The sequence below is a fragment of the Prionailurus viverrinus genome, chromosome B2 (genome assembly GCF_022837055.1).
Source record: "Prionailurus viverrinus isolate Anna chromosome B2, UM_Priviv_1.0, whole genome shotgun sequence".
Classification (NCBI taxonomy): Eukaryota; Metazoa; Chordata; class Mammalia; order Carnivora; family Felidae; genus Prionailurus; species Prionailurus viverrinus.
In genome coordinates, this window is record NC_062565.1 from 142,840,048 (window position 1) to 142,946,976 (window position 106,929).

The 106,929-nt window shown below is 50.7% G+C and overlaps 1 protein-coding gene and 1 long non-coding RNA gene across 5 annotated transcripts; one reads left to right on the plus strand and one right to left on the minus strand.

The window, feature by feature from the left end:
• The first annotated feature begins 1,291 nt into the window (after window positions 1–1,291).
• Window positions 1,292–106,032, plus strand: SYNJ2 (synaptojanin 2). 4 transcript variants are annotated; one of them, XM_047859048.1, is made up of 28 exons: window positions 1,292–1,491; window positions 27,024–27,110; window positions 27,297–27,416; window positions 37,181–37,451; window positions 41,328–41,553; window positions 48,985–49,068; window positions 59,715–59,776; window positions 64,290–64,386; window positions 66,844–67,016; window positions 68,516–68,597; window positions 69,352–69,501; window positions 69,577–69,742; window positions 76,530–76,721; window positions 78,684–78,765; window positions 79,529–79,669; window positions 81,272–81,464; window positions 84,305–84,463; window positions 86,190–86,346; window positions 87,304–87,421; window positions 91,660–91,878; window positions 91,990–92,068; window positions 92,635–92,803; window positions 93,242–93,415; window positions 96,155–96,289; window positions 97,743–97,855; window positions 98,928–99,036; window positions 100,663–100,814; window positions 102,564–106,032. In XM_047859048.1, exons 1-28 carry the CDS (start codon window positions 1,365–1,367, stop codon window positions 103,299–103,301), a joined length of 4,575 nt encoding a protein of 1,524 aa, XP_047715004.1. In that variant the 5' UTR covers window positions 1,292–1,364; the 3' UTR covers window positions 103,302–106,032. The 4 variants fall into 4 exon arrangements, with proteins under 4 accessions (XP_047715004.1, XP_047715006.1, XP_047715005.1 ...); XM_047859050.1 differs by lacking the exon at window positions 96,155–96,289; XM_047859049.1 differs by lacking the exon at window positions 27,297–27,416.
• LOC125165768 (uncharacterized) lies at window positions 14,948–18,290 on the minus strand. Its single transcript, XR_007152214.1, has 3 exons — window positions 17,838–18,290; window positions 17,351–17,459; window positions 14,948–16,408 (listed from the first exon to the last, which is right to left on the minus strand). It is a non-coding gene; the product is annotated as an uncharacterized LOC125165768 (long non-coding RNA).
• Window positions 106,033–106,929: the final 897 nt, after the last annotated feature.

The following is a 106,929-nucleotide window of genomic DNA, read 5'->3' on the forward strand; positions in this document are numbered from 1 at the left end:
TGGAGCCTGACAGGAACACCCCGATGGAGAGATCTCTGGGGCTGTCCATACATACCCATCAGAGCAGAGGGAGATAAAACCTCTAAACCCACCCCAAGAGCCATTTTAGGTAACCCCTGCCCTTCTCCCCTCCCCTGAAGATGAGTCCTACATCTGGCTAGAGCCCAGTGCCCAGAGGGACCCTGCCTTCCTGGACTGAGTTGGGAGGTCATACATGGAGAGGCAGCATACAATAATGGATGATGCACGGGTATGTGCAGGGGTCCATATGCTTCGAGTACAAACGGGCTGGTAACAGCCGGCCCTGAAGTCAAGGACTATACCCAACAGAGTGGGAGGAGCGACTGAACGATGGAGGGGGAAAGGCATCCGCAGGGAGAGGGAAGAGACCCCTCTCTCCGCATCTCGCAGCTGCCCCGCTGGTTACTTCCTAAGCATTCGGCCCTGACCTCCTCTGACTCCGCACCCAGCAGATTAGCCTTTGGACAGATACTGCCGCCATCTGACAGGTGAGGAAAGCGGGCCCAGAGAAGTCAAGGTCACACAGGTGGCACGCCTAGAGATCACGGTCTCCGTTCTCTCTGAGCCCACACGCCTTTGACCTCCCCAAATTCTGCCTGGTGTGCCAGTGGACCACAATATCCTCACGTATAGAAAGCTACTAAAAGGCGACATTTGTTGAACACTTGGCACTCGCCGGGCACTCGCTCGGCCCCTTCTGGGGGTCAACCCTTACTCCTCACCCCAACCCCAAACCTGCTTTCCCCGCAGGGCAGCGGAGGCACCTAGCTCTGAAGTGACCGGCCCAGGGTCTCTCGGGCTGGGCCTGGCGAGGGCCGGCCTCCGCCCCGGACTCCAGCGTCGCAGCCCCGCGGGCCAGGCCCCGGGCTGCCCACAGAAGGCCGCGGCGTCCAGCGGCGTTTTCAGGCTCCCCGGGGCGCCCCGCGTCCTCCCGCGCGCCCAGGAACGTGTGGAATCTTCCTCTTCGGCCGCCGCCCACCGCAGGGAGGACGTCCCCTCCGGCCCCGGCCCCGGGATCAACCCCCAGAGCGAGCCCCGGGGGCGCGGGGAGCCGCCGCCAGGCCCGCCCGGCCGCCCCGCAGCTGCCTCGCCGCTGGGGGGAGCGCGGCGCCCCGGCGGAGCGGGAGTCGCAGGCGGCCAGGCGGCCGGGCGCCCTCACCTGCCCCGGGCGGCGCGGCGAGGGCGGAGAGGGGGAAGGGGGCGGGAGAGAAGGCCTGGGAGGAGGCCGGGGAGGAGCCTGCGCGGGGCCGGGAGCCGGCGCAAAGTGAAACTCCCGGCACTTGCGGGAGCGCGGGGAGCGGAGACGGGCTGCGCGCCCTCGGGCCGGACGCGCCCCGGCGCCCATGGCGCTGAGCAAGGGGCTGCGGCTGCTCGGGCGGCTGGACCCCGCGGGGGAGAGCAGCGTCCTGCTGGAGGCGCGAGGCCGCGGGGACTGCCTGCTCTTCGAGGCCGGCACCGTGGCCACGCTCGGTGAGTGCGACCCCACGGCGCCCCCGGGGAGCGGCGCCCGAGGCGAGGGCGCCTGCCGTGCTGAGACTTCGAGAAACGGGCCCCTCCCTTCCCCGAGGTGACCATGGCCGGGAGGCGTGGAGACAGCCGGGGTGCGGGGTTGCGGGGGAGGGAGTTGCGCGAAGGCTGGGGGGCGCCCTTGTTGGAACGAGGCGACGCCGGGGACGCCCGAGTGCCCCTGTGGCAGGGCCCGGGACGCGGTGGCCCGCAGCACCTCCACCTCCTGGGGGTCTGCCCTCACCGCGCCCGCCGGACGGTCGCGTTCTTGGAGAGCCGGTTGTGGCCTTTTATGCCCCGCGCTCCGCCGGGACACGTTACAGATTCAGAGAGATCCCAGGGGATTGATTTAGAAGCCTCCCCGCCCCTGTGCCTGGCGCTCGTTTTCTTTTGCACCTGTTGATGAAATCCGTGAGTGCCCGTTGGTGTGCGTGGGCTAGCTTCACTCCCGGAGGGGATGGGGACGCAAGCGCCGGAACACGGACGCCGGAGAAACCCCTCTCTGATGGCACCTCTGCCCTACGTAAATACTTGGCCGAGAAGCGTCAGTTCTGCAAAGTAGAGAAAGAACTTGGAAGCAAATGTACTGCTTGGTGACTCGACCTCTGTGCTGGATGTGTTTGAAGTTGGGTGCCCAGCCAGTGTATTCCATGTCTGTGCTTCAGGAAGTCTTGAGACCCGCACTGTGCCAAGGGCTTTAGTGATGATCTCATGTTAACTTTCACAATTCCACAAAAGAGCCACTATTATCCCCAGATTGTAGATGAGTAAACTGAGGCCTGAAGAGGCTATGAAACTTGCTTGCCTGAGGTGACACACCTCTACCTGAGTCCTATGTGGCTGTGTTTATAACGTAATACAGCGCATGGCTTCCGGGTATCACCAGCCACCCCGTCTCTTGTTTGGTGGCCAACTTCATGAGGATGGCCAAAGCAAGCCAAACCGGGTAGGACTGTTAGAACTTTATGAACACTGGAGAGTATCCTGTTGGTGTCCAGCTGGACCATATTGCCTTGTTGGTAGCTCAACGCAGCTCAGAGGAAGGTCACTGTCCAGGTTGTGGACAACCGGTACACTCACAGGTAGAACAAACACTTTATCAGTGTCTAGTCTTTTTTCCCTGCATTGTATGCATGCATCCTTCAGTTAGGAGATAGGGCTTGGAAGAATCATCTCTTCTATCTTAGTTTCCCCTCAGCATGTCATTAGCCTATAGTCATCTGGCTTGTTTTCAGTCACTTGGTTACTGAAACAATGTCTCCAGTATTGTCAGTGTCATAGTGTGCATCGAATCGTCGGTGAAATTATTATCAGATTATTCCAGTTTGCGCTCTGTCCCCCCTCCCCCCCCCATCCAAGTTTGGTCATTTGCTGAGGCCTTGGAAAGAAAAACCGCAGAAATTTCCATTCCATTTCAGATGTCTACTTCATACCACATTTATCAGAGCTGAGAGATTAATTTCATGGTGCAAAAATCCTACTTCATCAAAAAGATTGAAACGTCCTTCAGTTGGATTACAGCAGCGTTAAGCAAGGTTCATGCCTATTTAAGAGTTCCTTTGAAGCCACTTGGACAAAAGGGCTTTATTTTTTTTCAAAAGCGAAGACTTTAAAAATGATTAATGAAAGTAGTATAATGCATATTTTCCATTTGGAAATGAAGTTGGGCTGTGATGCATGTATATTACTTTGGGGATTACAGTATGCTGGATTCTAGTACAGAGGATGTAATGAAAGGAATTGGCATGTCCTGAACTCCTGTGTAGTCCACGTTTGTCACTTAACCTAGCACTCATTTCTCAGTAGAACTTGGGTTGAGTACTTAATTTGTAAAGTCTGTTTTTCTTAAGTGAAACTATTTTTATTATTTTTTTAAATTTTTTAATGTTTCTTTATTTTGAAGAGAGAGAGTGCGAACAGGGAGGGGCAGAGAGAGAGGGAGACAGAATCCGCAGCAGGCTCCAGGCTCCAAGCTGTCAGCACAGAGCCCGACGCGGGGCTTGAACTCGCGGACCGTGAGATCATGACCTCAACCCAAGTCAGACGCTAAGTGAAACTATTTTTAAAAAGCAGCTGTAGTGCTTGGTGGTATTGCTCGTCCAGAGGAGGATTCTGATAGCCTTCTGTTACTAGAAAGTTGTTGTTTCAAACTTTTCAAGTATCCTAAACGCGCCACAATTTGATAGAATGGCTCTGAACTTGAAATTCCCATCTGGATTTCAAAGGGCTAGCTTTTGTGCTTTCCTTTCCTTGAGGAGGAAAAGAGTACTTTCATTTTTTCCCCAGAAGCTTTCAATGTCTGCTTTTGCGTGGGACCGTGCATCTGCGGAAGCCGGCATAGCTGGTGTTGGAATCCTGACCGGTTGCCCTTTCTAGGAGGTTCAAGGTTGTGGGCAGCTTCCTCTGAATTCAGCTGTGATTTCCTGTGATGGGTCTCCCCAGGGAGGAATCTGAGGCCAGGAAGATCTAAGCGAACGGTTTATTAGCATGTGGGTGGTGGTTTCTCCCCAGCCAGTGAGAGTTCCTAAATTCTGCCCAGCCCTGTGGCAGAGGCATGCTGCTTTTATAGGGAGCAGCTGGAGATCCCACAGCTCTTCAAGGCACTTTTTATCCCATGAGGACCCACACTTGAAAAGGCGTTTCACCACCGGGTAGGGGCTCACAACTGCTTAGCATTTCCAGGCAGTGCTCAGGGGCTTGAACTGGGCCGAGAGTTTAGGAAAAAAGCTGATGATCTTTGGTTGGTCTGTTGCTGGGCAAAGTCCTTCTCTTCCACTGTGACTCTGCAGACGGTCCCCACACCAGGCCATCTAGCCTGCTAGCAGGAAGGGTGCTGAGGGAATACTTCTAAATTCCTGCTTCTAAAAGAGTTAGGTTGAGAATCTATCTTAAATGTAGATCAGTGGGAACAGGAATTCGGAAGCAGAAAAGCTAAAGTATTAGCACCAAATTTTAAAGTTGTTACTAAGTTTTCTTGGTGAACTGATTTAGTAGTGGGGGGCTTCTCAAGTATAGGTGAAAAGCCATAGCCCGTAACAATTCCCTGCGGTCCGCAATCCGGAGTTAGCATGCAGATGTTCTCTTGTTGGCACATTGGGACAAAAGGTAGTTGCTGTCTTTCCCTTTGTCTCTGTTAGACTTAGTGTGGACCACACAAAGGGAAGTGTGACTATTGTTCATAGGTTTTGTTTTCAGAATGAGCACTGATACTCCAAAGGTCAGTGTTCTCCAAACAGCCCCTAGGAAGGGTGGCCTGCGAGTGTCTGTGTGTTTACACATGTGTTTGTGAGCCAGTGGGACTGGGTCTCCCCCCCACCCCCCCCAGCCACGCCTGCTGTTGAACAGTCAGCAGCAGGGATGGGGGTAGGAAGGAGGCCTGGGAGACTTAATTAAGTTAATTAGTAAGTGTCCCTAAATTACTTTGAGCTTCTGGGGGAAAAGTTTCTGTGTAAACACCAGGCCTGGGTTTTCCCAGCTGCTGTGTTTATATAGAGGCCACAATATCCTGCTTTGTTTGAATTGGTGAAATGGCGAGGCTTCTTCTGAACTGTTGCCTTGCCCACTTTCCCTGGCTTTGTGGCTTGGGATTATAGGTCAGTGCCTTAAAGTCTGACCTGCTTAAGAGCACCTGAGAGAATCAGTAAGTGGCCATATCATCAGCACTCCGGGGTGAAGACTGAAGCACAGGTAGGACCCGATGGGGAGCCCCAGGCTCCTAACTTGGGAAGCGCCCCCACCCCCGCTGGGCCGCATGGCCTGTTGGCCTCCAAGGCTCATGCCCGGGGCCTTTTTTCCTACTGGTAGGTCTGCTCAGCATAACATTTACAAATACACAAACTGGGTTAGTGTGTACGTCTACCTGTCGTTTTCATAACTCACCCGTAGGAATGTGATTTCAGATCTTGCCAGCCTCCCTTTTAGGGCCATGTGGCTCAAAAACATTTCCCTTGACCTTTTTCTTTAAAAAAAAATTTTTTTTAGGGGCGCCTGGGTGGCTCAGTCGGTTAAGCGTCCGACTTCAGCTCAGGTCATGATCTCGCAGTCCGTGAGTTCGAGCCCCGCGTCGGGCTCTGTGCTGTGCTGACAGCTCAGGGCCTGGAGCCTGTTTCCGATTCTGTGTCTCCCTCTCTCTCTGACCCTCCCCCGTTCATGCTCTGTCTCTCCCTGTCTCAAAAATAAATAAATGTTAAAAAAAAAAACATTAAAAAAAAAATTTTTTTTAATGTTTATTTTTTGAGAGAGAGAGAGAGAGAGAGTGCGAGCATGAGAGGGGTAGAGGCAGAGAGAGGGAGACACAGAATCTCAAGCAGGCTCCAGGCTCCGAGCTGTTAGCCCAGAGCCCGACATGGAGCTCAAACTCACGAACCTCGAGATCGTGACCTGTGCCGAAGTCAGATGCTTAACTGACTGAGCCACCCAGGCGTCCCTCCCTTAACCTTTAATTGTGAACATTTAAATGAACAAATGTAGAAGGAAAAATGAATCCCCTGTACCTGTCACCCAGCATTGATATGTCAGTATATTTCAGTTCTGTGTCACACGTCCCTGTATTTTTTATGAAAAATGAATCTCCTAACATTTTATTGATTCTATTTCAAATAAGATTTTAATTTATTTGGCTTGGCTTTTCTTTTTTCTTGACTTGCATCCGTGTGTATCTGCGTAAGTGCAAAGTTTGTGGGACGGAATGAGATGTGGGCAAGAACAGAGATGGTGGTATGAATTGATTCTGAGACTCTGGCCAGGATACATTTTGAGAAACCAAAGTGATCCCATGGGAAGAGTAAACTATCAGCTGGAAGAGCAGAGTGTCCCCACCCTGGGATGGCACTGATGGGCTCACAGGGACACCTTCGGGGCTTGCCCTGTGCCTCTCATTGAAACGGGGAGTCGGGCCATTTGCGCCCACCTCCCTGGACCTCAGTCCAGATACACAGGACTATGGAGGTTCCTACGCAGGTGGTGCCCAGTCTGTTTCCAACATGCTCGTGTCTTTTCCTGGGGTCGGTGACAGACTGCACAGTGCACGTGTCCACTCCAGACCCCAACGAAGGGAGTGTGGCAGGGGTGCCCCCAGGGGTGGAGGCGGACACATGCCACCCTGGCTGGGGTGTCCTCAGGTGTGTGCATGAGGCCCCTGGCGGAGGGGTATGAAGCCCAGAAGCAGGAGTGGGGACGGTGTCAGTGGAAAGAGAAGGGGCTCAGCCTAGGGGCACCTGACCCCACTGGCCACATGCTGGACCTGATCTTCCAGTTAGCAACAGGGTCGTGAACTTCTCAAGCTAAGAGGGTAGAACATATTTTGTTAAACAGAACTCTGGCAAGTGTTCTGGGTATCTGTGTAAGTCTGGGTATCACTTCTGGGATGTTCCTTGGGTACCCAGGTCCCACTGCGTGATTTTTGGCCGCTCAGCTTCTATTGTGGGACTGGGTCAGCCTTTCTACCTGCGATGAGGAATATGTTCTGTTGTTGTTGGGTTTTTTTGTCCCCTGCCCCCCACCTGAAGTGTCCTTAACACCTTGGGGAACTGCCCCAGGCTCAGACTTGGAAATAAGATGGGGGGGGGGGGGGAAGGGAGTCCCTAAGCATTTCCAGGCAGGGCTAGGTGGTGTGGTGGCCAGCTCACCTCAAGGAGAAAATCCGATCCAGCTTGCGAGAGTGTCTGCACCTGACCAAGCTGAGGGTTTGCAAGCAAAGCCCCCCCGAGCTGCACTAGCATTTCCAGGCGGCTTTTGCAGTGGCTGGGGCTTCTGTTGTCCACACTGGTGGATGTTGTGCACACACTGGTAGGTGTCGTCCCCACACGGGTAGGCGTCATCTGCGCTCTGGTAGACATTGTCCATGCACGGGTAGGTGTCGTCCATACACTGTTAGATAAGGGGCTGTCAGTGGGCATGCCAGGGTCTACCTTCAAGGTCAACACAAAAGAGCCCAGTTATGGGCACTTTCTGTTTCTAAGGAATGCTGGAAGGAGCCCTGGGGTACTGTTATGTGAATGTGAGTCATTTTTGAGGACAATTTAATGAAAACCTTAAGAAATATGTATGACCTTGATCTAGTATCAAGGGTAGATACTATCCTGGTATCAATGGACAGATATTTATTTCGGGATATACTCATACATCATGAGCCCATTTTGCTTTAAGGATGTTCATTGCAAGCTGCTTTGAATTTTTAGCTGACAACATAAACTTTGGTCCAACTTGATAATAATAGCTAATATTTATGGGAAAAAATAGCTAACGTTTGGGGCGCCTGGGTGGTTCAGTCGGTTGAGCGTCCGACTTCAGCTCAGATCATGATCTTGAGGTTTGTGAATTCAAACCCTGCATCGGGCTCTGTGCCGATAGCACGGAGCCTGGAGCCTACTTTGGATTCTGTGTTTCCCTCTCTCTCTGCTCTCCACCCCCCCCCCCCCCACTCTCTCAAAAAATAAATAAACATTAAAAAAATAGCTAACATTTATGGAGCACTTACTGTGTACCAGGTGCTATTCTAAGGGGTTGACATGTATTGATTTATTTAATCCTCACAATGAGGCAGGTACGAAATAGATTCCATTTAACACTTGGAGAAAGTGAGGCACAGACAAGCATAAGGTTCTACCTCTAGTTAGTGGTGGAGCCATGATTTGAACAACGCCTAGAGGCTCTAGAGAATAGCGTGTTTAGTAAAAATCTCCTCCCTAGAAAAAAAGAAGATTCAATGTGTGTATGGTCGGTGGAGATCAGGGGTGCTGGTGAGTGTAAGCATCGGTACAGCATCCCCGTCGTGACTGGAGCTTTGTCCGATGCTTGCGTAAACAGGAGTGTCCAGGCTTGGGGAAGCAGCTACCCACTGAGAGGTGCATGTGATCTCACAAAGGGGGCATCTTCAAGAGAAGTGTGTGGGCTTCAGTCCTGCCTTCCAGCAGGGCTGAGGCTTGCGCCTGGTATCCTTCCATACGGATGCCCCCAGCACCTAGAACAGAGCCTGATTAGGACTCGAAGCTCTGAAGAAAGTCCTAGGTTTCTTAGCCTGGAGGCTTCTAAGCATGTCCAGGCTCCCCCAGGACATGCTTCCGAGTGTGAGGACCATCAAACAGATAACATGTTGGACTGGTGTCTTCCTGAAGAGCCCCTCAATTTGGAGTGGGGGGAAATGCCTGAGGGAGTGAATGTATCTTCCTGCCCTACCTTTGCTTGTCTTGGAGAACTCGGGCGCTGTGCCGACTGGGTGGACAGAATTGTGGTTTGCACCCAAGGTGGGCACTGGGCGACTGTCGTGGGCACGGCGCTTGGCAAAGGGCCTGTCCGGGACAGCCGGATGCCTCTGGCCAGGTCCTGGGGCGGTGGCAGTCTGCACTCATGACATATGAAGCTGGAGGGTTGCCATTTGCTTGTAAAGCTTCCGGGTTCAGAAAATGGCTCCAGGCTGGAGGGTTCACCTGGAGCATAGTAGCGAAGGAGGGCAGGCAGGGTAGCTCCTTCTGGAGAACCAATTCCTGGGAGCAGTTCCAAAGTATGAATGCGAAAGTCTGAGCTTAATCTTACGGCAGTTTTTGGAGGATAAGGAACTCTCCTGGAGAGCCTTTTGTAGTGTCATGGGAGCTAGTATTTAATTCTGTTCCCGCATCTCTGTGTGTTTCTGCCCCACCTCCTCCCTTCTCTGAGGCCGAGCCTGATGGAGCCGACCCTCCCTGACCTCCTGGAGCCCCTGACCACAAGCTGCTGTGCTGCATTTGTCCACTCCCCCAGAACAGGCCCCATCTTTTTTTTTTTTTTTTAAATTTTTTTTTAATGTTTATTTTTGAGAGAGAGAGAGAGAAAGACAGAGCCAGAACATGAATGGGGGAGGGGCAGAGAGAGAGGGAGACACAGAATCCGAAGCAGGCTCCAGGCTCTGAGCTGTCAGCACAGAGTCCGATGCGGGGCTGGAACTCACAGACCGCGAGATCATGACCTGAGCAGGAGCCGGACGCTCAACCGACTGAGCCCACTCAGGTGCCCCAACAGTCCTCATCTTCTGCCATTGCTGCCCCCTGACAAGATCTGAGGAGATGCTGAGGGCAAACCAGGTGCTAAGAAATGAAGAGGGACGTTCCTTTGTTCTTTAAAGCAGTGTGAGGTCCGAAGCAGAACTGGGCCACCGAAAACACTCCTAGTTTTGGAATTGATGTGGGTTTGGGGGCTGTGGGGCGGGGAGAGGGCAGGGAGTTAACATCTGATGCTCGGACCCGGCATAGGACTCGGGTGGCCCGGACACCCATCAAGATCCTGGAAAATGGCCGATTTAAGGTGAACAGTGCATGATGTACAGTTTCTTCTCTCTACTGACTAGCTGCCTTTTTGTATTCAACTTGTATTGACTTATTACTCATTGGTGGTAGTAATCTCTACTCAGAAGAAGCAAACTACTTCCCTTTCCTTGGGTCTGACTCTAGAATGTTCTGGTGAGGCCTACTGGTAGGAGAGGGAAGACCTGAATTCTATCTAGCCCTGGCTCCTTATCTGAGGGAATTGAGTTAATCCACATTTGAATCTTAGGAGAAATTACCTGGCCAGGTAAAATCTAAGGTGGTTCTGATCTAAGTCTGAGCTAAGAATGTCTGCTATACATTTTGTATTAGAGACTTATGAATTAATTAAAATGCATGAGATGATCTCTCCTTGATTCTGCCCTTTTCCGATAACCAGCAGAAAAAATTTAAAAAGCAGTAACAATTTAGCTTAAATTAGGGCCACAGAGTAAGGTATTTATTAAAATAGCATAAAGTGTGCTAAAGTAAATAGCTCCTTTAGGTGGTCCTTATTAATTTCCATTAACGTTCTGAAAATCCTGTCCTTCAACATAAACGTAGCTTTGTTTTTTAACAGGCTGCTCTGGAGGGGGAGTTTGTGTGCCTGGGAATGTGTGGTCTAGTTCCAGCTGCTTCACTGACTGTGTGTTGCAGAACTTAAGCTTCACCATGAATCTTATTCATGGCTGATAAATCCTGTATGTTGGAGAAACTCTTCAAGGAGAGGAGGCCGTTTTCTGTGGCTCCTGCTTCGCGATTAAGCAGAACTGAGGTCCGGAGCCAAGCTGGATCCCACTGGCAGAAAGAGTGACTGATAGAATGCAGTCCGATCGATGTGCTGTGGTTAAACAGAACTGTGACACTCGCATCACGGCCTGCTTCAATAATGGACTTGTTTTTATTTAAATGCTGTGGGTAAAGAAAGGAATATTGGAAAACTTGGGCCGGAAATAACTTGCCACCAGCCCGGGCCTGAGCCAGGCCCTCGTGACAAGGTCAAAAATAGTGGTATCTGCTTGTCTTTTACGCAGACCACCAGGAGGGGAGAGGGGAGCAGCAGCCTTGGAGCAGAGGGGAGGAGCCTGTGGCTCAAGAGGGGAGGGGCCTGTGGCTCTGGAAGGGAGGAACCGTGGGGCAGAGGGGAAGAGAGAGCCAGTACTGTCCTCCATTTCCTCCGCCACATCCCTTGCTTTCTAAGCTGATCTGTCTAGAGGGGGCACTTTTCTCTAATTCACAGAAAGGCACCGTGTGGGCCATAGGCCGCCTTGGAGAAGGTAGTCCTATAAAGGCCTTTTTCGAACTTTTATGGCAGTGATAAAATTTGAAGCCCACTGTGGAACTGGAATTTGTAGCTTACCCCTGCAACGGAGGGGCGCGCGTCGCATAAGACCACACAGGCGAAGTGAGGAATTGTCATGACATGCCACTGCCTGCAGGCCGATGGCTCCAGACTTGGGGGGGTTTCAGGCGTGTGTCCGACTTCAGCACTCTCGGCCTCAGGTTTCTGGTTTCGTTTGCTGTCAGGAAATTTATGTAGCTGAGAGCTTATTAGAATTTTGTCTTCAGGGGCGCCTGGGTGGCTTGGTCGGTTAAGCGTCCGACTTTGGCTCAGGTCATGATGACACGGTTCGTGAGTTCAAGCCCGCGTCGGGCTCTGTGCTGACAGCTCAGAGCCAGGAGCCCATTTCAGATTCTGTGTCTCCCTCTCTCTCTCTCTGACCCTCCCCCGTTCATGCTCTGTCTCTTTCTGTCTCAAAAATAAATAAACGTTTAAAAAAAAAAAAAGAATTTTGTCTTCAAAGAGAAAATGGACCCAGATCGAAGACTGGGCGTGTGATCCTGTAAGAAAAGTTTACAGGTTGAACTTTGTGACTCCGGTTAGCTCACTCACTGGCTTCCCCCTGGGCTTTCTAGGAGAAGCCTCAGCCCTGTGGCCTGTGTGTGCTCCCCTCCTGAGCACTGTCAACCCTTTTGGGTGCAGGTGATAAGAGTGTGCACCTAGAACAGCCAGGAGACACATCCTGAAGTATCTGGCAGTGAAACGATATCAGGTCTGGGATTTGTTTGGCAATACTGTGGGAAGCAGATGGATGGACACATATGTACGCGCGCGCGCGCACACACACACACACACACACACACACACACACACACACACTGGTGGGGAGGAAGCAAGTGAAATGAGCCTGGAGAAATGCTGATAACTCTTGGAGCCGGGTGACAGGTACGTGGCGGATTGTGAGACGTAGAGAATTAATAAGCTGGCTGCTTTTTAAGCTCAGCAGAGAAAAATTGATGACTTTCCAAGACACCATGATTAGTCAATTAGAAATTAGAGTATCAAATAGGAAAAAAAAAAAAAGATTCTACCCCCAGCGACAACAGTTTCCGAGAATAAACATAATAAAATATGTGAGGTCTAAAAGGAGAAGACTACAAAACTTCACTAAAGCATCAAATAATTGGAAAGGTATACTGTATTCTTTGATAGGAACACTGACAATGTGAAGATGTTCTTCTCCAGTTAATCTATAAGTGCAAGTATCTATGTGTAAAATCCAATGAATGAAATTCCAATAGCAGTGTGATATAAAACATAACGGGCCGACTGGAGTATGTCTGGGACCCCCCTGCCCCCCCCCCCACTTAAACTAAATGGCAGCACCATATGGGTGGGGCAGAGACTCAGGACAAAAACGACTGAGTCATCCTGGTCCTACTGTTTTCCTCCACTCCACCCAATCCCCTGGCAAGTCCAGACTTCTCTACCTGCATATATACCTGGATGCCACCAGCGCCCCGCTGCGTAGGTACAGCACTAGTCCAGTCACTCAGACTGGCCTCCTAACTAGTGTTCCAGCCACCACTCCCAAGGCTTCCCCAGCCCCCATGCAGGGGCCTGCTCAAGCCTGCACCGCCTACGTCCTCTGCCCTGGCTCCTTCTCCAGTCTCCTCTCTTGCCATTTCCCGAGCTTACGCCACTTGAGCAGCCCTGACTGGCTCCTGCCTCATCTTTGTATTTGCTGTGCCTTCTGCCTGCAGTGCTCTCCCCCCAGACCTCTGCTCGGCTGCGGCCTCCTCATTCAGGGCTAACTCGATGATTTGGGCAAGACTTTCCTGGCCACCCTCGCGCAACTAACCTGTGCACTCCACGCTCCCCACGCCCCCGTTGTCTCCGTTCTGTCACCTGCTTTCTTGTCTTCCTACCACTGGTCACCAAAAGCAACTTCTGTGTTTGCTTTTGCATACATTGCATGACGTTGTTCACCATGAGAGTGCAGGCTCTATGGGAGCAGGGTGGTGCGGGTGGCGTTGTGTCCCCCAAAAAGATAATGTTCAAGTCCTAACCCACGGCAACTGAATGTGACCTTACCTGGAAATCAGGTCTTTGCAGCCATAATTAAGATGTAAATTCAGGTGAAGTCATGCCGGCATAGGGTGGGCCCTTAATCCAGTAGGATTGGTGTCTTTATAAAAAAAGGAGACACAGAAACAGACATACACAGAGGGGAGACAGTCATGCGACGGAGGCAGAGATTGGAGTGACATCTTGGCCACCAGCCTAGGACCACCCAGAGCCTCCAGAAGCCAGAAGAGCCGAGGAATGAACCTCCTCTAGAGGCTTCAGAGGGAGCAGGGTCCTGCCAATACCTGATCTTGGACTTCTGGCCCCTAAAACCGTGAGAGCATAAATTGCAGTTATTTTAAGTGCCCCAGTTTGTGCTACTTTGTTCCAGCAGCCCCAGGAAACCCCTACAAAGGGCATCGTGTGTTGTTCGGTACTGTCTTCTCAGCCCTGTCTGGTGTGCGGAGCAGCCCCAGAAACACTGCTAAATGATGAAGGAATGACAAAAATAGCCAAGAAGATTTTGAAAAAGATCAGTGAGGACGGATTTGATCTCCCAGATAGTAAAGCACACCACAAAACCAGAAGAACGGTATAATGGACAAAAATCAATAGAATAGAAGAGAGGGCTCACAGTCTTATGTAAATAGATTAGTTTATTGTAACTTAGGTGATGATTTAATCAGCCAGGGAAAAGGTGGATATTCAACGAATGGTGTTGGTTGGTGTCATCAACCAGTGCTGTGCCCCGTGGGGCTCTTCGTTTATTCAGCCAGATATTCAGATCGGGTTCCCCTTGGATTTTCTAGTCTGAAAGGAGGAGGGCAGAAACCTCGGCTTGCCCGCAGGACAGCGCTGGCTCTCCCTCTCCTGGGCGGTGAGCGGTCTCTCCGGGAGCTCCTGCAGGTGACTGCTTCACACAGCCATCCATCGGGTCACTAGCTCCTCCCATCATTAAGCCTTGCACCCTGTAGGAGCCACATCCTTTATAAAACCCCGACAGGTATAGATTCCAGGCTTCCCCCAAGCCCTGAGTCTGGTGTCCTCGTCGGCAGGTATAATTCATGTATGGCTCTTCCCTGTCCGGGAGCAATTGGCCGATTAAGGCCATTTTTACCAAAAGCAATGTTATCTAGTAACGTAGTTGATGGTTTACCTTTATGGGGTTCCTAGGTTTTGTTAAGCCTATGTGGATGTTAATTAAGTTAGAGCCCTATAGTATATCAGACTTTAAAAGAAATTACAGAAGTCATTAAGGTTAAATATAAAGAGGGGCGCCTGGGTGGCTCAGTCAGTTGAGCATCCGACTTCGGCTCGGGTTACGATCTCATGGTTTGTGAGTTCGAGCCCCGCGTCGGGCTCTGGGCTGACAGCTCGGAGCCTGGAGCCTGCTTGGGATTCTGTGTCTCCCCCTCTCTCTCTGCCCCTCCCTTTTGTCTCTCAAAAATAAATAAACATTAAAAATTAAAAAATATATATATAAAGAGCTCAACTTTTAAAGTATTAAAAGAACTTATAGGAGGAGCATGCACAGTTTCATAGTGTGAAAGGCTTTCTAAACAAAGCGTAACACTCAGAAGTCATAAAAGAATTTAAAAAACCTGACAGATTTAAGAAATATATATAAATGAGCGAGTCCTAAGTGTACAGCTCCATGAATTTTCACCAAGTGAACTCACCCATATCACCAGGGTGATGTCTAGAAACAGAGCATTGGGGGCACCCAAGGACCCCTGCTCAGCCTTCACCCCGTGTCAGACTGATAGACTGACTACATGAATATTTAAAACTCCAGGATATAAAAAGATACCATAAAGGTAGTTTAAAAACGAGCAGTAGCCTGGAAGGAAACTGTGTATAACTATTTGCAATATATAAAAGGGTCAAAGACTGATAATCATGGGATATAAAAGAGCTCCCATAGATGGCAAAGGATATCTAAGTCATCCTCAAAAGGAAGAAGTCAAATGGCCCAAGCCATGGACCCAGCACTGGCCACTCCGTCTTGGGCTGTCAGCAGTGCCCGACGAGGGAGTGCTGGTTCTGTTCTCCATTCTTCCATGGAGGCTCCTGTGACAGACACTGCATTCCACGCGGTGTCACCCCTCCCTCCTGGCCCTGCAGCTGTGCCCTCACACCTGTCTCTCCCCTTAGGCCTTTACCCCTTTCCCAGGAGACATTGGTTTCTCTCATGCACTGGCTCCCAGGTCATCCCCCACAGGCTTTCAGACAAGCCCAGATTTGACTTGTCCTCCAGGTGACACCCCTGCTCAGGTTCAGGCAAAGCTCAGCATGAGGAACATCAGGGCCGGGCTCAGGTGCTTGAGGCATGAACAGCAGTTGTGGTATCACCGGGAGTGGCAGAAGGTAGAAACGGGGCCACCATTGCCAGGGGTTGGGGCAGGCGGTAGGTATGGCATCCATTCAAAAAGGGGAGTTGAGGAGGACAAAGTAGGCCCCCAGAAAGGAGTGTGGGACAGGCAAAGTGTTCATTCTGTAAAGGCGAACTTCCCCAGAGAGAGGCTGCTGAACAGAAGGATTTCACAGGTAAATGACAGGGGGGTCCAGACATGGCTCCCACCCCCTGGAGATGTGCACTCAGGTTAGCATGGAAAAGATTGCCAGGCCGGGTGGTAAATCCAGCTGCTCAGCTAGCCCAGGGATTCCCAAGCACGTGTGACCTTCTGTTCACGGAGCACACATAACATGTCAGGGCACACCGGGGTCTCCTGGAGTGCCGTTGGGGAATGCTGTGCTGTGAAGTGGTTGAGATTGAAAGGTCGGGTTCTGACCCAGCCACAGACTTTTCTGTTACCAAGGCTGGGCGGAGCGAATTCCAGGTATAGAAAGCCTTTGGCCGGTTGGTAAATTAGAGGAGGCGGTTCCCAAATCAGTGAAATGTGGTTAAGAGGGTCATTTGAGAAGGTGTCTTCTGCCTTTTTGTAAAAATAGCGTGACTGTCTTCCCCCGATGTTGTGAGGGGCCTCTGTGAAGGAGCAGGCATGGTTAATTAACAGACACGTAGGGAAGGAGAGGCCAAAGGAGTCGCAGTAGATGACCCCAAATACTGTGTGTGGGGATGCGGATAACACAGCACAGTTAATGCGTCTGCTCAGAGTTGAACTTGCTTCATGTTTCCTGGGTCTCTGTGCACAGTGTTTGCCCCCCGCGAGGCTGCAGCTCTGTGTCTTTGCGGCGCATCTAATCCAGGTAAGCGGACTGGTGTTCCAGTCACGTCTCTAATGCTAGTTTTCTCCTAAACAACAACAACAACAACAATTTTTTAAAAATCAGAGAAGCCTGAGAAATGAAGTATAGTCTGTTTTCTGGATTCTGGATTAAAACATAGAATAGGAATTGGCCTTTTGTAGACGGATGAAGCTTTCATCTTCCTGGAACTGTGACCTGTGCTCAACAGATCCTCACCCGCCAGCCTCTTGGAACACTGCCTCCACCTGCACGCACTCCCCCAGACGGAGCCTTGCTGGCGGCGGGCAGGCATCCTTGTCGCTCACTGCCACTCTCAGGCCAAGGTTCCTCCTCCTCCCCTAGAAAGACGGCTCTTGTGGACTCTTGTGGACGCACACGCCTCCTTATTGAGGTCTCCCTTCCTCCGGGCCACGCTGTCATTCACAGAGGAGCTGGGCTCCTGGCTTCCTGGGTTCTCCCACCGCAACTCCTGTCCCCATCCCCGGTGAGCTCACGCCTCTTAGCATGATGCCCCTGCTTCTGGCCTCTCTCTGGCCTCACCTCCTCACGACCGAGCCCTCCCTTCCCCTCACTTCACACCGCTAGACCTTCCCGGCACCAGGTACCATGCCACCTGCAAGTTCAGCTTCAGGCATCCTTCTCTGCGACCCGCTGTCCGCCTCGCACCCCAAACAGTTCTGCAGCCGCCAGCCCTTAGTGTTCCTGCCCCGCAACCTTCCCGCCACCCTCCCCTCCCCTCCCCCGCCCTTCTCTTGCTTACGGTGCGCCTCGTGGCCGTGACCACTCCTGCACACACTCTCTGCCCTCTTGCACACACTCCTCCCTTGGGTGCGTGCGGAGCAGCCCCGCCCCGCAAGCCCGGGATGAGGCCACGCCCCTTCCACCCCACGCATGCGCCCTTGTTGTTGAGAGTGGCTGGAGGAAACCACGACGGCGCCGGCTTGTTGCAGTTTCACATGGGGTCTTCGGCGCTGGTCAGTCATCTTACCGGATTTTCCTACCCAGGTTGCTCTTCCGCGCCGCACGATGGCTATTTCACATCTTCTCGAGCCTTCGACACCTTGGCCCTCTCAGCTAGTGTTTTGCTTCCTATATCACTGAGAAAAGGAATTAAGAGGAGAACTTTCGCAAGCCCCACCACTTAACGTATTTGCTGGCGCACGCCACCTTCCCTCTGTTACAGCGCTGACCTCCTGCCCCTGTTCTCTCTCTTTCTGCCTCGTCCCCTCCCGCCTTTAAACACTTTGTTTCCACTATTTCCCCCTTCCCTTCCTAGCCAGGTGATTTCCATCATTAAACCGACAGACAGTCGTATCCCAGGTCGTATCCCAGGTTAATAAGCCTTCTCTTGGCCCCAACCCCCCCCCCCCCCGCCCGGGTCCATTACCATTACCGCACATGAAGAGGTCGTCCTCCCTTGCTATCTCCACTCACCCCACATCCTCCTGTGACACACTTAAGCCCGGCTTTGGTACCTGCCACGCCTCTGGAGCTCTTCCTTAAGATCCCCATGACTTCCACCTTATGGGTCTGCCCTCCAACCAGCAGCACCACCCAGGTGATCACGCCCCTTTTGTGAAGCAGTGCTCCTTGGAATTCCTGCCTCGCTGCTGCTGCCATTCTCCCCGGTGCTCAGAGCAACATCTGGCACAGAGTGGGCATCTGGAGTCCTTGCTGAGTGACGGAAGGAAGGGGAAAGTCACACCTTCGTCCCCGCATGTCCTACAGCATAAGAAGGGGCATGCATGGAAATAGCGCTTCTCTGCAAGGGAGGAGGCTCTGAGGTGGGGTCTTAGCAGGGCTGGGAGGGTCTTTCAGATGAAGGGAAAACTGGGGAAGGAAGAAGAGAGAGGGATGTCCCGAGGAACTGGTTTGGCTAGTCAGAAAGGAAACTGAAAAGATAGCTGTAAATAGAACCTCCAGTGCCAGGCGGCCAGTGGACCTAATTTGTTAGTCATAGGAAGCAAAGTGAAGGGCTTGTTACATGAGGGAGTGGTGACACATGAGGACTTGCTCCAGGAGGAGAGCCGGGGGCGGCGGGGCGTGGGTGGGGAATGAAGGCCCAGGAATGAGATCTGTGGTCAGGCGGTGAACACTGCCCCCAAGGATCTGGGCTACGGGATCAGCCCCTATGTACCCAGCAAACACGCACATGTTTCTAGAGAAACAGGTATTGTTATGCTGGCCTCCTCCTCTGGCCTGGTCACAGCCACAGCTGACCTCAGTGCCGGGAGGGGAGTGTGGAGGGGCCCACCCCTGTCCCACAGATGTTTTCCCAGCTGTGGCTGCAGGCGATGATAAATTTCCCTTTTATTTTCTCTGGTTGGTTTATACAGGCGAACACAGCCACGATGGGAGGCAGTGCATTTGCTCATGTGTTTTTCAGTGCCCTCCCCCCTCCCCCTCCCCACCCTGGCTCTTTTGTGTGGCCTGGACTTTTTTGGTGAGAAAGAGAAGCAGTGGCCAGTACAGGAAAGTTTCTTATTGGGGCTGACGTGTGTCTCCCGGGTTGGCTTTCATCTTGGCTCTCAAGCTTCCAGTACAGACTGATGTTTTGATTTGCACTTTGCTTAGCAACCCTCCTGCGCCTCCATCCGCCCGCCTGAGAAAATCCATTGTCTTTCTGAAGAGCTGCTTTAGCTCCAAACTGATAACTCTGGAAGGAACAGTCACAAGCCAGTCTGAACTGAGCTCATGGAGGAGACACTGACCTTGATCTGGATGCTGCTATCCTCTTGAGACCCTGAAATACAAGAAGATGGTCTAAAATCATGCACAAGAATGCAGCCACAAATGGTACCTCAGTCTTGGGCCGTCGGCATTGTTAAATTGACCTACTTATTTTTGTGACATGTGGGCTGGGCTTCACTGGAGTTTCCTTATGGCGTGTTATCGTGGAATTTATTATGAAAGAAAGAAAATACGTGTGGCTGGTTTGATTATTGATCTGGACTGGCTATCTGCGGACCAGGAATATGGTCTGTGTGGCCCGGGTCTTAAGAAGCAGAGCGCATTCTGGCTGCCTCTGTCACTCCTGCTCTTGGTGACACCAGCCCCAGCCTCGGGACATCAGGCCAAGTTTGTCTAGCTTTGAGGCAAGCCACCCCTTCCCCGGTAGGCCTAAAGTGGTGGCTGTTTCTCTTCTACTCCCTTGGCCCATTGGCCCCGGGGGTGGGATGTGTGCCCCCTAGTCCCCTCTCTGCCACCTCCAGACACTCTGCTTCCCTCCTCCCTAAAAGCACTCAACTTGCAATCTCAATGTACAGTGCCTACTGGAGGACTTCCAAGCCTCGTCCAAACATCGAGGCTGTCAGGACCCCGCTGGGGATTTAGGACAGGAACCACACCTTGCTGGCAGGGCAGTGGGGGGCACGCTCCTTCTCTGGAGTATTCCTCCTAGTGGCCCTGTACGTTCACACGGCCATCCGGAGACCCTAGGCACACTTCACTCACTAGATGTGCGTGCCAGGGCTGTTTGCAGAGAAGTCTAACTCCCCACAGGGTCCAGTGTCGGGTGGCAGAGCTTCCAAGGACAGGCTCGTTCATTCCATGAGTGTCCACATGACCCCATTGCAGTTATGATGGGTCACCTGTGGTTCCTCTCAGCCCGGATGCCTTCTACCAGTCAGGACTATTTTCAGTCCTAAGCCATGCTGTCTAGTAACACAGATAACTTTTATCAGGTTACCAGGGAAACAGGACTAGAATGGTAATCTAAGGTCAGTTCTCTTGGAGGCTGTGTTAACCCTTTGCCACACACATCAAGGAACCCCATCTCCCATCGCCCTGCATTGGAATTGCCTCCTTCCTAGGGATTTTACCCTGTTCTCTGTCGGTCTCTCTGAGGCTGAGTCTTGCCCCCATGTTTGGTACCTCTAGTCACCATGGGGATCCTTCTGAAGACCTTGGCCTTGGGCTCCCTGACCTCCCCCCACCACCAGTGTGTGCTCTACCCTGGCTCGGCCACTCTCTCCCACGGCCATGCTCTGGTGCCCCATCTATGTCAGAACGTCCACTCTGCACCTACTGCCCCCAGTTCTCAACTCAGCCCTTAGTTCTCCAGCTCAGCGATTTTTGACCCTTGCTGGGATTGCGGTCCCAGACGTGCCACCCCGCCACAGTCCCGCGCCGGCCCCCTTTGGCTTCACGAGTCACAGCCGCTAGCTCTGCCTTGCACATCCTCCCACCCCCCGCCCTGTGTGCCCTTGCCGCCCTCCTGCTTCATCCTGCTTAGTTGGTGATACCACCAGTGACATCCTCTTCCCCTCACCAGAAGCTGCCCATGTGTAGCTGCAAGTTTCTGGAGACCAGCTACCCTGCAGACAGATGCCATTGCCACCTCGCAGCTCCCCCTCTCCTACTACATCAGTTTTTACTGTCCCAGAGCATTTCCAGCAGTGCATGCATGCAGGCACACACATACGCTCACACAGGCATACCTACATGCATGTAAATGCGTGTATACACGCATGCACACACACGCATGCACGAAACACATATAGACACATACCCATACATGCACATACGTGCATGCACATAAACATACATACACACACATGGACCCATAGGCACGTGCACGCGCACACACACACACACACACACACACACACACACACAGTTCCTCAAAGAATTGTCTCTACACACAACCCCATTTCCCTCTCCCTCTCCATTTAGGTTCTTGCCCCTCAGCTCCCCGTACACTGCTCTTTTCTGGCTCATCAGTGCCTAACTGGAAGGATGCTCTGTTGTCATGTTGTGGGACATAGAGCAGCATCTGAACTTGCTGACCACTCCTGTGTCCTTCAAACTCTTTCTTCTCTGACCTCCAGGACACCACGCGCTTCCTCTTTCCTTAACATCTTTTTGGACATTTCTCTTCATTCTACTTGGATTTTGAACACACTGTTTCAGACACACTCACTTCCCGGGTGATCCCCTCCAGTCTCTGGATTTTAAAGACCTTCTCTTTGCCGGGGCCCCTGTTTGTATCTTCGGCTGGATTCCAGGCCAGTGCAGCTGTGCCCTCCATGTCTGTGCTGGGGCGCCTGGGGGCACGGCAGGCTGGCCCATCTGACCTGAGCTCCTGATGTTCCATCCAGGCTTGTCCTGTCAGTCTCCGTCATCCCGGTGATGGCTGCTCCAACCTTCCCACTGTCCAGGAGAAAAATTTGGCGTCATCGTTGGACCCTCTCTTTCTCTCATATCCCACGTCCAGTCTGTCCACAAATCCTTTTGGTTCAACCTTCAAAATATATGCAGATATCTGATGATGTTAAGGAATTATGGGTAAAGTTTTTAGATGTGAGGATGGTAATGTGGTTGTGTTTTTAAAAGGAACCCTTATCTTTCAGAGATTCTTACTGAGGTATTTATAGCTGAAGCGACAGGAAGTTTGGGATTTGCTCAGAATAATCTAGGGCAATGATTTTTACCTGAAGGACTCATTAAAACAGATTACTGAGTGTCGAGGCCGGAGTTTCTGACTCATTGGGGCTGCAGTGGGCCCAATAATTTGTATTTCTAATGCTGGTTGATGCCTACTGTCTCAGGTCCACATTATAGGACCCACTGATCTAAGGTACAGGAGGGGGGGTGGTGGGTAGGAGTGAAAGAGGGTTGGCCAAGAGCTGATGGCAGGGGAGGTGGTAGGATCATGGTAGTGTGGGGACGTAGGGTTGTTACAGTGCTCTGTTTTCTTTGGAAGTGTCCATAGTGAAACAGCACGAGTTTGCGTATAGATGTGTGTGTGTGTGTGTGTGTGTGTGTGTGTGCATGTATACGTGCGTGTGTGTCCAGAATTGGGCTGTTTCTCAACACCTCCACTGCTACCACCCTGGTCCAAGCCAGCATCATCTCTTCTCTGGATCATTGTAATGCTTCCTAAGGGGTCTCCTTGCTTTTCCCCTCTCCCCTCTAGGATCTGTTCTCAACAGAGCAGCCAGAGCAATCCTCCACCCTACAGTGAAACCCCAAGTCTTTTTTTGACCTACAGAGCTCTTTTACAATGGATCCCCAACTCCATTTCCTCTGTCAGACACTGAGCCCCTCGCTGGTCCTCGGATATGTCAGGAATTTGCTTCTGCCCCAGGACCTTTACATACCCTCTCCTGGGCCTGTAGTGCCCACCCCCCACCTTCACTCAGCCATCCCTCTCATTCCCTTCGAGCCTGCATTTGAAAGTCACGCTTGCAGTGAGGCCTTCTCAGACTACACCATATAAAATCACGCGCACACACACACGTTTTATACCCCCTTCCCTGCTCACTTTTTCTCCTTAGCCCATGTCACTGTCTGTGTTGTGCTTACCGAGCCGGCCTGTTCTCCTTGGCAGGAAGCTTGCATGGTACCTGGTGCCGAGGTGGCCTCGCCGTCCCGCCTTTGCGGACGTGCGCCGTGGCAACGCCGCCCTTCCTGGCTCCCACCCCCTCCCAGGTTGGCCTCCATTGTCATCTCACACCCATTCATGACACACGTTCCTTCTCTGCAACACCGCCAGAGGCCTGCCTTGGCCAGCCCTGCTGTAGATGGATTTTGCCCATTTGGTTCGCTGCTGGATGTGTGTCTCGGCCAGTGCCAGCTGTGGCAGCCTCTCGGTACGCTGGGTGCACGGCTGAGGCCCAGGGGCAAGGGGTGGATGAGGAAGAGGGTGGGAGAGTCAATGAGAGGACTTTCCTTAAGGGCTGGAAATCCGTGGCCAGTGGGAGGGGAAGCACATTGCATTCTAACGTGGAAAAACCTACGGGAAGTGCAGCCAAAGTGTGAAAGACAGGAATAGACTATTTTCGAGACATTAAGAAAGGGAGAACAGGAGTTGCAAATGGGCAGGCCAAATACAGTCTGCAGAGGTGTGTGCGGCCCACACGATGCCTAAAATAAATGTGGATTGGTTGCCAGCATTGAAAACTCAGGAGTGTCCTATTTCTCTCAAAAAACTGGAAGCTCGCCGGCACAGGGCTGGCCTGGAACTGACCATCTGCCCCCTGTTAGAGGGGCCGCGTGTCCCCTGGTCACCTGTGGTCCCTCCCGCAGCTTCATTCGCTCACTACCTGCCTCGTGCTTGTAGACATTGGAGCTGTGAGCTCCCTTTTGAAGAGCAAAGTGGATAACGGAGTTCTTCTTCCTTCTAACCTGAGGAACTATAGTTGTTTGGGACAAGGAGGGGTGTCGGGTGATTTGGGAACAGGCTGCCTGAGAGGCCAGGCCTCTAGGAGTGCTGGCGGGGGGGCATTGAAGGCAGGGCAGGGGTCTGCACTGTGGGAGTAGAACATACCCGCTCGTACACGGTGAGGGTCAGAAGGAGCGTTGGAGAAGAAGAAATGAGAAAATACGCTTCCAGGAGAGACAGCCTGCGGGGGGTCTGGACTTTAAAAGGACTGGCTCAGGGGCGCCTGGGTGGCTCCGTCTGTTAAGCTTCTGACCTCAGCTCAGGTCATGATCTCGTAGTTTGTAGGTTTGAGCCCCAGGTTGGGTTCTGTGCTGACAGCTCGGAGCCTGGAGCCTGCTTCGGATTCTGTGTCTCCCTCTCTCTCTCTCTCTCTGCCTCTCCCCTGCTTGCGCTCTGTCTCTTTCTGTCTCTCAAAAATAAATAAAACATTAAAAAATAAGTAACAAGTAAATATGAGGATGAAGAGTCTTTTTTTTTTTTAATTTTTTTTTTCAACTTTTATTTATTTTTGGGACAGAGAGAGACAGAGCATGAACGGGGGAGGGGCAGAGAGAGAGGGAGACACAGAATCGGAAACAGGCTCCAGGCTCCGAGCCATCAGCCCAGAGCCCGACGCGGGGCTCGAACTCCCAGACCGCGAGATCGTGACCTGGCTGAAGTCGGACGCTTAACCGACTGCGCCACCCAGGCGCCCCGAAGAGTCTTTTTTAATTTGGGTTAGTTTACTTTTCCTGGTGACGGGGGCTGTGACACACGTGCTTGTCACCTGTGGTCCAGCAGGGCAAGCGGTCAGTTTTAGTCCCTCAGCCTGGCCTTGTGGGCGCGTCCCCACCTCTGAAGTGTGGATTCGACCACATCGCCTCGGGGAGCAGATCCCTGATGTTTTGTTTTCTTTGGTCAGGGCTGTTGGCAGAGGTGATGCACGCCACGCACGAAGTCCTCCTCGTTGCTGGTCAGCACAATGAGAACGCGATGATAGTCAGGCTTAAAGATTCTATTCGAAGGCTTTGTAAAGCTCTGAGGGTTGAAATATATATGTGTCCGAATTACTCTCCTGCTTTACCAGCGTGTGTGCTGAGATGAGAGCCACGAGCTGCCTGGTTTGCCTCTCCTGATTCTGCCCGCAGCGCCCGTATGCGGAGTCTGGCCATGCCTGTGGCCTGCAGGAGGGACATTCATGTCTTCCTGTGAGCCTGGGTTTTCACGGGGTTTACTTGTCCCAGAGCAGGGAGCAGGCCCATTTCAAGGAGGCCTCTGTAGGCACATGGCACAGTGCTTGGCCCTTAACAGTGGGCTTGTTGGGCGCCTGGGTGGCTCAGTCGGTTAAGCGTCTGACTTCGGCTCAGGTCATGATCTCACGGTCCATGAGTTCGAACCCCATGTCAGGCTCTGTGCTGACAGCTCAGAGCCTGGAGCCTGCTTCACATTCTGTGTCTCCCTCTCTCTCTGCCCCTCCCCTGCTCGTGTTCTGTCTCTCTCCCCCTTAAAAATAAATAAGCATTAAAAAATTTTTTAATAAATAAATAAATTAACTTAAAAAAAAATCCAGTGGGCTTGTCGTCACCTCTGGGCAGAGGATGTTGTTCACGTCAGCCAGGAACAGATGCAGGGAGTGGAGAGAATACCTTGTCCCTCTCACGCATCATCCGTGTGGGAGCAGGAGGCCTGTGGCCTCCAGGGAATGGGCTGTGGCCATCTGTGGGCCCCTAAGATGTCAGCATGCTAGTCCTTAGTTCCTGTGCCTGGTACCTTGCATGGCAAAAGGGACTTTGCCGACTTGAGTAAGTTAAGGAGCTTGTCCTGGGTTACCTGGGTAACTCACAGGGGCCCTTAAAAGAGGGAGGAGGGTAGCAGGAGAGGGAGAGAGAACAAGAAGGAACAGTGGGAGCAGAGCCCCGAGCGATGTAGTCACTGGCTTTGAAGAAGGTGGGCAGCAGCCCAGGAAGGCACACGGCCTCTAGATGCTGGAAAATGCCAGGAAACGGGTTTTCCCCAGAGCTTCTTGGGGAATGCAGTCCTGCCGACACTGATTTTAACCCAGTAAAACCCATTTCAGAGACTTCTGACCTGCACAGGTGTCAACTCATGAATGTGTGTTATTTTGAGCCACTGGGTCTGGTCATTTGTCACCGCAGCAGCAGCAGGAGAGTAGTGAATCACCCGCCTCCCGGCCGCCCCTTCTCTGAACCCAGCGGATGGAAGAGGTGGGACTGTGGCCCCCAGTCCTTCTCATAATTAGCTTTAGGTTACTCTCCCCTCCCCCCACCAAAAGCCTAATCAATCAGAAAAGTCCATGTGAATGTTGGGGGGAAATGTAATTGATTACACTGGTTCTTAACCTTTTCAGAGTCACTAAGTCCTTTGAGATTCTGACAAAAGCTGTGCCTCCAGCCCCATAAAAATATATACCCAGGGAGCACCTGGGTGGCTCAGTTGGTCGAGCGTCTAACTCTTGATTTCTGCTCAGGTCATGATCTCACAGTTCGTGAGTTTGAGCCCTGCCTTGGGCTCCTCACTGACAGTGTGGAGCTGCACTGTCCAATATTTGTGTCCAAATATTTTGCACACAGTTGTAGAGGTTACACAGATCCCCCCAGCACTATCCTGCAAAGCTGCAGCATCTGCCGGGCTTTCCTCTGTCACCCCAGATTAAGAGTCTGTCTATCACAGTAATTCAGAGGCTGAGTGACTGCTCTCCTAGTAAATCTCCCTAATGGTGTTTGCCAGGCCCTTATTTGAGGATTCATCGAGGTTTTTTCCCCATTCTCTGCATGTGGAAACATTTTTCAGAGAAGGGGTCCAAGGGTCTGCCACTGTAAATGCCAATGGGTCTGTGGAGCCCTTGTAGGTCACAGGCTCCCTGCTCCCAATGGTCCTTCTGTCTGTCAGTCGGTCTGCTGTCTTGTCTTGCTTTCACCCTGGGCCGTATATTGTCCTGAGCACCGGTGGCCACTGCTGAAGACCGGGGGCTCTGCTCATGCGGCTCTCCTTGGGATCCCCTGGGCCCAGGCCTGGGGTGCCTAGGGCACGTGGGTTTTCTGCTCAGCCTCCCCTATGTTAGCAGGTCCCTGCAGGAAGGAGGGCGCTCACAGGACGAGAGCCTCCAGTGGCCAATATTTAGGAAGGAAGGTCCCCCCCCATCAGGTAACAATGACTCACTCCTGTTTCAGAGCCTGTGGGCAGGGCTGGGCCTGAGGCACCTGCTCCTGGCTTGCACCCCAGCACCTCTGGCCAGCCGGGGACTCTCCTCACCCTCCCCAGGCCCCAGGGAGCTGTGGGCACTTCCAGAGACCAAGCTTTTTGTGGGAAGGTCTAAATCTCTGCAGCTTGGTGATTCGCTGATCATAAAACCTCCACACACGTTACTTGAGGCCGAGCTATTGTCTCTGCGTTTTCTTTTTCGAGTGGGTGGGGAGCCAGATTGGAGAAGGCTGCAGTGAAGGAACTTCAACAGGAGACCCAGGCTGATGCTGTCTGTGATGTGTTTCTCCCCTAGCTCCGGAAGAGAAGGAGGTCATTAAAGGCCAGTATGGAAAGATCACCGACGCTTACGGCTGCCTGGGGGAGCTCAGGTTAAAATCTGGTAAGTCCCCGATCAGACAGAACAGCAGCTGCCGGAACGTCTGATGCTACACTTCTAGGGAGCCAGGCAGAGCTTCTCTCGTGCTCGTTTGGAAAGACTGCCGGATTTAGGCATTTCATTTTAGCTGTTAGGATCTTTTAAAACGTTTCTTTATTTCGCTGCGCCTGTTCCTCCACGCTGGGGAAGAGGTCAAGGTGGATGCAGCCTGGCGCTCACCTGTCTGTGCCGCTGGAGGAGAAGAATTGTGTGCAAAGGAAGCTCACCTTCATTGTTTGCCCTCCAGGACCCGAGTTTTTCCAAAGTCAGGTCTGTGGGGTCTGCCCAGGGGACTGTTTGTCATTTACAAGGGATCTGTACTCGGGAAGGGGTGGATGCGGGAGGTCAGAAGCCCCCTGGACTCACGGGGTATCTTGAAGAACAGCCAGGACTGGGCGTGTTGACCAGGCAGAGGAGCCCAGAGCACCTGCCGTGGGACGCTGAGGGTGGGGCGTGAGGGAGAGGAAAGGAAAGTACATGTGAAAAATGGGCCATGTCGTCTGATTTGGAAAAGGCAGAGAACTCACAGGGACAAGTGGGCATCTCAGTGTGGTCCCTTGGGGCTGAGCTGTCAGCTGGACAGCCTTTCCGTGGGGCCCCTGCATTGTCACCTCTGTGCTCCTGGACCTCATGGGAGCCCTGGTGCTCCTCTGGGTCTGCGGCCACCATTTCCTTTCTCCTCTCTCGGCCCCCTGACTTATGTTGGTCCCACCCAGCGTCTCCAGGGACATGTGGGGCCAAGACGAGAGCACAGGTGACATCCCCGATTCTCAGCGCTGCTTCTCAAAATGAGAATTGGCTGTGAGATGACCACATTCGGGCACATGGCTCTCCCTGAGCCGAGCATGTCACGGCTCCATGCCTCCCCCAGCAGCTGTGCTCAGAGGCTGAGGAGTTTCTAAGCCGACAGAAGAGCACTGGTGTTTGCTGTTACTTTTCTGGGTCTTTCTTTCATGGGATGGTTTCTCCCGAACTATGATGATTGCACTGATCATTTTTCAGATAGTGTATAGGAAAAGCATTCAGCACGTCCACGACAAATGCGTTTATTAAATGTCTGTTTTGTGCTAAGGGCTAGAGATACATGAACTTATTTAATCCTAAAAATAAGCCAATTTGATGTTGCATCTTTTCTGCTGTTTATAGTAATGGAAGCAGGCTCAGAGGGTTAACGTAATTGCTTAAGGTAAGGAGTGTAGTTAGGGTTCAAACGCAGATCTAACTGCCTCCAGACACTTGCTTTTTCCATGAAATGGGGCTGCCTGCCAGGATTTGTCCCCGCAGTGATTTTTCCAAGGTTACAAAAAATGCCTGTGGTCCTAGCCTCGGTGATGATGATGATGTGGGAATGACGGCTAACCTTCCCTTCTTATCCTGTGGTCGACACCGTTTTAAGTGTTTTCATGTATTAACCTGGTTCTCCCAACAGCCTGTGAGGCAGGTGCCATTAATGTCCTGCTTTACAGACAGAGAAAGAGAAGCCGAGAAAACTTAAGTGCTGTATTTTGTCTGTTCTGTGACAGATTTTTTTTTTTTACATTGTAGCGTCTTGGCTCTTAGGATGTGTTACAGTTGTTGGCATCTTGCAGTTATAATTGGCAGTGTTTTTCTCCTAAATAAATTAATGATCCACTTTGCACCTGACCGAGCCCCGGATTTAGCACAGTGCTGTCGCTCGCCTAAGGTTGGGCAGTCCTCAGGTGGTGACCTGGGTTTTAAACTTGTGCCTTCTGGTACCTGGGGCTGTTTTCAGCCACTGGGCTGTTCTGTCTTGAAGCTGGGCAGAAACTGGTTAGCCCCCAGAGAAGTATTTGTCAAAGGGGCCAGGGTGTCTGCAGGGTGTCCAGCCCAAGGGTCACAGCAGGATGTCGCGGAACCATCCCAGGGCAGGACTCGGAGAGAGGTGGCCAGCTCCTAGAGCTGCAAGACCCTCCTCCCTTCTCACAGCCACCCCCTGCCCTTCCCCTGAGGGGTGAGTGTGCACAGGCCCTGGGGGCCAGGCGAGAGCAGGACCAAGCCCCTGGCACGGACACCTGTCAAGTCCCCAGCGCCCATTTCTTCTGTCCTCTGAATACTCCCAGCCCCACCTGCCAGAGTCACCCTCCGGGGGGCGGGGGGCATTGGTGGTCGTGCTGCTAAAGCTGTCTGAGGTGGTGAGGATGCCAGAATTATTTGGCCTGTTTTCGACACGTTCCTGAAAGGGCCCTAGGATATCTGAAGGATGGAAGGATGGGGCCTTATAATCGAGTTTTTCAAATCTCCTTCGGTTCCACGAAGGAGTGCTTGGCTTTAACTTGGTTTTCTTTTCCTGCTGGAAGGCCCCAGCCCAGAACTATAATGTCTTCCTCTCACCTCTTGAGGGTGTCAGGCAGTGCAGAGTGAAATCCCAATTTTTGGTTGCCACAAAGACAGCCAGCCCCAGTTGGGGACGGGCCTCCCTTTTGACTGTTTTAGGCTGAGGGTCTCTGGGCAAAGAAAGACTCTTCCCCTCAGGCTTGTGACTTGGGGCAAGTTGTTCAATTTCAGTCTGCCTAAGTGAAAATAGCTTTTTTATGTTAGAAATGAAGAAACATGCACAAAAATTACATAAAAGCTTTATCCCAGGTTCCTAGGTTTTCATGGAGAGCTTAAGTCTCTCCTTCCCTGAAATGCCAGCAGGAAGGGGGTGGAGCCTCCACAGTCAGCCAGAGAGTTGGCTTTCCTGATGCATCTGTAATACAAAGCATAGAAAGTGAGGGTATAGCAGTCAGAAGAATTTATCCCAATGATTACAGGGATTTAACTCCCTTTTAACCTCAGCTCTCACAGCCTCCCTGGTTCATAGCCTCAAGGGTTGAGTACGTTGAGGTCTGTAATGAATTGTGTCCTCTGGAGTTATGTAGTACCCAGCCTACAAGCCAGCCCTTCTAGACTCTCTTTCCAGCTTCACAACAGACTCACCTTCTGGATTTATTAATCTCCCTAGGGCTGTTTTCCCACCTGCAAAATCAGGAAAACTGCCTCATCTCTATATTACGTAATTCAAAAGAGATTTATAGGGGAGAATGAACATAGTCTGTACTGAGTGGGAGGCCTGCCCGGCAGACGGGTCCCTCTGGGAGAACTAGGTGTGGGGTAAAGGTCAGGTCACTGACTCCCAGTGGGTGGTTAGTCTGCACACAGGCTAGTGTAGGGCTGATTTCTATGGGAAGTCACTGCAACATGAAAAGTTGCAGGAGCAGGAGATTTAAAAGTGTTTAGGTTTGTTTTTTTTTTTAATTTTTTTAATGTTTATTTATTTTCGAGAGAGAGCGCAAGCAGAGGAGGGGCAGAGAGAGAGGGAGACACAGAATCCAAAGCAGGCTCCAGGTTCTGTGCTGTCAGCTCAGAGCCCGGTGCCGGGCTTGAACCCACGGACTATGAGATCATGACCTGAGCTGAAGCTGGAGGCTTAACGGACTGAGCCACCCAGGCACCCCTGGTAGTCTTTAGTCTTGACATTCAGGGCCTGCAGTATTCTCCAGAAAGTCTTGAAATGGTATGATGGCCTTCATCAGAGTTAGAATGACTTATTACCTATCTGCAGTGGGGTGCTGGTAAATATTTGACATCCAGCTCTCTGGGGGGAAAGCCCCGATGTGTAGTGTTTGCCAATCTCCACGGAGTAGATAACCCGCCCCTGGCTGATTTCAGGCTGCAGTGCGGAGCTGGGGAAAGATCTGCATGGCTGGTTCCCGTGAGCTGGTGGAAGCTTCCAGCACACCGACATCTGCACCACTTTCGTGTTCTAGAAAGGGAAGGTGAAAGAGATCCTTGAAACTGTGCCATGTGGATACAGGGTATTTAGAATTCTGAGCTTGTCGGCATGGGGGGGAGGCCTTGGGGACCCTCTGGCCAAAGCGCCCCACTCCACGGGTGGGAAAGCCCAGAGCTCCTACTTTGTCTGCAGCTTTAAGTGGGAGAGTGTCCTGCACGAGCAGGATGGGTAAGGTGGTCTGTAGGAACCCCGGGCTTGAGACTGGCACAAACCTGGCTAGGGAGTGAGCTCTGAGGCTGAGCAAACAGAGAAATGCCAGCACAGGGGAAGCCAGAGGCCCAGTGGCAAGAACACACCCAGCATTGTCCCTGCACAAATGGCATTGTGTCTGCGCGTGACTCATGGTGACTCCAGCGCCAGCCCTGCCCAGCCAGATGACAATGGCCACAGCTCGATAAGACACGGACCCCGTTACTTCAGGGGCCAGGGGGTTTGGGGCAGCAGTGCCTTGGCATTGGGTCTTGAAGGCAGCCCTCTGGAGGGAAAAATTTCTAAAATCGACACTGAGGTCTCCACGGTTTCTTGTGTGTGTGGTAAAATATACAGAAGATGAAGTTTCCCATTTGGACTAATCTCAAATGTACAGTCCAGTGGCATGAAGGACGTTCACAATGTTGTGCAGCCGTCACCACCATTTGTCTCTGGAACTTTCTTCGTCTTCCCACACGGAAACCCTGCCTCCTCTTAAACAACATATATTGGGGTCATTGCCTTCCATTTCTCCAGCCTGTTTTCTCAGGCTGTAGGAGTTGTCTGGACTGTGAGCCTCCTGCCCTCTGGAGGGGTGTGTGTGTCCCTGTGTGATCCCTTCTGCCTCTGGTGTGTCTGTTGGCCTGTCACCTCCCCCGACTGTGGCCAGCAACCCCTGACCCAGGTGTGCTCTCCCTTTGGCCAGAGCCCCGGAACCAGAGTTCCTTGAGCTGGAAGGGACATAGAGGCCACCTGGTGCATCTGAGGGCCAGAGAGGGTAGGAGACCGGCCAGAGGCCCCACAGGCCAGTGGAGGCTTGCAGACTCGAGAGCCTCATCTTCTGACGCCAAAACAAGTTTGAGTTTTGTCTTTCCCCTACTGTAAGATTCTTTTTTATTTATTTATTTATTTATTTATTTTTGGGACAGAGAGAGACAGAGCATGAACGGGGGAGGGGCAGAGAGAGAGGGAGACACAGAATCGGAAACAGGCTCCAGGCTCCGAGCCATCAGCCCAGAGCCTGACGCGGGGCTCGAACTCATGGACCGCGAGATCGTGACCTGGCTAAAGTCGGACGCTTAACCGACTGCGCCACCCAGGCGCCCCTGCCTGCTGTAAGATTCTTACTGGTTTCAAGCCCCTGAACTCAGCCTCCACTAAGGACTTTTGAGACCCTCCCCCACTCAGGCCTGCCCTACTTCCTCCCTGGGAGAACACCGATCCTGCCTTACTAAAACAAAGCCTAGATCTTGTGCTCAAAGTGAGCACCCACGGGGACATCTCACACCTGGGGCAGGTGAGCGCCCTCCCTGCCCCCCGCCAGCCCCACTTTTATCCCCTAGAGACAACACCACACTGACAGGCTGGGGGCACACACCCAAGGGTGCCAGACAAGATGGGGCCAGCACTGAAGAAACAGGAAGCCACGTGCCAGGCTGAGTAGGGCCAGGTGCCCCTCCTGGAGAGGCTGTGGTCTAGTGCGGCTCCTCTGGGGTCACAGAGACTGTCCCACGGGCTTGGTCAGTGCTGAGGAGAACGGTTTCTAGGTCCTCACCTCCTTGGTTTGCCTAAGAACGTCCCTGCGATGAGGGACTGGGTTCTCAGTCTCTCTGCCCCACCCACAGCCACCCTTCTTCTATCTTACCTTCTTCTCCCTCTAGAATCTCACACAGTGTGTTGCTCTGGGAAGTAAATACCTGCGGATGGCTAACAGGGAGGGGTCACAATATTGTCAGCACTGTGGAGGAAGTAAGTCACCTCCGTGACCGGGGAACAGTTTGTTTACAAGTCAGGTGACCGCCGGTTGTTTGTTTCCTACAAAATTGAAGGAGAACCTAATTGGGGTATCAGCTGACAGCGTTGGTAGTAATTTTCTAGATAGATTTTGTGATTTTTTTTTTGGCAGATGACTCAGAAGGACTTTGAAGAATAATTGGGCAACATTTCATCGATCTATTAATGTGAACAAAGTTTCTTAGTGTTCACATATAAAAATGAAAAACAGAACTAGCATTGGTAGAGAATCTAGTTTCATTCCGTTAATAAATAATATTTACCCATGGGTGTATGGACCAGAGGTCCCATCCACCTTCCCAACAAATCTTTATTTTTTATGTTAAATCAGTATTTAGCAGAGCGTTTCGTTTACATTGTTTGACTGATCTTGTACTAAAACATCATCGTAATGATAACTCAGGCCGAAGTGTTTTAAACACTTTCAGCATTAGGATCAAATTACTGCACAGTATGATCAATATGAGACACAGAAGCACAAAATATGTGATATTAGGATGAAATTCTGAGGGGGGTGGGAGTGGAATGGGAATTCAGAGGAAAATCCCATCTGTTGAAGAAGAACTTGTTCATGCATTGCTTTAAATAATATACAAGGATGATTGTCAAACCAGAGTCTAGGTCCCACTTGATAATGGTAAAGAGGCCTACAGAAGGTTTATTCTTTCATGTCAATATTTAGCACGTGCCAGAAAAATACATTATTCACAATCATTTAAACTACTGATGAACACTTTCAGCGTCAATTTGGAAATGAGAAAGGGTACCTTAGCGACGCTTAGTGAGACAGTAAGCCATCGTGATCGGAAGCTGCCAGACCTTTGGGCTGGGTGAACCCATGTTGGACCCATCTTGGATCCAACACAGACTAGCCGTGCACTTGGGCAGATGGATGATTCAGCTCCCTCTGGGGGGATAATCCCTCATGTGTGAAATGATGGCATTGTTGGGCACGTTGGCGATCCTTCTGCAAGGATATAGGTAAGAGCAGTGTCTCTCCAACCAGACTTGACCTGAGTAACTTGCCCAGGTGGTATAGCCCGAAAGTGGATTCAAATGCCAGCTCCCCCACTGTGTGGCCTTGGGCAGGCTTCTTAACCTCTTTGTGTCTCCATCTCCGTCCCTGTACAACGGGACTAAAAATGGTACCTCCCCCAGGGGGCTGTTGAGAGGGAGCTCATAGAACAGAGTTCATAAGCAGCCACCCTGAGAATCAGCTGTCATTAAAGTGCTTGGTTCCAATCTGCTCCCAGGGTGGTGTCTTTATTCACCTGCGCCTTCTCCCAAGCCCCTCAATCCCAGGACTCAGGAGCTCAGAGTCTCATTTATTTTAAGAGCCTTTTCATGCCTGCTGCAGCCGCCCATCCCAAGCCTCCTCCGGGCCACTGCCCTGCGCAGGAAATGCCTACTGTCTTCAAAGCAACCTGGGACTCTTGCCAGGGACTTGATCCGCCCACGCAGAGGCTGCTGAGGAAGTAGTGCTAGAAATCCACTCCACAACTTGGGTGGAAGGACGTAAAGTTTTCCATGCCTCTCCTTGAACCCACTCCCTACAGAGTCCAGTCTCGGGCTCATCGCCTAGACCGCAGGGGCTGCCCTCCGGCCACTCCTCTGACTGTCCTTGAATTCTCCTTTCTCTGCACTGAGCACATCGGAAGAGGCAGATGGGATGCCTGGGCCTGGTTGTAACACAGGCTGCGGGAATATTTGCATTTGTGAGTCTATACTTTGAGGACATCGACCCCACATAAACCTTACCTGTCTTCCAGAAATGACACTTGTCCTGCTTAAGAAACTCAGCCTCCTGATGCCTGTCACTGTCCGTAGCATAACTGCCTAATTCTTAAGTTGCTTTAAAGGAGTTTCCTGATAATCTGCCTGGGGAGGTGGGATATGAGCCAATAGTGTCTCCCTGTTCGTCCTCCCTCCCAGTAGGCGTGGTGACCTAGTTACTGAATGAAGACGTCTTTTATTTTATTTAAATTTTTTTTAATGTTTATTTATTTTTGAGAGAAAGAGAGACAGAGCATATGTGGGTGAGGGGTAGAGAGGTTGGGACACACAGAATCCAAAGCAGGCTCCAGACTCTGAGCTGTCGGCACAGAGCCGGACAAGGGGCTCAAACTCGTGAACTGCAAAATTGTGACTTGAGCCGAAGTCATACGCTTAACTGGCTGAGCCACCCCAGTGCCCCTATTTTGTTTTATTTTTTGATGTTTGTTTATTTTTGAAAGAGAGTGCTAGGAGGGTGGGGTGGAGAGAGAGGGAGGTGGAGGGTCCAAAGCAGGCTCTGTGCTGAGAGCAGAGCCCAGTGTGGGGTCAAACTCAGGAGCCATGAGATCATGACCCGAGCTGATGTCGAATGCCCAACGGACTGTGACACCCAGGTGCCCTGAATAAAGACATTTAAAAAAAAACAACAACAACCCAGGGGCGCCTGGGTGGCTCAGTCCGTTAAGCATCTGACTTTAGTTCAGGTCATGATCTCACAGTTCATGAGTTCGAGCCCCGCGTCGGGCTCTGTGCTGACAGCTCGGAGCCTGGAGCCTGCTTCGGATTCTGTGTCTTCCCCTCTCTCTACCTCTCCCCTACTTGTGCTCTATCTCTCTCTTAAAAATAAATACACATTAAACAAAAATATAAAAACAAAAAAACACCCAGATGTGTCCTGGCCCCAAGTAGCCCCCTTCTTCCTATCAAGTGTGAGGAGGGGGTGGGGGGAAATAGATGGTGAGCAGTGGGTCCTAAGGGGCTTTTATCAGAGTGTCCAGAGATCTAAACCGCTGGCTACCATGGCTGCAGATAATGGCCACTGACCATGTGGAGGAGATCTTACTGGAAACAGGTCCTTTAAACATCAGTGGGGTTGGGAAGAATATCTTTTGGACCAGAACCACGCCAGCCCCTGAAGGCCAGTTGGTCACCTGAGTTATCTCTGGGGCCCTCTCCTGAAATAAAGCAGGGGCGCCCTCCCTGATGTCCCCAGAGTAGAGCATTGCCACGCACCCTTGGCCCACACAGCAGGTGTCTGTCCGAACCTTTGTGTGCCCGCTATGCACTGGGGGTACAGAACAGAAAGCAGCCGCAGATGGTTTGGTGGGGTCCCCGGAGGAGGGTGTCTCATTCTCCTGGCAGCCAGGTTGGCAGTGGCCTGGGTAACACTTCACGGGGATTGGGAAAGGCTTGAGCTGCTTTCGGCTTATTTAGGAAGTATTCATCAAAGACTTACCATGTGCAGTGCCCAGATATCATAATGAAACAGAGTCCTGTCCCTAAGAAACCCCCAATCTCCTGGGGACACAGATGGGATGGAGGTTGTTAGTTTTGCATACATGAGGGCTAACAGGGATACATGTAGAAGGGGCATGTAACAATGTCTCTGGGGAGCAGGGAAGGCTCCAGAAGGGTGGAGAGGAATTCTAGGAAAGAGGGGCTGAGCTAGGGTGGTCCTGGTGAACACTGGGAAGGCTCATGGCTGTTCTGGAGGGCGGAGGCGGGCAAGGTGGGTGGGGAAGGCCATGATGGGCAGGCGGTGGTGGGGTATCCCAGGCAGAGGCAGCGGCCTGAGCAAAGGCCCGTGTGTATGAGGGCATATGGTGCATTTGAGGAGCCGCAGAGGACAGCCCCCAGGGAGCTGCTGGACCCTAGGTGTCCGTATGTGGGGAGGGATGGGGGTCGTCGGCCTGTGAGGAGCTTCCATTTCAGTCCTGGGGGAGGTGGGGGTGGTGGGGGGGTTGAAGCAGAGAGGCAGGTCCTCCATCAGGCAGCTTTGAAAGGTGACTCTAGTGACTGAGCTTGCAGGACTGACCACACTTGGAGACCCTGAGCCAGGTGGCACCTGAGGATTTGGGGAGGGGGCAGATTTGCGAGGCTTTGGGTGGCAGCTATGGGGAGAGACTGTGGGGCTGGGAAGGCCCCTGGCCAGTAACCCTCAGGCTGGCGGGCAGCAGAATGGCCTGGGCGCTTGTTAAAGCTCAGGTGGCTGTCCCCTCGCCGGGCTGTCTGGAGGGCCTGAGAATTCGCATTTCCAGCAGGCTTCCAGGTGGTGGTGCTGCTGCTGCTGGTCGGGGGCCAGCCTCCGGGGAGCAGGCACCGGGCTTCAGGCTTCAGGCTTCAGGCTTCAGGCTTCAGGCTTCAGGCTCGGGTGACGGAGATTCCTGATGCGGTCATGCGGTTCCAGCGGAAACGTGGGCCGTGAGCTGCTCCTCCGCCTGCTGACTGTGGTCCTGAGCCCTGTTGTCTGTTTCCCTTCCAGGTGGTGCTTCCCTGAGCTTCCTGGTTTTGGTGACAGGCTGCACGTCCGTGGGCAGAATTCCAGAGGCTGAAATCTACAAAATCACTGCCACCGACTTTTACCCTCTCCAGGAGGAGGCCAAGGAGGAGGACCGCCTCACAGCCTTGAGGAAAATCCTCAACTCGGGGTTCTTCTACTTCTCCTGGCCCAATGATGGGTCTAGCTTTGACCTCACCGTCCGGGCACAGAAGCAGGACCATGACAGCTACGAGTGGGGGAGCTCCTTCTTTTGGTGAGGGCCCTGGGTCGTCTTCTGCCCCCCCCTTCCCCCCCCTGGGTCACATGGATGGTGGGCTCTGATCGAAACCTGTGTCCTTGTTCTCTGCTTTACATCGTCCCCAGGATCCTGGGGTACCTCTGCGAGCCCAGTCTCAGTGCAGTGAGAAGAATGCTAACACCCTCATCCCTCCCCCCTCCCCCCCAGGGTCAGGGAAGGTGTTCAAAGTGGTCTAGTGTAGATTTAGGAAAGAAACTCTCTGTAAGTCAAGACCATAAGAGCCCACATCCATCCTGTGCTTCCTAAGTGCCAGGCTATGGTCAGGGCTCCTGCGGTCCTCTCGGTGATCCTGGTTACCCTCTGGCACACACACATTTACCACCGATGCTTATAAGGTGCTCACATTCCAGGCTGTTTAAGTTCTCTGCTGGTGGGCAGTAACTCAGAATCCTCATAGTAACTTGTGAGATGGGGGGGGGGTCTGTCTGTTATTCCCATTTTACAGATAGGGAGACTGAGGCTTGAACAAGCCAGGCATTCTGGCTCCAGATCCCATACTGTTAATCACCAAGCCAGACCAGTTCCAACAATGGGGAAACTGAGTCCGCCTGCCAAGGTGATGTGCATTCATGTGATAAGACATGTCCCGAAGCCCAGACAAAGGTGCCTGGATTTCTGCATGTTTAGGGTCATCTGGGTGCTCTTTCACAGACCTAGCTAGGTGTGGATGACTATATAAGTATGTAAATTATCTATGGCCCTTTCTGGGCCTTGGGGATCCTGACCTTGGCAGGTCTGGGGGAGGGGGGCACAGTGATTTACATAGACTGGTGCCAGGCCTAGGTTGTCAATGATGCTGTACCCCTCAGATGGACCAGGAGATGTGTGGGAAGTGAGTCAGAAGCCAGCGTGATGAAAATCCTGCTGTAGAAATCGCTCCAATGTACCTTATACACTGGGCTGTTCTTAGAATCCCAGTCCTGGCCTTTTGGAGCTCGGCCGGTTTTCCAGCCCTAAGACAGGGTCAGTGAGGCTTATTCACATCCTTTTTTTTGTGTCTGCCTCTCTCCTTTGCCCAAACACAGAAAGTTGTAAGGATCACTGGATAAACATTTTTCCCTTGGTGCTTCAGACCCTCACCCAGGCCCGACTTGTCTCTGGAGGAGGGGGCTTCACCATCTCCTTCCGTGGGCCCCAGCATTCTCTACCCTCAGATCCTCTTGGGCCTTCTGGTTTTGTTGAGTTTGCGGGGGCAGTAAGGTGCTCAAACGCTAAAACATCTGTGAATCTCCTAATCTTCTTGTTAAAAGGCAGATTCTGATTCAGCGGGTCTGAGCTGGGTCCCAAGACTCAGCGTCTCTAGCAAGGTGATGATGTGGCTCCTGTGCTGCGGTTCGAGGACCAGTCTCTGAGTGACAGGTCCAGGAGATGGTGTTTCTGTGAATCACTAATTCCATTTTGCAGGCACCAGCTGGTGCACGTGTCCCTGAGGTCAGCTGAGCTCAGGGATACAAGGGCTGTGGATTACGAGGAGTATTTGTACTAAGGCCGCGGAGCCACTCTCAACGAAGACTTCCAGGCAAGGAGCGGAGCGAGGTGTCGCAGGCTGTAACGTGCTTGGCAACATCGAAGGACCGTAGGGGATGCCGGGGGAATGGGGTGGCCCCGGCACCTTTGTGACTGCCCTCGTCAGGCCTCCTTCCGCCAGCTCTGTGGCTGGAGACTTGAGGCCCACAGAAAGCAGTGAGAGTGGAGATCCACGAAGCGGAGGCCGAAGGGCTTGGGAAGGGAGGACGCCCCACGTGGACGCCAGACTCCATCTTGAGCTGAGAGGGGGCGGCAGCTGTGGAGGGCGCCGGGCCGCCGGGCCGCGCCACCCTCCAGGGCGTGGTGTTTGGGCGGCGCCCACGGAACTGACCACAACTGAGTCAGCCTTGACTGAGTGGTCACGGGCTTGACTGCCTAAACCCACCATTTGGGGTGCTGTGTTCCAGGTCTGGACCCACATCTAGAGTCAGATGGGGTCAACCCTGAACGTGGCTGGTGAACGAGGGAGCGCGTTGGGCAGCGTGAAGTGGTTTTTCCTGGCTGGTAATTGACCCCACTGATAACTGCCTCCCAGAACAATGGAAGCCTGGGAGGAAACTCAAAGCACTTTTCCTTCACAGATCTGGGTCTCTCCCTCCGAGGAAAGGAGCTGTCCTCCTACAGAGCGCCAGGCCAGTATGACTACAAACAGGGATTCAGAGTTGACTGTTTGGCAAAAGCCTCCTTTGCCTGACCTCTGGTGACTGACGGCTGCCATAGCTGTAGGGCCGGAAGGCTGGAATGTTCTGGAGGCTTTGCCTTGATACCATATGCAGATTTCATTTGCTACTAAAGCGGGTTCATCGTCTGAATTTTAGACAGTGATTCAGAGGAAAATGTGTTTTGTAAAGGAGGTCTCGGTGATCGTCATCTTTCAGGCAGACCAGCACTGTGGCTGCGAGAGCTCAGAAGGGGACCCGCGTGGCCACTCCCTGATGGGGGGGGGGTCGTGTCTCAGCGCCCAGGTTCAAGTGTTTGTGCTCACAGTGGGGGAGCCTGGCCTGAGACCTGGGGAGTCCCTGCTGCTGGGAGGAGCCACCGGAGACCAGGAGGAGCACAGCACGCTTTGGAAGAAATGAGAGAAGGCTGCTCTCTTTGAGGAAGGCTCTAGGGCAGGAACAGTGCTGCCTTTTTTTAAACAGATAGGGCATTGTGATCTAGATTTGCTTACTACCCCATGGGAGAGAGTCTTCTGTGAAGGCTCCTGCCTCCCTGGGAGGGTCTGAGAGGCGTCTGAAGGTGCTGCTCTGTGCCCTGAGCACCTGGAATGGAGCTCAGCCGGCGGGGTCGGGGGTCCTGGCACCCCTCCGGGGCCTCATTTCTCAGAGAGGCCGCTTGGGCGGAGTAAGGTCGAGTGGGTGTGGGGAAGCTGAGAGAGAGCAGAAGGCTGTGGCCAGCAGGGGTGTGGCTGTACGTGTGGGGACTTCACTGGGAGAGGAGATAGGCCTGGGCCTGGCAGAGCAGTGAAGAGGGCAGGCTCCCAGCTGCTCGCTGCTGCTTGCTGGTTCTGTGACCTTGGGCAAGTCCTTCACTTCTCCGTGCCTCAGTTTCTTTATCTGTAAGATGGGCTGAATGGTAATAGCTTTCACATAGGGCCTATGGAGGATGAAGTGAGCTAATCCATCCCAAAGCATTTAGAATGGTGCTCAATGCCCTTGGTAAATGTTGGCTTTTATCCCCCTCCTTATCATCATGGACACCAGGGGTCCCCAGAGGCCCAGAACAATCCACGGGTGTAGGGAGGAGGTGCTGGAACTTCCCTTGTTTTATTTTTGTCTCTTTTTTTTATTTTGGATTGCTTCCTAGTGCTCTCGTTGGGACAGGATAGACCTCATGTGTTACGTATGTAATTTAAGCCAGCATATGTGTATTTAATGATTATTTTTATCATTTAAGGGCAAAACCTATGATTAATTTTTTTGACTGATGGGACTTCTGATTTAAAAGTGCGGAGGCCAGGGATCTAAAGGGAGGCTTCTCTGACAGTCCCTGGAAGGTGATGGTTGGCTCGCACTCCTGGCTCGGCTTCCGTTCACGGATACCGACTTCCGCAGCGGCTCCAGGCCGTCCCCGCTGCTGCTGCTCCTGCTCCTGCTGTGTGGCTCCGCGGCCCGCTGCTTGCGGGGGTGGGGGTCTCGGAAGCATGTGAACCTCCGGACCACACGCCCTGAGCGCCAAGTTCATGGCGGGCACCTGCACCCCATCTGCGGGGGCCCCGGTCCCCGCCCCGCCCCACTTGCTTTGGGCGCAGTGTTTCCGGGAGCGTGTGTGCTGACCCGAGGCTCTGTGGGCTCCGCTTTGCAGGAACCAGCTGCTGCACGTGCCCCTGAGGCAGCACCAGGTGAGCTGCTGTGACTGGCTGCTGAAGGTCATCTGCGGGGTGGTGTCCATCCGTACCGTCTACGCCTCACACAAGCAGGCCAAGGCCTGCCTCATTTCCCGCATCAGCTGCGAGCGCGCCGGCGCTCGTTTCCACACCCGCGGCGTGAACGACGACGGCCACGTGTCCAACTTCGTGGAGACAGAGCAGGTCAGTGCCCAGGCCGGTCGGTGGCACCCGGTGGAGCGGCGGGGACGCAGCCGCGCACGTGCGTTTCCATTTGGGGCAGAAGGGGGCCAGGCATGTTTGGAGGTCGTTTCTGGGGATCGTGGCTCCTTCCTCTGGAGAACAGAGTGAGTCACTGGGGCTCTGCCTGAGAGTGTGGCCTCCGGTTTGCCGGGGGCGGCTTTCTTGATCCACTTCTGCTCACCCGAGGTACTTGCAGCTAAAAGGAAGCGGGTGTTTTTGCCGTGGTCATAAAGGGTGGCAGGCTGTTTAAGAGGGCAGGTGGTGGATGATCCAACAGGATCTTAAGGCAAAAAGTAGATCAATACGGTGAGGATGAGGGAACAAACAGGTTTTCGTTCTAAATCGACCGGAGCACGTCTTAGCACCTGGGAGTTGTGAAATCTGAGCGCTAAGCGGCATTTGCTTTCAGCTTCCTTGAATATAACCATCTGCTTAGTCTCTCATTGATTTTTTTGCCCCTAAATTCTGTTCTCATTCCCAGAGATGCTGTCTCACACTGGTTTTTAACCCCCTCTCTGGGTGGCAGATCTGTAGGATAATGCCACTTGGTAGACTAACAGAATAAATTGTAAGTAAGGTCAGCCCCCACGAAAGGCACAGGTGCAGTGTGGCTGCGGGTGTCAAGCTGCAAACAGCCTGTGTTTATTTAGTGGTGATATGTCTCTGCAACCCCTCCTTCCTGCAGCTGGGAGAGGTGTTTCCTACCAGGACTTTAGCCCGGTCATTCACGGATTTGAGCACCTGTTTTCTTTCTTCCCTTCCCCTTCCCCTTCCCCTTCCCCTTCCCCTTCCCCTTCCCCTTCCCCTTCCCCTTCATGAAATTTATTGTCAAATTGGTTTCCATACAACACCCAGTGCTCATCCCAACAGGGAGCACCTGCTTTCTGTGTGTCAGCAGCCGTCGGCTTGGGCTTCAGGGGAGGAGGTCCTCCTAGAGTCAGGTGCTGAGTGGGAGGACTTTGGAACGGGAGCTAATGATGAGCGCCAAGGGCAGTTTCTTGCCTATGACTTCTGTTCAGTCTGCCTGCTCTCCTGGATGCAGATGAGGCCATAAGTAACATCCGGTTAAAAATGTCAGAGAAAACATGGGCCCTAAACGAAGGCCAGTTTCTTTTTTCTCGCTCGTGTGTACACGATGAAAACTACTTCCTTTTGTTCACATGCCCCACCTGCATTCCCGTTACCTGCATTTCCATCCCAGTTTTTATCCTTGGGTTATGAGCCTTTGAATCATGCAGTTCGTTCAACAAATCTTTATTGTTTATCTCCCGCTATGGGCTGGGTGCAGTGCCGGGAACTGGGGGCAGGCCACTGCCTCTCTCTAAGTAAATAAATAAACTTAAAAAAAAAAAAGTCAAAATTTATGGCCAAAGAAAATCAGTCATTTAAAAAAAACAAACCGGGGTCTCCTCTGTTGTATCTTACTCATGAGAAAAGCAGCTGTCCTCCCTTTCACCGTCGTTCCTGAAAGATTAGGCATGTTAACACTGAAAATGTAAGTCAGTGGTAGGCGTTTCCTCAGGCTGCTGTAAGAAAGTGCCACAAACAGGGGGCTTAAGAAACCTAGAATTGATTGTCTCACGGTTCTGGAGGCCAAAGGTCCAAAATCCAGGGGCCGGCAAGACTGTGCTCCCTCTGAAAGTTCTAGAGGAGGATCCTTCCTGTCTCTTCCCTCTAGAGGAGGGCCCCGTGGTCGCAGCCCTCCGTCTCTGCCTCACCTCCACGTGCTGTCCTCTTCCGGAATGTCCCTTTGCCCTGTAACGAGGGGACCCACCCTATCTAGTGTGCCCCATCTTTACTAACCGCATCTGCAGTGACTGCCTTCAAATAAGGTCACATTCCAAGGTGCTGGGATTAGGACTCCAACATGTCTATTTGGGGGACACAATTCGACCCATAACAGAGACATAATTCAGTGTTAAAGAGTTGTGCTCTAAACGCAGCACATTTAGCTTTATGAAAAAAATCTCAGTAGTGTCTGCTTTTCTCACTTTTCTATAGACTGGTTGGGGCTGGGGCCTTTGCTCTGGTTATGTCACCCAGAGATGGCAGGCAGCCGGGAATGCGGCCCCCATCCGGGACCAACATGTAGCTACTTGGCCCCACGGTGATTCACTTTTACCAGACATGTAACAGGGCAAGGGGGTTGTGCTGGCTTCGCACCCAAAGCAGTTCTCTGTGGGGCTACTCCCGACAGACCACAGGCTCTCCGCTGTGGGAAGTAGGCGCCCAGGATGATTCGTGCCTTCAGAGAGCCCCAGACAGTGTGAACACCACGGTGGGGGTGGGGGCGGGGAGGACTCAGTGCCCAGAGGTGATTCCAGATGTGTCCTCATTGGCAACACGGGAGCCAACCCTGAGCCCCTCAGCTGATGTTGATGGTGAGCCTGCCCAGGCAGGGACGCAGCAGGAACAGGACAGGTGCCTTCACCCTCCTGGGAGTGCCTCCCGCGGCTGGCGCTCAGCTGCAGGGTCCTGCCTGCAGGGAGAAGGGAAAGCCAACAGACAAGTGAGGTTGGGGAGACACACACGAAGCACCGGGTAGGGAAGCCACCGAGGGAGAAGAGGACACAGATGAAACTGAGGAGAGTAGTGAAAGCATGTGCTTCCCCCAGGAAAGCATCCTGCTGAGGGACACCCTGACGATACCCTGGGGACCCAGCACAGCCCCCAGGGGGCATGGTCACCAGCCGCTCCCCGAAGCCAGCTCCAGGCAGCGTCTGCTGTAGGTGCATCATCCCCTTTTCTGAAATGTTCTCAGAGGCAGGATGAGCGTGGCTGAAGGAAGGCAGGTGCTCCCGGGAAGCAAGAGACTCAAGAGACTCGTGTTGCTTGCTCCCATGGCACAAGAGAGCCCCTTGCTCTCTGTCCCTGCCATCAGGGAATGGTTTTGTTTGTGGCACTCTGTAGCAATAGAAGTACTTAGGGTTGATCTAAATTGTTTTTTTTATAACATAAAAATCTTTTCCTCAGTAAAATATGTACTTAACCAGTGTTCCTGCCAAGCACAGAGCTGCCTTCCTCCCCTCCCCTCCCTCCCGCTGGTGAAGGCACTTCTGAGCATCCTCCTGGGGAGGGAGCTCAGCCTGCGGCATCCACTTGGCTCAGCTTGGGGAGATGCACGTGACATGTGATGCACAGTAAGCATCCGGGAAGCCTGTAACCCCGTTGAAGTTGGCCCATGCGGGGCTGCAGGGATCTGACAGGGGCCTGGAGGAGTCACTCCTGGGAGCCCTGCATGCTCCGCTCCCCCACATTTGTGGGCCAGAGACCGTGAGGTCTGGGTCCGCATGGTGTCCCGGGGCAGAGTGTACCTCCCTGCAGTCTTGGTGGCTTTGCTGCTGGTGACGGCAGATTGTGCACTGATCGCATCCCATGGCCTTGGAATCAGAGTGACGCAGTAGGCAGAGCGGGGGCCATTCTTCCAAGTAGCATGGTGTCGCCTGCTTTGTGACCTGACGTTTGAAGAAATGGCGGGCCTTGAAATGTGGGTTCGTCACCAGAGAGTGGTAGGCAGCATCTTGGAGGAGATTGGTGGAGCCACAGTGGGAAGGAGCCCTAGCTGGGACTGCTTGCCCCCACCCCCACCCTCGGCAGCTGCCCATAGGTCACGTCTGGCTGAGGACCCTGCTACAGAAGTGAGACTCTTCAGACCCAAGCTTGTGGCCACCTGGGAGTGGAAGTCCTTCAGTGAATTCGTGAAGGTGGCTCACGAATTGCCATGCTGTGCTCCTTTGCAAATGGCGGGGCAGAGCAGGCTGGTCCTGTGAGGCAGGGTCTCCCCTGAATTAAATGCTCAGGGAGCCAGAAGAGAGGGGTGCTTTCAGTGCACCCACTCTGCCTTCCTTTAACATTTTTCCTAAGAGGAAGGAACAAGCTTTCTTCTCCAAGGCAGGCTGTATGTGTGTGCATGTTGGGGTGTGTGTATGTTGGGGTGTGTGTGTGTGGGGGGGGTTGTGTGTGTGTGTGTGTGTACATTTGTGTGTGGTATGTGAGTGTGTGTTTGTGGGGGGAGTATTTCATGTGTGTGCATTTGTGTGTGGTGTGAGTGCATGTTCGTGGGGGGTGTTTTGTGTGTGTGCATTTGTGTGTGTGGTGTGTGTGCATGCGTGTGTGCAGGTGTGGACCACATCTCAGTCTCCCTGGGAAGAAACCTGGAGTCCTTTCAACTCTGCCGTGAGTCATACCTGGTGGGATTGCTCTGCCAGCTGTGACTCACCATGCGGAAAGACAAAACCAAAAAAGTCCCTTTGGTCTACCAAAAGTGAAAAAGATGAAAAATATTTGGCTATTGAAGATAAGGCCGCTGATTAATCCAGGGAGGGCAGGATGACTGCGTGTCCTCCCAAGAATGCAGCAGACTTGGAAAGAATTGGCTTGTAAATGCCTCACCTGGAGGTACAAATTCAGCAAATAGAAGACAAAAGTGTATCTGCTGGGTTGTGAGTCTTTGTGCATTATTCCTTTCTCTTCAGGGTCGCTGGCTTTCTGCTCCCACCACTCTGTGAAAGGGGCTTCTCAGAGTTGCCAAGACAAGACCAGGGGGGTCCCAGGCCTGGCCTCGCCACCACTTAGCCATGGTGGACTCCCTCCTTCCTGAAATGCCCTGTGGTCTCCCTCCCACCCCTTGTCTGACCCTACACTCCCTGTCCCCACAGCCTAAGCCCTGCTCCCCCAGTGCTCTGACCCTGCCCTGGTCAGTCGTCGGCAGGGGCCTCGTCCACACTCCTGGGCAGTGCTTCCCTGGCCTGAAGAGCCATGAGCCACTGCCCAGCACTGGGATCCCGTTCCCTTGATACTCATTTACTCCTCCCTGGGACCAGATGGCAGTAACTCCCTTGAGAGAGGGAAATCGAGGCCCAACGTGGTTAACATGCCCAGGGTCGCCCTGCAGGGCACATGGAAGCTGGCAGGTGGAAGGTGCTGTCCCAGAGCCCACGTGCTGACCCGCGTTCACACTCCACCCCCCTCTCCTTCCCCTGGGATCCAGATGCCCTCTGTGAGTTGAGGCATCAGTCTGCCACTAGTTAAAACCTATGTTCTTTAAGCTCAGAAAAGGAAAGCACCACAAATCCACTGCTGGTGTTTGATGGTCAGGTTTGTCTTACTACCTTGGGAACAAAGAAGGTGGCCCTGATGATGAACAGGACACAGACCTTGAAAGTCTTCATGTGGGAGGGAGCAGTGGAGAAATACAGAGGCATCTTTCCTTCCTCTCCCAGGAGTGGGGTCTAGGGTGTGGGGACTCTCGGCGGGTGTTTTCTGAAGCTGGTTCTGCCTGTGCAAGTTCTAGCTCAAGAGGAGCGTGGTCTAATGCTGGAAATAGCTCCATTAGCATGTGTTCAAGTGAAGGGTCATAGTTCCATAGCTTAAATCATGTCCTGGCACTGCTGAGGGCTATCTTTATAGAGAAATCTTGGCTAAATTGGTTTCTTTCTCAGCATTCTGGATCCGTATGTTCTTTCTTTATTTTTATTTTTTTAAGATTTTTAAAAATGTTTATTTTTTGAGAGAGCGTGAGCAAGCGCATAAACGGGAGGAGCACAGAGAGAGGAAGACAGAGAATCCCAAGGCAGGTTCTGAGCTGTCAACGCAGAGCCTGACGTGGGGTCAAACTGTGAGATTATGATCTGAGCCAAAATCAAGAGTGGGGGACACTCAACCGACTGAGTCACCCGAGTGCCCCCGGACCCATGTGCTCTTTTATTTTTAATTTTTTAAAATATATATATATTTTTTTAATTTTTTTTTCAACATTTATTTATTTTTGGGACAGAGAGAGACAGAGCATGAACGGGGGAGGGGCAGAGAGAGAGGGAGACACAGAATCGGAAACAAGCTCCAGGCTCTGAGCCATCAGCCCAGAGCCTGACGCGGGGCTCGAACTCACGGACCGCGAGATCGTGACCTGGCTGAAGTCGGACGCTTAACCGACTGCGCCACCCAGGCGCCCCTTAAATATATTTTTAACATGTTTATTTTTGAAGGAGAGAGAGGGAGAGTAATTGGGGGAGGGGCAGAAAAGAAGGAGACACAAAATCCAGAGCAGGCTCCAGGCTCTGAGCTGTCAACACAGAGTCCAACACGGGGCTTGAACTCATGTTGCTATGAGAACATGACCTGAGCCGAAGTCAGATGCTTAACTGACTGAGCCACCCAGGCGCCCCTAGACCCATATGCTCTTAATCTCAGGGTAGCCAGTGATGCCTACGGTAGTTTAAGCAATCTGCTACTTTCTCCTTTTTCTTTCTTTTTTTGTTTTTTGGTTTATTTTTAGTAAAATAGTAAGGGCTAGCAAATTTGCTGGTAGTCAGTATCTGGAAACAGAGAAGTTCTTAACCAGTGCTTTTCCCTTTGGAAATTAGGGGATAGGAGTTTCGCTCAGCTCTGTGGCTGCCAGGCTCGTCATTCCTGTTGTCTGGGGACCTGCAGGTCTGATGTTCAGGTCCTGCGCTGCAGAATTACTAATGCATGTGTGATCTGAGCGTGATCTAGACGCATGGAAAGCTACCCTGTAAGGGAGCAGCCTGGTAAGAAATGGAAAGGATCAGCAGGGTTGGCCAGGCTGGCCCTGCCAGGCCAGGGTAGAATTACTCAGATAAAGGGCAGTGCATCTGATAACTGCCACAGTGTCCCCTCGTGATGCTCGGACCTGCACTTTTTGTCCCTTTAAAACTCCCCAGCACTACGGTTTGAGGGGGCCCGCGGGCACATGAGGAGTTGGTACATTCTGCAGTAACCGTGTGTGGGGGGGGAGAGGAGGTGGTCTGTTCTTTAGCGTGTAAGTATCCTCTGCTTCCGTGCAGCGTATGTGGACTTAGTGGCGGGTTGAAGAACACGGTGGCACAGGGCCAGGAGCACCTACAAGTTCGAGCCTGCCTTGTCAAGTGCAGGGCTGACAAGGGTGGTCACCTAGGTCTTTTGGCTGTAGCGTGTTCATTTCATCCATCCTTTTCCAGTTGCCCGCTGCTACTTGGCTAGGTGACAAGGTGAAAATAGAAGGTTCTAAGGAAGGTGTCCGTTAAATTCCGGAGTACTTTTGCTTCTGTTGCTGAAATGGGGTGTGGGGAGGCCTTGCTGGGCTTTCCAGGGAGCTGGGAAAGGCTGTGTTTATTCCCGGTTGGCTGCAGCCCTCCCCCGGAGGCCCCAGGCCTGCTCCAGGCTCCTCTGAGGCTGGTCGGCTGCCAGCATGCCCGTGAGCACACGGGGCCGGCCTGCGGGTCAGGGAACAGCAAGGCCACGCTGGCCAGAGGAGCAGAGGGCGCAGAAGTCCGCTGTCTGCCCTTCATTCTGGCCGGTGTCGGGTCTCAGGCGGCCGGATCCCATTACCCGGCCCCAGGACATTCAGTTTCATTGAGGAATACTTTTCCTTTATGTTTCCTTGCGGTGCAGACGATTTACATGGATGATGGAGTGTCGTCTTTTGTCCAGATCAGGGGCTCCGTTCCGCTGTTTTGGGAGCAGCCAGGGCTTCAGGTAGGTAATGAAAAGAGTAAGTCCACCTTAAAGGAAAAAAAAAAAAGTAAGTATTATTGTTCACCTGCCCTTCTCTTCCGAACAGCTGTGGTTTGTTTCTTTTCACCGTGTCTCCTTCACAGCGCGGTTTTGAGGCTTGTTCCTCAGCCCAGTTGGATTGAAGTGAGCTACCAGAGTGTGAATACCTGTGTGCACCTGTACACGCATGTGTGTGTCGTGTTTATATACAGAAACGTATACATTGTATGTAATTTTCTGATCCTAAGCTTGCTGTTGATGCAGGTGAAGTGGGAAGGAAGGTCTTTGCTGATAAGTGAGTCGTATAACGTAATTGAGTAGAATTACTTTGTTAGTCCCCAGGTTGAGTGTATTGAGAACTTGGCCAAAGATGGTTTTTGAGAGCTGTGACCGTCATACAGGGCTTTAAAAGGTTTTCGGGCCCTAGTGGCCATGCAGCAGGTCTGATGTTTGGAGATGCTTGTTGTGGGGCCACGTGAGAATTGCACGGAACATTCCCATGATTTCTAAAAATACACCTTGCGGTCTAAAACAGGGCTGGGGTCAGTGCCAGAGGTATTTGGCATTCTGTCTCCTGGGAAGAGTTCAGGGTGTGGTGTTGCCACGTTCCAAGAACACGTTTGTCGTCAATGGAACTCTGCACTGCCTCATCCAGTGAGTTCCTTCCCAGGAGGGTCATGGACCAAATGGACCTGAGGCTCCTCACCATCGACCCAGATCTTTCTCCCTGGCCTGAGAGATCGTCTGTGTGCTCAGAAGACCTCTCTGCCCAGGTGTGGCTTTGGCTCCTCTTACTGAGGGCTCTGTGTGATGGCGGTTGGGTCGTCAGTGGTGCCTGAAAACGCTCAGGGCCATCTGCCAGGTTCTTGGGGGTGTTTGACACAGCTGGGTCTTTCCCGGACCTTGACTTGACCCCATGTCAGCAGAAGGCACTTTGTCCACATGGCTGTCACTGTGCAGTGAGGTGGAGGGATGAGTGTCATGTGGGGTGTGACCTCTGGGGAGGGGGAAGCTTTTTTAGCATCAGTCTTTCTATCCGAAAGGAACAGCGAAGACATATGGGGATGGCTGGTGGCATTGAGTGGTGGCATAGAGAGGCACACGTGAGGATGATTGTCACATGGAGAATAGTTCATCCCGAAAGAGTTTTTTTTTAATGGCTTTATTGTGATACAATTTACATGCCGTAAACATCACCCATTTAAAGTGTACAATTCAGGGGCGCCTGGGTGGCTCAGTCGGTTGAGCGCCCGACTTCAGCTTAGGTCATGATCTCGTGGTCTATGAGTTTGAGCCTTGCGTCGGGCTCTGTGCTGACAGCTCAGAGCCTGGAGCCTGCTTTGGATTCTGTGTGTCTTTCTCTGCACTTCCCCCACTCGCGCTCTGTCTCTTTCTCTTTAAGAAAATTTTGAAGTGTACAATTCAATGGTTCTTAGTGCATTTACACAGTCATATAACTATCGTCATGGCCTAATTTTAGAGGACTCATCCCCACCAAAAGCCCTGTGCCCACTGGCCGTCACCTCGACGCCCACCACCCTCCCAGCTCTCCCCCAGGCCTAGGCAACTGCTAGTCTACTTTCTATCTCTAGAGATTTGCCTGTTCCAGAGCATTCCAAAAGGGTTTTTGAAACTTTCTTTAGATTCAGAGTTTTCCTTCTGAAACTCCTGGAACTCTGTATTTAGCAAATGTCAAATGATGGTTAAAAAGGAAGCAGGAGACCATGTTGTGTTTCCTGTGACGATTTTAAGAAATCCAGAAATTGGGGGCAATCATGGTAGTCTTGGGATTTGGGAAGGAGCCTTTGAAATTCATCCCCTTCTTCCTCGCACCCAGTCCTGGGTCCTTCTTCCAAGATCTCTGAGATGCTGAGTTCCTCCTTGCCTTGCATGCTCTGTGTCTGTCTGCAGGGCGTTGCAGGGGATGCCCCAGATGAGTCTGCTGCCCCAGACCTTCGAGGAGGAGTCCCTTGTGTCCTGTCCGAGGCATTCCGGCTCTTTGGGATCTTCCATCCCGTTTTTCGGACTCTCCATGTTCTGGTCTCCGTCTTCCCAAAGCAAAGCAACACTGGTTTGTCAGTCCCCTAACTTTGGTCCCCAGCCTGACCCACTGGAGGCCCCAGATGCAGCCTGACCCTGCCATGAAGCAGCTGTCCCTCCATCTGACACGGGCAGTGTCCGTGGGGCTTGGCTGGCCCGCTTTTTGGCAATGATACCCCCTTTTAGACTCATAACACTTGTGCTTCTCCAGAGCCTCCGTGGTTTCTACAGAATAGGTTTCAAAAGGCTTTAGTGTCCATTAATCTTATTAAGGATTTGCTAACCTTTGGGTCTGACACCCGTGTTTATCCTCTAAATCCCATCCACCATCAAAGAGAGATTAGATCATCTTCACAGGGGACCAGGGGACAGCTTTCAGTGATGCTCTGCAGTGCCCCTCCCTGAACTCTCAATAGCTAACCCTGAAGATTGATTCTGGTTGTTTTTCTCCATTTGGAACCCCCCTCCCGCCCCCTTCTTAGGTGACTTGAAAGATGCAAAGATTTTTGGGTGAATGGTTCGTGTCTTAAATTGGCGGGTAGCACCCTCACGGGGCTGTCCCCGGGAACCAATGAGCCCTGCCGGGTTTAGGGCATAGGGTGGGGGCAGGCAGAGAAGACTCAGAGTGATGAGTCTGCATGGTTTCATGGCCACGGTGCCTTCCTTGTAAACTCCTGGATCTGGTGCCATTTCTGGCAGCCGTGTACCTTTAACAATCTCATCTTTACCATGTAAATAGGTTTACAGTTTATAAATCACCACACTGAAATTTTACCCTTGAAGCTAATGGCTCTCTTGGTATGGTTATATAGAGAGTATATTTTTTAAACTTTAAAAAAAAATTTTTTTTTAATTTTTAAAAATGTTTGTTTATTTTTTGAGAGAGGGAGAGACAGAACGTGAGCAGGGGAGACACAGAATCTGAAGCAGGCTCCAGGCTCTGAGCTGTCAGCACAGCTGCGAGATCCTGACCTGAGCCAAAGTCAGGTCAACACCTAACCGACTGAGTCACCCAGGCACCCCTGAGAGTATATTTGTAATATACTCTTAGTCCATTGAAGATTTTGCTCCCCATGTCACTTTAAGAATTTTTTTTAAAGTTTATTTATTTTTAGAGAGAGAGAGAAAGTGAGGAGGGGAGGGCAGAGAGAGAAAATCCTAAGCAGGCTCTGCACTGTCAGCACAGAGCCCGATGCAGGGCTCAAACTCACAAATTGAGAGATCATGACCCGAGCCAAAATCCAGAGTCAGACATTTAACTGACTGAACCACCCAGGCATCTCCCCCCACCACCTCCCCCCGCCCCCCGCCAAGTGTCACTTTAGAATCTTCCTCCCCTGTAACGTGTGCAGAAATGTCTCGGAAAGGTGATTTAGGTCTCTGTTTTGAAGCTTCGTATGACATCACCAGCCGGAGGAGGATGCACAGTAGATTCGTCCCCTTTGTCCTTCCCACCTTGCCTACATTCACTTCCTCCCTGTTAGACCCATTTACTAGGCTTCTGGAATGTGGCACCGTGTGTGCTCATTTGTGTGGTTGTACTTTTTTTTTTCGTTTTTGGTCCCAAAAAGGATCTCTATAAGCCATCACAACAGTTTCTTTCTTTCTTTCTTTCTTTCTTTCTTTCTTTCTTTCTTTCTTTCTTTTTTCAATATATGAAATTTATTGTCAAATTGGTTTCCATACAACACCCAGTGCTCATCCCAACAGGTGCCCTCCTCAGTGCCCATCACCCACCCTCCCCTCCCTCCCACCCCCCATCAACCCTCAGTTTGTTCTCAGTTTTCAAGAGTCTCTTATGCTTTGGCTCTCTCCCACTCTAACCTCTTTTTTTTTTTTTCCTTCCCCTCCCCCATGGGTTTCTGTCAAGTTTCTCAGGATCCACATAAGAGTGAAAACATGGTATCTGTCTTTCTCTGTATGGCTTATTTCACTTAGCATAACACCCTCCAGTTCCATCCACGTTGCTACAAAGGGCCATGTTTCATTCTTTCTCATTGCCACGAAGTACTCCATTGCCATCACAACAGTTTCAAAAATAATGAAGAGGTTGGGGTGAGGGAAAGATACTTGTAATGAAAAGGAACCGAACCCAGGATAGAGTTGCACGTGTACTGCGGCCCCCGGGTCTCGTGTGATTGTATGCAGCTCCTTACCAGCAACCATCACCGAAAGAAACAAGATCGCAAGGCAGCTTCTCATGTGATTCCAAGCATAAACTTTACCAGTTATGGGGCCTGGTTGCCATTCAAATTCTGGCTCCCCTTCTTAGGGACCGTATACTTTCAACGAGTTTTTATCTCAGGAAAAAAGTTCTTATCTCAAAAAAGAAAGCCCTGAGAAGTTCCTATTTTTGCTAAACCTTAGTTTACTCTTCTGGAAGTGGGGTTAACAATCGACCTCCGGGGGTTATGGAGCTATCATAGCACACAGTAGACTTCAGTGCAGTGTCCAGAACCTGGAGAGCACGTAAGTGGTAGCCGTTGGTATTGTTAACATAAAAAATACTATCCAGGAGAAGAGAACACAAGTTGCATTGGGAGAGCGTGGCTCTTTGCACCCAGAGAGTGGTGTGAGAGCTTCCCCTGTCTCCATGAGGCCTGTGAGGTGGGGACAGTGTGCATGTACCTCTCTATCAAGACATGAGACCCAGTGACCAGGCTCACTGAGCATCTGTGGGTACGTGGGGGCGCTTCACATCATAGCCTGAAGGGGACGGGTCATGATGGTGTTGTGTGAGTAGAGCCCATGAGAGAGGAAGGCCAGGATCCCTGGGGCCTCTCTGGGAAGAGCCAGCCCCCCACTCCCAAGCTGAGGGGGTGGGTGTCTGAGCCGACTCGGGAGGGAATCAGACAAGGAAGGCAGCCTTGCAGAGCTGTCTACACGTGCGGGCGCTGCAGCCTGGGGGTCACAGTGTGTCCAGGGAGCAGCATGGCTTGCTGCCTGCAGCCCAAGGCAAGGGGGGGCCACGACCAGAGTTCAGACTGGAAAGGCAGGCAAGGGCCAGATCAAGATGGGCTCTGCATGTTACGCTAAGGAGCTTACGTTTTACTCCAGGAGCTGCTGAAGGAAGGGTGCTCTGACGAGGCTGCACTTTAGACTCGCCCGGGTAGCTTACAAAACTCCTGATACCCAGGTTGCATTGCTAGCCCAATTCAATCACAACGTCTGGGGGTGGGAGCCAGGCATCAGTACTTTCTGAAGACCCTTAGATGACTCCAGTGTGTGGGAATGTTTGAGACCCACTCAGTGATTGGTTGATAAAGCAGATTTTTTAGTGCCAGGAGAGAGAAGCTTGGATTTGTAGCATTAGCCCACTTCTCTGATGTGAAACTCCTGTCTTGGCCAATTTCAAGCTACCAGCTTGACATTGCACTTGACGCTGGGAAGTGTTGCACACGCGGTCTGCAGGTGAGGTGGAGGGAGCTGGCTGCAGCGCGGTGGACCACGGCGTGGACAGGTTCCGGGGGTGGGGGACCCGCCCCAACACAGGTGCAGGAGGTTTCAGTGTGGAGCAGGGAGACCAAAGGTAAAGACCCCCAGCGGGACCGTTGCGGCGGTCCAGAGGAGAGCATAACTACGGGAGGCCAGTGGTGCACGGGGACAGGTGCCGAGATGCCATTCGTGGTTATGGGACTTTCTCGGGTGCCGAGCAGACTCTGCTTTGACTCACGCAGCCACGCATCCCTGAGACTGGCTGTCCCTGCTGCTGACTCCCCTACCTCCATCTGTGGTTTCTAGCATAAACTAATGGCGTCAGGGACCAGCCAGGACCAATTGGCCAAGCGTGCACTTACCGCAGAGACTCGGAGGATGGTGAGGAGAGAGAGGGGATGCTGAAAGCAGAGGTGGCTGTCAGTCCCAGTGCACCTACGCCAATGCTGGTTTCATTCTAGCCCCCAACTGCAGCTCCCCTGTACGTGTGTGCGTGTGAATCATTTTAGTATTTGAGTATACTTGACCTACAGGATTACGTTAGTTTCAGGAGTACAACCTAGTGATTCCCCATCTCTGCTTTCCGCTTTGCTGACCACAGATGTAGCCACTGTCTGTCCCCGTACCAGCTATTACGGTACCATTGACTGTATTCCCTATGCTGTGCCTTTTATTCCCATGCCTTACTCAGCCCATGGCTGGAAGCCTGGCCCGCCCCCTTGCCCCATTTGGCCCGCCCCCTCCCTCCTGAGGCTCCTCCTCAAGGCTTCTGACACACAGTGGCCTCAGGACTGTGTGACAGCACAGAGGAGAGGTGCAGGTCAGTGTCAGCAGGACAGATGTGACGGCTGGATGTGAGGCCTAAGGCAACCAGACCAAAGGGGTGCTGGTGGGAAGGGTGGCCTCCTGAGAGAATGTCCCAGGCTTGGCTTCTGCCTGGGGCCCTTCCACTCCAGGAGGCCGTGATGCCCGAGGAAGCAGGGTGCCCATGGCCATGGCGGCTTGTTTCCTTGTTGGCTCACAGGCATCTGCACCCCGAGCAAGAAGGAGTCGAGGGAGATGAGTGGAAGCCAGAGCCTCCTAACCTGAGCGCACCTGCATGCACACGCGTGTCCCCTGGAGGAATCGGGTGCACACACTCCGATTCTTTGCCCCACCCCCACAGATTTTCATTCAGTCTGAGAGTTTGCGTTTCTTTTCTTTTCTTTTTTAAATGTTTATTTATTTTGAGAGAGGAGAGCAGACAGGGGAGGGGCAGAGACAGAGGGTGAGAGAGAATCCCAAGCAGGCTCCACATTGTTAGCACAGAGCCCGACATGGGGCTCGAACTCATGGACTATGATATCATGACCAGAGCTGAAATCAAGAGTGGGATGCTTAACCCACTGAGCCACCCAGGAGCCCCAAGAATCTGCATTTCTAACAAGCTTCCCTGGGGGTGCTGAAGCTGCTGGTCCAGGAACCACACTTTGAGAAACACTAGAGCCAGGGATCCATTCTGCCCATTCACTGCCCTGGTCCTTCGTTGTGGGTGGTGCCCTTGATTTCTTAGTGTTCTCAGGAAGGTTTGTCGTCAGCAGTGACACTGCACTGACTGCTATGGGGGACAGGAACATGCCTGTGGTGGTCCTGCCTAGCCCCATCCACATGGATGGTTATCAAAGTCTGGAGTGACGGGGGCAGGCCAATGGCACAGGGGGACATGCCGTGGCCCAGGCAAGCTGTGCCCTCTCCACTCTGGGAGACTCCAGATTGCTTTCCGTCTGGTCCTCGCCTTCCCCAAACCCGCTGATGTGCTTGGGAACCTGCTACATCTCGTCCTATTACTCTGCTTGTCCTCAGTAGCTGTGTAGGAGCACAGTGCCCATCAAATCACTTGGCACTTGTTACACAGACTTGTTAATAACCTTAAAGTGTGTTTCTGGCCTCTCTAGACCAGGGGCATTCAAGGACAGGGAATTCTGGGTCTCCCATCTCTTGCCCATCTCTCCATGGTACCCGGTGTCACATTGACTCCAGGTGGCAGGATGAGCTCATGAACTCCATTCTGGACTGAGTAATTGTTGTAATGGAGGAACGTAGAGCCCAGGGGTTGGACACTCTTGAGTCCAGTCATCTGTGGCTGAAATTTCTACCTGTGGGAAGAAGAAACTTTGGGGTATGATTCAGGGAGAGGCAGATGCAGCCAGTAACAGAACTTGTCATGACTTAAAACCAGGCTTCTGAACCCTGAATCATTGTTTCTCTACTGTCCCCTTACTGTGTTCCTCTGGGAAGGGTTCTAAACACAGCTGCAGCTTATCCAGGGTTGACTTCTTACCCTGATGGACAGGCTGACTCACAGCAGGCAGCCCCTTCTGTTGGGTTTCAGCCCTCAGGGATCTCACGGATGGTGGCTGAGAGGAGCTTAGCCCTGCTTTCTGCAGGCGCCTGCCTTATAAGATCAGAAGAAAGACAGGAGCTGACTGGCCTTAGAGTGCGGGATGGAGTAGTCTTCTCAGAACTCGGGCTGTGGAAGTTTCTGGAATTATCACATTTCCTCAGCAAGGGATTGATGCCGTTGGGAAAAAGAGTGCAGAATAAACACAGTGGCAAAATGAAAGCAGTTGGTTTAGCCTTTCGTAAGAACTCCCAAGATTACTTAGGACCCAAAGCTACTTGGGACTTTATTTGTAGACTCGTTTAGACAGACACGCCTAATCTCAGTAATTTCTGAGTTATTCCAGTAACCTGGAGTGGCTCTTTCCTCAGGTATGAAGAGGGACAGATGTATTACCTGTGACGGTAAGACTTGTCAATAACACTCCCCCCACATTCGGTAATGACTATGTCTGATGGTGCAGATGAATCCAGTGACAGTATGTTCGTAATGTTCAACAACAAGCAAAGCCCAACAATACACTTCAAGAAACTTTCTATCTTAAAATGATGCCAGGCCTGGGGGCACCCGGGTAGCACAGTCAGTTGAGCATCCGATTCCCGCTCAAGTTGTGATCTCATGGTTCAGGGGTTTGAGCCCCACGTCAGGCTCTGTGCTCACAGCTCAGAGCCTGGAGCCTGCTTCAGATTCTTTGCCTCCCTCTCTCTCTGCTCCTCCCCTGCTTGTGCTCTGTCTGCCTCTTTCTTAAAAATAAAAATTTTTAGGGGCGCCTGGGTGGCGCAGTCGGTTAAGCGTCCGACTTCAGCCAGGTCACGATCTCGCGGTCCGTGAGTTCGAGCCCCGCGTCGGGCTCTGGGCTGATGGCTCAGAGCCTGGAGCCTGTTTCCGATTCTGTGTCTCCCTCTCTCTCTGCCCCTCGCCCGTTCATGCTCTGTATCTCTCTGTCCCAAAAATAAATAAACGTTGAAAAAAAAAAATAATTAAAAAAATAAATAAATAAAAATTTTTAAAAATTTAAAAATAATTTTAAAAAGATGATGCCAGACCTACAGAAAAGTTGTAGGAACAGGAGCGTGAACTCCCATGTGTCCTGTCCCCAGATTCTCTCTAGGTTAGCCTCTTGCCCCCCACACCTGCTTTCCCTTATTTTCCGAACCACTGGAGAGCACGTTGCACACACATCATGTCTCCTTACTTAGCACGTCAGGACGTTTTTCCCAAGAGCAAATATGTTCTCTTGCATCACCGCAGGAGAGGTGCACACTCAGCACGTGTACAGTGACACAGTGCTCTAATTTAACGTCCAGTCCACGTTTCAGATTTATCAGTTGTTTCTGTAGTGTCTGCCGTGGCACTGTTACCCCTTCAGTCCGGGATCCAGGCCAGGACCCTGTCCTGCATGTAGCTGTCCCATCTCTTGTCTCCTTTGATCTGGATCACTTCCTCTCCCTTCCTGTCTCCTGTGACATTGACATTTTTGGGGAACACATGTCTTCTTTTCCTTTAAGTTGGAAGTGCCTCAAGTGGGGGTTTCCAGGGGTTTCACTGTGATCAGGTTTAGGGTGTGGATCCCTGGCACCACATCCTTGCCAGGGTGTCCCATCTGGAAGCCCACGGTGTCCATGTGCCCCCTCGTTAGTGATGTTAATTTTGGTCACTCAGGCAAGGTGCTACTCCATTTCTTCACTTAATGTGTCATCTCTTTCAACTAATAAGCCTCCAGGAGAGACTCTGAGACCATGAAAGCATCCTATTCCTCATCAGCCTCTCCCTTAACATTTATGATCAGTGGATGGTTTTTGCTGAACCATCCTTTACTATGGCGGCTATAAAATGATTTCCCCCCCCCCACTCTCTCCACATTTATCAGTTGGTGTTCAGCTGTAAGGAAGAGCCCTCCCTTCTCCCCCATCCACCTGCCCACCTCTCTGTCCGCTCATTCATCCAGCCAGCCAGCTGACTCTCATCCGTGTAGATTCATGGATTCCTATTTTATTATCAGATTATAATCCATTGCTGTCCTTTCTAGTTCAGTGACCAAATTGTCCCAGATTTGTCCAGAGAGAGCCTTTCAAGCTGCCTCCAATAACAATATACAGTTGGTTTTTTTTTTTCATTTTGAGTGAGAGAGTGAGCATGAGTGGGGGAGGGGCAGAGAGAGGGAGAGAGAGAATCCCAAGCAGGCTCCACGCTGCCAGCACAGAGCCCAATGCGGGCTGGACTGGAACCCACAAACTATGAGATCATGACCTGAGCTGAAACTAAGAGACGCTCAACCAACTGATCCACCCAAGTGCCCCATAACACTATATAGTTTTACAAGTTTATTTTTTAAGCTTTTGATGTTAAATAGGTAATTCTAAATAATAAGGCAAATTACTTTGCAGGTAGCCATAACTCAGGTTTTAGGGGGGGTTAGGGTCTCTGGAGTTGCAGAGGAGGTTGAGAAGTAGTTTCACGCTCCCTGATTGGCTTAGCCTCACCTCTGCTCTGCAGGTCTGACATGGGCCTCATGCACTGACCCTGAAGTATCTCTTCTGCCTTTGGAAGGGTTCTAGCGGGTGTGGTCCATGCAGCGTTAGGATGGGGCTGTAGCACAGCCAGGCTCGGGCTTTGAGACCCAAGTTCAGCACTGGTCTACCTGATCTGTGAATAGGTCATAGAAGGGCGAGAGGCTACAGCCTGGCTGGCACTGGGGGCGACGTGGGAAGACCATCACTTCCTAGGTTCACGGAACGGGAGGAATCACTAATGTTATTTCTCTTTGCTTTAGGTTGGCTCTCATCATCTGAGACTCAATAGAGGCCTAGAAGCCAATGCCCCTGCTTTCGACAGGTAGGGTTGTCTGGGACCATCCTTGGGAGTTGTCCCCCTGCCCCATCAGACAGTGGCACAGGGACAGCAGGGGGAGGGAGCCTCCCCAAACCCCGGACCTGCATCTGTCTTTTACTTTGGTTCTTTGCGCAAGAAGGGAGTTTATAGAATGGGACATTTAGTGACTCTCGGAGTTCCCTGAAAGTTCATTAATACTGAGGTTACACTTGGCAATTATTTTATCTGCCTAGTTCCTTCTTAATGAAGCTTTATTCCTTTGTCCTAGTTAACAGGGGATAATCTATAGGATATTTGTAGCTGCTTCTTTTTCTTTTAAAAGTAATATATTTCAGGGGTGCCTGGGTGGCTCAGTCGGTTGAGTGTCCGACTTTGGCTCAGGTCATGATGTCGCAGTCCATGAGTTCAAGCCCCGTGCTGGGCTCTGTGCTGACAGCTCAGAGCCTGGAGCCTGCTTCTGATTCTGTGTCTCCTTCTCTCTCTGCCCCTCCCCCCACTCATGCTCTGTCTCTCTCATTCTCAAAAATAAATAAATGTTAAAAAATTTTTTTATATTTCAAGATTTGAAAAGCTATAATATAGAAGGTATAAAGTGAGAAGTTAAAAAGTATTCTAACTTCCAATTCCCACTACTAAGGATTTCACTATTAGCTTTTTACATAGCATTCTAGAAAAACATTTGGCAGATAGAGATTTCATTTTCCTTTTTTTTTTTTTAAAGTTTGTTTATTTTTGAGAGAGAGAGAAAGCACAAGCAGGGGAGGGGCAGAGAGAGGGAGACAGAATCCCAAGCAGGCTCCGCGCGGTCAGCGCAAAGCCCAACGCGGGGCTCGAACTCACAAACCGCAAGATCGTGACCTGAGCTACAATCAAGAGTCAGATGCTTAACCAACTGAGCCACCCAGGTGCCCCTGGAGTTTGTTTTCTGAACCACAAACTGGACCGTTACACAACTTGCTTAAGAACAGCCATCGCTAACCTAAACCATAACTTGTATTTGAAATAGTTAATCGCTTCTTAAGATATTTGCAATTTTGATCTAAATGCTAATTTAAAAAATTAGTAAATGTCATAAAAATTCCAGGAGCGATTTTTTAAAGCATTTTAATCCTTCTGCCTGAATTTCCACCTGGACCTTCAGTCTGTGTGCACCCTTCTTGTGTTCTGCAGATGGGTAACAGCAGCCCGACCTTGACCCCTGATGGGTGCGTCACAACCAGCAGGCTTTCCCTCTGAGGACATGTGAAGTCTGCTAATGAAAATGCCGTTGCCTGTGTTCAGAACACTGTTAACGTGTTCTGTGCACTGTGTGCATGGAATTGTTTGAGGAGACACTGATCTGCATTCAGTGTTCTTCAGAAACGGAAAACATAATTGGAAATGTCCTTCCTCCCAAGCTGACCACAAGTAGAAAGGAAGACACCTGCATGCTGGGCTTGTTTCAAAAGCCTTGTGTTTATGAGCTTTTAAAAAACATGCATATATTTTAAGAACATTTACACCAACTTCAGCATTTTTAAATCCTGCTAGTGTGTATACCCAAGAGGATAAGCCCCCTCTTTTCTCACAGGAGCCCCTTCAAGACCGCAAGCCCTTTGGGGCACCTGGGTGGCTCAGTTGGTTCCATCAGACTTCAACTCAGGTCATGTAGTCTCACGGTTTGTGGGTTCGAGCCCCCCGTCAGGCTCTGTGCTGACAGCTCAGAGCTTGGAGCCTGCTTCAGATTCCGCGTCTCCCTCTTTCTCTGCCCCTTCTCCACTCGTGCTCTCTCTCAAAAATAAATATTAAAAAAAAAAAAAAAAGACTGTAGGCCCTTTGACCAGCAGCTGCCACTGAAAAGGTGGCTGACTGCAGGCTTCCTTCCTAAAGCTTTCTCGCCAAGAGGCAGCTGAGGCTGTGTGTTCTCACGGGCAGGGGCCGGGGCAGGAGCTGCCTGGCCTCACGCTGGGTGCTGCCCCGATGCGCTCTTTTCAGTCGCATGGGGAGCGCGGGCATCCGATTCTCTAGCGGACCCACCTCGGTGGGTGCTGGGGGTCCCCCCGAGGAGCTGGGCCATGGGTTCCTGGAGGTGCCCCCCATCTCTGGCACATCAGGGGGCTCTCAGGAATTTCTCTGTTCTGTGACGTGCTTGGTCCAGAGTAAATCCCTTATGCCCCCACCTGCCCCCACACAAATCCCCTTTCCGTGGGTAGTTTTAGCCCCACAGAATACCTGTGGCCAGTGCCGTACCGTTCAGTAGGTTGTTCGCTACTGCCTCTTGCCCACCTGCCGTCTGTGGGAGGGAAATGGGGTCCTTTGGCTGTGTGGGCCTGAAGGGGACCTTGTCTTGCTGGTAGAGTTTGGATGGAAGTATTAACCCTTTTCTGGGGGCGGTGCCTGGGTCTCACCCGTACGGGACACTGGACCCCTGCTCCTTCCTCCCTGTCTTTGTTCGGAGCTGCCCGCATCTGCAGTTGTAGGTGGACATTGCCGTCCCCTCACTTCTGCCCTCAATATGAGAAAGATGCTGTCCAACAGAAACCAGCCTGACTTCTAATTCTGCCCCCCCACCCCAAGTTTTCCACAGAACTCCACTCAACGGTGAGATGGGCAGGCAGGGGAAGGACCCTGGGTGCACAGAGCAGGGAGGCCAGGCTGAGTGTCTTGCTGGCCTTAGTGTGGCTCCCCTCCCCCCCCCCCGGAGCCCTGAGGGGAGTCTTAGCTTCTCACCGATCAGTGTATTATCCTGCTTCAAAATGAAAAGGAAGGAAAGAAAACCCAACTCCTATGTGCCAAGCGCTGTGCTTGTCACTTTTATTTGTTCTTTTAGTGCTCAAAACCATTTTTTGCAGGAGGAGGATTAGCTTTATGGTACAAAGGACTCACTCAGAAGGGATGAATAATTTAATCAATGGTGCTCGGGCTGTTGACATGAATGATGAGCGATATCGTTTCTCATCCACCTCTGAGTTTGGAATCCTTTGAGACGCAGGTGCAGTCGCTGCGTGGGGCGGGGGTGGGGGGGGGCAGGGGTCACATGCCAGCCTGATCTCTGACAAGCTGCACTGTGGGAGGCAGCTTGCACGCGTGGCCACTATGGGCTTCCGCACATTTCAGCCTTGAATCACCGGTGCTCACTCCGTGACCGGCAGAGCTGGGCAGCTCAGACTTGCCACCAGAGCAGAGGCCCCTCCCCGTTGGCTCCATGGGTCTGACCTCCGGCCGGGACACGGCTTCCCCAGGCAGGCAGACTCGGGAGAGTCCAGAGGGGCTGAGCCACGCACATCCATCCTGTTTCTTCTGGTACCTTCACCAGGGTTGCTGCCGTGTGGCACGCCCTGGGGACAGAGCCCGGGCTTGTGTGGCGGCCCTGACCGAGCCAATCTGATGGAGCCACACCTCTTCAGGTGGGTGGGAGTTGGGGGGGCAGTTGAGGATCGCAGGGAAGGAAGGGCTGCCAGGAGCATCCCTAGAGAATTCCCACACATGGAGCTAGGAGTTCGCCCTTAGCTAGTCAGCAGACGACCTAAATTCAAACTGCCCCATTCAGGATCCATATTCTACTATACCGTGCTATCCCTCGAAGTTGGCACGAGAGGATTTTTTTCCTTTATTGGGCTAACATTGGTTCGTTTGTGCTAACCAACTTAAAATGGGTTTATAAAAGAAACATACCCTAGAAATTCAGAAAATACAAGAATGTATAAGGAGGAAACGAATTTTAAGTCACGTAAAATTCCACCACTTTTAACGGTGTGGTGTGCCATCATCGTCCAGTCTTTTTTCCATATTTAGGCAAAAGACCGCACGAGGAAAATACAGTTTACATCTGCTTGTTGCATTGTCTTCTCCCTGTGTTTTTTTAAATTATATTTAAGCATTCCTACCATGATTAAGATGATAAAGCTAACTTTTCAAAAGCTGGTAATAAAGGATAAATATTAGTCTCTCCCCAGTATTTCAACATTTGTATTTTTAAAAGTCCTTGATCTATGAATATCTTCCTAAAGCTTGAAATTTTACTGTGCCTTCTTGTTTGGGTTAAACATAATGAAATATAATGTGCTTAGATAAAAAACACTGAGGTTAACAGCCCTCCTACCAGCTTTTCTGGTTTAGAGAAGGAAGGTACCAAGTGAAATTAGAGATTAATTTCACAGACGTGCATGTTGCCCTTATGAAGCTGTGTTAGCCGTTCTAGATTTAACGGGGGTACTTTACAGGAAGTGCGGCATATCCTCTGTCTAGCGTTCTGCTTGTTTAGAAGTCTGATGTGCTGTAAGTTCTTGTTGGCCCGAGCCTTTCATGCAAACAGACTGTAGACATGCTTGTCCCTGACAGTGGGGTTGGTGGCTGGGAGAGACTGGTTTTCTCCCCGCACCGCCCCCAACCCCACCCATTTTGTGTCCTGGAGAACAGCTCAGCCCTGACCTCTAGTGCCATGCAGGTCCCTCCTGTACCCTCTCCCCTCGAGGGTGGAGCCGTCAGCCTCTGTCCTGGTGATGTGGGCTCACGGTGCCGCCCTGCTCCGTTGTAGGCATATGGTGCTTCTGAAGGAGCAGTATGGGAAGCAAGTGGTCGTGAACCTGCTGGGGAGCAGAGGCGGAGAGGAGGTGCTCAACAGAGCCTTCAAGGTAAAGGCCCTGGGGGTGTTGGGTGAGGGAGGTGAGGGGCCCCTGCTCAGAGGCAAGCTTCTGTGCTGGCCTGGGAACAATAGCACTGCTCCCGCCGCATCTGGGAGTTTTTCCCCATCAGCTCTATAGCCTTAGGTGATTTGGGCTCCTGATGTACGAAATTTAATGTTTATGAACTGATGGTTAGAGAATTTGCTCAAAGTCAAAACAAAGCATCTCCCTCCTCCAGCTGTGCTTCCTCCAGACTCACACTGGGGCTTTGAGGGCTCTGCATAGCCAGGCCCCTTTGCCTGGTTCTCTTGGACACACATACACCTGCACACGTTTGGGCTTTGCCCCGCAATCCCTGACTGCTCAGGGCGCCTGAGCTCCCCTTCCCTGGCTTGGTCTGGCTCTGCTGCTGGTCAGCGCCTCCTGGCGAGCTCACCCAGACACCTGCGGGGCACTCGGTGGAGCTCTTAAGGGCTCCCGCTCAGTGTAAAGCAGGGAATCTTACATGATTTCCTCCTGCTTAACTTCGGCCTTCAAATCTCCCATCCCTGTCTGGGCCGCCCCTGAAAGCAGCTTCCTTTGCCTGGCTCCCCACGGGCTCCCTGAGGCTGTCTGGGCACTTTTGGGGCTGGTGTAAGGGGGAGGGGCCTACCCAGGGAAGGAAACGGGGCCTTCTGTTCCCAGAGCTCCTGTGTGTATTCAGTCTACTACGTGACAAGTTCCAGAATGAGCTGTAGGCGACCTCCACGCCCCTTTCTCAGTGGCCCATGTCCCTCACTTCACGGAGAGAAGCCCTCTGGTTGTTCCAAGGGCAGGGAAGCCACATATGGGGAGAGTGAAATCGGACCTCTCCTCCTGCGAAGCCTCATGGGAGGCGGTGTTTGCTGCCTTCCTGACCCCTGACCTCTGGCCGGTAGGAGCTGAACCGACCTCTGGCCAGTAGGGTGCTCATTTCATTCTGCTGGGAAAAGCCATGTGCTCAGATCAGACTTTCTGGTGGCCAATTTCATTTGGCCAGACCTGCTTTTCCTGTTTAGTGTGTAGCTGTTGGCAACAAGCTTGCTGAGCTGTCCCCCCTCCCTACCCTCTTGGCAGCAACGTTGGCAGCTTACTTTAAGGAAAGGGAAAAAGGGAAAACCCAAGAATCTCTTTTCCCTTTATGCCGTGAGCTGTGGGGAGAGGACGTCCTCAGCATCCTCCCGTCAGCTGATGGAAGTGCCCCCTGCTGACGGGCTCCTCTGTCACTAGCGGGGCTGGAGGCAGCCGTGGTCTGGTGGCCCAGCAGGAGGAAGGCGGGCTGGTGGGCAGGGAGGAGGGAGGAGGTGGATGCCACCTGGAGGTGACTGGCCGGTGTCACGTAGAGCTGTGGCTCCCTCAGCCCCGAGGCCCGTGCACCGGCTGCCAGCTTGCAACCTGCAGTCCCTCAGGCCACAACTGGCCAAGGTGCTCGCTCCAAAATGTAAAGTCGCTAAGAGGTACGCTAGTCAGCTCGGCTGACTTCTTTTTCATAGCCAGACTTTCCCAACGCTCACAGCCACGCACTGATTGGCATTCTGGCTCACAGTGGATGGGCACTTGGAGTTGGAGGGACCACAAGGCTTAAAGTCCTTCTAGTCTTTCAGAGTCATTAGACTCTCTGGACAAGCCTGACCTGAAACTACGCAGGAGGGCCTGGGGTGGGACAGACCGGGGACCAGGTGCTCTGGCAAGGCACCCGGTTCATCTTCTATCACGGGACTCGAGAGAGAGCCAAGGAGTGGCCGGGGAGGTTCCTCGTGTGGAAGAGAGGCCTCGGTCGGGAGCACCAAGCTGCCTGGAGCCCACCTGCTATGTGTCCCCATCTCTGGCCCCGCCTCCCTTCCAGGTCAGGTGCCAGCCTGGGCCCACTGGCCCTGGCCACTGGTCACCCCCATCCTGAAGTTTCACTGGGCTGTGCCTCAGGCACCTCCCTTCACAGGGATCCAGAGGACCTTGATGGGAGAACTGGACACCTCTGAGCCCACCCACCTGAGGCTTCACTTGTCAGTATGGGACTGGTTACCAGGGCAACAGGGAGCTGCATTATGAGCTCCACAGCCTGCTGGGCCTCCCTGTCCCTAATGGGCCCGTGGCGCTTGGGTGCCTGCAGAACAGAGTGGTCCTTCCGTCATCAGCGCCCGCCCAAGAGTCCTGCGGGAGGGTGATGTCAGTACAGGGCTGTGAGCTGCCCCACGGAGCCAGACCTGCTCTGGCTGTGTTTTGCCCAGGGTGGACCTTCTGCAGGCAAGATGCTCTGTGTGGTATGGGCCTCCAAGTCTTTGTTCTTCTCTCTCAGGGTCAGGACCGATGAACGGCTTGGTCCACCATATGCCTTAAAGCTAAACCGTGTGCTCGAGCGAGTGCCCTGGGGAGCCACACGGCTCCAGCTGTGCTGTCACTGCGTTCCTTCCCTCCTTCTCCTGCCACCCTTTCCCTTTCCACTTTCAGAAGTTGCTCTGGGCTTCTTGCCACGCTGGCGACACGCCTATGATAAACTTTGACTTCCATCAACTTGCCAAAGGCGGGAAGCTAGAGAAGTTGGAGAACCTGTTGAGGCCCCAGTTGAAGCTCCACTGGGATGACTTTGGTGTGTTTACCAAGGGCGAGAATGTAAGTCCACGGTGAGTCTCCACCTGCGTCCTCGTGCTCCCGCCTGGTGACTAGTGGAGTGGCCGGGGGCCTCCGGGGCTGGGCGCCCCCCTTGCTGCTCAGCTGCCCTTGCAGTTTCCTGGAGCACAGGCTCAGGGATGTGGGGGGGGGGTCCCCGGGTTCCAGCCACGTCCTTCGCCTTCCCACCTTCAGAACGTGCTCCTGAGGTTTGTGAGAAGGTGGTGAAGCATGGTTTTCTGGCAAAATAAATTATTAATAAATGGACTAGGTTGAAACATAGAGTTATGGTGACCATAGAACGTATCATCGAGGGGCGCCTGGGGGGCTCAGTCGGTTGAGCGTCCAGTTCTTGATTTCAGCTCAGCTCATGATCTCATGGTTTGTGAGTTCGAGTGCCACATCGGGCTCTACGCTGACAGGACGGAGACTGCTTGGGATTCTCTCTTACCCTCTCTACCCCTCTCCCCCATGCTTACTCACTCTCTCAAATAAACATTAAAAAAAAAAAAAGAAAAAGAACTTATTGCCCAAACTGATGAAAGCCCACATGAGTGAAAGGGACAGTTGGCACGAGCCCCGGTGCCCGAGGACACTGGGGTCTGGAGTTTCCTGCTCAGAGCTGAGCGGAAAAAGGAAGCCTGCTTTCCTCAAGTCACAATGCAGTCGATCCTCACTTTTCACAGATTCTGTATTTGCAGATTTGTCCACTTGCTAAAATTTATTTGTAACCCCCCGAATCTATCCTTATGGCTCCATCACGGTCGTCACAGACCTGCTCAGAACCGTGAAGAATTGGAGTCACTCAGGGTGTAAGGTGATGCTATGCCTTCTGGTTCAGCACTTCTACTAGAAAGTGTCCTTTCTGTGGTCTGTTTAGTGCCACGTGGTCACATTTTTATGCATCTTATTGGTGATTTCACTGTTGAAAATGGCCCCCGAACACAGAGCAAGCGCCGCCCGGTGTTCCCGAGCGCAGGAAGGCTGTGATGGGCCGAATGGGGGAAATACGTGTGATGGAGAAGCCGTGTTCGGGTGTGTTATGTGCTGTTGGCTGCGAGTTCAGGGTTAATGGATCGACGATCTGTATTAAGGTGGCTTTACACAGAAATACACATAAAACGAGGTTACATGTCGATCATCTGATGAAGATATGTGAACAGAGACTCGGGGGAACCTCACCCCGCATTCTTCTAGAAGCAGTAGTTCAGCGTTTGCTGATCTGCCAATGGTACGATGCACGAATTGTTCACGGCAACTTTCTGGAACCTAACTATGACAAATGATGAGAATTGGTGTATTTTATAATGACCCAGATGTGCAGACTGCTGAGAGGGTACGTGCCACTCCAGCGGTGCTGGGGTCCCTCAGGGTGTATGCCGGGGGTTCTGGGGGGCCACTAGAATAGGTGACTCTTGGTACCATTTTGTTTGGGAGTCTACAGGCCATTGTTCTATGGCTGTCGTTCCCCTGACCACAACTTGTAACCATTTGCATTTCTCGTTTTCCTAAGTTTTCAGAAAGGCACGCTGCGGATGAACTGTCTCGATTGCCTGGACCGAACCAACACCGTGCAGAGCTTTATTGCACTCGAGGTCTGTCCCTGTGTTGTGAAGCCCCTCGGGCCACCCATGCCGTGTCCCATGCCTTCCATCAGCAAGATGAGGGTGACATCACTGGGTTAACTTTCTACCTGTGAGGAGGTGGGGCAGAGATGTGGCAGGCATCTGAGAGGTGCTGCTGGGTGGCTGGCTTGCCCATTCACAGCATGCCTTCATCCCATTTGTAGGCACACTTTTGGGAATGCATCCCGGAAATGGTGGCACAGAGGTCCAGGTGACACCTTGAGAAACAGTAGTTCTGTGTCCCAATTACCGTGAATATGGTTTGGCAGGGGCAGCGTGAGGCTGGCTGAGATGATCGGAAGCCTGGGAGGGAGACCAGAGCCTGTCCCATGGCCCGCTGGCCCAGTGCCTGGGCGACCTCTCCTGGCTCACTGCTGGGAGGAGGGGTGGAGCCACTGCTGCCTGCCAGCTCTCCCTGCTCCCTCGCCACCCCTCTGCTGCTCAGGGGTGGGGCATCGGGAGGTGGTCAGGAGTAAGGGAGCCAGAGGAGGGCTGCTGGAATGATAAAGACAAAGTTGGATGAAATAGGGGTGAGTTGTGGTGGGAAGTCCCGTTCTTTGCTGTGAGCATTCCTCAGTCTCTAGAGGGGCACAGGGCGACCCAGAATCTGCCAAATAAGGAGCTCCCTGAGATAATGCCTGGTGAAAGTCACCCAAGGCAGCTGTGGCAGCCAGGAGCTTCCAGGTGAGCAGACAGTGACACCTGTCCCTTTCTTGTCACCCAGGTTCTCCACCTGCAGCTCGAGAGCCTGGGGCTGAACTCCAAGCCCATTGCTGACCGCTTCGTGGAGTCCTTCAAAGCCATGTGGTCTCTGAATGGGCACAGCCTGAGCAAGATGTTCACGGGCAGCCGGGCCCTGGAAGGGAAGGCTAAGGTAGGGGCAGACCACAGGGGGCAAGGAAGGGCCTGCACGGGTCCCTCTCACAGCCTGTGGTCTGGCTCACGGCAGGTGGGGAAGCTGAAGGACGGGGCCCGGTCCGTGTCTCGCACTATCCAGTCCAACTTCTTTGACGGGGTGAAGCAGGAGGCCATCAAGCTGCTGCTCGTGGGGGATGTCTACACCGAGGAGTCTGCAGACAGAGGAAGGGTACTCCTGGACAACACGGCCCTGCTGGGTAAGAGGGTTCCCACTCCACTGTATGGAGGTGCCAGCTGCCCTGCTGCCCAGAGAGAGTATGTGTGTTGGGGGTGCTGGCCAGCCCTTCCCCCTCCTCCTCGTGCAATCTCAAATGGCAGGTAGTGACACTCCCCTGAGCTGAGCTTCTGTGCGTGTACTTCTGGCCCTGACCTCAGCCTCACTGCTTGCAGCTATGTTTTGTATTCTTGTATGAGACGGTCAGTCATGTGCAGCCGCAAGAGGAGGCTCAGGAAAAAACAGAGTTTATTCCTCAGAAGTAGGAACCTGTAGACCAAAAATGAGATGTTGGGAAAAGATGTTTTGTGCAGATGAGAACAAGAAGAAAGCTGGTGTAGCTATGCTCCTAGCAGACGAGAGAGACTTTCAAACAAAGACGAATAATAGACAAAGAAGGGGTATTACATAATGATAAAGGGGTCCATTAAACAAAAAGATATATAACACGTATAAGTAAACAAAAAGATATATAACACGTATAAGTATATATACGCCAAACATATAAGCTCTAAGATCTACAAATATTAACAGACCTAAAGGGGGGACTTGACAGCAGTACAGAAAGAGCAAAGGACTTTAATACCCCATTTACATCAATGGGTAAATCATCCAGACAGAAAATGAATAAGGAGACAATGGCCTTAACACATTAGACCAGATGGACTTAACAGGCATAAACAGAATATTCCACCCCAAAGCAACAGAGAACACATTCTTCTCAAGTATAGATGGAACATTCTTCGGGATGCATCATATGTTAGGCCACAAAACTAGTCTTAATAAATTCAAGAAGATTGAAATCATATCAGGCATCTTCTCTGATCACAATGGTATGAAACTAGAACTCAATCATAAGAAAACTGGGGAAAAACACAAAAATGTGGAGATTAAACAACATGCTACTGAAAAACCAGTGATGGGTCAGCAAAGGAAGGAAGGGAGAAATCAAAAGATACCTAGAGACCAAAATAAACAAACAAAACAAAAAACAAATACAACATACCCAAATCTTTGAGATACAGCAAAAGCACTTCTAAGGGGAAAGATCATAACAATACAGGCCTACCTCAGAAGCAAGAGAAAGCTCAAACAATCTATCTTTACAACTGAAGGAACTAGAAAAAGAAGAATAAATGAAGCCCAAAGTCAGTAGAAGGAAGGAAATGATAAAAGAGTGGAAATAAATGAAATAAGAGATTTAAAACCAGTAGAAAAGATATATAAAACTAAGGGTTCTTTGAAAAGATAAAACAAAATTGATAAACTTTTAGCTTAGACCATCCACGAAAAAGGTTGCTAATCAGAAATGAAAGAGGAGAAATTAGAGCTGACACCACAGAAATACAAAGGATCACAGGAGACTCCTGCAAATAATTCTATGCCAACAAATCAGACAACCTAGAAGATATGGATAAATGCCCTTCTTCCAAGACTGAATCACGAAGAAATACGAAATCTGAATAGACTGATTACTAGTAAGGAGATTGAATCAATATTCAAAAACCTCCCAAAAGGGGCTCCTGGCTAGCTCAGTTGGTAGAACATACAACTGTTGATCTCAGGGTTGTGAGTTCAAGCCCCCTGTGGGGCATAGGGATTTGAAAAAATACAGTGGCTGAAAATTAAAAACGAACAAATAAAAAAACCCTCCCAACAAACGTAAGTCCATGACCTGAAGGCATCACTGGTGAATTCTACCAAATGTTCAAAGACTTAATATCTATCCTTTTCAACTCTTCCAAAAAGTTGAAAAGGGGGGATACTTCCAAACTCCTCTTATGAGGCCATCATTATCCTGATACCAAAACCAGAGAAGGATGCCCCCCCCACACACACACACACTTGCAGGCCAGTATCACTGATGAACACTGATGTAAAAAATTGCAATAAAATATCAGAGTAAATTCACCAACACATCAAAATGGTAATTTACCTTGATCAAGAGGGATTTATTCCTGTGATGCAGGGGTGGTTCAATATCCACAAATCAATCAACTGATAAACCACATTAACAAAATGAAGGATAAAAATCGTGTTGATCATCTCAATAGATACAGAAAAAGCATTTGACAAAATTCAACATCTATTCCTGATAAAAACTCTCAACAACATGGGTATAGAGGAAATTTACCTAAACATAACGAAGCTTATGTATGACAAACCCACAGCTAACAACATACTCTTGTTCCTGAGAATGGGAACAAGACAAAGATGCCCACTCTTGCCACTTTTATTCAATGAATATTAGAAGTCTAACCCACAGCAATTAGGCAAGAAGGAGAAAAGGCATCCAAATTAGAAAGGAAGAATAAAACAGTTGCTATTTACAGATGACATACTATATATAGAAAACCCAAAAGACTCCACCAAAAACTGTTAGAACTAATAAACGAATTTAGTGAAGTACTAGGATACAAAATCGACATACAGAAATCTTCAGGCTTTTATAAGCTAATAAATTATCAGACAAATTAAGAAAACAGCTCTGTTTATAATTGCATCAAAAAGAATACCTACAATAAATTTAACCAAGGAGACAAAAGACCTATACTCTGAAAACTATTAAGACACTAATGAACAAAATTGAAAAAGAGACAAATAAATGGGAAGATATTCTGTGCTCATGGATTGGAGGAATTCGTATCATTAAAATGTCCATACTAACCAAAGCAATCTACAGAGTCAGTGCAATCCCTATCAAAATTCCAGTGGCATTTTTCGCAGAACTAGAACAAATAATTCTAAAAGACCTCAAATAGCCAAGGCAATCTTGAGAAAGAAGAACAAAGCTGGAGATCTCAAGATCCCTGATTTCAAACTAAAGTATAAAGTTATAGTAAAACAGCATAGTAGTGGCATAAAAATAGACACACAGAACAGTGGAACAGAATTGAAAGCCCGGATTGAAACCCATGCATATACAGACAGGAAATTTATGACAAAGGAGCCAAGAACATACAATGGAGAAAGGACATTCCCTTCAATAAATGGTGTTGGGAAAACTGGACAGCCACATGCAAAAGAATGAAACTAGATCACTGTCTTACACCATACACAAAAGGCAACTCAAAATGGATTAAAGACTTGAATATAAGACCTGAAACATAAAATTCCTAGAAGAAAACAGGTGGTAGCCTCCTCAGTGTGTGTGTGTGTGTAGGATCTGATTCCAAAGTCAAGAGAAAGAAAAGCACAAACAGAAGGGATTACATCAAACTGAAAAGCTTCTGCACAGTGAAAGGAATTGTCATCAAAATGAAAATGCAGCCCTACTAAGGAGGAGAAGATTTTTGTAAATCCTATATTGGATAAGGGGTTAATATCTAAAATATGTAAAGAACTCCTACAACTCAACAACAAAAAGCCAAACATGAAAGATGAAAGAAAATGGGCAGAGGATCTGAATAGACATACAGTATTTCTGAAGAGGGCATGTAGATGGCCAACCAGCTCATGAAAAGATGTTCAACATCACTCATTACTAGGGCATGCAAATCAAAACCAAAATAAGGTATAATCTCACACCGGTCGTACTATTATCAAAAAGGCAGCAAGTATTGGAGAGGTTGTAAAGATAAGGAAATCCTTGTATGCTGTTCGTGGTAATGTAAATTAGCGCAGCCACTATAGAAAGCAGTATGGAGATTCTTCAGAAAATTAAGAATTGAACTACCATATGATCCAGCTGTTCCACTTCTGGGGATTTAGCTTAAGAATGTAAAAACATTGATTCAAAAAGATATATGCACCCCTATGTTTACTGCAGTATTATTTACAATAACCAAGATAATGGAACAAGCCAGTGTCCATCAATAGATGGATAAAGTAGATGTGGTACACACACACACACACACACACACACACACACACACACAGGAATACTACTTGGCCACAGAAAGGAATGAAAGCTTGCCATTTGCAACAACATGGATGGACCTTGAAGATATTATGCTAAGTGAGATAGGCCAGATGGGGAAGGACAGATACCATGCGATTTCACTCACGTGGAATCTAAAATAAAAAACACAAACTTACAGAAACAGAGAACATATCAGTAGTTACCAGAGGGGGTGGGGGTAGGGGAATGGGTGAAGGAGGTCAAATGTACGGTGATGGTTGGTAATGAGACTTTTGGTGGTGGTCACTGTGTGGTGCATTCAGATGTAGAACTGTAATGTTTTACACCTGAGACTTACGTTATATACCAATTTTACCTCGGGTTAAAAAAATGTTATTATACTCTCAGGTCCTAGATATGGAGAGCATACCATACAGAGGTTTATTGAGGGTTTCTTATTGGGATTTCTGCAGGAAAGGCAGGAGGGTAAGTAGCTTAGAATCGGACAGTTTAAATAATTCTGGTGGGCTTTGGGTTATAAGCATGGACTCCAGCTGAACGGTACCTGGTCCTGGCATGACTGAGGCACAGGGATATACAAAATACGAATGCGATACCAGCTATCACCGTGTTTCCTGGGAGCCTGTTCTTTCTGGCCTTGAGTGGGAGCCCACTCCTGTACTTTCTTAGTTTAGACTATATTTCCGAGCCAAGAGGAAAGGAAAAGTCGAGAAGATGCTGGAGGAGTCCGTGTTCTATTCTACAGGTGTCAGCTTCTTTGAGTGCTAACTCTGCCAGAAACCCTTTCTCAGGCCCCGTGGATTCTTGGTCCCATCTCCAGGTATCATTTGTCCCAGGGAGTGTCCAGTGAGGGGGGCCTCCTGCTTGTTACGGCCCCGGGACCCTGGAGAACTGATAGAGGGAGAAGTAGTTGTCTCCAGGGATGAGGACACCTTCTCTCGGGGGCAACTCCATCATGCTTCTATCAACAGCTAGAGGTTTCTATTTGTTAGTTGAACTACAGTTGACATATGGCATCATGTTTCATGTGTACAGCGTAAGGATTTGCTATTTGTATACATGGTGAAATGATCACGGTAAGTCTAGTTAATATCCATCACCGCACACAGTTACCAAAAAAATATTTTTTTCTTGCGATGAGACCCTTCAGGATCTATTCTCTTAGCAACTGTGAAACATGCAGCACAGTGTTAACTATGGTGGCCCTGCTGTGCATTATGTCTCAGGGCTTACTGATTTCATAACTGTAACTTTAGACTCCCTTCGCCTTTTCCCCCCCATCCCACTCAACCCCCAGTCTGTTCTCTGTGTCTGTCAGTTCATGGTTTTTAGGGTTTTTTTGGTTGGTTTTTAGCTTCCACAAATGAATGAACCAGAGGTTTCTTAGGAAATTTTTAAAATAATTTTTAAATTTTATTTATTTTGAAAGAGAGAGTGCGCAAGCAGGGGAGGGACAGAGAGAAAGAGAGAGAGGGAGAGAGAATCCCAAGCAGACTCAGCACTGTTATCCATCATAGAGCCCGATGCAGGGCTCGAACCCACAAACCATGAAATCATGACCTCAGCTGAAATTAAGAGACGCTTAACTGACTGAGCCACCCAGGTGCCCCTCTTTGAAGAAATCTTAATGGTCTCTTATTCCCTGGACACTGTAAATGCTATGGAGCTAGTGGAGAAGAAGGGGAGAACCTAGCATTTTTCTTTAGAAAAACGTTTGTTTTGTTCTAGAAATTTTTGGAAAATTAATTTGCCCATGTTTAAAATGGTTTCAGAGCCCTTTGCTGCTTTCATGATTCCATAGGGGCGCCCCCTTGACTCTAAATAGCCAAGGTGATATTTGTATCGACCTAGAAATAAGGTGTAAGCTCAGTCAAAGCTGAGAGAAGCTCTGAGTAGCACAGAGTCTTATGAAGTAGATAGGTAGGTATGACTTAAATTTGCTGTAAGTCACTAGTTTAAAAAATGGAATCTATTGTGGATATCCAGAGGGTGGATGTGGTTCAGAGTAATGCTTTTTTAAGGGTTTGAGTCCGAGGTAAACAAAACATCTCAGGCTTGAGGGCTGGAAGGTGGAAAAGGCAAAGATGGGCTAAGACATTCCAAGTTTAACACGTATGCATTTAAAGTATGGTAGGCTGGGGTGCCTGGTAGGTCGGGGCACCTGGGTGGCTCAGTCAGTTGAGCATCCGACTTCAGCTCAGGCCATAATCTCGCAGTTCATGGGTTCAAGCCTCACATTGGGCTCTGCTGTCAGCACAGAGCCCACTTCAGATCCTCTGTCCTCTTCTCTCTCTGCTCCTCCTCTGTGCTCGCTCTCTCAAACAATAAACATTAAAAAAAATAACAAAGTATGGCAGGTTGCAGTGTCCCCTTGCTTATGTCCCCACTGGCTTGTGGATGGAATGCTGAGGCTGAGATTTCCTGTGGTCTGATGCCCTAGCCTGTGGGGCTCTGGTTGAGTAAAGGTTATGGAGAAGGGAGTGTCTGATCCTGTGTTTGCATGCCATAGGGGAGGGCTGCCTGGGTGGCTCAGCCGGTTAAGCATCTGACTCTTGGTTTCAGCTCAGGTCGTGATGTCACGGTTCGTGAGGTCAAGCCCCACGTGGGGCTCCACACTGAGTGTGGAGCCTGCTTGGGCTTCTCTCTCCTTCCCTCTCCCTCTGCTTTTCTCTCCCCCCGCCCCTGCTTCTCTCTCTCGAAATGCAAAAACAAACTTTTAAAAGATGCCAAAGGGAAGTGCGGTGTCTATGGTGGCCTTAGCCCCTCACCATCTTCTCGAGGAGCACACTTGGCCCGTATCTGTAGGACCTGCGGCCGTCTGTCCCGACAGGGAGCTCCTTCCAGGTTTCTGGAGGACACCTGTGGTTGTGCAATGCACACACCTGTGCCCTTTCATGCCTCCTCACAGTGACCCCCAGGATCCTGAGAGCCATGGCAGAGCGCCAGTCGGAATTCACACATTTCAGACGGATCCGAATCGCCATGGGGACCTGGAACGTGAACGGAGGAAAGCAGTTCAGGAGCAACCTCCTCGGGACAGCAGAGCTGGCCGACTGGCTGCTGGACTCCCCCAAGCTCTCGGGCCTGGCAGGGTCCCCAGGTGAGTGCGTGCAGCTGTCGCGACCACGAGGGCCTCGGTTTGACCTTTTCCGCAGCCGGTGCCTCCTGAGAATTGGTATTTGGTGCTCTCACTCCCGAGAAAGGTTAGAAAGTGCTGTGGTCTAACTTTCTAGCACACACCTGGCCAATTATTTGACGCCTTCCCTTTTCTGCGTGTTTGGAAGGGCTGTCGAAGTGGGGAGTCTCTCTCTTCACATACAGAGATTTTGCAGTTGTGGGTCTCGCTCACTAGAACCTTCTTGTCGTGAGGAGGAGCACGTGGCTCCTGGAGCCACATTGCCGTCGGAAGCTGGGCCAGAGCCAGGCACACGGGTCGTGTTGCTGCTGACCAAGCACGTGTGTCGCAGCCTTCTCCCCAGCCACCTGTGTCTGCATATCCGCTCTAAGCAGTTGCAAAAGAATTTGTGTGCCCTTTAGGAATACAATAATCCCAAGTTGGGCCCCTCACCTTGTGTCTTACATCATGCAAGGGAGTATTGGATGGCCTCAGAATTGCAGGGTTGGGAGAATCAATGATTTTCTGCAGTCAGCATTTATGCGGAGGCCTGGCTCTTTCAGGCTTCCTTGGATTCTGCAAGGGATCCATGATCCGGTTCTCTGTGGACGTGTAAGAGCCTCTCATTCTCCACAGCGGCCCTGAGAGGTGCCTGGAGCCCACCCCCCCCCCCCGCCACCATCACGTGCACGGTCGGCACCCCGCTTGCTGCCTCGAGGTGCAGGAGAGCTGGAGCGCACAGTTCGGGGGTCCTGGGATTCTTGTGTCGGTGGGGACCGTTCAGAATGCCCACCGGAGCAGGCCCCATAAGTGCTGCAGACATCAGAGAGAACTTCCCTCCCCCTTTTCGAAAAATGGCTCTTTGTTTGCCAGCCGGCAGGGTGGGTGGGGACAGCAAGCTGTTGTCACTTTTCGGGGCATATTATTGGGACGCAGGCTCAGCAGCGCCCCCTAACCGGAAAAACTCACCGGGTTCAGGAGGGAGGAGGGGCTGTGGTGACTGTCGCCAGCAGATCAGAGGAATTGGGTTGTTTTTCTTTAAACAAAGAAGAGAAGCTCTAAGCCAGTCAAGCTTGAAGTTTCCAAGCTGCCCTGTGAGGCCAACAGGGAAAGAAGTGGACAGCCTGGCCTTTCCCGATGGCGTCAGGGAGCACAGGGTGTCCCTTTGTGCAGCGCTTTGAACCACAGCCTGAAATGATGGCTCAGGAGCCGAGTGGCCGAAGGTGGCAGGGGGGCACTGGAGAGATGTGGCAGGGGTCGTGTTAAAGCCTCAGCTTCCCTGTTAACAGGGACCCAGAGAGAACGGATGAGCAGCACCATGGCTGGCTGTGTGCCCTGTAGAGTGCATTTCGGTAGCAGACCTCAGCCGTCACCACCTAGAGCTGGACAGGGTTTTCCGTGCTCCGACCACCGAGATGACAGTCCCCTGGGGCAGGAAGGGCCACATCAGTCAGTCATAACCAGCAAGGCTGGGCCCAGCACTGTGAAAAGTACTGAGGGACACAGGCAAGTGTGAGACAGTGACGTCCCCACATGCCTTTGGGCCTGATGCACGTGTTGGTCACCGGGAAGGAAGGGAGACGGACAGGATGGTGCCATTACCACCTGCCAGGTGGAGTGGGTAGTTCACCCGTGCCATCTGATGGATGCTTCACAACTCCTTGTGAGATGGTGGTTACTGTCCCTTCTGCAAAGAAAGGAACAGAGGTCTGGAGGGGTCAGTAACGTGCCCCAGGATGTAGACAGGGAAAGGCCACGTGCACAGCAGGACGTGAGGGAAGGTGGGACTCCACACGAAGCTTCACTGAGTCATCGGGACGCGTGCACCCGGACCCGGGGCACACCTGGGCTCAAAGAGGCAAACGCGGTGCCCCGCGAGTTTGCTCACCTGCAAGTTTGCCTTGTTGCGTCTGATTGTCCTTCACCTCCGGCCTTTCCCCCCCCCAGATGATGACAGCCCAGCTGACATATTTGCCGTGGGGTTTGAAGAGATGGTGGAACTGAGCGCAGGGAATATCGTCAATGCCAGGTGAGCATCCAGGCACGAGGCATGCAGGCGGCACCCTGAAACTCACCCGAGGCTTTCCTGAGCCAGGGACCTGGCTAGGAGCGGGGTTCTGGGCCATCCTGCTTTGGCGTCCGCTAACCTGGGACCCTGGATGTGTAGATACTTGGGATTGCATTCCTTCTCCACACACAGATGTGTACCTCTGGTTCCTCTTTCTTTGCAAATTAAGGAAATAGAAGGGCAGCGTGGTATTGCTGTATATTCTCAGCCGTGTGTGGAGGCTGAGTCATGCTGTGAGCTGGCATGTGGGCACCTGGAAGGTGTGGGCTGAGGGCCAGGCTGGAAGGGTGCTGACTCACCTTTCCTGGGGTAGGTGAGAAGGGTAAGTGCAGGGAGACGGTGTTTCTGTTCCCTCCACCGGATGCAAAGGAAAGAAAACCACTGTATTGATGTTTTCTGTAAGGTCAACTGGACTTTTTCTTTGTTGGTTTTATTTCAAGGACTTTTCTGAACAAATAATAAAACCTGGTCTGTGCAGCTCTAATGAGCGAGGTACTGCATTGGGTTTTAGGTGGAGGGGGTGGGGTGAGACGTGTGCTGTGATGTGTATGGTACAACCAGAAATACACAGATAGTCCATGGCAGGAGGTGAGGCAGGGAACTAACATGGGAGTGGGGACAGCATGACACCAGTTGTACAAAAAGAATAAACTAAGGGCTGGAGGAGTTTGTGGGTAGGAGGGCCCATCTCCAGCAGACGGTAGAGCGTTTCTTTCTCTTCCAGTACCACCAACAGGAAGATGTGGGGTGAGCAGCTCCAGAAAGCCATCTCACGCTCTCATAGGTACATTCTCTTGACTTCGGCACAGCTGGTGGGCGTCTGTCTGTATATCTTTGTACGTCCATACCATGTCCCATTCATCAGGTAAGAACATTGAGTTAATGAACGTCTGGGGGACACGGGGTTGTTGGTCTCGGTGTTTTGTTCGGACTTCCTCCCCCTCCCCCCTCCTGCACCAGGTTCGGGACTTGCCATTATTCTAAATCAATGTAGCAAACCCCCCAAGGAAAAACTGGGCTGAATAGAATATTGTCTGGTGACTAAAAAGCCACAGTGGGAACCTTCCAGGTCAGGAAGCTGAGCTCTTTCAGAAAGAGTGATTATTGTCTCCCAAACTCAGTTTTGTGCAAGGAAAGGGATTTTTTGTTGAAGTTTTAGACAGGAAGCCTCTGACCAAGAGCTGAGTAAACCATCAGGAAATGCCAGCTCTTTACAAGAGTTCTAAATAAGACATGTGGGCAGAAAGGCTCTCCCACTGTCACCCCATTGCAATGTCCCTAAAGTGACAGCTTTGTAAATGTCAGGAAGAGAACACTTAGGAAATGGGTGTCCTCTTAGGAAAGTGTGAGTGTGCATGTGTGTGTATATGTGTGTGCACGCATGTATACATGTGTGGTGTGTGTGTGCATGCATGTGTACATGTGTGCGTGTGTATTGTAAGGTTTGGGAGGAACTCACCTTTTCCCTCGATGACTCATAACCTCCCATTGCTACCGGGTCTCGCCCACGTCCATAGCATTCCCTCCAGTCTTTCTCACCGCCCCTGCCGGGCTGAACCTTTCCTGCTACCTGGGTGAACACCTCTGTGTATTTAGAGGAGAGGAGGCGTGCCTGTGGCAGAGCTTGGAGAGCAAGACTGGGCTCTGTGCCCGTAATCCCCTTCTATGATGCTCAGAAAATCTTTAAGTCCGTGTCCCCCTGACTGTTCATTCTGGCAGTCGGGCAGTGTCCAAAGTGAGTGGGTAAAAGTCAGTGAAGGGACAGGGTAGAGGTTAGAGATGAACCACGAGAGAGGGCGGTGCTGGGGAGCTCCAGATTTCCCAGATGCCACCCAGGGTCCCCAGCCTCTCCTTCAGCCTTAGCTTGTTTAGCTCCTATGCTTCTTGGCCACCTTGTCTGCTGATTGCTGGTCCCAGGGAGCAGGGGAGACCTCTGTGTGCCTCAGTCTACAGTCCCGTGGACCCACACACTCACTTGTAGGAATTGCAGGCTGGCATTCGAATGCGAGCTGGAGTCTGCATGGAAACCGCCTACCCAGCCGGGCACAAATAACTGGATGTTTCCTGTTTCTTAACATGCGTGGATTACCTGACTGCAGCACCCGTGCTTTGCCGGAAGGCTGCGGGTGTGGGCCGGGGGTGGGGAAGCCGGTGCTGCTTCGCAGGCATAGAAGCAGAAAGCGGGGACGGAAGTGACAGCTTCATGAGTGGTTCTGTGAGCGCAGGGCGCTTGAGAGTTGGGGCTGTGGAGACGGTCCTCCAGGCCTCCCAGGAGGCAGCCGTCAGCAGGGAGAGGAGAGTGTGGCGCGCTGGGCACCCCATGGCCTGGCCGCTGACGATGTGATTAAACAGATTCTGAGCCACAAGCCCCAGGCTGCCGCCCAGCTCTTCTCTGGAGCAAAGCGGGTTTCCGCTTGTCCTTCTTAACCGCTAAGGAGCCGCCACCCGTGTGCATTCTGTGTTCCAGAGACGTGGCGATTGACACGGTGAAGACGGGCATGGGAGGAAAGGCGGGGAACAAGGGTGCCGTGGGCATCCGCTTCCAGTTCCACAGCACCAGCCTCTGCTTCGTGTGCAGCCACCTGACGGCCGGGCAGGCCCAGGTGAAGGAGAGGAACGACGACTACAGGGAGATCACCCAGAAGCTCAGTTTCCCCATGGTGAGCAACGTGCCGTGGGTGGATGGCGGCCCAGAATGTGACAGGGACGCGTGTGCTGGCTCACTGCTCGGCGCAGCCCCACGCGTGGTTTTCTGAGCTGCCCGTATAGGCCGGGCATCGGAGGTGCGACTGCTGGAGGGTCCCTGCCCTTGGGGGCTCAGCGCTGGGGGAGGGGAGATGAGCTGGGATGGCACAACAGAGGTGAGCCCAGGGGGTCTGGAGTGTTCTATGCCCCACACCGAGTCCTTATGCACTTATACGTTTTCGTTGCATCCCTGTGTGTTTTCCGATTTTCTCACTTGTGGTCCGTGCTCCGTCCAAGTTGGTGGAGAACAACTGAATCCAAACAGTGTGAGACGTGGTTTTCTTTAGATCTGTGGTCTTCAGATATGTATTCTGTTGCAGCTAAGAACGCCCATTTTTTTACTTTTAATTTAAAAAAAAATGTTTATTTATTTATTTTGAGAGAGAGAGAGACACTGTGAGAGCAGGAAAGGGGCAGAGAGAGAGTGAGAGAATCCCAAGCAGGGCCTGTGAGGTGAGCGCAGAGCCCCATGCGGGGCTTGATCCCACAGACTGTGAGATCGTGACCTGAGCCAAAATCAAGTCGGACGCCCAACCGACTGAGCCACCCAGGCGCCCCAAACGCCCGGTTTTTGAATCTGTGGATTCCTGACTAAGGAGCCCTGGATCCTTCCACCTGGTCTCCAGGTTGCGGATAATATGCGCCATGCTGCCCTCTGGTGGTGGAAGGGGTTTCCATCCCAAAGCCAGCGGATCTTCTTTTCAAATTCAGATTTGAATGTTCTCTTTCCTGTATAAACATGAGTGCCTGCACACCTTCAGCCTGGTGCAAACCACCGGTTTCCCAGCAGTGAGGGGAGGCCAACTCTTTTCACCACATGTTCTGCCAGTGTCTGTGACACTGTTGGCTGGGTCACAGAGCTCCAGAGTGTGAGAGCAAATAGATCCCATAAAACTGACATCCTGTTTACTGGGCTGCATAGGCTCTCCAAGCAAAAACTCTTTTATTTTCATCAGTGAGTGCTGTAGTCTTTGCTGTAGTTTTTGTTTCTTGGATCAAAAAAGAAATTTACAACGTGTAGTCTTCTAATTTACGTAGGACATTATGCGTGTTTTCTCTGTGTGTCTCTTCATTAAAAAAAAAAAAAAAAAAGTCCAACCAGGGGCGCCTGGGTGGCTCAGTCGGTTACGCATCTGACTTCAGCTCAGGTTGTGATCTCATACTCCATGAGTGCGAGCCCCGCATCAGGCTCTGTGCTGACAGCTCAGAGCCTGGAGCCTGCTTCGGATTCTGTGTCTCCCTCTCTCTCTGCTCCTCCCCTGCTCATGGTCTGTCTCTCTCTGTCTCTCTCTCTCAAAAATAAACATTAAAAAAAATAGTCCAACCCTTCTCACTTAAAGTGCTGTTTTGAAATAGTAAACTTTAGACATATTCAAAGGGCTCAAAACGAGCCTTTTTTTTCAACAACAGAAAATTGCGGATGCCGATCAGTTAATGCTCTACACCTGTGCTGCCCGGCAGACTAGGCTCTAGCCACAAGCAAGTATTTTAATTTAAAATCCCTTGGTTACACTGGCCACATTTCTTGATGGCCACTCACTGGCTGCTTGTGACTGGCTGCCTGTGGCCAGCTGCTCCCGTTCTGGACGGCACAGATGGAGAACATTTCCATCACTGCCGAAGTTCTGTTGGACAGCAGCGCTCTACACATTTATTTGGTTGTGATCGTTTTAATCCTCCGCCCAGATTACTGTCGTGGTTTGCAGGGAGTGGGGGTATAGCAGAAACAGATTCTGGAGTTAGGCAGATCCGAGTTCAAATGTTGCATTTATTGTGCATTAGTGGTGTAACTTCAGCAAGCTTTTTGAACTTTCTTTTTTAATCTAAAAGAGAGCCCATAGTGCGTGCTGCCCAGGGTTGCCGTGAGGGCAGTGCTCTGGGACACAGCCCAGTGCTTATGGATGGGTGGTAGGGGCGATGCATAGTGGCCACTGTCATTGTCTTTGGTGATTCATGGCAGGGAGAGAGGACGAGGATCAGTGCTCTCCAGAGCTGTGCTGGTGGACCTCGGGCTCAGGGTGGGCTGGACCAGGACGGGGGCGGGGGGTAGGCGGGGGGCGCGGGGGGCGAGGGCTGAGAATGGAGCAGAGGGTCACAGGATGAAAATGGACAAAATCCATGACGTTTTACAAAGTTGCACATTCTGAGCATTTTCACTTATTTTCTTATGCCTGATCCTCCTAACTCTGAATGTTTGGGGCCACTCTTCTTCGGGTGTGTAGACATAACGAAGGCAGGAACACAGCCAGTCACGGAGCTGGGGTGGGCGCAGCGAAGGGCGAAGTCATGCTTCCCCAGTTAGAGCTGAGCTTTCTCCAAACCATTCAAAAACATCATCATTTTAAGCAAAGTACGCCACGTAGGGGCGCCTGGGTGGCTCAGTCTCTTGATATCAACTCAGGTCACGATCTCACAGTTCATCAGGTTGAGCCCTGAGTTGGGCTCTGGGCTGACAGGCAGGATCCTGCTTGGGATTCTCTCCCTCGCGCTCTGCCCCTCCCCTGTGTTCGTTCTTGCTCACTGTCTCTCTCAAAATAAATAAATAAACTAAAAAAAAAAAGAATAAGCTACGCAAAAGCCCCTCAGTAAGTGTATGGGATTAATGAAAGACGAGATGCTCTATTACGAGACATTTGTTTTAAGTAACATTTTAAGAAACAGCGCATCTGTGTATTATCTGCATGGTGAATTTTTCTCCCGTCGCCCACCTTCTTTGCAAGATGGGCCAGGATGACTGTGATTTTGTTTACGACAGGGAAGAAACATCTTCTCTCACGATTATGTGTTTTGGTGCGGCGATTTCAACTACCGTATCGATCTCACTTACGAAGAAGTCTTCTATTTTGTCAAACGCCAAGACTGGAAGAAACTTCTGGAATTTGATCAGCTCCAGCTGCAGAAATCAAGTGGAAAAGTAAGTTGTGCTCTTAAAATATGCCTTAGCATATTTTACTATGGAGTAGCATCTAAGTGTCTACACCGGCGTGCGGTAAATTAAGCTCCATGAGTGAGTGGATTTAACAGTGATTCTGATGCTAAGATGTGTGGCGTGTGAAGTTAAACATGAGCGTCCATTCACACCCACTGCCTGGTCCTCTTCCAACGGGCTGTGCTCAGGGTCTGTGTGTCCGCTCGGGGCGGGAGCAGCCGCCCCCCTGCAGGAGACTGGCGGGCACACAGGCCAGCCACAGGAGCAGTGGCAGTGGAAGCCCCTCCTCCAACACCAGAGCCCGTGCTCTGCAGTTAGAGGTGGGCTTGCTGTCCCTCGTCCTTCACACAAACTGAGCCCTCAGTCCTCTGTGTCCCCCCAGGGAGTAAGTAGTCGCGCTCGGCGGGAATCAGAACGGCTTCGAAGGGCCCCGTGTCAGCAGCAAGCACAGTGCTGGGTGGGGATGGAGAATGCTGATGTAGACAAGCCCACCCAGCTCGTACCCCATGCCAGCCTTGTAGGATGATAGTTCTGTTTCTCATTGGTGAACACACTAATGAATTATAACTGTATTTAATATACTTTATATACCAATTTGTGTGGGTAATCCTCAAGACCGTCCTATAAATTATGTTATTATACCCATTTTATAGACAAGAAAACTGAGGCCAAGGTCAAATGAGTCCAAGGTCACACGGTCAGTACACAGAGCCATGATGCAGTCCAAGATTGTCAAACTACAGAGCTCATGTTTGTCCCACCAAATGACCCGTGTGCAGTTTCTTAGTGACTCCTCAGGCAATGACATGATAGGAAAGATTCAGGTATAGGATCTGTCCTCAGTTCTTGCAGGTTACACTGGCCAGCTTCCCGATGACCCAGCTGATCTTCTCCAATGCATACTGTTTGCTCATGTTGGTATCTGATAGCTTTGTGGCAGGCTGGGCCGAGAGGGCAGGTGCACAGCCATATTCCGTCTACCTTTTGAAAACGCAGCTGGTAAAATGTGTGGTGAGAGGGATTCAGGTGTCTCTTGCGGCAAGAGACAGGCATTTTTTGACTCTTTCTGTGCACTCCCCACTCAACCCTGCCAGGGCTGTGGATTGCTAAGGGAGGCCAGATGGAAAAGTAACCACGCCATACATCTCTGCAACAGTTTCTTCTCTCTGCCTCCTACCAGTGTTGTCCACACCCTTCCACAGATGCACTGAGCGAATTAGTACAGGCCGTTCTAGGGTCTTCTCACGGCACTGCGGCTGGATCCGGAGCTAAACCGAAAGAGAGTTCAGTCTCAGTTCTGTGCTTCTGTTGACCCGGTTCATTCAGTTAGCAAATACTGATGAAGACCTTGATAGCAATGGCCGGGCATCGTACTAGGTCTGGGACTGTGCGGATGGGGCACCTGTGAGCCTCGCCGCCTGCCTTCCGCGGTCTCCCGGGAACTGGCAAGCGGACAGTGGTACATCGGGTACTTGAGGTGGGTGGGAGATCCTGTGTGGTGTGTAAGTCAGTACAATGAGTAATCATCACTCTCTTGCTAATTAAATAGCACCCATACGTTCGGTTTGAAACATATTTGCAAATACAACGTAGATCCTGTGTCTTTTAAGGAAGAGAGCCCTTTGGTATGTGCTTTTTTATTTTTTTGTTTTTACATACGACACACAGAATCTAGGAGAACGAAGGTGGTCTTGGTCTTTTCTCCCAATAGATTTTTAAAGACTTTCATGAAGGCACCATTAATTTTGGACCTACTTACAAGTATGACGTTGGCTCGGCCGCCTACGACACAAGTGACAAATGCCGCACCCCTGCCTGGACAGACAGGGTCCTGTGGTGGAGGAAGAGGCACCCTTTTGACAGAACAGGTGCGTGGGACGTGTGCACCTTCAGAGCCGGTAGAGGGGGAATGGTCGACAACCAGAGAGGGCAAGTCAGTCACAGTGATGCAGCACAGCGTTCTTTGCTATAAACAACAACTTTCTTGGTAACCCGAAGCTACAGGAGATTCGTTCCAGTTGTTGGCCCCTAAGCTTTGGAAGTTGTGCTTTGGGGAGCTCCCCTTTGGCTCTCCCCATCCCTGCATCACGGCTGTCCCTGCACACCACCCCGTCTGCCTTCTGTCCTGGGGGGGGGGGGCGAACAGGAGAGAAGTCAGTGTCCAGTGTCTGTACCTCACCCACAACATGCAGTACATCTGGCCCCTTTTGTTCAACCAGACTCTTACCTGCTTAAAGCTCCAATTCCAATTCCAAATAGGACATGAGCCCGACACAGGGAAGGAGGGTTTTTTTCCTCAATTAGTTTTCCAGTATGTTTAGAAGTATTAGCAATGGCCAGCTGGGAAGGGCGGCTCATTTAGAACACCTGTACCTAAAACAGCCCGGCTTTTCTGGCAAGATGGATGCAGAGATTTCAAAGCCAGGAAATCGCACTGTTCAGATCGCTCTGTGGGTGTCTGTGACCTCCCCAGGGTACCGAGAGGCAGGGACCCCGTCATGGTCTTAGTCTCTGCTTGTCCTGTACGAAGGGCTGCAGACGCCCTGTGTTCCTGTGGCCTCTGGGGTGGAAAGCCCACAGCTACCACTGAGTGTGTCCACTGGGGAGGAAGTAGGCAGCACTGGGCGACCTACGTGGATTACCTGCCCCAGACCCCAGAGCCGCCTTGGCGTGGTTTCCGGCCCAGTGGGTTAGAGGGAACGAGTCTGAGACTGGGTGGTCTGTGACATAGACCCCCGTGGCCCAGGCTCCTCAGTCGGCTTTTCCGTATGTTGACACAATCATGTGTTGTGTGTGGGTCTCTTGATCGTAATCCCTGCGAGTAGCCGGAGATCTCAACCTGCTAGACAACGACATAGACGAGGACAGCACGGTCAGACATTCCTGGTCTCCTGGAGCCCTCAAGTATTACGGCCGAGCGGAACTGCAAGCATCCGATCACAGGTACGGTCCTGGATGCCGCGGGGACTTTTGTGCTGGCAAAAGCAGCGTCCGGTGCTCCCCGCGGACAACGGGTGTGCTGTCCCCTTCAGAATGCAGGTGTGCAGGCATGTGGAATTCAGTAAACAACAAAGAAGAGTGTGACAGATCGCTGTGTACCCACCATCAAGAAATAATCACTGTTATTAGTGTTTTGTCATTGCTCATATCACAACTGACGTCATTTATGAAAATTTCAAAGATGCGGCCTATGGTACTTTGTCGTTTAAATTCCCATAAATGATGTCATTGTGCAACTTGCTTTTTTGGTCACTTAGTGTCTTTGAGATACAGTCAGGTCGATGTTACAGATCTGGCTCATTCACTTGTAATTGCCGTCCAGTGTTCCACTAAATGTATCCATGGAAGTTACCCATTCACCTACTGGGGACGTGTTTTTCCTAATATCATTACAAATGGCCTTAGGGTTGGGTTTTTTTTTTTTTAATTTTTTTTTTTTTAATGTCCGTTTATTTCTGAGAGAGAGAGCACAAGCTGGGGAGGGGCAGAGAGAGGGGGAGACAGAGGATTCAAAGCAGGCTTTGTGCTGAGAGCACAGAACCTGATGCAGGACTCGAACCCACCAACTGTGAGATCCCAACCTGAGCCGGAGTCGGATGCTCGACAGACTGAGCTACCCAGGCGCCCCATGCCGTAGGGTTTTTAAGTGTTGGATTCTGAGTTCTTAAATGCTCTGAGCAGTTGGTTTGGCCACTAAGGGTGGAACACAGCAGCCGGGTCGGTCAGCTCGGTGTGCCCCAAGACCAGTCTCCTAGAACGTCTGTAAAGAGACAGAGGAGGGCATTTGAGGGTGTGAACAGGAAGGGTTTGATCGTCCCACAGCTGCTACCAAACTTGCCTGTCAGTTTCAGCTTCTACAAGGAAGGATATTAGGAGACAGAGTTGCTGGTGAAGTCAGTCAGCCGTTAAGTCTAAATCTTTAGTTATTCTAAATTCTCGAGAAACCTGTTGTTGCAAATACGTGCCCAGAAATGAGCCCCGGGAAATCTCCAGATATGGGACTTCCAGGTGTGCTAGTTCAGTGAGTGTCTTTAGAAGCAGTTCATCGAACTATATTTGCTGAGCAGGGCCCTGTATGCTAGGCCCTGTTCCTGGCACTGAGGATTAGCAGTGAACAAAACAGACAAGACCACATTCTCACGGAATTGTCTAGTGAGGACAGACAGCTAGTAAACCAGTGTAAGTGCTGTGAAAGGAAAAATAGTAATGGCAAGAGTCAGACAAGGGGTTGGTGCTCTTTTAAACCCAGTGTTCAGGGAAGGCCTTTCAGATATGATGACCATGGAGCCAAGGCCTGAAAGACGTGAGAGTGTGAGCCATGGGGGTGTCAGGGGGAGAGCATTCCAGGGTGAGGAGCAAGGCAGCAAACGTTCAGGAATCCAGAGAATAGGGGTGGCGTAGAAAGAGTGGAGGAAGTCCTAGGAGATGGGCAAGAAACGTAGACCACGTGGAACCCCACGGGCCGCAAAAAGACGTTGGGTTTTACTCGAGCTGAGGAATGGAGTCATCTGACGAGGTGTTGACGGGATCAGCTGAAGAGAGTCCAGTGGGGCCAGGGAAGAAGCTAATGCAGCAAGCAGGGGAAGAAACAGTGCCAGTCTTGGACCAGGTGGTCTTGGGTCCCCGTGGCAAGACGTGTCTGGGTTCTGGATGGATGTTGAAAGTGGCGCCCACGGGGTTGGGTGGCATGCATGTGCATGGGGGACGATTTGAGGAGGACCCCAGGGTTGGCCTAAGCAACCGCAAGGATGGAGTAGCCTCCACTCAGCCGGGATGCTGGGAGGTACAGATCTGGACATAATGGTTTCAGATGCGTCTTCGACTTTTATTGATTTTTCTAATTATAAAAGCAGAGTATCTCCCTTATTGACGGTTGGGGGAAACCTACATAAACAAGCAAAGCCTCCATAGTTCTGTGTCTGCAGTGGTTTGTCATGTGTTGGCTGCGTTTTCCAGGCATGTTAGAAGATTTTACACCAAAATGTTCACCTGTGCGTGGTGTATGTTCACGTGTAGACGTGCTTTTAAGTATTTAAATGCGTATAAGAACATTGGGATTACGTTAGGCAGACTTACCATTTTGCTTTCTAACTTATTACATTAATATTTTTTAATTAAACTTTTTCTCTTGAGGGCATCTGGGTGGCTCAGTTGGTTAAGTGTCCAACTTTGATTTTAGCTCAGGTCATGATCTCGCCATTGTGAGATCCAGCCCCAGGGTCAGGCTCTGCACTGACAGTGTGGAGTCTGCTTGGGATTCTCTCTATCCCTCTCTCTCTGCCCGTTCCCCCCAACTCGTGCACTCACTCGCGCTGTCTCTCAAAATAATAAACGTTGAAAAGAGTATTAGGAAAAATGTAATTAAAAAAATCTTTTATTTTGAGGTAACTATAGATTATTAATTCCTCTGTAAGGAATAATACAGAGACCCCATGTACCCTTCTCCCGGTGCCCACGGTGAGAAGATACTGTCGCTCTGGAGCACGGTGTCATGACCAGGATGGTGACACTGACACGGTCCAGATGCAGAATGTCTCCATCACCACAGGGATGCCTCATGGCTCCTTTTTACAGCCACGCTTATCTCCCCTGCTTGGCCCCTGTCCACCGCTGCCCTTTTTCCTCCCTTTCCATAATTTTGTTATTTGTTTGAAGTTGTATTTATTTTGGGAGAGGGAGGAGAGAGCAGGAGAGGGGCAGAGGGAGGGAATCCCAAGCAGCCTCCACACTGTCAGCGCGGAGCCCGACATGGGGTTCCATCTCATGGTGGCGGGATCATGACTTGAGCCGAAATCAAGAGTCGGATACTTAACTGCCTGAGCCACCCACTTTTAGAAAACACTCACTTTGTGCATATTCCTGTGTCAGATTCTTCTCGGTCTTCTTTTTTGTTCCAGAAGCAAAAAAAAAAAGTCTAACAATGGTGCTGTACATCTCGGGGATCATACTGATTATATATCACTTTTGCAGTGTTCCCTGGTTTTAAAGGTCACCACCATATGATCTACGATTTTGTTTTATGTTTTGTTTCCTCTCGATGCTGTATTATATATATATATATATATTTTTAGTAAAGTTTATTTTGAGAGAGAGTGTGCATGCCAGCGGGGGAGGGTCAGTGAGAAAGGGGAGAGGGAGGATCCCAAACGGGCTCCACGCTGTCAGCCCAGAGCCAGACTCAAGGCTCAAACTCACGAACCATGAGTCGATGCCATATTACAAATGTCTTCAATAAGGTTGCATGATCTTCATAATAGAGGATTTTGTACATTTTTGTAAAGAGAGTAAACCCATCCTCCATCACAATTACAATAACAGTTGTTTTGGGGCTCCTGGATGGCTCAGTCGGTTGAGCATCTGACTTCGGCTCTGGTCACGATCTCACAGTCTGTGAGTTCTAGCCCCACGTCAGGCCCTGTGCTGACAGCTCAGAGCCTGGAGCCTGCTTTGGATTCTGTGTCTCCCTCTCTCTCTTCCCCTCCCCTGCTCACACTCTCTTTCTCTCAAAAATAAACATTAAAAATAAATCTTTAAAAAACCCTAATTTTTCAAAAAGATTAATAATAACAATTACATTATTTCCTGCCAATCTGTTTTCTTGTGTGTGTCCACTAGACTTCTCCAACATCATTCTTACTAGTTGTATAAGATATTATCATACGGCTGCACCATAACGTGTTTCGCCGTCACGGAACAGTTAGATTATTTCCCCTTTTCCTTTTCCCTCCCATCAACAGTCATGATCAACCTTGTATATAAATCTTTGTCTGAATCCCTGGTCATTTTCTTAGAACAGAGTCCTAGAATTGAAATTAGTAGGTCAAAAGAGATGAACATTTTTGAGATTCTTCCCATCAGTTGCCAAGTCGCCCTCCAAAAAGCTTGAACCCCTAGCAAAGGGAGAATTCTCACCTCCCACCGTCCTCGGCAGTACTGGTGAAAACCACGTAAAAAATCTTTGCTAGTGGCTGGCGCTGTTTTCTCTAAATCGCCCATAGGTAAAAATGCCAAGACAACGCTAGGATTGGGCAGAGATAGAGTCTGAAACCCTAGGACAGCACAGTGCTGTGCTGGGGCCACACTCACGGGGTGTCGATGTTCCCTGTTGACAGTGGAGCTGTGGGGGCGGGAGCTGCTCAGCTCGCTAACCGGTACCTATCTTCCCTTCACATCTAACGCAGACCCGTGCTGGCGATCGTGGAGGTGGAAGTGCAAGAAGTCGATGTGGGTGCTCGGGAGAGGGTGTTCCAGGAAGTGTCCTCTTTCCAGGGCCCCCTGGATGCTACCGTCATCGTCAACCTTCAGTCACCAACCGTAGAAGAGAAAAACGAGTTTCCTGAGGATGTGCGCACAGAACTCATGCAGACATTGGGCAATTATGGGACCATTGTTCTTGTCCGGTAAGTACTGCCCTGGCTGGCACGGGGTCCCACGTGCACGTCACGTACATGCCAGCCCCGTTGAGTCGCCATGTTGCACTTGGCATTGACTTGGCTCAACTTTTATTCCAGGGTCAACCAAGGGCAGATGCTGGTGACTTTTGCAGACAGTCACTCAGCTCTCAGCGTCCTGGACGTGGACGGTATGAAGGTGAGTCGTGCGTGGTCAGCTGTGCTGCGGGGGCTGCTTACTCCCCAGGGTTTTCTTGTGCTTTTGCGTGGCCATGGCATCTCCTCACCGTGTCTCTAGATGTGGGCGCTGCATGAGCTAGTACTCTTTCTTCCAGTATCTATTTCTGGTGAGGGATCTGATGTCCATCTCTGGCCACTTGCAGAATTTGGGAGAAAGAGCAAGTTCTTAAGCATGGATCCCGCTGAGTCACCGGGTCTGTCTTAGCTCACACCTGCACGTGGGAGAGCGTTGCAATCCTTCTCCCCACGTATTTCGGAATATGCCGCGTACAGGTGGTTTCCATTTTGGTAATATCCTGGTTTGATGTTCACATGGAATGAAAAGCCAACGATGATAATTCCACTTTTATTTAGACCATATGTGAGCTGTGCTGATCTTCCCTGAGGTCTAGACCCTCGATTTTTCTTGGTAAAACAGGAAGGTCGGCCTGCTCCTGATGCCCGAGTTTGAGCAAAGAAAAGTTTGAAAGGAAAGAGAGTTCTGACGTCTCCGTTCACTCTCGGCTGGTCGCCCTGTCCTCACAGGTGAAGGGCAGAGCAGTGAAGATCAGACCAAAGACCAAGGACTGGCTGAAGGGTTGGCAGGAGGAGATCATCCGAAAGCGGGATAGCATGGCCTCCATGTCTCCAACCGCCAATTCCTGTTTGCTGGAGGAGAACTTTGACTTCACAAGCTTGGACTATGAGTCAGAGGGTGAGTATGGTCCCTACAAGACTTCTTTGGTGACTGTGGCGAGGCGGGCAGGCCAGACGTTCCGGCAGCCAGCATGAGATTTTCAAGACCCCCTTCTAATGCCCTGTCCGTAAAGGTTACCGAGGGTCCTTGAAGTGCAAGCGTGCTCGCCCACGTGGCAAGCTGGGCAGTGTGCGTGTCTAGGGGTGATGCGGGAACTGGTAGCTGAGACCCACGGCCATCCCGAATTACACTGAAAACAGTGGCTTTGAGGCTGTCAGTGCTGTGGCCTCGGTCCCGTGTCCCGGTGTGAATGGAATCGGGGTCCCGTACCTGCTGACCCGGGCCTGGGGCAGGCGTCCTGATGCTGAGCCACAAGCCCGGATGTTGAAACAGACCCACTGCCAAGAGACTGTGCCAGTCACCCTAATTGTGTGCTGTGACGTTTCCTTCCCCAAGGGGACATTCTTGAAGATGAGGAAGACTACTTGGTGGATGAGCTAAGTCAGCCTGTGGTCTCAGATGGTGAGACGGCAGGGGACTACCTTTCCGAAGCCCCCAGCTGCACAGCAGCGGTGCCTGCCGACACATCACCTGCACTCACTAAAAAGACGCGGCACCCGACCTACAAAGGTAGCTTGGCCCTCGCATTGAGTTCGTTCTTTCCCTCAGCAGCAGGGCATTGAACGATGCCACCAGTCAAGTGCCCACACCCACGAAAGGGCTAAAACAAACAAACAGGTCATAGCAAGTGATGGAAACTGGGCCCTGGGCCTGTATCCAGCTACCACCACACTGATTTTCTCTAGTGCTTTTTATTTTTATTTTATTTTATTTTATTTTATTTTATTTTATTTTATTTTATTTTATTTTATTTTATTTTATTTTATTTTTATTTATTTTTTTACAACTGGTACCCTTATAACACACCAGATTCATGTTAATTCCCATTTCCTCTGTATGTTTAAATGGCCACAGCTCTAAACTGGTTTTACACTTGTAATTTCGTTTCTCCTCTCCAAAACTTTCCTGTTTCAATCCCGTAAGAGACATAGGCGTTTCTTTTTACTGAAGTATAATTGACCGCAAAGAAAGTATAGTTGACAGATGACGTTATATTCGTTTCGGGCGAACAACATGGTGACTCAGTAATTCCGTACATTCCGCAATAGTTGCCACAGTGAGTGCAGTTACCGTCTGTCACTGTGTGTTAAAGCAATGTTATTGACTATATTCCCTATGCTATACTTCTCATCTCTGTGACTGACTTATTTTATAAGCGGAAGTTTGTACCTCTTAATCCCCTTCACCTATTTCGCCCGTTCCCCACCCCCCACCCCCACCGCCGCGTCAATCACTGGTTTCGTAATGTATGAGTCAGTTTCTGGAGGGTTTTCTTTTGCTGTTGTTTGTCTGTTTTGTCTTTTAGATTCCACATATAAGTGAAATCATATGGTATTTGTCTTTCTATGTGTGATTTATTTCACTTAGCGAGATGCTCTCTAGGTCCGTACAGTATCTAGGTCCTGAGTGCTGGTGTGTGGTTACACTTATATAATATGTTATTGCACACTAACACGATAATTAGCATCATTCTGTCATTTTAGACTGGAGCAGAGAGGGACTGGAAGTCCTCCAGATTGAACTGCAAAGCCCTAGGTTATATAGTGTAATGGCCCTTTTGAGTAAGTTTAAAAACCCTCTGGTGTTACGTGAGCTGGGAAGTAGGGTAGCTCATGCTCCAGCCTCAGACTGTCAGGAGTATCACCCACGGCCACAAGTGCCTTCTAGCTGTCGGTCACCGTACCTCCCGCACTGGAGGACCACTGTGCCCGGCGGGTCCAGGACACCTAGCAGGTGTCAGGACCCTGTAAGCTGGGACTGAGAGTACAGAACGGGGTGAAAGTGAATTGAGATGCCTCCCAGGGAAGATAATTTGCCAAGAGAGGTGCAGACACCCCAAAGCCCCTTTGATTGTACAGTAGCCCCAAAGTTGGTTAGTAGCCTGCCCGCATTGAACCATCAGAAGCTTTTAAACTTCCAGGCTGCTGAGCCCCATCAAGGAGCTGTGGATTTGGCAGGGGTGGGCTGGGACCCTGGAAATCTGGCATCTCATCAAGCTCCCCGGGTGACTGAGCACACAGCTGGGTTTGGGGTCTGCTGCCCAATATGGAGGCAGCAGACTTTGTCCATGCATCGAGGTGGTTCTATGCACCCCACATCCGGAGGGCTCCTGCCCTGGAGCCAAAGTGGCTGAAGGGATGTGCTCTTCAGACAGGAAATGGTCCCTTTCTTCAGAGGTGGCCGTCATTTAGGAAGCCTCCCAAGGGGAGGGCATGTATGAGCATAAAGGCCTCTTTGAATGAAAAATTAGAGCAGGGGAGCCTGGGAGGCTCAGTCAGTTAAGCGTCCAACTTCAGCTCAGGTCGTGATTCCACAGTTCGTGAATTCAAGCCTCGCGTCGGGCTCTGTGCTGACAGCTCAGAGCCTGGAGCCTCCTTTGGATGTTGTGTCTCCCTCTCTCTCGGCCCCTCTCCTGCTCACGCTCTGTCTCTGTCTCCCAAAAATAAATAAGCATTTAAAAAATTAAAAAAAAAAATTAGAGCAGCATGGCGCCTTGCGGGCATCGAGAGGGCCTGTCCTCAACGCTGTGGGTGATCAGGCATTCCCATTAGAAGGAGAAACCCTGCTTCTCCCCAGCACCAACCTCAAACAGCCATGAGTTTGAGCTGTTGGAAATGTGAGGGGTGGAATGTCTAGGCCAAAATGAAGTTAACTGGGCTGTGTTGTAGTGTGGGAAAAAAGATCTGAAAGTGTCCTGAACTTATGTTAATAAATATATATGTAATAAAACCAAAGCAGTCACCTCCTCACGCCCCTCCTAGTCTTCAAAGGTTATTTGCAGGACAAGCCAGGAGGGTGAACGCCTGTGAGGTAGCTGGCAGCGGGCTATGGGACTTGGAACATGACGGGTGAGCAGGGATTCTCCGTACGAGAGCTCGTCACAGGATGGCAGAGAGTGTGGTCAGCTTCCCAAACAGCTGTCCTGTGTTCGAGTGAGGAACTAAAACCGAGGGGCTCTGGTCTTCCGATGGTCTCCTCTACTCTGTGTGAGAGCCTCCTTTGTTTTTTCAGAAGGAAACACACCTACACTTGGAAATATTTCCGTGTCCCTCACGTCTGGACGAGAAGTCTTGTCCACGGTTCCTATCTCATGTTCCACGCAGGCATTGGGTGGCCCTCCCTCCCCTGCCCCTCGCGCCATCAGAGAGGGGTCCCCTGTCCTCGGGAGGCCCTCCTGCACAATCAGCTCGGTACAGACCCGAGTCTGAGCCCCGACTCCCCTCACCCGCATTCCGCCGTGTCCTCCAGATGATGCTGACCTGGCGGAGCTCACGCAGGAGCTGGAAGCAGTCGGGGATTTCCGCCACCGTTCTCCAAGCAGGTCTCTGTCGGTTCCCACTAGGCCTCGGCCACCTCACCCACCGCAGAGACCCCCCCCTCCAAGTAAGACTTTGCTGCTTTTGGCTTACACCGTGCCTGCTGGGAATAACCGCCTGTGGCCTGCTACTCAGCACCTCCCTCTGAGTCCGCTGCTGCCTCACCCGGGTCCCCAGCGCCTTCCCCGCCTCAGGCTCCTTTCTGTCTTGGTGTCAGAGATGGTCGTGTTTCTCGTGGGAAACTATGTGAATCTTTGACAGAGCTGTTCACTCTCCTGTAGCTGCGGTTCGGTTTAAGGTGCTTTCTGTTTGAGACAGTAGAGAATGGAAAGTTGAGGCGACCGCTGAGCGAGGACCTTCCAGCACCTTCCTCCCCACTCCTGCAGAAGCGGCCTTCTGTCCGCGCCTGCTGCCCGCCCTCTCCCTGCTTCTCAGGGTTCCAGTAAGCCCAGACGCCCAACACTCCAGGCGACCTCAGGGCCGCCTCAAACCGGGCGTCCTGTCTTCCACAGGCCCAGGCCTGTGGCCTCCAGCATCCGGCCACCTGAGGACAGGCCCTTCCCCGTGAGCCCGAGGAAAGTGCACCTCTTCCTGCTCCCCCAGAACCAGTGCTTGGCCTCAAGCTTTTCCTCAACAACCTGCAAAGATATTTGTGATGTGCTTTTGAGCACTGTTTTACCTCTACTGTTTACTTCTCTCCTCACCCCAAACGTGTCACAGTCAGACACAGGGATTTTCCTCAGGCTTTACTTTCCATTTAGGTTTACCTTGGCTTACGTCACAAGAGTAATGGATGGTGAGCCAGAAGCACATGACTTTTTATGTGTATTCTTTACTCTTCTGAGTTAACACTCAGAGAATAAAATACTAAATGAATAAAATTTAGGTCATATTGTGGAAATTTTACCAAAATAGATAAATACAGAACTTTTAAAAATTCACTTGGCTGTCTACAGATAACAATTGTTAATCACAACATTTCCAGCCTTTTGCTAAATATATGTATCTATACCTACATAGTTATTTATTTTTTACAAAATTGGCAGCCATTTTTTGTCTTTCGTCTAATGTCTATGTCATTGAACATTCTAAAACATGATTTCTGAATGACCATAAGTGCAATTTAATGCATTTATTCCTCTGCTTTGGTTTTTTGTTTTTGGTTTTTAGATTTTTGTCCACAAACCACTTTTAAAACTGAGTCCTAATAACTGCAGTGTGTTTTAAACCACTTAAAAATGAATTGGCTTTTAAATCAGATTTGAATCCCCCCCCCCCCCCCCCGGCCAGGATGTTAGATTAAAATTTGTGTTCAAATAATATTTCTCCAGAGAATAGTCACAAACTGCTTGAGAACCAAAGGAGAAAGTTAGTATCGACTCTGCGAATGCCCACCAGCCCCCCGGGCTCGGACCCTATGAACGTGTGTGGTTGGCCTGGCTCCCAGCTCGCTGGGACATGGCTCCAAAGCAGCCAGTGACCTCACTGAGATGGGGACTCTGCCTGGTTGGTTTTCACAGCTGGTTTAATGGTGAAAAAGTCGGCTTCGGACGTGTCCATCTCCTCTGGCACCCACGGGCAGTACTCGATTTTGCAGACGGCAAAACTTCTGCCAGGAGCGCCCCAGCACGCAGTGAGTTCTTTCAGGTTCTGCTCAAAGCAACGTGGGCCAGCGTTCCAAACCCCAGGGGTCTGCCCTGTGGCTCACCTCCAGCCCCTGAGATCAAGCAGGATCACCTCTTCAGTGAATATATAGACTAGTATCTCTTTACCCTCTGCCTGACAGCTCTTTCCCAAACCCATAGTTGAGGTCTTTTATAGGGTTTTCATATGGTTGTAAGAGGGCTAGAGAGAAAATCACGTTTGACGAAAAAAAATCCCACGTGTCCCTGTGTGGTGGGACTGTTCCCAGACCCCTCTGCTTCTCTCCCTTCCGAGGCTTGACTTGGACCTTGGTGTGTGTAGACAAGTGCTTGATAGAAGGCAAAATAGGAGAAATTCTGATCAGTTGTCTTGAGAGAAGAGGTAATGGGGCCTCAATTTCGCAGTAAGGGAATGCTAGTGATAACAACAGGATTGTAGAGGTGGAAAGTTCCAGAAGATGGCAGTGAGCCGCGTAGGAAGACAGTAGGTGGAGGTCAGAGGAATAGAGCACGGGAGGTGAAGCCGGGGTGCTGGGTGGAGGCAGGCTGTGCCAGGAGGGTGCGGCGGCCGGGCCAGATGTCCCGTGTGATGGCAGGGGAGGGAACGAACAGCTAGGCCTCAGCAGTTGATGGTAGTGAAGGCAGGCCGTCAGTGGCAACCCAGAGGTTTGGGTGAAGAGGCAGAAAGGGCACTTTTGAGAAAACGTGGAAGGTGTGTCAAGAATTGTGCTGAGCTGCCGAAAAAGTGGCCTCTGATGATGCTTTCTGGCTTTTACCTGGTTAGCAAAGCAGAAGGTGGTTTAACCGCATTGCCAAGACCTGTAACCATCCGGTTGGGGACAGGAGGTCAGGTCTCAGTATTACTGCATTCGTCTCAGAGTACTCCGGGGGGACAGAGGCTTGAGGGATGCGGTCTGGATCGGAGTTTGCGTCTTAACCACCATCTGACGGAGCCCCTTGCATCACACGCTTGTGAACAGATCAGCAGGCAGGGATCAGACCAGGTGAGTCTGTTTGCCTGCCTGTGTTAACATTGCTTTTCTTCTTGACTCTGTCCTGAAGCCCAAAGCCAGGACGGGGATTAGTAAACCCTACAATGTCAAGCAGATCAAAACTACCAATGCCCAGGAGGCAGAAGCAGCCATCCGATGTCTCCTGGAAGCGAGAGGGGGTGAGTGGTCCGCTGGGGTTCTGCTTCTGGTCTTTTCTTTGCCTCTTCCTACTAGAAGGGACCTAGAAGAGAAAGTAACTTCCTTCTTTCTGGAGGCAGTATTAAATGGAAACACCCTTTAGCAACATTTGATAAAACTGAACTGCTAAATTTTATTATCCATTTAAAATTACGTATTTATTTATTTGGTTTATTGTTTATTTGGTTTCGGCTCAGGTCATGATCCCAGGGTCATGGGATCGGGCCCATGTCAGGCTCTGCACTGAGCATGGAGGCTGCTTGGGATTCTCTCTGTCTCCTTCTGCCCTCTCCCCTGCTGGTGTTTTCTCTCTCAAGTAACAATACTAATAACTAGTATGTTTCTGTCTGAGTAGATTTGCCTATTCTGGACACTTTGTATAAATGGAATCATACAATATAAAGCCTTTTGTGTTTAGCTTCTTTCCCTCAGCATAATATTAAGATGTACCCATGATAAAGCATATATATGAGTGCTTTTTTCTACAATTTTTTTAAACATTTATTCATTTTTGAAAGAGAGAGAGAGACAGAATGCGAATGGGGAAGGAGCAGAGAAAGAGGGAGACACAGAATTCGAAGCAGGCACCAGGCTCCAAGCTGTCAGCATGGAGCCCGACACGGGGCTCGAACCCACAGACTGCAAGATCATGACCTGAGCCGGTCGGCCACCCAACCGACTGAGCCACCCAGGCGCCCCTGTATGAGTGCTTTTTAAGGCTGAATAATATTCCACTATATGGTTACACTACATCTTACCCACTCATCAGTTGTTTCCAGGGGCTGGGAGGGGAGAATGGGGGGGGGGGGGCAACTGCTAATGGGGACAGGGTTCCTTTTTGCGGTAATGAGAATGTTCTGGAAAGATAGTGGTGGTAGTTGTACAATTCTAGGAATACACTTAAAAAACCACTAAACTGTGTTCTTAAAAAGGATGAATTTCATGGCATGTGAATTATATCTCAGTAAAGCTACTTTTTTTTAATGGTTTTTTGTTTTTTTGTTTGTTTTGTTTTGAGAGAGAGGAAGGGGCAGAGAGAGAGGGAGACAGAGGATCCGAAGTAGGCTCTGTGCTGAGAGCAGAGCCCAGTGCAGGGCTCGAACCCACGAACTGTGAGATCATGACTTGTGCTGAAGTTGCATGCTTAACTGACTGAGCCACCTGGGCACCTCAATAAAGCTTTTTAAATAAGTTTTTTATGAATGTGGTGGTTAGGAGAGGTTTGAGGTTCGAAATCTACCCAGGATCCCAACTTGACATTTCCTTGGTCGTGGGCCCTGCAGAGATTTTGAGAAGTTTCAGATTACCTCCCCTGAGAGAAACACACGTACACATAAAACTTTGTGTATAATGCCTCCGCCTCACTGATCCACCCCGTGAAGACCAATCCGTGTCGAGAAGGTGAACATGAGAAGCTGGAGGCTAAACCTAGCTGGTTGGTCCTGACATCCCCCCAAAGATTTTGCTGTGGTTGTTTTTAGAACAAAAAGGAAACACATCACCTGAGTAAATTAGCATTAGCGTGTAGCAGACCGTCTGGCTATTAAATCATGCCGCGCACTGTCCTGTCCTGCCCACGTCACCATCCATACGACCGTATGTTTCAGGCATCCCAGGAGAAGCCGTAAATGCCACAGCCCTGAGGAACCAAGGGACTTCCAAACCAGAGCCCCCAGTAGCGGTGGCCCCGCTCCTGCCCCGTCGGCCTGCACCCAGGGTTCCTGCCATCAAGAAGCCAACCTTGAGGAGGACCGGAAAGGTAAGAACCCGGAGTGAAGTCCCTTACTCCCGAGTAGCTCCAGTGTCTGCTTAGAGGATTCCCAGACACGGCCCCGTCCGTGAGAAACTGCTTGGCCGTCGCTTCCTCCTTCATATCCCCGCCGCGTCGTTGGCTCTAGCCGAGCAGAAAAGCCAGGAATCTGTCACTGCCATGGAGCAGCTTGGAGGTGTCGCGCTTCCCAAACGTTCCGTCTGAGCCCCCAGATGGAGCCGCCGTGGGATGCGCTTCTCCAAGTGCTCCTGTGTTTCCCGCTCGTGTATATCTGGTCGTACCGGATTTGTGCCAGAAAACCGACGGGGGGTTCCTGGATTAGCGGTGTCGACCAGCTCGTGGGCAGCTCGGACGCTGGGGCTTCGACGGCTTCTCTTGCCACTTTTCTTGCAGATTGTTTTTTGCTCTCGCTCTCAAGCTTCTCAGCCTCGCTTGCTGCTTCAAAGACATGAGTTTGTCAGGACAGTCGCAGCCCAAAGACTGGCACCTGTAGAGACATCTGGATCTTCCGTTTGACCCCACTGTTCTAGTAATGGGACCCTCGGTAATCCCTTGGCTGGTCATTACAGGGTGACCGCTGCTTTTCCACCTGTGGAAAGTGTGCGTTGTGGCTTTGACGCTTGCTCTGTGTGTCCAGCATCCGTCTGCCTCCCCATCTGCGAGTCACACGAGTCCATCTGCCGGGCCTCCTTAGGAAGCAGACCTCTTTCCTCCTCCTCCTTTCCCCTGTCCCTGTTCTGTCTTGTCTCTGGGAAGCCAGGGCAGAAATGGATTCATTTTCTCAGGCCACTGCACAGGGCTTACAGTAAAAGGCTGGTGGAGAAGGGGTGGTTTTTGCAGTTTGTTTTCTAGAGAGCCAGAGGACGTGCTGATGCTGACGGTACAAACGGCCCCCCGCAGCACGGAAGCTTCCTTTGGCTGCGTGCAGTTCTGCGATCGTTTTGAATTGGGGCCAAGGAAGTGACACTCCCGTGCGAAAATTTCCATCTTCCGTATTTAAAAATCAAAGGCTTGGGGCGCCTGGGTGGTTCAGTCAGTTAAGCATCTGACTTCGGCTCAGGTCATGATCTCGCAACCCATGGGTTCGAGCCCCGTGTCGGGCTCTGTGCTGACAGCTCAGAGCCTGGAGCCTGTTTCAGATTCTGTGTCTCCCTCTCTCTCTGACCCTCCCCCGTTCATGCTCTGTCTCTCTCTGTCGCAAAAATAAATAAACGTTAAAAAAAAAAAATTAAAGATCAGAGGCTTAAGGAGCAAGCCAATCCATTAGCCTTTCGGTGAGCTGCACACTGTAAGGGAGGTTCCTTCAGCCTAGCATGCTACACACTGAATTTTCAAAGCCGTGGCCTCAGAAAAGATCGGGGCTTTTTTTTGTTTTTTGGTTTGTTTTTTTTTTTTTTTGAGGTTTGCTTTTAATCAAGGAAGAGCATAACCCCGTTTCTAAGGTAACAGGAAAAAAAAAACCCAAAAAACTTGTGTCAAAATAGTCACCGTGTGGCCCTGGTGTTAAAGCTTCCACTCCTGTTTTGTTGGACCTCCTGGTACTTCATACGTGTTTCTCCTGTGCCGTTTTGTATCTGGTTACGTTTGCGCATCCCGGACATTCTCAAATCTTGAATTTGCTGGAATGTCGTCTCCGCCCCATCCCTGCTCCCCTGCAGACAGCGTCTGGGTGCTGATTCCTGCTCCCCCAGCGCTGGCCTCTTACTGACTTACACTCTCTGTCCTGCCTTTTCTCAGCCTGAGTCACCGGAAGAACAGTGTGGGCAACAGTCTGTCCATTTCACAATCGGGCCCCCAGAGACCAGCCTTGAAACCCCTCCTCTAGCAGCCGTCCCTCCTGTTCCCAAACCGAGAACACTTCAGCCCAGGAAGGGGACTGACAGGAAGGCAAGTGGGGGGAAGCCGGTGCCCAACGACGCCCCTCCCGCGGCCGGAGCCACCCCGCCACCCCCTCTGGAGGTGCTGCCCCCCGTGCCGCAGGCGCCCCCGAGGAGGAAGAAGTCCGCCCCCGCAGCCTTCCACCTGCAGGTGCTGCAGAGCAACAGCCAGCTTCTCCAGAGCCTCACCTGTAGCAGCAGTGACTGTCCCCCCGCGCCCCGGCCTGACCAGGGCGTGCTCTTTCCACAACCGGCGCATCCTGGCCCCTTGTCTGCTGCTGGTGCCCAAGCGGATGGTACCAAGGAGACACAGCCAGAGGCGGCCTCCCTTCTTGGTGATTACCAGGATCCTTTCTGGAACCTTCTCCACGACACTCACCTGTTGAAGAATGCCTGGCTTTCCAAGAACTCTGACCCACTGGACCCCGGGCCTGGGAGCCTTGGAAGAGCACACACAGCCTCGCTGCAAATCAGCGCCTCAGCGGCCGACAACCTGCCACCGGAGCACGGGCCGAACGACTTGGGTCACTGGATGACAATCAGTGACAAGGACAAGAGGACCGTGCTGCAGGTGTTTGACCCGCTGGCAGAAACATGAGCAGGAGGCATGGACCACAGCTCTTTCCGAGAACGTGTGCCTTCTTCCCTCTGGCATCTCTTTCCAGGGCACAGCCCCGCACCTTGGCCTCACCCTCCCGGGTCAAAAGAGACCTCTATTTAAAGGCACACTGAAAACACAGTTGTCCTTCTGTCACTCTTGTGTCTCTTATTCAATAAGATAATTATTCAGCCACGAAGATACGTTTTATTCCAGACGTGTGCATTTTAGTTTCCTAGAATCTGGTTAGATTCAGCGTGTAGACTTGAGGAAAGAGAATCTAGCTGATAATGTCCAAGAGTCTCTCTCTCATTGGATTTTAAATGGTTTTTCAATTTATGTGTGTATGTGGGTTTTTTAAATTTTTGTTTGTATCTTACAGATATTGGGAATAACTTTACGGTGAACCGCCTGAAGGTTGATCCATAAAACTAAAAGGTGTCTGGGACCATTAAGAGCTATATACCTGGCCTGCTGATACGAGGTTACAAAAAATAGTAATAGTAATGGAAGCCCCCAATAGATCAACCAAATGAGTATACATTCCTGTGAGCCCTTGTGTTTACTTATATACGTGTAAACGGACCCTGATCACGTGAGAAATGGTGTCCCACATGGTTTTGGGTCTGAAGTATATCCCATTAGCTGAACCTGAGCTGAAGCCGGCTGCAGACTCCTTCCCGCATCATGTCTTGGATAGTGCCTGCCCCATAAAGCGCTACAGTCTTGAGCCCACGTGTACTAAACTGGTTTTTATACACTGACTCTTCCCTAGGAAAGAAAACCTCGCGGCCTCTTTCTCCTCTTACATTCCATACCAAGTAAAAGCACAAACCGTGAAAACCCATACCGGCACATGACATTGGTCCTCATTGTTGTATTATGAAGAATATTTATTTTAGCCTGTGCCTCCCTATGTAAGAAACCCCAGGGCAGCATTTTTGGGTTTGCTTATCTATCTGTTTATTAGGCTTATTGTTTTCGTCTATACATTTTTCTATACATTTGCAACACCACTTCTTGCCCTAGTCCATCATTTAGAAAGGTATCACCTAAATATTAGTTTACATTTTAAGAATAAGGTTATAAGGTGTAGAATCCGTTTGGAGAGGATACCATATTTTCGGTAACAAGAAATTCACTGGTGAAATCTTACTGTGCCACATACCATATTTAGGAGTTTTTAAGGCCCTGGAATCCTACGGCAGTGATTCTGTGTTATCCCTAATGTGACCGGAGAATTCCTGCACTAAATGCTAATGGTTAGGATGGTGATAATCATCCTGCCTGGGGGGTAACCACTCTGTTTTTACCTCTAGGGTTTCAGAATTATTTCTCATTGCCACTCTCGGGATACCCCGCAGGTTATTTAAATTTGGCGCTCAAAACAAAAAGAAAACCACCACATTCATCACATTTCATCTGAAAACCGATTAGAGAAAAAGGTATTAGTGACCCACAGAGATAAACTGAGAGTATATGTGATTGACCAGTGGTAAAAGATGATGTTTCTGGCCTTAGCTGACGAGGACGTTTTCTGTAGTAAGTACTTCATATCCCGTTACGTCTCGTAAACACAAGTAAACAACATCATTCTTGAAGAGTTAGGGGGAGAAGGAACACAAGATCGGTAAGCGTCCCGGAGAAGTGAAATGATTTGCCGGGATCCACTTTGCTACTGAGGGTACGATTGGGAACAGAATCAAAGATTTCTTAATTCAAATGTTCTTTCCTCTGTCACCTCTTTTTCCCATCAAAAAGGAGGTGAATTTGAAAGCAGGTATGTGTATCACAGCAGTGACTTGCAGTGATGGAAATAGGCCTAATTTTAAGGTTTCTTCTTCTAGATGCAAGTAGCCATAAGTGGGACAGAGAACAGAATTTTAATTAAGAAAGGTGCTCATCACACAGGTGGCTCATAAGAGTCTGACATTAAGTATTAACACAGAATTATGTTGACCTCAGGAGGCAGGTCACAAGAAAAATTATCAGTAGTTTAACATAAAGAATTGAACAAACATGTGATAAGAGGTGTTCAAATTTGGTGAACCACGTAGACTGAATTTTGAGGTGATCGTATAGGTAAGGTTCACACACCAATGTTCTCTTTAAAAAAAGGACAGTTGGAATTGCCTTATTTATTTTTTAAATCAGTGCTTTGATAGTTTGTAGGTTCCCTAGGTTCACAGCAGAGTTGGTTGAATAATCTGGACAATGAGCAGCTGCCATCCTGGGGATTTCATCCTGTGGGTTTTTTATTTTTGGTCTTTCTCTGCTCCCATACAGGCCGTGCAGTTTCTTTCATTACTACTCTGTAAGACGGTCCAGTTCACTGCAGAGGATTTGAAGCACAGAACTTTATAATTCAATATTGTCTCTGTGACCCCAACATTATATTCCCTTTTCCAATGTAATTTTCTCCAACATCTTGCCTAATTTTAAAGTTTGTTCCAGTAAATGACTGAAATTAGGACATCTGCCCAAGCAATTCCTGTAAAAGTTTAAAGTTGTTGAAATTCAAGATACAATAAAATTTTCCTGATACATAGAAGTACAAACAAAGTAATGCATTAAAATATTCACTTTGTAATGAAGCAATTTTCTCAGAAAGCTGCAAAAATTATTTATTGGGTGACTAGTGATTAATAAAAACCCTGTAATGTTTATTTGAAGTGATAATTTGTACTGCAATTGTAAAAATGTCTATTAAATATTTTGTTTTGTTTTTTAATTTGGCTTGTTTCTTTGCAGGTGTGGAGAGAACTATGGGATATTTTCTTTGGCTAGCCTTCTATTCTGGATGAAATGTGATTACTGGTTATTCTTCTGAGTTTGGGTCTTGGTGCCTTTTTCAACCATCACATTATGTTGAAAAAACCTCAAATTCATAATATGGTTAAGAATTTATGACTTGAATGTTGCCAGCAGGGACCACTGCAATAATATATGTAATAACCTCATGCTACATTATCTATAAGACTTGAGAGATACACGAATTCTCTTCTTATGGGATTTCATAACAGCTTCCAAAACCTTAGACTGCTAGGTTGATGTGAGTACATTATTGTGTGGAAGCAGGAAAAAGGGAGCAAACTATGTTCTGTCCAGGTTTGTTCTTAGCTAATTACCACACTAAATATAAATGTTTTCAGATGATTGTCGTGAACAGAAAAATACTGACCATCTCAAAATAGTAAAGTTGGCTAGTCTCTCCTGACCAGTAAGTACGATATTGAATTCGCTTAATCTGAACGCACAGCTCTGTGACTTGGATGGGCAGGAAGGAAACAGCTGGATACAATGCCTGCCTTTTCCAAGGTGGTGGAAGAGAGATTTGAAACTCACTGTCATATAGGGCAAACTGTTTATGCCTGTATAATAACCTCTATCTCAGTGAGGTAGGAGAGTACAAATGATAGAAGTAATTGTGAAAGAGGTCAAGGAATATTTGAGAGGAGAGGATTAGGAATTTGACAAATAGCAAAGTGGGTCTATGTACGTGGAAAAGATGTTAGCTGATGGGAAAGCATTTCAGTGGACCATAAATGACTGTTTAGGATATTATTCTGTGTATAATAGAAGTAGTGGGCAGCAGAACTACCTACATAAATCTGTGTGTTAGAGTGTT

Coding starts and splice junctions, on each gene's coding strand:
- SYNJ2 (XM_047859048.1), top strand. CDS start 1,365: ATGGCGCTGAGCAAGGGGCTGCGGCTGCTCGGGCGGCTGGACCCCGCG. Junction 93,416..96,154: donor GCGGCACCCGACCTACAAAG/GTAGCTTGGCCC, acceptor CGTGTCCTCCAG/ATGATGCTGACCTGGCGGAG. Junction 96,290..97,742: donor GCAGAGACCCCCCCCTCCAA/GTAAGACTTTGC, acceptor TGGTTTTCACAG/CTGGTTTAATGGTGAAAAAG.